Below are 144,179 nucleotides of genomic sequence, written 5' to 3'. Positions count from 1 at the left end.
GGATTTGCTATTATTAGCCCGAAGGGGGGGAGGGACTGTGATGGCTTGGTTAACAAGGCGCATCACACGGCCTGCCTCGAAATGATGCAGCACTTTTCTCCCAGAAAAGCAAATTGTTTGAGGAGGAAGTGATATTTTGTAACATTTTTTTGTGTTCATCTATCAAGGTAAACATTGGATCTATTCAGGTAAACACTGAATGTCAAATGTTTAATGTGGTCGTAAACCTCTTGTTCCCTTTTGTTTGTGCATTAAGCCTCACTTGAGACCTCCCCATCTCTCAAAGCCATCACTCCCTAAGGCTGCTACAGCAGAGGGATGCTAGCAACAGATTCCAAGGCAACAGCAGCAACTTAACACTTTCTTTACTGGCACAAAGACCAAAATTAAAATAGAGGTCTGTCATTCAGGCATGTAACAGAATGGCTCATATGAATAATACATTGTCTGCCTTTGTATTGGAAAAAAGCATTTCAATGTTGGATAATAAGTTTGAAATGCATTACAGCATGGCATTGTTAGGTCTTTTAGGTTTTTAGGTGAGAGTGCAGATTTGCGGGAATGTGACGTACGTTTACCACCCAAACTTTATGTTTGCCAATTTTAGTGGTGACAGGTAATGAGGCTGACTGTTTTCCATTGATGGTATGATCACACTGCTGCTCAACCGATTCAAACCGATTCCTTTCTCGTTCTGCATAGTTGAACTTTAGTTACTTTTATGAGCCCAAACACTTTTGGTTCTAAAATATTTGATGATTGTAATTGACTAAAAAGCAATTATGCATCAAATATGTTGCGGCATCATCATCTCTACAGTTCATTTATTTCTTTACCTTAGCAATATCATCATTTGTCTTCTCATTTTGAATGGAGAACGTATAAAATAATTAAAGATACTTTCACCATGAACAAAAAGGTTACTCAAGGTATTTTCATGGTCAAAGCACATTAATCAGCTGCAGCAGTATTGCAGTGCATTTACAGAATCACCACAGAATTACCACTCATCCTCCCGATGGTAGCGGGTGTGTTGAAGCCTATTCCAGAAGTCTTTGGGCGAGAGGCAGGGTACACCCTGGACTGGTTGCCAGCCATCGCAGGGCACAAGTAGACAACCAACCATTCACGCTCATATTCACACTCACATTCATTTGAACCCACAACCTCTGAGCTGTGATGTGGATGTGCTAAGCAGTCTGCATTAAAAGGGATTCCAAAATTATAACCAGATAAAGAGTAATTACAGTCATCCTGTGCATTCAGAATTAGAGGAGTCCACGGAGCCTTGGTAACAGAGTTGCCAACAATAGCACATTCTTATTAAAAGGTCTCCACTCAGCAAAGGAAACAAGTGGGTAACATAAGGCAGCTTTTTGTTTTTATTTTAAAGCTACCTGGGCTGAGAAGTAGCTAATAGCAAGGTGAAAAGCATGAATGAAAAAAGTTTGAATTCAATGCTATTAAGAGACTGGTCACACACCAGTGTTTCGCCGTCAATCAAAGTGGCATGAGAGGTGCACAGTCCTTGACATGGCGGAAGGAGAAACAGATTTGCTGGAGTCCATGCTGGAAATCGAAGTGCTCAACGTATTATTACAAAGAACTGCAAGCAGACCTCCATGGGCGGAAAAAGTTGGCCATCCAACCTCAACCTGTTCAGAACCTTTGGAGCATCCACAAGCGAAGATTTATGAGGGTGGGAGGCAGTTCACACCCAAACAGCAGCTTCGGGATGCTATTGTGATATCCTGCAAAAGAAATTCAAGCAGGGAATCTGCAAAAACTCATAAATTCAATGGATGCAAGAGCCAATGGATGTAAGAAGTCCTATGTTCAAATGTACCTTGACCTGATAAGATTTTGGGGGATTTTTGGGAAATGCGACGTGCTGCAAATTCAACAAATGACTATTTTCTGTTCTTTAGAACCTAGGTCTTAAAATACACATAATAATTTGGAATTTAACAACTATGTTTTTATTTTTGAAAAAAAAATACTGTTTTCATTGGGAGGTTTGTTGAAAACCATTAAAATTGTTCTCTAACAATTGATGACTTGAAAATTATGATGAGTGCCGTTTACATGGACTATTTATGAAAATCACAGAGAAACATAATTTGAATAATAATTTGGAACACGGTGTAGAGCCCACAGTATATGCGTTGTCGTAAGAACAGAAGCCTGCAATAAGTATAACAACCCGCTTGAGGAATGGTTTAACTGCAATGTACACTGATTGCAGTGGGATTACAGACCACCACCGCTCTCCTTCAGCATCTGCGAATCTCAAATTAATCCCACTTCGAATATCCTATATGAGATCACATTTCAGACAAGTAGCAGTAATTATTCATGCGTTTTAATACTCTCATGTGTTTGCTGTGGTTACGAGGAAGGGGGTGGCTGAGATTTGGAAAATTTCGTTTTTATTTTAAAGCAAATCGGAGAGAGCGGTTTCACAGCAGAGCTTTTATGGTGGCGTTTCAGCGGCCCTTACCACACCGTCTGCTTGGAGCATTGCAGAGGTATAAATCTTTGAAGAGCTGCACCCTGCTTCACGCATGCACTACAAGCATCGAAGCTGTCCCACCCAATCGATGGGCGACAATAAAGGAAGGACTAATCGCAAACATGTATGTGATGCTCAAGGTTAGGGCATTGCGCGTCCTTTTGTTGAGCGGTGTTAGAGGGGCTTGTGTCATAAACGACCTCACACGGTACTGCAGCACGTCATCTATCATCTCTGTGATATGCATCTTGCACTTTGCACCACGTCGGGAAAAGAATATATTCAAAAGGTGACGCTTCTATGATATCGATTGGTTTAAAGGGACTTTTTTGAATACATCAAAGCAAAAAAAAAAAAGAAGAAATCATAGCTGATACGTATGAATAAACAAGATTGGATGAGTTGATCAAGATACTATTGTTGCAATAGACCTTTTGAATACAAATTGGGGCATCTAATAAGCATCAACTAAGAAAATGAGAACAAAATGACTCAACTACTACAAACACCCAGAGTTTTGTGCACTAAATGTACATTATTTGTTTAGACATACATACCATTGTGTCTGAGCCCTCCAAATGCCAAATCAGTATTGCACAAAATAACCCACGCACAAATAACAAATAACTGTGCACCCTCAGCAATGTCAAATCTTTATTGACATAGTGTCTCACGGCAATACATAGCAAGTTGAAATACTAGCAAGAATAACACATCAACAACATTCATTCCTAAGCTTTAATTGTTATGGTTGCTCTAAATGAATGCAAATAATGATCAAACACCACACTGGACAGAATCATCAGCACCATGCACATGGCAAGATACGAAGCTGCTGGTGTTTTAAGGCATTTTAATATCCTACATCATTTATTCTATGGCAAAATATTGACCCTTGCGTTGGACATTTTGACACATCGGTGGTAATGTTATGCCATGCTCTGGTGCTGCATGTGTGGTACTTTTGGCAGTGTTGCAGTGGTGGGATATTTAGACACCCTCGATGTTTTATTTGGTTTGCAGTGTGGTTATAAAAGCTGTTGTTACTCTGGAATGCAGCATACATACATCTACATGTGCTCGTGACATTTTTCTTCCAAAGTCCTTTTAGGATAGGCCACTGCATAGCGATACAAATGCACACTCACTACAGTACTGACATATTGATCGTTCCCAAGCCACAAATATAACAAGCCAATCCAGAACATTCTGTCATACAATCACAAGTTGTTTTTTTCCAGTGTGTGAGTGCAGCTTGTCAGGGCGGGGCCTGCCGTGGCGAGTAGCACAAGAATAACATTGCTGTGTTTAAACTGGTAGGAAGCAAGCAAAAAAGTGAGCTACAAGTGGCTCACTCAAATAGGTTTCTACTGGTGAGGTCACACTACAACAGACATTTGATCCAGTCATGGCCAAAGTATGAAAGAGAGGTCACATTTTAAACAATCTGGTGCTTTTCGGCTGTATAGTGACTGTATTTTAACTGCCGTCTCAGGCTAAGTGATATGGATTGAAGGCTCAAAATGGGCTTTAATCGTCAATGTGAGGAAGTCAGAAACGGAGCTACACATGGATGCTCTTATCATTCAGGCGCATCTGTCAAAATCAGCTTCTTTGTGCTTTAGCATAATTTACCCAACAATTACCTATGCATGATTCATGGTTAGGTTATCAAATCAACTTTTCTTTTTCATTCGGTACTTCATTGCATTTGTATTTTTTTTAGATTGATAGCTTTTCTAGTCATATCCTACAACGCTAACAAGCACCATCTGCAGTGCAGTCATCAATGAGCGCTTTTGCATGATGATGTTGTGCATGGTCAATGGCAAAAAAGGGAGGCATGGGCCAGCCCTTAAATCCAGTCATTGTGTTGAATGAGCAATGGAGCAGGAGGATGACATCTACTTATAGTACGCCATGCATATTAAGCTCTCTTTACACACATTTCTCTTTTGCTCATTAAATATTCCAACAATTATTATTATTATTATTGAAGAAGTAAGAAAGGGCAGTGTACCGTCGAGGATGTCCACCCTCGTTTGTGCTGCTCTCATGCATGCACAATTAATGCACCAACATTTATTTGGAAATTTGTGCAAGGTGATTTTTTTTCATTGATTTTGAGTTCATTAAGCAACATTACAAGCTAGTCTTTTGGGCCAACCACACATTGTTAACTCTTGATGGTTTCATGTTGACATGTGTGCTTTCTTACTAAACTCTTTTTAAACTATCTTCTATATAAGTTGAACTGAGTACATTAGTGATGTTTTTTTTCCAAGCATTTGTCCTTTAAGTATGCACAGTGGTTGCACACGTTTGTGTCGCAATTGTGCTAGTGGTGTTTGACCAGTTATGATCTACTGTGTGCATCTGTATGTTACACAAGTGTGAAAAAGCAGTTGAGTACTGTACTTGAAAAGACCACAGTTCTAGCATGTGCTGCCTAAGAGCTTGTTCTTCTCGCTGAGTGACAAACAAACAAAAGAGAACTACCGGTAAGTGGTCTTGAACGGAGTAACTGATATAGCGGGGTTATGGTATGACGCTTTCCTTTGCGGGAATGTGTGTTTAGTGGTCGAGCAGGCTTACACTAGGCCCCTAGTTTTTCTGATTGGTGGCGGCATCACTGGCATCTTGCTGTTTCTCCACCTTTTTAGTGGTGACCACTGTCTCCTCATGAACCTCGTGTGTGGCCTTGCTCCCAGCCTTGCTCTGTGGCTGGCTCTCATCCTTGCCTTCCCTCTTGGAGCTCTTGCCAGAGCTAGTGTAGATGCGGGACTGGTAGTTGTAGCTCTGCCCACCGCCTGAAGTTATGGAAGGGCTGGGGTAGGTGATCCCCGTCCCTATGCGGGTCTCCTCACCTTCCAGCAGCTTCCTGCAGATCATGATAATGAGAATTGTTTAAAACAAAAATTGAAAATGGCAGCAAAAAGCGGCATAAAAAAATCATCTTAAATGAACATATATGAAGTGTCCTACCTATATGCCGCTATCTCAATATCAAGAGCCATCTTGACATTCAGCAGATCTTGGTACTCCCTCAAGTGACGAGCCATCTCACTCTTAGTGGACCTCAGCTCATTCTCCAACTCTGCTATGCCGTCCTGTGAAAAAGATGGATTAACAGGCTGCCTGTTAAACATTGAAATCCTATCAGAGGCAACAGACATCTGTAGTTTTCAGGACATGCAATGCTGTAATAAGAATGATCTCTTTGCCAGCATACAATGTTACCTTGCAATTTTTTTTGTGTAAATCTTTTTTTTAAGGTGTATCATCTGGTCATATACCTTGCCTTTGTCTATTTACAGTGAAATCTGAAAGCATATGAATAAACTGGAAAACGAGAATCTGCATGTTTTGCAAGCTGATGACAGAGAACATAAAGACGTGGGCGTTGTCACTTGCAGATGCTGAGCTGAGACATCCCAGGAGAAATTCAGAACCATGGAGAGAGCTCGCAACACCACTGTTTTCACGCACGAACCCAAATATTTGGAAATGATGTCAATTAAATAACAAAATACATTGTAAGCAAGAAGATTTTGCTACCTGGTAGTTTCCAATCTCGACGCCGTGTCTGTCCTCCATCTCCCTGAGCTGCTTTTCCAGGGACTCATTAGTGCCTCTCAGGCTCTCAATCTCGATGGTCTTGGACTGCAGCTGCCTCCTAAACTCGCTCATTTCCTCCCTGCTAGCACGTATGGCATCGTTGCTGCGGGTGGCCTGCTCAGAGAGGTCGGCGAACTTGGTCTTGTACCACTCCTCAGCAGACTGCAGGTTCTTGGAGGCCATCGACTCATACTGACTTCGGATCTCCTTGAGGGCGGAGGTCAGGTCCGGCTTGGCCACCTCCATCTCCACGGACACCTGAGCAGCCTGGATCATTTCCGTGAGTTCGGCCACCTCCTCATCATGCACCTTCCTCAGGAAGTTGATTTCATCCAGGAGAGATTCCACCTTCTTCTCCAGGTCCAGGCGCACCATGGTGGCGTCCTCCACATCTTTCTTGAAAGCCTTTAGAGTGGCCTCCGCGTCCTCCCGGGCACGGAACTCTTCTTCATATTTCCCCCTGAGCTTCTGGAGGTCATCGTCAATGCTATCTCTCTCGATGAGGAGCTGGGACTTCTCCCCATTGAGCTCATCCAGCTGGGAACGCAGTTCGCGGATCTCCTGCTGGTACAGCTCAGCGAGGCGGGATGGTTCCGCCTGCCTCTGACGCAGGGCCACCAGCTCCGTCTCCAGCACTTTGTTATGCTGCTCCAAGTTGCGTACTTTCTCAATAAACATGGCAAAGCGGTCATTGAGACCCTGCATTTGCTCCTTTTCATTAGTGCGTACAATTTTGAACTCATTGTTGAGGACGCTGCTCTGTGCCAGGTCGAAGGTCTCCAGTGGCATGGATGAGAAGGAGCGACCGGACTTTCGGGTGTAGCCGCCCGCGGATGAAAGGTTGCTTCGGGATGCGGAGGAGGCTCGGTAACCTCCCCGCGAGGACACGCTCATGGCTGTCCGAGATGGAGAGGACGCATAGCGGGGAGATTCCCCGAAGATCCTTCGGTAGGATGAAGAGGAGTAGACTTCAGATCCGTAGCTCATCGTGGCTTGAATGGAGTGAGAAGAGTATGGGCGCGTCTCCCTTTTATAGGCGGGGGCAGCGCGATCGTTAATGAATATGCATTGTTAGTACCGCCGAGTCTCTCCAAATGGGTCGGTAACACAAAGTGAAATTCCTTAAACAATAATTACAGAGGTCTCGTTTGGTTTTTATAGCCACGCCTTAGTCATATCTATCAATGACATCTTATTTAATGTCTCAGGTTAATCGTCGTTTAGAGAAAAAAAACGTGATTCACTAACTATCCAAAAGAATATGTATGATTAATAATAAAATACCGCCAGAAATAATAACAGAATATATATGGCGAAAAATTGTATTTCTGGCCCACAAATATTGTCTAATGCACCACCAAAAGTGATCTGTTATTATTTTCTTTTATTCAAATGAAAATACTCTACATTTTGCATACAATTCAAAGTCATGGTTTTTGACTTTATTAAAACCCGTTCAGTCATTCCGTACTGCGCTTCAGCATTCAAAAATATGACTTTGCTGCCCTCTGTTGGAAAGAACAAGTCCCCGGCGGTTCGTGCATGGGGGGCAAACAAATCATGCACTTACAGAGCTGTACTTATTAGATGCTCTAAAAAAGGGGTGGGCAAAGTATGGCCTGCTTCACTCTTTAATCCAGCCCACCGTGAGTCCTGTAATATGTGTTATCTTACATTTTGTCCCCAAGCCCCGTCCCTAAATTTGGTTAATTGAAATGAATGTATACATTATTTGTTGGTTGGAAAAGTATGGCCTGCTTCACTCTTTAATCCAGCCCACCACAAGTCCTGCATTACTCCATGTGTTGCCTTAATTTTACTCCAACCCCCAACAAATTTGGTTAATTAAAATGAATGAATTCATTATTTCTTTGGTTTAGTCATTTAGCCTATTAAATGACAGTTTTATTTAATAGTCAAATATATTTGAATAAAATGAACCATTTTACACGCAAACTAGTCTTATTTATTTATTTATTTATTTATTCATTTTACCCCATCTTCAAATGGCCTCTGTCCTATTTTTTTTATATCAATATTCTATGCACCTCCACTCGTCTAAAAACGGCATGGCCCTCGACCAAAACAAATTTGCCCACTATTGCGCTAGCAGCCCACATATTCATGTTAATTGGGAAAAACAGGCACTGTTTTTTTCATGTAATGTAAGTTTGACACAACCCTCACCCAAAGGTCAAGTGAACATTGTACAAATGACTGAATCATGTGACGACTTTTTAATTCTATTAAAAAAAATGCCTTAAATGGCAATTTAAATGTATGTGTCACAAAATGTTCAGTCATTACTTGTATTTACAATACCACATAATATTATACACATGAAGGCTAAACCTGAGATGAATAAGCAATGTCAGAATGTTTAATGTTGATAATTGTTCTTATCATCTTATAGGAAATGAAGGATGCAACAATAAACGTTTGATCAGTCTGAATACCAATAATTGTATTTGGCTTTATTTTATTGCTTTGGCTCCTATTTGAAGTGCCTGGGAGAAGCTCTTAAAATGTTGCTTAAATTGTGTTTGCACACACAACTCCTTTTTTATTGTGATGCAGTAATACTCACATTCGTGTGATGCCATTTCAAATGAGTTAAAAAGTTTGACATTCTGCCAAAATAAGGTTGCCAATCAAGGCAGCTGCTCGCCAGTCCAGGGACGGCACTACATTGGGGCTAGGAGGGGCTATAGCACCGTCAGAAATCTGTATAGCCCATCCAGCATAAATTATATTCATAAATTATTTTCTCAGCCCTCCTACATTTCGGTCAAGCACCCCTTTAGCCAGAAGCTTAGCTGCATTGAGCATACTCTGTGTGAGAACACTAGCATTATCGCTCACTCCTATTATATAGGACTACCTGTAAATATGCTCTGACGTAGTAAGACCTTTTGGAAACTCAGTGCATTACTCAAATTTGCCATTCGGAAATTCCAACTGCACCAAAAATGGAGTGCCAGTTCATGCACTAGGCACGGGACACTGTGTGCCATTGTGGCAGTAAGCACAGATGAAAGCATTTCAAGCACAAGCTGCTGATTGGTTTAGAACACATGTTGCATTCGGAAATTAATAGGAGCGGAGCGCACTTTTCCTCTCCGAACACACACACACACACACACACACCCCTACCTGCCCCCCCCCCCCCCCCCACACACACACACACATACACCGTCATAGTAGTGCGCAGGCGTCAGATTTCCGAAAGCACACTTAACTGCATCCACGTTTTATTGTTAGAAATTTTACGAACACTTTTGAACCAGGTGGCACTCGCAGTTCTGAGGTTGGGGTTTGAATCAGGGCTTCAGCTTTCCTGTTCCCGTTCATGGTCTTCATGTTCATTCAAGTCAAATGTGTCCATTGCTCCAGCTCACCCACGACTCTAATGAAGATGAGTGGTATAGAAAATGGATGGATGGATGTTTGGAACCAAGGAGTGTGTAATGGCAATTAGCTTTTCTGGGCGCACAAGAGGACCGGCTCTGGCCCCCGGGCCTTAAGTTTGACACGGGTGATTTAGAGTCTACAATGGACCTTTTCGCGGGAGGAAGTCATAGAACCTGGAGAAATCTTGTGCGGGTTCTCTGGGGATGAGGTAAAGACTGGAGAGAAAACAAACTATGAGGCTGATGTACTAACCACGAGAACACCATACTACCTGTCACATTAGTGTTGTTGTTGTTCCTATTAGTACAGGGGTATCAAACTCATTTTTGTTGCGGGCCATATTGAAGTGATAGACTTCCTAATTGTATTACAGATACAGTACAGTACAAAACAAATTGATGGACAACTAGTTTTGAAATCAGAAATCAAGAATAATAGTTTGTTCAAGTTACTGTAACAAGAAAATGTTCACAATATCTGTTATGATTTAATTCATGAGACAATTTGAAATTTCAGCCAGCATTATGGAAGTTGACATGCTTGATTTGCTTTCTCGGGCGAGACCTTACCCCCAGGCCTTGAGTTTGACACCTGTTTATTAGTATGTCTTGCACTGTGACACTCTGTTTGGATGGCAAGTGACCCCGCCTCCTGTTGAAAGACAGAAAGAGATCCCGCCCTCTTAGTATGCCTTCCTCTTTCAGCATACAGCAGAGAGGAAGAGAGAAACGCCACAGATACTCCAACTGAGGAGAGAGAATCTACAGCTTGGCCTCTGACTGCAGCTTTCTTCGCAGATATACCACCTCTCTTTCTCATACTTTCACGTTGCTGAAGGCGCATGCTCAGACATAGTGGCGGTGCAGTTGTTTAGCAGTGGTGAGTACGGTAGTGATACTAACATCTAAGTTAAACCCAGTGAAACCTGCCACGACCCTTTTTGGCTGCTGTTATTATTGTATCCCATCCAGCTAATGTGTTATGCGCCTTGGCCAATACATTCCAGGCTACACGCTTCATCAGTGTCGAACAAGCTTAGCAGAATGTTAGCTAGTTTGGCAAGTAACGAGATGTTCGGTAGTCCAGCGAATATGTTTTCCTGTTAGCCTAGTTAATTTCACATTCCTTTCATTGCAGTTCATAAATGATGTCTTATGTCATACTGGCAGTCCGATTTCAGGGGTGCAGTACGCTGTAGTAGCGCTTATTAACGGCGCTACGTGATGTAATGTATTGTGTAAGTGGAACAAAGCCCGTTTGCCTTCGTGCAATGCTCTGACATATTTTCATGCTCTGACTGTATTTTCCTAAACCTGAGCTCGCATCTGACACCACCGAGCCCTGGTCAGAGTGTAAACACAGGTGTCATGAAGGCATTGGCTAAAAATGACCGCAACCCGGTAGTTGTTTGGAGTTGTTCAGAAAATCAAACGCCTGCATGCAAATGTGAAAAAAGATACAAGTGTTGATGTGTGTCTTTCCGTGACACATATTATCATGTGTCTCATCTGCCCGGTGCTGACACAAGAGCAAGAAAGCTGACTTAAGCGATTTTGCTATGCAGTCTACCCTCTCCTCCAGATTCCAGTAAAACAACTTCCTAATTACTATCAACAAGCCAAAGACCAAAGGTCAAGAAATGTTCATACAATCAGAGTTGACAGTGCACTAAAATGAATTTCCAAGCTACTCTCGCAGGTCTTACTCTCTTTGGTACATGTTTGATTCAGCACAAGTACAGTATTTGTTTCTGTCTTCAATACATCATATCTCGTTGCCTTTGCATGTCAACTCTCAGACAGTACAGTAAAATAAAATACAATATAAGCGGCAGAACTGGGCACGTGACCCTTTTTTGTCGGTCCAGCCGCGACCCTCCACCCTTGACCTGGGTACCCTTCCGGCCGCGACCCCCCGCCCTTATTCATAAAAATGACCACCCCCCGCCCCGTTCCGCCCTCCGGCCCCCCAAAAAAAGTGTCCGTGATTGACACCGCCGCGGAAGAGATGCTAACGGCAAAGGCTTTTTCAGGATCATTAGCGGGCTAATTTACTATTCGAACCCGCTGTGGACACTCTTGAAAATGCGCCACTAGTACTTTACTACTTACCCAACTGTGTGTGCTTACTTCCATTGCGAGCCCCAGGGTTGGTTTTGTCGTATTGTATAATTATTTGGGTCCAACAGACGGCCAGAAGTCGCATTCAACAAGTTACTTATTTATTTTCCACACTTCCCTTCGTTCACGGTCTTCAAAATAAAAGCATACCAGCAAACCACTACACACAGCAGGTTTGCTATGCCGTATTTCCGGAAGTAGAAGACGCCAGAAGAATATTTGAATAATTGATCGTTTTTAACAACGGTTTAAATATTGCCAATTTGAAATGAATAGTCTTGTGAGAAAAAGATTTGTTTAAAAGATGTGTAAATATTATGTTAAATCGGTTAAACAGTTGACACCATAAAACACACACTAAATTTGTGTGTACACATGTACATTAACATGTACACACGTGCACACACGCAACTGTCATTGTGACATGATGCTTTGTGGTAGTACGGATTTTTTTTTTTTTTTTTTTTTTTCTAATTATCTATGTTTTGCTTTGAATGTTTTAAAGCACTTTGAGTTGCATTTTTATGTATGAAAAGTGCTATATAAATAAAATGTGATTGATTGATTGATTGATAAAGTCAACTGAGTAGCTTTTAAACTGGTAATAATGCATTACTTAAAGTGTTATCTCACTGAGTGGCGAATGATTGCGAGTGTTTGCGAACATAGCGAATGCTGTTTTTTCATCAGGGTTTGTTAAAGGGGAAGTGCCAGGCAAACAGTTTTACTTGTCGCAAACAGTTTTCCTTGTTGCCAGGAAATATTGAACGTGTTCAAACTGTTGTTGCCAAGAAAAAACATTTCCTGCACAGTAAGATACCACCTTTACTGTTGATTAGCTAAAAGGTTGATATGATCGTGTGCATGCTTTCCCAGAAATAACACTGGCAAGGTGAGGGATTCAAAATCATGTGGGGCATTGTACCCCATTCGGATGATGGTGTTTTCCCCATAGTCCAACCTTTTACAGTTCCATTTTTCATTTTGAAAAAAAAAGTACTTGGTATTTTTTGTGCGAGCAAATTGATCACCCTTCACAAGACTCTCATCTTAATATTTAAAACAGGAGGGGGAATAATGTACGGGGTGACGTCTTACCCCAGGAGTGCGTCTTACCTCGCTCTACCCGAATGCAATTGCCTCCAACTTTGTCATCTGATTTTACGTATTCGGTGCCTCCCCGGACATGCCCCGTTTCGGAACACATCATTGTTTGTTTTTGGCGCTAACCACGTCTGAAGTATCCTCTGTGTGCTGTGATCTCATCAACTATTATATTCATGCTAACAGTGTTAACACATTCAAGTAATAAACTGTAATCTCATTCAATCAGTGCGCTTCATTCACGATAACAGCACCTACCCTCACACAAATGTACAATGTACAAGGAATGTACAAGTGTGTATTAATACAGCAAACCAGTGTTTACGGTACATGTTTATTCAAATTAAAATGTGGCATGTTGATTTCCGGTCAGCATGTAATAAACGCATAGTGTGAACATGGGAAATGAATTAAAACCAAATTCACGCTAAACATAGTGGCATGCTGCACTGTTAGCTGGAGGAGCTATCACCTTGTCTTTGAAAAGGCAAAACTTCTGATGCCATTTCAACCTTATGATGTACTCACACCAAACTATTAAATATACCTATTGTACAACTCCAGGTTATCACACATTTCACGACAGAGGTTATTTTTCAAACAGCGGCCCAGTCGCTTGTAACATAACATATTGAGAGTGGTTATGTCATCTGATTGGCCCTGAGCAACTGTGATGTCATTTTCAGTCGACAGAAAGTGTCAAAATGGCCGCCCCCTGAGAGATGGTTAAAAAAGGGTGGATTTTGTTGCTCAACTTATATTCCACAAACGCAATATTAATCAGAAGGCTGTTTTTAGACTTGTGGAGGTGCATAGAACATACTATTGTAAAGAAAATGTTTTGGTTGACTTCCGCATTAAGGCCACAGTATTGACGCCATCATTTATAAACATGTCAGGAATGCTAGTACAAGCTGCAAAGTTTTAATCAAAGTTGTTTGTATTATTATTACTTTATTATTAATTTGCACACGCCTTAAAAATTCTAACTGTAAGTTAATGATGTTGAGATTAGTGGTAACCTGCTTGTTGGTGCAATTTGCCACAATTTATATATGATCTGATTAGTTGACTAATCAAGACTACTGTTGGTGATTAGTTGGCTAGCAAAATAATTGTGTGTGGCATCCTTAATGCTCAGCACGGTGCGTTTACAAGTTCCTGTCGTTGTAAAAGTATCTTGAAAGCAGCTGCTAATGAATTTTGAATCATGTGTTGCTTTAACTCATTCACTGCCATTGACGAATTTACTTGTCTTTTCACAGTCCAGCCATTCAATCCCATATATATATATATATATATATATATATATATATATATATATATATATATATATATATATATATATATATATATATATATATATATATATATATATATATATATATATATATATATATATATATATATATATATATATATATATATATTTTTTTTTTTTTTTCAAACATTAGGGTAAAAGAGGGTCTGAAAATGCCTGTCAGTGAATGAGTTAAGAGTCATGGAGAAACCTTCATATTATGCCTTAGTCAGCCATCTTAAAAATTAGTGCATGTTTAAAGTGTTTTTTAAAAATGTAATATTAGCAGTTGTTTTATTAAACTTGACATTTAAATAAAGTTATACTTACAACCTGTATTAAAATACCTGAACAGATGATAAAGGTTTTATGACGGTTGTGACGGTTTTGTTTGTTCGTTTCACAATTTTGAGTTTAGGAAAAAAAAAAATCTTGAACAAACACACCTCATTTACACAGTTGTTTGTGTGAACCTTAGCGGTTCCACTCTACTAGGTCAGGTAGAACCACCAGCAGTATCGACTCGGAATTGTTTAATTTCTCTTATCTGTCTCCTCAGACACTGAAAGGCTAAAGATGACTACTTCATGGAGTGACAGACTGCAAAATTATGCAGACCTGCCTGCCAACATGGACAGAATGACAATGAAAAAATACAGGCGAGAGCCCTACCATAGGTAAGAAACTTCTGCCTCAGCTACCCGCGGCTCTGTCTAACTTGTACTTTGCCAAGAATGTTGACACAATATTTCTAGCTTGAAGGTGTTCTCTTAAATATTCTTTGTTTTAATGCACAAGTGTCAAAGTCAAAGGCCCAGGGGCCAGATGTAGCCACTTCACGTGGCTCAGTAAAGCAATTAATGTTGGCTTCATGTTTCTCGCGAAAAAGGTTTGTTCAATTCATGTCATTTTTCTTCACTTTTAATTGATATTACAAACATTTCTTTTCCACCAGTTGTGTACTTAATATTTGTGTGCCACAATTGACAATTGACTGCTGATCTCAAATTAAATTTATTGTTACCATTACAATATATGTACAAGTTAATTTCTGGGACAATTGTGTATATGAATATGCAGGGATTTTCCTGCATTCAAAATTGCGAGGCGGCCTCCTCCAGGTAATTGTGTGTCTGCTTCCAGCCAGAGAGATAGATATTGTTCAACACAGTGCGATTGATGTCCCTCTGCGACAGCAGCAGCGTATTTTAACTGCAGTTGCAGCATTCGCCACTATGGAGGGGCTATACCAGGCCTGGCCAATCCGTTCTTTTCACGGTTTCATGCAGCTCTTGAGGCTTTTAAAGTCCTTTTCACTGTGAACTTGCAGCGCGCTCTTGTCAACGCCGTTCATTGTGTACGTGGTGAGGGGCGGCACCACAGAATGGAGCGTTGCTGCGCGGCGCCACGAGTACTCGGACGTCTGCCATGAATAAAAATCCCCTCGGATTGAAACAGATTCTACTTTCTGGCAACGCTGTTGTGAGGTCAGAAAGCGTCTCCAATAGGAGAGGGGCTGGCAAGCGATTTACTGCTATTTTGGTGGACTTATTTACGAGTCATGGCATGAGGACAAAGGAGGAAGCCTTGAAATAAAGTTCATTTACTGTATTAACATGGAAATATAATCTTTTTTTTAAATTGAGCAAAGACTGGGTTTTCGTTTGTAACAACAAAATATAAATTTTTTAAACCAGTAGGAAAAGCCTCACTCTTTACTTCATGGTCAGCTGCTACGTCAGTACTTCCAAATATGGGCACGCTGTTGCACATCTGTTAAAGGGCTTGTCCAAACGTGGCAATTGAACAAATTACATTCGCCAAGCGAGGTACCAGGTACGTGCATCTCACGCATGCACTTTGATGCAAATGAGATCGAGGGAAAAAGATGTTGAGTAGTATTGCCTACCAAGTTCACTTTCAAAAAGGGAGGGAAAAAAATCATAGCATAATAAAAATATGAAGTTCAACACAGGACGTTTTAACACAGGTTTTGTTGAATGTATTGACAACCCACTAAAAAAAACAAATAACAAAAACAAAACAGCAACATCAGCACAAATACACAGCAAAGCTAGCATACCTTGTGAGCTCATGCTGGTCTATTTTATGTGCGCCCATATGTATAATGTGGCTCTTTGCAGTAACACTTAAAAAATTGCGGTTCTAGTTTGAATAAATGCAAGCTTTAACGTGATATAGCAAGTCATTCTTATTGGAACTGTTAATTTAAAATATGTTCCCCGTAAAAAAAAGTGAATCAGTTGAATTTACAGAATACATGCACGTCATGGCGCATGGTCAGGATGGTACCACCTCTGCCTCAATTTGAACCAGGAAAAACCTTGATATGGTGACATTTTCATAGTCATAAACAGAGCTGGGCATTCCGTCCCAGGGACGGAAAGGTCCGTCCGTCCGTCCGTCCTGGACGGAGGCACATTTTATGGGCGTATGGATGGACGGAGGACGAGAGGTCTTTTAAAAAGGACAGACTATTCGTCCCTGACTGGCTAAAGTACCGACTGAACGTGTTGTGTTGGGTTCTTTTAAAAAGCAAGACCACTGCATGTTCTCTTCTACGAAGCCGTCTTCATTAATTTCCTGCACAATGCTTTTCATGTGCTTCCCAGTAGTCACATTGCACATGCATATTCTGCCCTCTTGTGGTTCACCTCATGTAATACCATGGATAATGCTACAGGAGTCAGCCATTTCACCTCATAGACAGAAACACACTCAGCCTGTCTAGTCTGTGTAATCCAGGATAGTTTTGTGAAATAACTGTTAACATTTAGTATCTTATCCCTTTGCTTGCGAAGTATGACCTTGTGTGGGACATCTTTAGACCATAAAAATCTCTACCAGCATATACATTTAAACGACCCGGAAGTGGAAGTCTTTGTTTCCTCTTAAAATAACCTTGCGTTATTTTGCAATAATTATTTTATAAAAACTGAAAACGTCTTGCGTTAAAATGCAAAAGCTTTGCGTTAAAATGCAAAAGCTTTGCAATAAAACGCAGTAGTGTTGCATTATTACTCAATCTTAAATATTCTCATGATGTCCCCTGGCTCGCTCCAGTCGGCATCATCATCTTCATCACATCACAACGATCTTGTGTTGCAGCTAAATGCTATCTTGGTTAAACAATTGTAGACAATTCAATCCACTTACAATACTCCCAGCCGGTAAGTGGATGTGCTCAAGAAATTAGCCCGGTAATGATCTTTAAATAATGTTTATGAGTGCACAGATGGTCTTTTTGGGGCAGGTGGAAGGAGGATGATAATTTTTATGAATAAGGATGGAGGGATGAGGACAGAAGGGTACCCAGGTCGCGGACGGAGGACGGACCGGCAAAAAAGGGTAAAGTGCCCAGCTCTGGTCATAAGGACCTTCCGAGGAAAAATAACAACTATGGTGTGGCCTGTGCCCAAAATGAGTTTGACTCCCCTGTTAACACTTCAGTATGCATCAATAAAACAGAAAGACGATTTCCTTTTTAGAACCTCCTCTTTGAGTCATTGGGACCAGAAGCTATGTCACGTAATTAATTAGAATGTCAAACTCAGTATGACAATTTTAGACGTCAGACGACACTTTTCAATCTCGGTGTGGGTTGTAAAATCTGTGCTTTTTAGAAATCGTTTACTTCATTTGGAAGTCGCATCAAATAAGTTACTGCTCATCATTAGTTGAGTCAGCATTGCAGCATCTGAAGTTTGTATAAATTGTTGAGCAGGTTTTCTTAGTGTTGGTGTCATGGACTGTGATCCTTGGGTGTGGTTTTATTGTTTTCAGCGTTACGCAAAACTTCATGACCTACTATCGAGGTGATGACTGTCTGCTTCAATTAGTCAATGCTTAAGCAGAGCTACCAACTGTTACAGATTGTCCGTATTTTGTTATGGAAATTATGGAATGCTAACTGGTTACGCCCGTATCATGGGTCATTTTTCTCAAACAGATTGAAAACGAGCAAAAAGAGTTGGTTGATAATTGATAAAAACAACTTGAGGCTAACCGCTAGGTGTAATTAATGGATTAATATCAGGAGCGAGAAACAAGGGAGGTAACTAAGGTTGGGCACTCAAAACTGGAACTAGGAGTAACATTCCGATCCTCCCGGAATCGCTCCAATTTTAAAATGTTGGTGCTAAATTTTTGTTCCTACTTAGCTGCGCTGAAATATAATGAATAATAATAAATGAGATTTATTCATCAAGTCATTTCAAGTCATCCAAGGTCACTTAAGCGTCAAAAATCAAAAAAGGCTCCAGCCGGAGGACTGGAATTGTGAATATGGTGCACCCACTATATAATGCTTGTTGGTCCGCTGGGGAAAACGCTGCGTTACAGCTGGGAGGATGTGCACTTAACACTGCTTCTTGTCTGGCCATGGTCATGAGGACATTACACACACAGACTACACACTGATTCTCGGTTGTCCACGGTCATACTTGTGAGGCATAAAGTACCAGCCCAGAGGTCCCGAGGTCGGCCCTACAGTGTTGCGGGGCTGCAGTAGCCTTTGTCTGTGCTGCCGGTCGACTCACTGCCCTGGGCTGACTGGCTGTGCTGGGCTGGCCCACGGCCGCCTTGCTCACTAACAATGCTGCCTGCCTAGGTAGTCTAAAAAAGCTTTAGCGTCGATAAATGTCCAAAAACTACAACTAATTGTCACCAATATTCATATTTACATGTTAACTCATGTCCGCTTCTACCTGTGAAAATATAAATGACACAATATTTGGGATTTTTCTCATAGGAGCTCACAATGAATGTCTATAAAATCCCAAATAATACTGTATATTATGGATAATAAACAAAAGTTTAGTAAACTAAAATAATGATTATTTTACTATTCAATTAATTAATATGTCGATTATTTTGTTGATTAATCAATGAATCAGTTTTTAAAAAGCAAGTTTTAATGTCATTCTTATATTCAAAAACAGGACATTGTTTCAAAGTGAGCTTGTCCTTTAGTATTTGATTGAACACTTTACAACAGAAAAAAAAATGGACACATTTTTTTGAGGGGGTAATATTGGAATGGCATTGTCTTTATCTTGTTATAATGTGTCAATGTGTAAAAAAAAAAAAAAAATCTGCCAATGTGATGGTTTTAAAAGATTAAATCAGCCGGCTGATAAAGGTCGTAGTTAAGAGTGTTAGAAATGTTACTTAAAACATTGGTTTGTACTGCACAATAAATACTTTAAGATGTCATCAGTTTGAAATGATTAAATAATTAATAATCCCTATTATTATTGTTAGTACTATTACTATTATTATTATTATTATTATTATTATACACAATTCTTTTTAAATCCAACAATAGTTTTGTAACTACAATAGTCTGTGAACTGAGGGGCAAGTATATCCTCCAGGACCGCTTCCACTATTTGAGTAACATGGCTGTTGCTTGCTTGGTTCTGCCTGACTTGTGACTGTTCTGGATGTCTTTGAAGGCCCATAAATGTCATGCCACAAAACAACAACTCTGACTAACCGCACACAACAACAGAGAATGACGTAGAATAGCCACAATCATTTTTGCAACAAGTCAGAAAACGTCTGAATGGTAAGAAAGCAAAGAGAGGGTGGGGGGGTGGTGGGTGAAAAAGGGTGGAGTGGGGGTTCATTGTTTGTGGGTCCAGTGGTGGCCTGCTGGAGCAGGTCGGAGATTCAAAGTGACGTTTAATTTTACATAGAATGCATCGCTACTCCTCTCCTGGGCAAACATCGAAATGGGAGCTTGTTCATTACGGAACTGCTTCAAGGTATTTACTGTCTGATTTGGATGTCGTAGGACGGGATTACAAATGACATTTGAGTGTAACACTACTTTCTATTTGTCTCTCGATGTTTGGTATCCTTTTTGCTGATTTGCGTCTTATTTGGACGAGAACGAAATAGGCAAGTGTGCTGAAACATGAATGATCTATTATCCACTCTAACAATAGTGTCAAATTTTAACAACTAAAACCAAAATCTTATGCAAAGTAATGGATGTAATGCTCACCAACATTAGTATCAAGTTTGCGGGAATTTGTATAAAAAATGTTCAGAAAATTAAAAGATGTATTTCATAAAAGGTCTGTGCGATGACTTAAGTCTAAAATGTCCCGGCAGTGTGAGTTAAGTTAGTAATGTCAGCCTGGTGGTGATGTAAACAATGTCTGTAACTGGGGACACTGACTGATTCACGAGGCAGGACAGTAGAGCTGTTTCCTGGCCGATTGTCACAAAGTATTAGTGGTAATCATCGCTCGAAATAGTAGCCTACTGTCACAAAATACCAGACAGAAGGCACGTTTCTATTTATTTGTGGAAATGGAAACAGCTTCAGATTTCACATGTTTTTCTTGAAACAATCTAGGGTTAAAATTCAATGTAAATGTTAACAAAAAGGCCTCATGTTCCTCCATTCTCCATGATATTACTAATCGGTACACTGACTATTTTAGAAAAACGTACAATGATTATAATTGTGTTTTTTTCGATGGTTCTGATAAATTAAGGTTGTGTAAAGTCTTAAACCTGACCAATGCTGGTTTTCAGTAAGTTCTCCAACTATATTCAACTGGTCCACTACATTTAAAGTAAAAATGCTTTATCTGAGGTATAGTGGAGCATTAGTGATCATTGATAAACATTTGGACATATACATTACAATGTACTGTATATTGTAGTGACCAACATTGTTTGTATTATTTCATCGCTGTCCTGTGAAAAACAGTTATGCCATTTTTTTTTCATTTTTTCATATTTTTATGTGAATAGTGTTTCTGCGTTACAGACATCACATCCATGTGAAAATTAAAAAAATATATGTCCAAATTGGACATGCGTGTTTTTCACAGGACAGCGAGTATACGCTGCACCCGTGAGCATTTCTATGCTAGATGAAATGTACTTTTTTTTTAAAGCATTGATTGTCTTGTGCAGCTAAGCTATTGTGTTCTTTAAAAAACTCACTTCATCTTGGCAACTGTTGTTTTTTGCTGACGTAGATCATTTCAGCTTTATCTTAAGTTCTGAAAGATAACTTTAATGTACTGTGATTTTTAGGGGTGCAATGAAAAGCGATTTGAATTGGAAAATCAGTTTTGATTTAAAAGATGTGAGTTCATCAAATCGTTCTTATGATGAACAATCCTTGAATCATTACCTTAATTAAAGTGACTATGCAATTATGCATATTGTCACTGTCCTGTGAAAAGCACTTATGTCCAATTTTGAAAAAAATAAATAAATAAAAAATAAACAAATTCACAATGCTATGTCTGTAATGCTGAAACACCATTCACGTAAAAATAAGAAAATTGAAAAAAAAATGGACATAAGTGTTTTTCACAGGACAGCGACGATATGCAATATATTATGAAAGATTTTTGTGACCCTTTCTCGTTGTTTGGTGTATCCCAATGCTCTTCATGGAGATGTCACATTTTGGGCAGTTACACATTGTCTTCCATTGTCTACACAATACCTCCACTATGGCCTGGCTACCAGTCTGGCATGTAGAAGGTTCATTCTCAAATAAACATTTTTCACCCAAGAACACAATTTGCCATTGTGCCTGAGAATTGCTGTTTTTGTTGAAGATTGCCACTAACACAGATACTTTGGTGTGTCTTGTTTAGAGTGTTTGTCAACAGAAGCTTGGCAATGGAGAAGATTAAGTGCTTTGGCTTTGATATGGATTACACTTTGGCAGGTACGTAACACTTCACCCAACACCTATGGGAACAAAACAACGAGTAGAGGAAATAGTAGTACTGTACATTCTTAGGACTGAGAGTTAAGTTACTTATTGAATATGATTTCTAAAGTAACACTCACAGCTTTGCAATTCTTCTATTTACATGGTGTCTATCAGTGAGTGGCAAACATGTTATGAACATTCCACATAACTCCCTGGTTCACATCATCAGTTGCATACTTCTCCAACTGACCAGTAACTGGTCCAAAATTATCCTGCCATGTTGTTCTGTGACTCAGACCCACTTTTTCATCCATGCTTCCCAAAATAACCAAATGACTTTGTTAAGTGGGTCACGTGTGTTTGTGAAGTTCTTGAATGATGACTCCTTTGAGAACAGCAATCACTCATAGTCACCCTCTGAATTTGCAGCTCCATCTGAGCGCAGAGTGCAAGTTGCTCAGCTGTTGACATTACTCTTTTTATGGGAGCTCATAACTAAGTGAAAATGTTTGTGAGAAGCATGGCTATCACGTAGCCATGCGGGGGCGTCCGCTTTTGACCCGGGAGTGCTTTACCAAATCCAAGCAACTAGAGTTCAACCACTGTGATTAATACATTACATTATGCATAGAAATACATGATGTATCAGTATATAAGAGGTCACTGTTATTACCAGAGTTGGGCGCGTCAGTTTTTGCTGATCCGTGCCGGGCGACTAGTCCATCATCGTCAGTCCATCATTTCAAGCCGAACCAAAACTATAATTGTCAGTCTGTCGTTGCGTCATTGTTATTTTAACTATGCCTCCGTCATCATGAAATTCCAGTTTGTCACTGCTGTTTTAGGACTGTCAGCCAGTCCGTCATCGTTATTTTAACCACGCCTCTGTCATCTCTAAATGACAGTCCGTCATCTCTAAATTACAGTACGAGTGTGAGTTATTTCTCAGTGGGAGAAATATGAGAACCAAATTCATTCAAGAGAGTCAAGAACATTGTAACCAACAGCCCACATCTTCCGGTCCATACACCAAAGCTCTTTGTTGAGTTTGCTGTATGAAAAGAGTATTAAAATCACTGCCTCACAGTGGGGCTTTTGATGAAGCAACAAATCTACAAATAACTCTCCAGACTAATTTCAGAAATAGAGCCATCTTAAGTTTCACCTATAAGTGAAATACTGTTAAATACTATCTACACTTTGCAGTATTAAAAAAGTCTTCCATTTATCGGTCTTTGCTCCACTAAACACATCACCTACCAATCAATCATTTTAATTGTACAACATGCTCAGCAAGCTTTATCTTTCCTGTAATTATGTAATTAGACATGACTCACCACCTAAATGACAGTCGTAACGACCAGTTTTACAGTCTAGATTAAGACATGGAATGACATGCTAAATTGAGGTTTGTCCATGTCAAGGTCAACATGTAGAAAAGGACCTGGCAGTGAACTACAGAACGTGAGAATGGTGATCGCAGAGAGTTGACCGAGGGCAAACTACTCTTAAAATAGGTTTCTTTGTAGTGCGCCTGAGCTTCGGGAAGAAGAATATGACAAGCGAGAGTGGTTCAGGGAGCAGGAGAAGGCACTGGAGGAAGAGGGGGTGGAAAGGCAATGTAATTGGCGAGCGCTACTGCTTTGGGCAGAGGGCCCAGTCCCTCTGTTTACTGAAGGACCGCAGCTGGGGCTGAGAGACAGGAGGATTAAGTTGCAAAAGGTGACGTGGCTCTAATACAGAAACAGACTCAGGATTAGTGATCTTGCAAAACAACAGGACCAGTCCTAATTTAAATCATCACATCTGGGAACTACACACATGGACAAATAAGAATAATAATAATAATACGGTACTCATAATAATCATAATTCATCCATACATCCATTTTCTATTCCGCTTTATCCTCACAAGGGTCGCGGGGGTGCTGGAGCCTATTACAGCTGTCTTCAGGCATTAGGCGGGGTACACCCTGAACTGTTTGCCAGCCAATCGCAGTAATAATCATAATATTAATATAAATAAAATTATAACACTAATAATCAATAAAAAATTGATAAAAAATAACCAATAAAAATACTTTGGTGCGACTTGTATATATTAAAATTAGAGCTTGGACAGGCAAATGAAGAAATGGAAGAAGTAGTAGTCACGGCAACTGTGACATAATGCTTATTCAGCATGCGGCTTCTGCCATGACAGGGATTTACTATTTACACCACTAAAAGACGCAATAACCGACCAGGATTCGACCTTTGGCCACAAGGCGATGCAGGTCTCTAGTTAAGACATTTTAAACTAAAACGATAAAACTTTTCCACAGTCAGAAGCGGAAGTTTCAAATCTAACCGGAAATCATTTGCTGCCGTCAACATGGGGTGCGTTTGGATGTTCTAACATCACTGTAAGAGTTTGTGTGTTCGAAGAGGCAGAGTGCACATCCCTCCCATTAATTTCTGAGCGCAACCTACTGTATGTTATAAACCCATCAACAGCTTGTTCATAAACTGTTTCCGTCTGTACTGCCTGACACACTGGCCTTTTATTTTTTTAGTCACTCTGAATAACCAAACAGCACATTTGAACAACACTCCTTGTTTCCAAACGGTCGGAGCGAAGCAGTGCGCACTCGGGCCATATTTCCGAATGCACCCACAATTAGAGAACAGGGATTTTGGGTGTGAGTCTGAGCTGTACTGTGCTTGGTCTTGGTTTTTTGTAGAATAAATTTCCTCGAAAAATGCCAGTCATACTCTGGAGTGCTTTATATATGTATTTTTTCTTCTTAATGATGCATTTTTTGAATGGTTTGACTTGCACCGGAGCGACTTATAGTCTGAAAAATATGGTATTTTAAAGAAATAAACTCACGAAACAGGCCAAACTCCCTGGACGTGGTCCCTGGAGCAAAGCAGATGACAAATTAAAGACTTGGACACTATAAATAGTAACAGAAGAGCCCAGAACAATGTACCTAACAAATGAAAGGTAAACTCCAAGGTCAAGGCACATCAGTGTCGGATCACACCATCTGTCATTGTTTGAGCCAAACAGGAGATGACCAAAGAAGACACACACCACTTTAGAAAAAAGGTTTATTATTATTTTTTTTAAATAGCCAAACGCTGAAAAGCCACAAAGCTTCTGGGAACTTGTTCTATAGACAGATAAGACAAAAGTGGAATTTTTTTAGCCACGCACATGAGCTCCATGTGCACAGACGCAACAATCAAGCATATCAAGAAAAGAACACTGTCCTGAATGTGAAACATGGAGGAGGCTCAGTTATGTTCTGGGGCTGCTTTGTTCCATCAGGCACATGGTGTCACGAATCTGTGCAGGGTATAATGAAATCTCAAGACTGTCAAGATATTCTAGAGAGAAATGTGCTGCCCAGTTTCAGAAAGCTTGGTCTCTGTCATGGGTCTTGCAACAGGATAATGATGCAAAAAGAAAACATTGGACTATTCTGAAGTGGCCTCCTGAGAGCCTTGATCTAAATCCTATTGATTTAGTATTCGTGGGAAGAGCTGAATCAGGCCGTCTGGAGAAAGGACCATTAAAACCTGGGGCAACTGAAGTAGTTTGTTCATAGAGAGTGGCCCAAAACAGCTGCTGAGAGGTGCAGAAGTCTGATTGAAAATAAAAAAAAACAAAAAACAAAAAAAAAAACAATAATTTGATTGCAGTAATTGCCTCAGAATGTTGCGTAATAAGTATTAAGGAAAGGGTAGTCATTTTTGTTTCATTTTTAAAATAATTCTTTTGAACCACAATTGAAAAGCCATGTCTGATTTTCATTGATTTACATTCATTTTTAATATATCTATTATTACTTTTATTATTATTATTTAGTCTGGAAATATTTGGCACCATACAATCAAAAGGGCAGAAGATACAGTATTTCGCTTGTGTTATTCTGTTTTGTACATTTCTTCCAAACAATCCCACCAGGAGTAAGGAAAGCAGCAATTCACACAAGCACATTCTCCATTTTATATTTATAACATGTGACATATCCTTGTCCCAGTGTCAGATAGCATTTTAATCCTCCGCCGGACTTTTCCAAGCCTTGTCTTAGTTGTAGTTTGGCCCTGGGGTAAATATGTAGCTCTTGGCCATGGTGAGGAGTGGGCTCATTAGCCTGCACAGAGCTCATCTGAGAAAGTTGGGCCAATTTTTGTTTTCACACCTGATCAAATGTCCTTGTTGATCCATGTGGAGAACATCCTGGCTTGTGTTGCCACAAACACACATGGGAGTACAATGTGTGTGCATGTCCATGTGTGATGGGGCCTTATGAGGGAGTGGGAACATGTGAACAAAAAACTAAATGAACATAGTACAATCTTGAGAGGATACTGTCACTTTAAGAAGTTGCTTGTTTGTGTCTTTAGTTTAATTGACTACACTCTAATCTCATTGTTTTCTGGTATAATAATAGTCTGAGTCACAGGTCCATCCGTACTCCAATGTCCAAGTAACATTTGGAATCACAGCCCAAAAAATACGGGCAGATGTCACAGTAGACAAATTATTGAACTGATTCATAGCTTTGTTTACCTTTTGCGGTGTTTACTGTAGAAGGTCTTGAACACAACTGAGACTGAAATATTATACAGATACATTACAAAATACTTGAGAGGTTTATGCTCCTCAGAGGATACAGTAAATCTTGCTGAACTCAGCACGTTTGACTCACTCTTCCGGTGAAAATGTGCCTCCAAAGTTCAACAGCAGTACTTTCTTGGCTCTGCATTGAATTTCCGGGAAAATAGGTGTCCAAAGTAACCTCAAGATAGATGGTTGTTTTTATGATTTGAAGCTATAAAACCACAAAACGTTGTGGCTATCTGTTCATAGACTATAGAAGCACTCCCTTAAGCTTAGCAATAGTATTGCCTTCATATAAGCACGTTTCTACTTTAGGTTTGAAGCGTTTTTATTATGGCGCGTCATTTGTACATGACGTTATTCTCGAGAAATTACGGTAAACACAGTATTATACCGGAATTGCTTTCATGAAATCTCCATCCTGTCCTGTTGACTCATGACTCACATGCAGAGGCTGGCAATGTTTGGTAAACTCATCGTGTGTTTGCTTTCTAGTGTATAAATCACCAGAGTATGAGTCGCTTGGATTTGAGCTTACAGTGGAGCGGCTGGTTTCCATCGGTTACCCACAGGAGTTGTTCAGCTTTGTCTACGATCCGTCCTTTCCTACCAGGTGGGCCCAGGTGCCACTTCTATGGCATAATTGAGACCTCTGTATGACCTCTATTTGGCAAGGACAGCAGGACAAAGTGATTTTAAGAGTCTCAACTGAAATCAACCGTGATTAGAGAAATTAAACAGCCTTTAACAATACATTTGATTTGTCCTTTTTTCCACTTCTAGGGGGATTGTATTTGACACTATGTACGGGAACCTGTTGAAGGTTGATGCCTACGGTAATATACTGGTCTGCGTCCATGGATTCAACTTCCTCAGAGGGTGAGGCTTCTGAACATTCATCTCTCCTCGTCTCTGAGGAAGATTGTTAGTAACACTGTCAGGTTTGTGTCCTCATACGGTATGTGTGCCTGCATCACGGCCCTCATAAGCTCATCTGAATGGGTTTCCTCTTTCCCCAGCCCTGAGATCCGTGAGCGCTACCCAAACAAGTTCATCCAAAGAGATGATACAGAGCGCTTTTATATTCTCAACACACTCTTTAACCTGCCAGGTAGGGTGTTTGCGCAACAATTCAGTAGGCTAATGACAGAAAATGTCATTGAGTGTTATGCCTGATGCTTTGTGACTGACTGTTGTTGTTGCTTTTTTAGAGACCTACCTCTTTGCGTGCCTAGTGGATTTCTTCTCCAACTGTGATAGATACACAAGGTAAGAAGCTGCTTGTGACAATAAATGTCATTTCATGCAGCAAGCTGCTGGGTGCTGCATGTGAAGTGACTCAAACCAGCCTTGGACAAAAGAAACCCCTGCTGCATGGAGGCTGCACATTGAAGCCAAGCAGTCAATAAATGCATTTGCTCTCCCTAATTGTTAAGAAAAAGCACGTAATTAAAAAAAGCACGGTTTCCATTTATAATAACACAGGTTTTACAAACTTGAGAATGAGGGGAAAAATCCCGAGATAAACATTGGATGCTAATACTAGCAGAGAATCCAATTTTATGAGATTGTAATCTGGAATGGTTGCATGGTCTTTGTCCTCTGAAACCTGGTTGTTGGTCTTTTAGGGGAAGAATGCTTTCCTGTTTGGCTGGGGACCCCGCCATCAAGGGAAGGCTATCCCATTTAAAAGCAAATGAGCATAAAGACGAACCAAGAAATAAAAACTCAGAGAAATGTTGTGGAAACCCTTCTATAAAGATTTGTCTTGTACAACAGCTGTATACATGTGTCTCTGCTCCTCAGCTGTGAAACCGGCTTTAAAGACGGTGACCTCTTCATGTCTTACAAGAGCATGTTCCAGGATGTTCGCGATGCTGTTGACTGGGTCCACTTCAAGGTACAACATGTATGAAAGCTACAGTGGCCAAAAAAAAGTATGTGAACCCTACTCTGTAAAACCTGATGAGTTAGTTCCACTCCAATGGTTTGAGGAAACCAATTCTAACGATCCTTTGAAGTTTGATACAGTAACTCACACAGCTTATATGAACCAAAACAAGTAGCGATTGGACTACGAATAACTCAGGTATATATTGTTGAAGTAACACAAGTGAATTACGTTTTACTTAATAATTATTACTCAAAGTGAAAATAGTTATTAGGGGAAAAAAATGAATAGTCTTCCAAAATTAACATCTGAGTCACTACTACAAATAGTGTCAGGTTGATTTTTTTTTTTGAATGAGTGATTCTAACTGTTTTACAGGTTTGAGTTAATTATTATTAGTTTAGATATGTTTTAAATTGGATGGAATTGCCTGTTTTTCTACATAAATGGGTCAGAAAATATAATATATTCACCAGCAAGTCACAGCAATTGAAATATTCATTCATTCATTCATTATCCATTTTAGACAGTCCAATCAACTTACCATGCATGTTTTTTGGAATGTGGGAGGAAACCGGAGTACCCGGAGGAAACCCACGCAGGCACGGGGAGAACATGCAAACTCCACACAGGGAGGCCGGAGCCGGGATCGAACCCATGACCTCTGAACTGTGAGGCGGACGTGCTAACCAGTCGACCACCGTGCCGCCGCAATTGAAATATAGTTTTCTTAAAATAATTCAACGCAAGCATTGTTTCCATGTTTTACCTGAGTACATGTAGTAAACATCACAGCGTGGAAAACCTGTGTGGGGACCTTTGGATTTGCTCACGTTCTGTATAGAGTGCACCAAGCATTCCCCAATACAAACAGAAGACAACAGCTAGGTGATGCGGGCATAACGACCTACACGTACTCTAATGATGGGGGTCTATTTCCACTTTCTCGTAACTGTGTCTGAGCTTCAGTTCCTGTTGCTGTGACGTTTCTCAGTACCTTTGCCTGGATTATGTGATCACTTTACAATGACAGTATCGTGGTGCAGGTAGTAATAGAGAAAACCTTATTTTAGAGGTTTGTCTTTTATGATAAGCACAGCAGTAGTCCAACCTCATTTCTCGTAGTTTGAGCTTCCACATCTGGTTAATTTGGTCAGTAGTTGTGGTAGCGCAGCAAGTAAACCGCAAATGTGGTCTGATCTGATTAAAACAGCGAGCGTCACAAATCCTACCCACAAATCGTTCAAACAGGGAGGACCCGGTGAATGGTGAATGCAGCATCTGGCCTTGTACAAAAATGTATAGCATGCATCTAAAAATGCAGTTATAGCATGCATCTTTTTTTACAAACATGTATAGCATGCATCTCATGAAGATGGAAGTAAATTGCACCGAACAAAACAAATGTGCCGACTTTTAATCCTGTGCAAATCACTGTTAGACATTGTAGTTAGTAGTTTATTGCCAGCTGTTACCATAGGTACCTGATCTTGCGATACTGTATACAGTATACTGTACTGTATGCAGTATACTGTATGACAGTATAATAGAGTCCGAAATTATAAATAGTGGGGGTAATTTTTGTTCCCGTGATAAAGTTCTTAACAGAAACTAACAAAGAATAAATGACTGGACAGTGGACAGAAACATTTTTAACAGTACAGTATACAACAAACTGCTATCTTGCAAACAACCCATAGAGCCCTCAATTGCTGATCATGGTGTCTCAACTTTAAATCAGTCACCCAATCAGTCTGCAGTGACGCTTGGGATAAGACTATTAAGATATGTTAAGATTTTTACATCTTTTACATTTCAGGGGACACTGAAGGAAAAAACTGTGGAGAACCTTGAGAAGTATGTCGTGAAAGATGTAAGTACTTTGTATGCAGGAAGGCTGCTCTTCTCACATAAACTCGAATCTGTGAGGAGGCTTATTTGTAAAGAGCTTTACAATTCAATTTTCTTTTTTTGCATTCCCACTAGGGAAAGTTGCCTCTTCTCCTCAGCCGGATGAATGAAGTTGCTAAGGTGTTTTTGGCTACCAATAGTGACTACAAATACACCCATGTAAGTAAGACCATTAATATTCATGCCATCAGCCACACCGCCTACTTGTTGGCTACAGGACAACAGTATACTCACCAGTGAAAATGTATTTATTTACTGCAAAACAATCATTTTCAAAAGGTACATTTTAAAGTTGTGTTTGTTTCGCAGTAAGGTGATAATAACATCACTAAGTTAAAACCCTCTTGATGCACATTGTTTTGTTCACAGAAAATCATGACTTACCTGTTTGACTTCCCCCACGGTCCAAAGGTGAATATTCTCCTCTCTCTGACGTCACCCTAAAACAAATGTATACAAGATAAACAATCCGGCTCAGTCTTTAGAACGTATATTGAAATCCACCACCTGTTTTTTTTTTTATAATCCTTATGTTTGTGTAACTTTCTGCATGCGCATGTCTTTACGTCCACATCAGCCTGACACGTCACACCGACCGTGGCAGTCTTACTTCGACCTCATCCTGGTGGATGCCAGAAAGCCACTGTTCTTCGCTGAAGGGACGGTGCTCCGACAAGTGGACACGGTGAGGAGACAGGAAGCTCACTGTTAAAAATATCAACATACTGTACACTCACTAGCCACTCAATTAGGTACACGTCAAACTGGTCCACCAGGGGTGCCCATACTTTTTCCACCTGCAAGCTGCTTATAAAACAACCCTGCCTACTTTATTTATTATTTGTTTATTTTAATTTTAATATATATTTAGAAATCTTTACAGGTAGTTCCTTGCATAACTCCATGAACTCAAATTGCACAATACAACTACTGTACATTTTCTGTCCTTACTTTACTGATGAATTGCACTGAATGGAATGAGTCATGGATGGAGTCCAGACAAGGGCTGCTGAGAGCGAGCCTTGCACACACCTCCCACTAAACACCTGTCATGTTGGAACAGTACTTGGATGTAAAGAGGGAAATCAATCCAAACATATTTTCTTCAAGAATATGTTCCCAGCAGGCCCAGTAAAAACATTTAAAGGGTAGTCAAATCAAACATATATTTTTTCAAGAATATGTTGAAACTAGTTGAAACAGGGCATTCTGATTAATATTGCGTTTGTGGAATATGAGTTAAGCAGCAAAATCCACCCCTTTTTAGCCATCTCAAGGGGGCGGCCATTTTGTCACTTCTGTTGACTGAAAATGACATCACAACTGCTCAGGGCTCAGGTAATGACCAATCACGGCTGACTTGTTTTTTCAAACGCAATATTTATCAGAATGCCTTGTTTCAACATATTCTTGAAAAAATATATGTTTGGTTTGACTACCCTTTAAATGTTTTTATCAATGGCCCGAAAATGCTGCTCCACATTCCCTGCTTCAGCCGGCCAGCAAGCGCCGCCAGGCGAGCCACCGGCGCGACACAGCTTCAGCTTCAGTTCAGCTTCCAGTCGCCACGCCCACCACACCAACAGGCAGAACAGGCGACACGCCATTGGAATGCCCCGGGCCTCAGTTATTTGCCCTTAAAAGGAATGTACTCGAATTGTTATGCTCTCATATAGTGTCAAGCCTCGAGGTTTGTTGACATTTATGGTGCAGTTTCCTTGTGTGAAACATTGTGAAATGTTATCTGAAACCTAACGACTTTATCAATTTCATATTTACCTCAGACCACAGGGCGACTAAAGATTGGCACTTACACAGGACCCCTGCAGCATGGTATTGTTTACTCTGGAGGTAAGACATTTCATGCGTTATCAGGGTGTTTGTGCTCGCTGAGTGAGTGCTTCCCGTGTGATGTCATGACATTTCACCACAGGTTCCTCAGACATCGTGTGTGATTTGCTCGGGGCCAAAGGCAAGGACATTGTGTACATCGGGGACCATATCTTTGGAGACATACTCAAGTCCAAGAAACGCCAAGGCTGGAGGACTTTCCTGGTCATACCTGAGCTCGCCCAGGAGCTGCACGTCTGGACCGACAAGAGTTGTGAGACAAACAAAAAACATAAATGAACATTGTTGCTCACATTGCTTTTAGTTGAAAGAAAATAGGCCTAGGCCAGCATAACATTGTAATGAGTTGCTCAGATTAGGTTTGGTTTGGCACATGACTTGCTGTCACGTTCATGCACATAAGCGGTGATGCTGATAATGTTTTTTTTTTTTTTTCTCAGCTTTGTTTGAGGAACTGCAAGGTCTGGACATTTTCTTGGCAGAACTCTACAAGTAAGTTGAAGTCTTTCAAACCTCCTGCACTGATTCTGCCACCCTGCAGAAAGCACGTCTGTTTGTGTGTGGGCATGTGTATTATGAGGTCCTCGGGGCCAAGAGTGTAAAGTCTAAAGGAGCGGACTGTAACCCTGCATTGCGCATGTTATTTATAACGTGGCGCCAGCCTCTTTAGCAAACTGATAGCACCCCACCCACCCATTGTCACTGGCCTTAATCATGTGTCATCGTTGTCCTGCAGACATTTGGACAGCAGCAGCAACGAGAGGCCCGATATCAGCACTATCCAGAGAAGAGTCAAGGTACAACTTTAATCACCTCGGTTTCCATAACGACACAAGAGGACAGGGTCTATCTAAATGCTATCACATGCGGAGAATGTTTGTTGAGTGCGATTTAACTTTGTTCTAATGGCACTCCCCGCAATTTGTCTAAAAAAATGACCCTGTGTGCGCAACATAGACAACACAGACACCATCCAGGGGATCCTCAGTTTATGACTGAGTTCCGTTGTTACGGCATTGAAGTAGCACGATTTTGTACACAGTTGTAAAGTCATTATTACCATTCATGATTGTACTAAAAACAATTCTAAGCCCTAAATAAAAAGAAATCTAAAGGAAAACACTTTACCTTACCCTTAGTTCTGTGGCAGGGGCACAAACTAGTTGACTGAGCGCCATTCATAAACACTAACTGTCCTATTTTAGACTGCAATAAACCGAGGGCAACCTGTATTTTCTCATCTCTCTTTTATTCCCATATGCATGTTTATGTATAATTTATATCAAGTCCAGTAAAAAAAAACTCAATCCTATGTTATATCTGTGAGTCGAATCAATCGTGTTCTGTACAGAGCTACTTTCACAACTCCAGTTCTTCTCCTCTTCTTCAGAAAGTCACACATGACATGGACATGTGCTACGGCATGATGGGTAGCCTTTTCCGCAGCGGCTCCAGGCAGACTCTGTTTGCCTCCCAAGTGATGCGCTACGCAGATCTCTACGCGGCCTCCTTCATCAACCTGCTCTACTATCCATTCAGCTACCTCTTCAGAGCCGCACATGTGCTTGTGAGTATGGACGCGCTTGCAGGAGGTTTGGCCCAATGGAAACAAACAACTTTGCAGATTAGAGCTTGTGGCAGTTTGGGGAAAAAAAAAAAAGTTCATAATAAACAGTGAGATGATTGGCATTATGTGCAATCTTCAGTCAGTTCAATCAGTTATGCCGACGTCAGACTAGGCGAATGTAGCCTGATTTTGAGCCGGCAGACATGTTGACATTTTGAGTCGTCCTGACGCATTGTAGCCGTCTAGTGTGACATACTCAACAATTGGTCGTTTGGTGTCTGCGATGCTTCATGACCACCACCGCAAAAGTCTGGCATGTCAGAAATTTTTATACGTCTTGCCACATAGTGTGACATATCCCACGTCATCCTTCGATTGGTTCGTCGGCATTGACCAATAGGAAGGCAGTGCCCTCCTATTTATGATGAGCGACTGCATGTGGTGCACACAAACAAATAAGGGGTGTCATTAAACAAAGTCGTTACCTCGTCAATTTTGGAGAATAGACAGTCGGTGCTGCCCTCTCCCGACATCCAGGAACTGGTCCATAGTCTTTCTGAACTTATGAACAATGCACATGCACATCACGCCGATAGCACGACAAAAAGGTTGTGTAGTCTGAGAAGGCCAATCATTAGGAAGTCGTAGTTTGGACAGGGAGTGGTCACTGTTCAAGAGCTTGACTGATCTGGAGACAAAATTGGCCCTCCCTCCTCTTCTGCGTTGTAAATAGTGGACGTCTCAGCCTGCGACGATGGGAAGCACTCGGAACACTGAGCGTAGTGCGTGTGAGGGCTCATGCAAATCTGTGAAGGTTTGGTGGTCGCAAAAAGCAGACAGAGCTCAAACAGAGTATCCAATTGTTTTTGAGCGGACTGTAGTGATGCGAGTGATATTACGTGTCACAATGCTGCGGACCTAATGGTCCGTAAAATATGGTACGCATGACTTCTGTGTGTTTTCCTTCTTTCTTAAGGGGACCAGAATAGTTGTTGTACAGTGAACATGGTGTTTTTAGATGTCAGTATCAAGAACATAACATGCTCATATTGACATCTTTTACAGTGCCAAAAATCAATCAGATCGTATCGGCCGAGGCTGCAGTATTGGAATCGGAATATGAAAAAGTGGTATCGAGCCATCCCTAATCTTAAGTAAAACGGAGAATCCGACGCGGCCAATTGAGTAACTGAGTTCATTGGGCTTTTGCGTGTGGCCTCATGGGAAGTGGGAGGGGCCGAGTAGTCTTAGACACGCTGTCCGGGCCAATTGCTTCACGTGAGCGCAGCCTTCTCGGCTGTCTTTTGGCGTGACGTTGACACTCAGGAGCTGGCTGGGCTGTACAACTCAAATGTTTAGCTCAAGATTCTTCACTGTCCTAATCTTCCCCAACCTTTATTAAGGTAAAGCACATATCTGCAGAGTTCCTACGCGGCGGGAATCAGTCACATGATGTCCGGGGTCTATCGTACGGTTGTGTGAATGGTCCGCGGATGCTCTAATGACAAGATTGACTGATAAATTCCATCGGCAAATCTTCTGTATGGCAACACAGATTTCTAGGACATCTTGCAAGAGCATTTCATTTTTTTGTCTGTCAGTGTACATCACTGGCATAGATAGATGAAAAAAGCACATTTGTATCATATAACATTGTTAGTAGGAAATAATTTTTGGACCCACAGCACATCTGATGAAGAAATGATCTCTTCCTCACAACTCAATAAAATCAGCGGAGGAACAACTGCAGGTGCATTTTTTTTTAGAAGCAACTATTGAAGCCCATGCTTTTGTTGATCTGGTCCTCAGATGCCCCACGAGTCGACGGTGGAGCACGCGCACGTGGACATCGACGCCGAGTCGCCGCTGGCCACACGCAACCGCAACCACTGTAGCGACTGCAAAGAATTGGAGTGCAAACGCAACCAGCTGACGCGCTCCTTCAGCGAGATCAAGCCTCCCAACTTATTCCCTCAAACGCCGCAGGAGATCACTCACTGCCACGATGAGGACGACGACGAGGAAGAGGAGGAGGAGGAGGAGGAAGAAGAAGAGGAGGAGGAATGAAGTACTCCTTTTAGCCATTTAGAGGTTTTCTATTTTGAGATGGAAAATCCTTCACTGTGTGTGTGTGTGTGTGCATGTGTGTGTGCGCGTGAGTCAGTCCTTGACATTTTAGAGTAAAGTGTGACAGACAGACCAGCAGACTAACAGGATCACCTGATTGTCACACAACTGCACGCATGACGGTTTTTAATTGTAATTTTCTGAATCGATTGGATGAAAATGCTCCGTTGTCGTCAATAGACTGAAGACACTCCTCCGCTGAGGTATAACGTGACCTTTTCAGGCCTTGCTATTGGATAAGCTGGTTTCAAGCATGACACACATGAGTCAGCTCCCTACGTGAAGAAGCTGATCAATCGGATGCATCACAATTGATTTTTTTGTTTTTTTTTTATGCAAAATGGGAACAATGTGCTTTGTGTTTGTTTGATTTTCTTGACACTTTTGATGTCTGGTTTCTGCCAAAAGGCATTATAGGTGAGACTTGACGTGAAGATTTGCTAAAAGGCGTCACAGTGTTCAGGAGGCCGTTATCTGGTTACCAAGCAACAATGACAACACAGTATACTGTGTAACATGCTAATCTCTATGACAACAGTGAAGTTGTGCTTCTGTAAATAGCACAATAGTCAGGTGTCGACAGCTGAAGAAGCCAAGAGGCAGTATTTTTATCGGAAAATGAAACTTGAGTGTTGCTTTTCTTTTTTGGACAGCTTGGTGTAGTATGAAGTTTGTCACTCGCTTAGCCATGCAGCCTCCATATGCAAAGGGCATGCAAAGCATCCTGGGATTTTCTGAAGCTGTTTGTGCTTTAGACATTTTTTTCTCAAGAATATGTTCCATGCAGCCCCACTAGTTGAAACGCGGCATTCTGATTAATATTGTGTTTGCGGAATATGAGTTAAGCAGCAAAATCCACCTGTTTTTAGCCATCTCGGAGGGCGGCCAATCATGACTCGGCTTCAGAAAACAGGTGAGCTGTGATTGGTCGCTACCTGAGCCCTGAGACACTGTGATGTCATTTTTAGTCGACAGAAGTGACAAAATGGCCGCCCCTGAGATGAATAACATGGACTTTGCTTCGAAACCTATACAGTATTCCACAAATGCAATACTAATCAGAATGCCTTGTTTCGACTAGGGAAGCCATATAGAGCATATTATTGAAAATAATTTCTTGGGGTGATTTCCTCTTTAACTCTTATTCTGGAAACGCAATATTAATCAGAATGCCGTGTTTAGACTAGTGGAGGCACATAGAACATATTGTCAAGAAAATGTTGGGGTTGACTTCCCATTTAAATAACGTTAGGAAACATAACAAATCAGTATCTTTTTTTCTCCTTTATTTATTCTTATTATTACAAAAGTAATATTTGTACCTTAGGGTTTAATTGTGTCTTGAACTTTAAATGAAAGTATAGTATTTGCTACAGGAGAGGTTGCATACTTTTCATTGCGTCACTTTAACATATGCACATGAGAAGAGATCTCATTCTTTTTTTTTTATGTGTATGTTGACTGTAAGCGTTTTGGGAATTTATTCACTGCAGTTTACACAGGACAAAACTGTTAACTTGAGCTGGATCTACAAAATAAAATTAATGGGATATGTGAATAACACATTAAAAGCTAAATGTTGATTACAATCAACAACTTTTGGGGTTATTTTCTTTTTCTAAGCTAGTGTTTTTTTATAGAAGTGTAAATGGAATGTTCTATTTCCTCCCATTGCAACTTAATTTTTGTATTATCCCACTCAGGCTTTGAGCCTACTAACAGTTAGTTAACTGAAGTCAATGCTTGAACTGATATTTTGTTTTTCCTCCTGCCATGATGCCCTGAATGCATCCTTGTTAGCAATGTGTTGTCAGTGCCATCCCTCATTTTCTAAACTACGGTTATCTTTCATTTGTATGCATATCCTTTTATGTTCTCATGCTCCTGCAGGTTGTACACTGAAGAAAATGACCTACAGATGTTTAATAAAGATAGTTTTTCATAGTTTTTTTTGTTCTTTTCTTTAGTATCAAAGATCATACACACACACACCTGCCTCTTAATTTGGTACATCCACACAATCTAATGGCATCCAATACAAGATCCCAAATCAAATTGAACAATATGATTTGTTTAGTACTGATGACATTGTTGTTGCTGTTATTTGAAACGTCACAGCTTTGGCAACACATCCGATTTTCTGTACCCAGCAGGATTGTGATTTTTGAGCTGGAGCCTATCACAGTGATTACAAAGACGGGGAAAAAAATGGCCTTCCGACTATGCGTAGTCCGTCTACTTTTGAAAATTTCCTGTCTATCGTTTATCACCTACAAAATGGGCGTCCGTCATAGGCGGATAGGCAGGTCCCACGGGCACCACGCTGGTCCTCACGGACCAATTGGATGGCCCGTGGGTCAGTCCTTAAAATAGCATTTGCATTCATCATTCCCCACGAAGTACAGTAGCTCTCAATTTCAAAAAGGTTGGTGACCATAGTTGGTGACACAATACCTACATAAAGCCACAAAACAGGAAATATTCTTCACTTAAGATTTTTTTTTAAAATGGCATCGCTTTCCAGTTAAGCAAAAATGTAACTTAAATAGCAGCTTTAGGATGCAAAAACAAGAAAAAAAGTCATGTGTAAGTAGCCCTCCAAAAATAAACAATGTCTTTAAACTAGTGTATTTGAAATATGGTGTCGGTCTCTCTTAATTAAGCTAAATGTACTGACAGCTGTATTTCAGCTGTTACTGTTTGTGGGAGTACATGGACCATGTTGTGCAAATTATTTCTCAGAGGCAAACCATTCTGCAAACAAGCAGATTACACTATCTAATGTTTTTATACTGAAGCCCGCTCCTAATGTTTGCAATTAATGATTCACTACTTTTTAATCTGCCTCCAAACACAGACCGCCAAAAACCTGTTCAGACACACTCAAAAAGGCTGCCAACCATTCGCTGGTCAGATAGTTAAGACAATTTTACTTATTTTAGAGTAGACTACTCGCTTTCCGCGTGAAAACACCTGAAAACACTGTGTGCGTGGGTGCGAGCTCGCGCGTGTACAGTACCGCGTTCGTGTGGTTACAGAAACAGGGACACTCGTGAGGCCAGGCAAATGGGAAGTTTGTTTTTGGACCGGAAACAGCGACTTCCAGCGGTATAAAACAGTAAATGCACGGTAAAAAAAAAGAAAAAAAACCTTTGACGAATTCATCTTCTTCTCTCATTCTGTTCCCAAAGTTTTTTTTTTCCTGTGCCCAAAGTTGAGCAGTTAAAATCAGTGGTTAGAAGTGACAACATACAAATACTTTGTGACTGTATTTTAAGTGGAAATGAACCCAAACATATTTTTTTCAAGAATATGTTCCCACTAGTTGAAACACGGCATTCTGATTAATATTGCGTTTGTGGAATATGAGTCAAGCAGCAAAACCCACCCGTTTTTAGCCATCTCAGGGGGGGCCATTTTGTCACTTCTGTCGACTGAAAATGACAAATGCTCAGGGCTCAGGTAACGACCAATCCCGGCTCAGCTTTGTCGCTACCTGAGTCCCGAGCAGTTGTGGACCATGTCATTTTCAGTCGACAGAAGTGACAAAATGGTCACCCCCGGAGATGGCTAAAAATGGGTGAATTCACTCTTATTCCGCAAACGCAATATTTCTCAGAATACCTTGTTTCAACTAGAGGGCTTGCATAGAACATATTCTTGAATAAATATGTTTGGGTTGACTTCTCTTTAAGTCGATTTCACAGGTGTCTTTTCTTTACTTGAGTATTTCTTTTGCAGATCACTTTTTTACTCCTCCCTGAGCTGTCACAGGTCCTGCGAGTGGGCCTGACAAAGTAAGACTCAAAAACCCAAGTACAACAGATTTGGCATTTTTCATTTTTTCCTCGATGAGTTTCCTCCATTGCTGAGGCGGCCGACCGGAGATGTAGCTATAAGTTGGTTGGTGCCTGTGGTAGTGACAGTCCCGAAACGCGCGGCCTGTGATTTTTGCCCGTTTCTTAAGGTCAAATTGCGAGGTTTTTCCAAGAAGTGCTTAGGATTTTTGCCTGAGTGTGGCGAAGAAAAAAAGAGAAAACAAGTGAAACAATATGAACGTAAATCTTTTAATGGCAGCCGCAGCAGACGTGAAACAACAGTTTTGACGTAACTTAAGAGTTATTAAACATGGATTATGATCTGCATTGTGATAACCGCCACAACACTCTTCTCACATTCACTGCTGTCAAAACAAGAAAAAAAAAAAAAAAAGCCTTTATGAACTCAGATCAGGCTTGGTTCTGAAGTGAGACAAGCAACAGGAAACAAAACTACGGAGTGGACAAAGAATGTCATGTGTCAGCCACGGCCATATTATGTCGAGGTTTCTTCACGTGACGTTGATGATGCTCAACCTATTAGATGAGGTCATTAATACTGTGCAATAGTCAAGTTTGATTAAACGTAAAGTTGGCAGAAACAAAAACACTCTGTTACAAAACTTAACTGACATGCGCATTGGCGCTGTGATGGTGCTTTCACGTCGACCCCACAAATGCATCACAACTCACACTTGAACCTGCGGCAGCTTGTCTGAGGTCACAACCATGAGACGCCTCCAATTAGACATCCGGGGAAATTTGCATGTGGATGTTGGCTTTAGCATCTTTCAAACGCAAACATACATATACAGAGCATACATACAAATATATCTGTCAATTTACAATACAGTCATTTTTTTTTTTTGTATTATAACTAATCATCTCTTAAATAAATTTCTCTTCATTGCACTTTGTTAAAAATAATTAAGGTTATGATTTTTTTTTTTTTCTTAAAGGCAATAGTGTGATTTTTTTTTTTTTTTTTTTTTACGGTGAAAAAGCCCAATTTAGAGTATACAATAGTAAAAATAAGACAATCTGTAATATACATACTGTATCTGTAAAAGATCTTCACCCCCTCATATACACCAATGGATGTTTAGCTCCATATATGCAGCATGTCCTCTCTGGTATGACTTTGTGCATGCGTAATTGCCACTTTAATGTCACACCATATCCCCACGCATACACATATATCTCTTTATATATACAAACAATATTATAAAATAAATAAATACAGGAAAACATTCTTGGTTTATGATGTAATGGTTTCTCTCAAAGCGGTTTTTGGTGCAGTCTTTGCCAAACCATTGCTCTCTGGAGTCCATGTTGATGGGATCAAATGTCCACTGAGTTTCCCTGAAAGATGCGAAAGGTGAGATTTGTTTGGGAGTGAGTGAGTGTGTGTGTGTGTGTGTGTCCAGTGTTACCAAATAAATGGGTGGGGTTGTGTGGGGACCAAGGTCTTTGGCCTGAGTGGAAAATGTGCGTGTGTGTGTGCGTGTGTGCGGGCAGGTTTGCATGCAGTCTGTTGTCCCCCTCGTCCAAGTTACCGCTACGAAAGTGTCAAATCGTCCCAGAAGGAATGTCAGTCACAGCACCGTCTTAAGAAGGTGTAGTAGGACAGGGCTGCCAACAGGTGGGGGGCGTTCAGCACCCGCCTCCCCCCACCGCCCCTCCTTTGGGCGGGGGCCTTACCAACTGACCGAGCGGGTGCAGCATCCTCACTCCGCCTGCCCACGCTGGCCCGCGTTCCCTCATCTCTCGCTACACCACCGCACCGTGCGTCCGTCAGACAAGAAGGCGGAGGGTCCGGGCCTCCACCGAGCTGGGCGCGGGGGGCTAGATGGGCCACTCGTTGTGCGAGCTGTGGTTGCTCCTGCCCACGCCCACGCAGTTGTGCTGCTGGTTGAGGAGGTGGGAAGCCTCGTTGGCCAAGGCTACAGTCACGGTGGGGGCGGTGCCGGCCAGCGCGATGGGCGTCTCCAGCTCGTTGAGCGTGAGCTCGATCTTGGTGAACTCGCTGTCTGTGGACTGCGGCGTCTTGTCCATGCGCGACGCCATCACCGCGTTCTGGTACTGCTGCCGTGTTACCTAGGCAACGGCGAGGAGACAGCCATTGGGTCGCGTGCCGGAGCAAGAGGGTTGGGATTCATTTTGGCGAGTGGCAAAGGACAAGCGCGTAACTTACACCTTCACACAGTATTGGTACATGCTCGATTCGTACCGCTTAGTCAGTGGTATCTTGACTGGGTAAAAAGTTTGCAGTTTTCAAAACTAATCCCAAAAACAGTACAATATGACATGACAAGGGGGAAAAAAGAAATAATCAGCCGTTGATTTACTTTACCTTTAATACATTTTTGGAGCAGAAAACGACGAGTTTCCCTGAATTGGTTTGCCAAAATCAACCAATGAATAACAAAAGAAGCAGACGCAAGAAACACATGAATCAAATTTTCTCCACGTTCTTACGGAAGAAGACTTTTTCAATTAGGAGCTGTAGTCCTCTTCCCCCTTATCCTCTTCAAAGTTAAAGAGCAGTTAAAGTGTTTTGTGTGTCTTTTCACTTTTTTCTATTATTGCATTAGAGTTATCTTTAATCGCACACTGGTAAAAAAAAAAGAAAAAAAAAAGAGAAATATAACTTAATTTTCGGGGTTGGAACGAATTAAATGCATGCCGTTTCCACTCATTTCAGTGGTAAAGTTACCTCAATTTCCAAACATTTCAAACGGGGTCACAAAAAGAATTCACTTCATAACTTGAGATACCACTGTAGAAGAAACAGCCCAAGGAAAAACAACCTAATCAGACAGAAGGCGTTAGTTATGAGTAGAGGTGGGCGATACATATCGTCATCGATATCATCCTCAATCTTGCTTTCACGATGTGTCATTTTACATTATCGAGTATTAATACTGCCTCCAAAAGCATAACGAGTCAGTCGACGGCCGCAAAGTTGGAGGAAATGCTGAAAAATCGTTGACGGCAGAGGAGGAGGAAGTGATAATCATTCGCCGAATCAGCGGGCAGGGCCCGGTCACGTGACTCTGTCCGCACCGCAGACGCTTAGTTTCAAGTATGGAGGAGTGTCCAGCGGGGAATAATAACAAGGCGCGAGTCCACGTCGTCCGCAGTCTGTAAATGGTTTGAGCTTGACAAAAGTGACGTCGGTGCGAATCACATTGTTCGATGTGCCAAAACGGTCACCGGGAAGAGCAATTCTGTTCCACCACGGGCCATGTGGATTACGAGGAAAACTGAATTTAAGACTGTAAAAATGTGTTTTTAATTCCTCAAAGACACGTGCAACTCACTAAAAATGCAATGTCGCAAAAGCTCACATTCAGTTCGACGAGTAAAAATTCAAACATCGGTGACAGACATACGGGAACTTTAAGGATGACCAATCGATTGCAGGTACAGAGATCTCTTCAGCCGCTCTTCACTCTTAGAACACCTTTTATGAACCTTTGTGGTACAAGACATCGGGTCACGGGGGGATGGAAAGGCGCTTCCTTTCAAAGGTTCATAAAAGGTGTTGAACTGAATGTGAGCTTTTGCGACAGAATTTTTAGTGAGATGCACTTTTGTTTGAGGAATTTAAAACGCATTTTAAAGTCTTACATTCAGTTTCAAGTTTATTGGGACACAGTTCTTAACAAAAAAAAAATCAAATTCAGATCGAGCAATTCAGATTCAAATTAAACAAAAACAATTTATGTAATTCAATAATCCATTTTTTTTCAATTCAATAATTCAGTTTTTCGATTCAATAATTCAGTTTTCAATTCAAATATTCAGTTTTCAATTCAATAATTCAGTTTTCTATTTCAAATATTCAAGTTAAGCAATTCAAATTCCGTTTCTAGAGGCACAAATATCAGCCCATACATCACATCCTGGTTGATCGGTTAACATTCAGTTTACACGCTTTTAGTCCGCATCATTCATAACTAGCCTGTACTCCCGAGGCATGTTGCACAAACTACGACGGTTTATTAGTGTGACGCCAGCATACACCCAAACGCGAATAAAGTCACAAGTCGGCATATCACAGCGATGAATGAGTGGGAAAATGCACTTTTCTGTAAATTGCAGTTTTGTTATTCAACTTTATTCTGAATACGGTGGCCAATGTATGAGAATGGGTGTTGTCATGAGGACATCTTTTTTCTCTCTCGCTGGGTGACACTTCTGTCACACAAATCACATATCAAATACATTTATTTCCCATTCTGATTGCTCTCGTAGTTGGCAGTGGTACACCAGTACTTACTGCAGCTCAAAATGTCACATCATTATGGGATAATAGCAGAGACATTTAAATGACATAAATACAGTATTCCCAAAAATCAATGTAAGTCAATACATAACTTTTAGTTTTTTTTATTTTTAAATAAAAGTAATAAATTAAAAAAGCTGTATTTAGCAATTTAAAAGAGATGTTGTTCACAAACGGCGTCTATCCACAATTGGTCTGTGAAGCAAGCGCAGATTACAATATTTTTTGTAGAATATCGTCAAATTATCGTTATCGAGTTTTTTGAAAAAATATTGTGATTTTTTTTTTTTCTTTGCCCATATCGCCCACCCCTACTTTGTGTCGTTGTGGGCACAGCACCACGTCCGCACAAAAATACTTCCAACTTCAAGCCGATCAGGTTTAGTGTTACAGTAACACTCCATGACTGGTAAGGTGCTTTTCTGGGGTGATGACGTCACGGGTCAGCATGAAGGAATACATTGAAACGCCATTACTCTTTTCCAGCCATTAATTGAACGACTTGAGAAAGTCACTTCATCCAAGCAACAGGCACACAGTCCCTTGGACTCACCTTGATAAAATACAGGTCCGAGCACGCTCTGACAGAGTAGTCAGGTACGTAGATCTGCAGGAAGGAGTTCAGCTGATTGTTGCTGCTGCCCAAAGTCGGAGTGATGGCATCTATTCGATCGCTCCTGTTCTGAGAGTCCGAGTGGTTGAGTCCAAACGGCCGCGGTGGGGATTTATTCTCTGTGAGAGAAGTTATCAAGTATGAATTGTGCACAGAAATATACTGCTATACAACACAGGTAAAATAACAAGCACAGATATCGCTTAACAGTGACGACACAGGGGCGTGTACTCAAATGATTTTCTAGGTTTTTGTGCACTTGGATTTCTAACGCAATGCTAAAAAAAAAAAAAAACATGCATATTGTATTTAGCACAAAGTTTACATTTGGACTAAACTTACAAAGGAAAATCTTTGGTCCAATTAATAGATCCAAATACTGCAATGGGACAAATACAGATAGGAATGAGTGCCCTTGAGCAAGGCAACAAACACCTGCAGGGGTTGTCAAGTACTTAGTAAGTTCACACCTGCAAATTGTAGTAGATAAACAAACTGTGTTTCATATGAATACTTCATTTTCATTTAATCACAATTAGATTATTTTACAAACTGGTTCAGCACCAGCGTGAAAGCTTCCATACATTTGATGGGCTGTAATTTGCAACGTGGCCACATCGCGCAATTGCGATTTATATTTTCAAGCGCTGCCAAACCAGTGGCCGCCACTCGCCACTCATGAAATCTGTGGCAGAACACCACCACACTGTGACTGCGCACTGGAGGCTCCCACAGTTAAATTGATCCCGCCCCAATTGATTGGTGCCTGCCTATATTTTCTAATACAGTGTTGCTTCTTAACAGAGAGAGAGAAAAACAACATTTTTGGAGTCAGCTCCACTTAATACAGGTTAGTTGCTACCCACATGCAGACGCTGTCCAATTTCCGAAGTCACGGCACATGAAAATATCCCCAAAATGTTTTTTTTCTTTTTGTTTGTTTGTTTCAGAAGGACAGAAAGATTTTTACCACGGAAACAACCTGGCAAACACAGGACGTTGCAATTACGGAAGGAAAAAAATCCGACCAGTGCACGCCCGACTGGACAAAGGGTTAGCCTCATGTTGCTAGTTTCGCCAAGCCTGACTGGCGCTAGCCTTGCTAGATCCGTCATTCATACAGCAGGCAGCGATGCAAAGTGAGGCTTTGTCGACAGGATTTTGGTGGCCCTAAACGAGATTTTACATGTGGGCCCCAAAACACTCAACACAGCCGCCAAAATGGTGTTCTGGTCACATGACCACAAATTTGTTCTGTTGGCCGGAATGTCTAACTTTGCCCCATTCTCTCCCAGGGCATGCAGACTCGAGGGAGCAGGAACAAATGTTCAGGAGGCACCGCGTGACGGCATGTTTGTTATCATCATTTATCACGCCGCTAACTTAGCGATTGCGACACGACATCTTTCACTGATGAATGCACTCTAAACTAAACGTGTACTTCTGGCTTGTCATTAAAGCACACCAGCGAACAAATTTAGAACCCTGTACACACGCTATCTTCCACCATTTGCATCGCAAGATTCCCTCCGCCAGCCACTGTGACCATTATGCACAAATGACGAAAATTGCTCAAATAACATTAATACACAAAAAAACAGAGGCGGGCATTCCGTCAGGACTCAGTCACTGAAACTCGCCCCGCCTGTCTCATGCGTTTGCGCGCAGGTGGGAAACATCGGGACCAAAATTTTGTTTCGACACACTTTTGTGGTCAATTTATTAGACTTCTTTGTTCCCATCCCTACGACTTTAACATTTAATGGCGGTGTATTCAATTTAGGTGTGAAGGTAGTCTTAAGACACCGATGATATTGAAATATACTTTCCATGCCTTTTTGGACTTCCACAAAAATTTTTCATGACTTGGTGAGTTTCAATGAGGCAGCTTGCCTTTGCCACCGCATAGAAAGTACTTGTTCTCTTTTTTTAATTAAAGCCAGATTATATTTTCCACTTCTTAAAGTAGCCTAGTGAAAATCACACACAACAAAGTGGAAACAGCTTGGCTAAAACCAACGGTACTACGCTGAGTGGAATGTATGTAATCCAACATTGGAATAAGTCGGTGTCTATGAGACGTACAAGTAGCATTCGTGTGTGTGCGTGCGCAGGCCAAGCGCAGTGGGCCAAAGACCTGGCATGTGAAGTCGTGCAGATTACTACTCCACTTTCAAAAAAGCAGCAGGGGTCAGGTCATTATTTTAAACCCCCAAAAAGTCTTTCAGAAAAAAAAAAAAAATACATGTGTGTGGGAAAGCCAGACCAACATTTTTTGGACTTGCGTCCGTGCGAGTCAACACATGTGTACGTGCTTGCCTGTGTATGTGCGCACAGTGGTGACCAGCAGGGGGCTGTAGCTGTAGGTCTTGTTTATGCAGTCAGGGGGTTAAAGGTTAGGGGCGAGAGGGAGAAGGCGGAGTCTGGGGCCTCCAGTCTCCAGCACCATTCAGCCCCCTTGAATAATGGCTCAGAGGATGAGGGTGTTACAGTCTTTTTCTTCGCGCTGTTCCCCTTCATTTTCATTCACACGTATTGCGCGCCGTGCATTCAAGTCAGCCTATTTCGAGATACACCCGCCGACACCATTCACAAAGTCACCCAAAACATGAAGAAACGTATCCATGCGGCTAAATATCTCTGTGCTAAACAAACAAACAAACAAACAAACAAACGAAACAACTACCGATTAGCAAGTAGCTGAGAATTGAATGTAAAGATGGGTATGAGTAGAGAAAGAAACGTGTACTGTACCTGGTGATCCAGCTAAGGAATCGGCCCTATTGACAAAGGTCCGAGAAAGGGACAGCGGGACTTTGAGGGGAGGGGAGGGCAGAGAAAAGAAGGGGAATGGAGAAGGAATGAAAGGTGAGTATACTAGCGTACATACAATGTACATGTAGGCAAAATCAACAGCAAATCATTCTGATTCAACGGAGGCATCAAGAGCGATCGCTGAGACTGATTCAAAGAGGAATGAAGAAGAATCACACAAAGAAAATTGGACTTGAGACTGCACACGGCAGAGGACCAGTTCTGATTTTGACCAGTAGGTGTCTCTCAGTTCCTATCTACTGACGATGCTAACTGGTGGTGGGGAATAGCGGAGAAGTTTATGAATGAACTGAGAGGAGTGAGCGCGTCACTGTTACTGTACTGTCGCTGCAAGAGGGCCGCTGGCCCAATACGCTTTTAAAAATTGGACTGACAAAGCTTGGCTCACTAACTACAGTTGGTTTTAGGTAATGCTGCTGATTATTCACAGAAAGGTGAAGGCAATAACAGCTGGTCCTAAACATTCTTTCATTCTTACCCTTATAAATGTTCATGTGACCGAATCAGGGTCAACCACAAGCAAAGATTCAAATGAATTTAGAGCTGCAAAAAAATACTTGAGTCACTAACGACTTGTTGGAAATACAGTCAAGTTGCATAATCAGAGCGTTCACCTGGTGAGACGGTGAGCGCCAGCATTCCATAGAAGGAGAACGGTCCTGCTTCAAACTTCATCCCCTCTTTTCCGGCCTCCACTTCCACTTTGCCCTGTACATGTCAGATTCAGAGTTTTGTGGGAAGAAGAAAAAGAAACATTAAGATTTTTGTATGTAGCGTTGGTTTTCTTGTTTTGTATCCAGTGAAACATCACGTCAGAACACAAGCCATTTCTTGACCATTTAGTTTGTATGTCTGACTAGTTTTCACATAGAAAACAATGTCGCTATAAAGAAGCTGTTCCAGTGCGAAACTGCAAGTGTAAAAATAACTTTACTATAGGTGATATTAAAAGTAAAAACGAGAAGTCTGACCTTTAAACCAGACAAAGATGGTTAGAGCTAGTTTAAGATCATCACACAAGTTGTTTTTTTTTCTTTTCATGAAAAGTTAAAAAAAAAATGCTGCTTCAACTTTAACGTCTCATAGTCACAAAGGACAAAAGACTGCTGGACTCTTACTGTGAATGTGAGTTTCCTTACTTAATGGAATCTCTCATCATCACTTGCTCTTCTCTTTCAACAATACTCGTTGAGGCTGATCCTTCTGTTAAGTTGTGTTTTGAAAATGGCAAAAAAAAAGCAAAAACATTTTTGCGCCGGCAATCGTTTGATGCTCCCTGAACTGAGCTGAGAATTTAGTACTGCTGTCATTTTTACATGCAAACCTATTATATAAGTGCCAATGTTAAGATCACCTAAGTGTCCCTTTAATGCCATGGCTTGGGCTTGCACAGATTTGTTTCCCTGAGCTCCATTGATGATCTAACACATGATGTCAGCAGCAAAAAGTCAACAAAAATCTTTTGCCTGCCACTTTAAAGAAAGATCCACCAAATTGACTGGGTGATCCTTCATCAAGCAACAAAATAATTCACAAACACCAAACACCAAAACAACAAATGAGTCCATCTACACAGGAAGTGACATATTTTAGACTGGCCAAGTCAATCTCCAGACTTTTTTGCTGGTCCCACATTTGTCATACAGACCCTCTTTTACCCTAACATTCGAAAAATTTTGAAAAAAAAGGAAAAAAAAAAATCCTGGGATTGAATGGCTGGACTGTGAAAAGACAAATAAATTCGTCAATGGCAGTGAATGCGTTATCCATCCCTTGTCTTAATTAAAGAGATGCTACATTTCAATAAATAACATACACACTGTAAACAGTATTTTCTTGGAGGGGGGGACAAAAATGAATGATTTTCCGACTTCGTTCACCACGTCGTTCACAAACGCAACCGCAATTAGATTTCTGATTGTATGATCAAGGATGTGGAGGTGGAACTTCTACATAAATATGCAACAGTTTTCTGCCTTATGCCGCCGAGCAGCCCTCGGCCAGATATCAGCCAGTTTTCCGTTTACAGCAATGTATTATGCACCTTGCCAATGATGGTTACACAGCATGAGAAAAAACACAACACAGATTCATCCCTTCGTCCATGCCAATATATTCTTATATTGAAAATTGTACATAAATTTTTCAATGAAAACTTTGAGCGTAAACCGAATTTGTTTGTAAAAAGGGACGCTCGTAACTGGAGGTTCGATAGTATCTTATTTCTGAAATATCTGTTTTGGATTTTTGATATAATAGTTAGTGCATAAACCACAATTAACTCACAATTTAAAAAGTGAATCAGTTACGGGTATCAGTTTTGAGAAACAGGAATTGATCTGTATTGGCTTGAAAATGAAAATATTGTGCATCCCTACTATTAATTGTAATATCGTCTAACATTTTAGGCTATTCATTACAATAAAGCCAAACGTTTAGGCTGTGACTCTGGCGGTTCCACGGACTGGAAAGGCAAGTCAAGTGCATTAAAGATGTAGTCTGCAATCCCAGCCCGTATAGTCGAGTAAAGACATAATTTATCAGTTTCAAATGTTCAAATAGTCTGTCAAGTTTGACGAGTTATGTGAAACAGAGTAGTTTACTGAGTAGTAAGTAGTAACTTAAAAAACAATATATCATATGGTCACTGTCAAATGCAGGACTAACATTGAAAATGGACATTTATTTAGCAATTCCCCACCTCCACGGAGATTGCCAGATAGAGATGTGTTTTGATTTTCTCTGTCTGTCTGACCGTGATCCCAAAACAAACTTAACGTTATCCTAAGGCTAAATTGTCAAAACAACAAATACAGTACTATCAAAAAAAAGTTTAATTAACAACAATGACAATCACATGTCTGGAGACAATTGTTGAGACAAAATAACGTTAAGAGACTGATTGTTCTTCACTCCCAACTCTACTTTTTTTATTGTCTTCTCCCCAAATAACGACAGCGTGGTGGTTCTTTTGTCTTTTGATTTCACAGCCAGCTACGAAGTAATCTGTAGTAATGTAACAGTGAACATTCCATGCCGTTTATCCAGTTGTTTAGTTAAATAAACTACCTTGTTAATTCATAAAGTCCCTCTTAAAGGGTAGTCAGAACAAGTAGGTGCAAACAAGTCTGTTCTCTTCTATTTCCCTTTATTCAACAAGAACACAAACATCCACACACTAGTTCATAAACCTGCTTAATAATTCGTAAGTAGTATAGTTAGAAGTTTGCTCGTAGTTCGTTCGTAGAACGATAAAGCGTCCTGACGTTTAAAACGAAACAAACAAATCTAAACCCGGATACGCTTAAATAGTCCCGCCTGCTCTGTGCATGTTGAAGATTAGTCAATTATAACCAAACAACTTTTAAAGCGATAATACAGCGATTATCGAACATAAACGACATTCGCATTATAAATTTGGTTCTACAGTACTTTATGTAAACAAAGCAACACACCATGTTCTTTAAGGAAGCCGAAAAAAAATTCACTAGCTTATATTATTATAAACAGAACAGTAGTGTCAACCATTGGAAAGTTCTACACATACAGTACATTTGGCTTAACATTGACTTCGCTATAAACACGTGGAAGAATGACATTTTATTTATTTATTATTTCAGATGACAAAAAAATGCAACTGTTTGTAGTGCTGGGTTTACGTGCCGCTTCTTAACACTGAAAGGTATTTTAAAAAACGAACAAAAGACAACTGGCGTCACAATGTTCAGTGAACCGTTATCAAATTTAACTGCGCTCAGCATTGACAGCAAGTGTGCAAAGGCACTATAGACCTTGATATCTTTTCTAAAAATTTTACAAGCCACCGCAATAACCGCTTTCTTAAATTGGCTGAAAGATCTTCCTGATAAATGTTGACGGTGTGAAAGACTGTGACTAAATGTAGACTGTCAAATAATTCTAATAATAACAAACTGTAATTGTTGAGAATTGTTATTGCGTAAGACTGGGTTGGTGCTCATCAACTATAAATGTTATTCACGCGACATGCATAAAAGTTGCTAGGGAATGCCGAAAATGAAACCTGAACTTGAAATATGGTTGTGGGGATTTATACCACAAAGTCCCACTAACCTGCAGAATAAGGATGAAATAGTCCACAGGTCTATTCCTGTGGAAGAGGTAGTGCTCAGGCGCCCGCTTGCTCTTCTCATCGTATTTCAGCTGCTGGATGACATTGGGGTGCTTCAACAAGCGCAGTAGAATCTTTTCAGACATTTGTGGTGGTGCGAACAGGTCGACCTCTACAGAGACAGAGAAGGAGACGGTGAGAATGACAGTTGAGATTTTACATTGACTTTAGCATTAGCACTAAGATAGTTTTCAAACAAAATGCGTTGTATTCGATTGCAAGATACATCCTAGGATGCCCTGGGACACATCATCAGTGATGTGCCTGAGATCATCGGGGGTTTCGGGTCTTTCAACATCATACCCCCTCCCTCAGGTGACCCAGCCAGGGTTGATCAGAGCCCAGCTTGTGTCCCAGTAGCATTGGCCCACAGATCGCTCCTCCTGATCCAGAGCCATCTCAAGGCTCTCTCTGCTGCCTCCATGGTGGGTGGTCTTGATGGCCTTTCTTTTCTCAGCACCTGTGATGCCCAGAAGTTGTGATCACCTTGCATAGTGAGTGGCCCGCAAAGCCAGTCAGTTCTCTCAGTAGCACGTGCCTTGAAGATACTGACGTTAGCACAATGTCCGGCCACAGTGAAGTTACTGTGATGTGGTCAGGAAACTTGAGCTGTTTGCCCAAGTCCACTTGTAGAACCCAGTCTGATGCTGAGGTGAGGAACCCGGCTGCTGGTTTGGGCTGTGACTGAGGCTGCTCTCCGGCCCTGACAAAGACGATCCTACTTTTGTCAGGTTGTTGCTTCCTGCTTTTGTTTTTGGCCATGGCTTTAGCTAATGGCTTCAGCAATGGTCTTCAGCACATATTTAAATATACAAAGTGTATAATTGTTTTTTTTAATTTTTGTTTTACAGTAAACTCCAATTGGGCTGTCATTAAACAGTTTAATGCACACTCAGGGACGGCAGAATCACATACATTTCACACCACGGGTCACCAACCATGGAACTGAGAGCTATTTCTTGGGTAATGATTAATGTCAAGGGCTACCTGTTTGATAGTCACTTCTTAAGTAGCAAATTTGCTCAAATTGTTTGGGGGTAAATCATCCCATCATTGTTGTTTCTCAAGCCTGCTTCTCTCCATGAACGCTAGTATTTGGTCATTCGCTACGATGCTAACTTTAAATTTACAGCAATGGAAGTGTGATTTAATCAAAATAGCATCCATAAAGATTTGATGCAGACTTTTTTTTTTTTTTTTGTAGAATATCACCCAAAAAAAAAAGAAAAGATACTATTTTTGTAAGAGTTCCGCGGGCTACTCAAGTGGTCCTATCGGGCACCACGTTGCATCACAGAATGGTGCATTCAGGGTACTTTCACGTCAGGAACTTGATGCACCATGCCGTTCTGCAAATTAATAATTTTTCTTTGATTATAATGTTTTTTTAAGATCATAAGAAATCAAAAGCGAAATCACATTAAATTTTAAATCATTGCCCAGCCCTTGTTTTCATTGTGGTTTGTGTTATGACTGATAGCAAGGTTTTGTAAAAACGTCTGGACCCAATTTCCACCATATTTAGGCTGGGGATAAGCAAGGGAAGAATGCATCAAAATTTGCTGTGGATCTGGATAAAGGTCATGAAAGGTGAATAATATAATAAATGAATCATAAAGGTAGAGGTAAAAAAGAGCACATGCAGGAAGTGATCTATGATTTACGTCGTTTTTGTCATGTTCCTGTGTTCTGTGGCTGAGGAAGAGGAAGCTAGTTGCCGATGCACTGTGGGAAGTTCATGTTGGAGAGGGAGAGAGAGAGAGAGAGGGAGGGAGAGAGAGACTGAAGCGATGTGTGGGACTGGCAGCGTGAGTGGACCATTGGTGGTGAGCTTGGGGCGGAGGGAGAGGGATAGTGATGGGTCGATGAAGCATCAGGTATCGTTTCAACACTCACTTTATTCTCACTTTCTCACATGTAAGTAATTCTCTTTTGTATTTCTTGTCTAGATTAGCTTTGTTTGTCTCGTATCTGTTTCTGCCCGGTTTCCAGCCTGGTTTAGATTTCTGTTTGTGTGCTTTTTTGGATAGTCAGGAATCCTTTGCGTTTATTATATTCACCTGTCTTGCTCCCAACTGGGCTGAGTTTCGTTGTTAGCTTTATAATGCGCTTTCGTTACATTAATTTCCGTTTACTATTTTTGTCATCTTATTTTGGCATCTAGCTTCCATTGTGCTCCGCCCATCCATTTGTATATTTTGTGTTTTCGTGTCAGCCTTATGATGATGTAGTTTTTTGTTTTTGCATATATCCTTGATCACGTTCTCATGCTTCTTTGGTTTAATAAAGTATTGTATTTGCTCTTAAGTTTTGTGTTGGCTCTGCTTTAGGGTTTGAAGTTCTGGGGACATGATTGTAAGATAATATTCCGGCCACTAAGCAGGAACCCCGCAAACGCCGAGCATTTACGCATGGCTTTGTCCAATCAAGGGAGGAGGGTTGGAGAGCATGAGCAAAGATTTTGGAGATGTTAAACATCCTTATCGCCTCCTTTAGTTCCCACGATTTACAATTTGAGCAGACCGGTGCTCAAATGACCGTGAGTCCAGATACACCCGGTACGTCTGCCACGTCAACCAATGATCCCGACACACCTAAAGCCAGCGCATGAAACATTCGAGGACCCAACATTCCGCACCCAAATGGCTACAGTGAGGAGCCTGTTGGCTGAATGCAGTTCCTTTACCAGTGCTCCATTGTTTTTGACCAGCAGCCTTTTACTTATGCTACTGGTCTAAAATATCATGTATAATGACTGAGTTTACTTAGTAACAAAGCTCCTGACTGGTCCATGGCTGTCGGTAACTATAATCCAGATTTACGCTCATCCCTTTAACCCTTCCTTGTGGAAATGAAGAGAGTTTTTGACCACCCCATTAAAGGTAAAGAAGCAAGGAGTAGACTTTTGGACTTCATGCAAAGGATGCAAGGGACTCAATCCGTGGCAGAATTTTTCATATCCTTCCGCATTTGTGCCGCAGAGAGCGGTTTTGATGAGCAGGCACTTTGCAGCATTTTTCAACCACCGCCTGAAGGACAAATAGGCGGGGCGTGACGAGACCTCCAGATTGGAGGAGCTCATTGGTCTAGCCATCCTCTTGGCCACCAGCTAAGAGAGCGTCAAGAGGGAGCATGCGGAGGAACGAGTATTTTAATATGCGGGGGATCCCCTTGTGTGAGCGAGAGGCAGTATCGTCAACCATCAGCTGCCGGATTCAACTGCAGTGGTACCCACCTCAGCTACAGAGGAGCCTATTCAGCTAGGAGGAGGTCGTCTATAGACTGCACCCGACGGATGCAATTAGGAGTGTGACTCTACTGTGGTCTCCCGGTACACCGGGTAGCCAGCTGTCCAAGAAGGCCACGCCCAAACTCTGGCAACTCAAGAGATCAGAAGATCAGAAGAATTCACAGCTTCATGGTACTCCATCTAATCAGCTCTCTGACTACTCTCAACATTTTTCTGCAGGAAACCATGACTATCCAATGGAGGAAGGTATTACACGAAAGAAGAAAATTGAACTCGATGTGGTCATTTCTTTGGGTGGGCTTACATTGCTGACACTGAGGACCACGTGCCAGAGTCTACCTTGGAGCGAGACAGGATTGTTGGGCACTCCAGTTGGAGGTGGAAAATAAAGTGGCCGATGCAGCAAGCGGGATGCAGGTTCCCAAAGGTTGTTGTTGCTGTTCGTCTATGACAAGATATTCTTCAGTGGGGACATTGTGGCTTGCCATCCAGGTGTGAACAGGATTACATTTCTCGTCGGCCAGAGGTACTGGGCTTCGGAAGGATGTAGTGGAATTTGTGGCCGCTTACTCCGTTTGTGCTCTCAATAAATTGCCCCATCGTCCTCCGGCTAGGCTTCTGCATTCGCTGCCTGTCCCTTCCCGCCCATGGTCACACATTGCTTTGGATTTCATCACCGGGCTTCCCAAGTCATGCTGCCATTCTGTTATCCTCACCATTGTGGATCGATTTTCCAAGATGGTCCACGTTGTTGCCCTTTCGAAGTTGTCTTTGGCCTTGGAGACTGCTGATCTGCTAGTCAAAGAAGTGTTCCGTGTTCATGGCATTCCTTCCGGTTCAGTCCCTGACAGGGGGCCGCAGTTCACCACCCAGGTTTGGAAGGTTTTCTGTAAGGCACTGGGGGCTTCGTCCAGCCTTTCCTCTGGGTTTCACTCCCAGTCCAAAGGTCAAACTTATCGGGTGGACCAGGAGCTGGAGGCAGCGTTGTTGTTCCTGACACGCAATCATGACAGTGATGCTGATTCAAATCTTTTGGCCTTGGGGGAGGTCTGGTTCTCATTGTTCGCAATGACAATACAGTTTCGTGTCAATTCATCCCTTCCTGTTTCTCATATTTGGGTTTAGACTGTATCATTCTGTGGTGTAAAGATAGTAACACTCTATCAAGGACAAATTGTAAGAAGACTTTACATCTCAAGCTGTTGTTCACTGAGTAAACCAAACGTCTGACAATAACATAGAAATGATGCATTACAAATGAAACTGTGTGTGGTTTAAAACCTCCTACCATTAACCAGTTAGTAACATCAACTCGATACAGCTGTGGTTGTCAGCTAGCTACACCACCAAGAAACTAAACTTCCTAATAGCCTTGAGAAGAACATAATCAACGCTTAGCTGCTAGGTCAAAGTGCGAAAGAAAATCCATCTGCGGTTGGAGAAACATGAGTAAGGCGCGATTCAGCTGCTTGTTTACCAAATGGGAATACTTCAAATTTGACACTAAACATGTCAATGCGTTGGTAAACCTCGGAGGCTAAAAATGCAGAAATGAACATAAAAACAGAAGAATTGAGTAAAACTAAACAGCGTGGTATTAAAGCAGTGAGCTAACACAATAGATCATGTTCAAAGATGGGTTAACAGTGAAAATTTGGATTTTGGGTGTTTGTTTGGTGAGCCGTTTGATTGATTTTAAGATGATTTTAACTGTAAAGCACTTTGGGTTGCAGGTTGCATGATAAGGCGCTTTACAAATAAACTTGTTTTTATTTGATAAGAAACCAAAAGAGAGCCATGTTTTAGTCATCCCGTGGTGCACTCACAAGAGGCCTTCTTCACAAACACACACAAACATGTATACCAACACGCTGGTTGTCAGTCCTCACACAATTGATTCTCACACACACATGCACACGCACGCACACAAACTCTTTCTACACACATGTACTCACCCCACTCTGCACCAACTGCCCAAAACTCTAAGAACATACAGGCACATGTGCACACAAACTGCAAACACATAAGCAAAAACTTTCCTCTCGGTGAGGGGCTTAAGCACACTGGGGAAAGTGGAGCAGCCCACTTGCCTGTTGCTAGGAAACGCAGAGTAGCCAGCAGAAGCTGAGGTGATATTTTAACCTTCATTTCATTGTCGGTAGGCTTGAAGGCCGAGAAATCCTGCTTCCTGTCTCGATGGGTGATTTTCTTCTTCGTCTTGTTGTCAGCTGCAGACAGAAAGTGGGAGTTGATGAGAAGACACACGTTCATACTTCTACAACACAGTAACCCTAACCCTACAAGAAGTCAGTCCACCATGTCACTCAACTAATGAAGATAGTTGTCCCAGGTCACAGGGTGACTAAACTTCAGTTACCCAAACTTCATTGCCTTTTCTGGAAACATAGCTGTGGTGCCTTTCTCAGAACTAAAAGAGAACTATAGGGGGCTATGTTGTTATTTTACCACATTCTTAGCATTACTTCAAGCCATATGTATTGGACCAACAAATAAGCAGGCACAACCCCCAAATATGCAAACATTGTGTAACTGCTCATAATATTTTTCTAATAGTACTGAAACATGTGATAGAGTTAACAAGTTGAATATATTTAAGTTCTGGTGCACAGGACAAATAAAGCATGTTTAATGTTAAATGTTAAATGTCTCCCAGAGAGTGTTTTATACCTTGATTGTAAATTTGGGCTTAAATCCATCACAAAGCATTTTTGCTGGGTCTCTGGGGGTGCCGTTGCATTCATTTCACGTCAAATGAATGAAAAGATACAAGGTGATGTTTGATGCATGTAAATTGAGCGATTACAGTATTTTAAAATAATAATTGAGTCTGGAAAATATGACATGTTTCCTGTCAGTGTCGGAGGACATTCAGTTGGAGGGCATTAGGTGAGCCGTTTATTAACTCTTTGAGCGCCATTGACATGAAATGCTGACAACGAAAATCCTAATGAGGAGCACTGTCGACGTCAATTTCCGTCAACTATGTTTTTTCTTTACAGGAATGGGCGGAGAAAAGCCTTAGCCAGTCAGGATTGATCATTTAGCGATGAAAGCAAAAAAAAAAAGAAAAAAGAAAAATTACTATGACCAACATGTCAGCATTGGATCTCTTTTGGATGAACTCACTGTGTCACAACAACGTGTAAGCCTAAAACATGGCGGACCCTTGGAAATGTGATGGTGTCAAGCATCTTGTGATTGATCAAAATTTTTGTCACGTTAAATCTACTACAAAGAGTGGAACAAAAGAGAGAAATGATGACAGCATTAGGGGTGGGCGATATGGGCAAATCTCGATATTTTTTTGAAAAAAAACGATAACGATAATTTGACGCTATTCTACAAAAAATATTTTTAATCTGCACTTGCTTCACAGACCAATTGTGGATAGACAGTGTTTGTGAACATCTCTTTTAAAGTGCTAAATATAGCTTCTGCAAACCATAATGATATTCTACGACAATATTTAACAATAAAAAACAAAAAATTATGTGTAGACTTACATTCATTTTTGGGAATATTTATGTCATTTAAATGTCTGTGCTGTTATTCCATAATGGTGTAACATTTTTAGCTGCAGTAGGTACTGGTGTACCACTGCCAACTACTAGAGCAATCAGAATGAGAAAAAGGTGTTAACTACAGCAATCAGAATGAGGAAAAAATGTATTTGATATGTGACGTGTGACGAAGTGTCACCCAGCGAGAGAAAAAAAATACGTCGTCATGACAACACCCATTTCTTATACATTGGCCAACGTATTCAGAATAAAGTTGAATAACAAAACTGCAATTTACAGAAAAGTGCATTTTCCCACTCATTCATCGCTGTGATATGTAGACTTGTGACTTTATTCATATTTGGGTGTATGCTGGCGTCACACTAATAAAACGTCGTAGTTTGTGCAACATGCCTCGGGAGTACAGGCTAGTTATGAATGATGCGGACTAAAAGCGTGTAAACTGAATGTTAACCGATCAACCAGGATGTCACGTTTGCCTTGCTCGCTTAAGTACTCAGTGATTGTGTGCGTGAGTGGGTGCGTGCGTTTATATTTGTTGGTTCAACTTGCCGACTGTTTTCTGGGTGTGTGTGTTTAATCTTTTGTTTAGCGTGGTTGCGCGGTCGCCAAGTTTTCCTCGTAATCCATATGGCTCGTGGTGCAACAGAATTGCTCTTCACGGTGACCGTTTTGGCACATCTAACAATGTGATTCTCACAGACGTCAGTCTTGTCAACTCCAAACCATCTACAGACTACGGACAACGTGGACGCGCGCCTCGCTATAAATCCCCGCTAGACACTCCTCCATGAAATGAGGAAACAGCTCCGCTGTAGTGAGGACAGAGTCACGTGACCGGGCCCTGCCTGCTGATTCGGCGAATGATTATCACTTCCTCCTCCTCTGCCGTCAATGCGCACTGATTTTTCAGCATTTCCTCATACTTTGCGTCCGTCGGCTGACTCACTTCGAGGCAGTATTAATATTCGATAATGTAAAATTACACATCGTGTGGGCAAGATTGACAATGATATCGATAACGATATACATCGCCCACATCTAGATAGCATTATTTAAATTTAGAAAGGTTGGAGCAATGTCATAATGTACGTACATACACGCACACACTTAGACCCCCCCCCCCACACACACACTACTTAATATTACTATTAATAATAAATAGCATACACATAATAAATAAAGTTCATCAAATGTAAAATTGTTACACTTGTGACTAATTGAAAATACATGGTTTTCTACATTACCTTATGCATTTAAAGCACATTTCATTGTTAGTATTTTATAGAAGAACATGACTGTTCTGTTTTGAGTTGTCACTAAAGCAAACATTATTAGCATCAAAGATATTGTTGTGTATAAAATATATCTTTTCACAAAAAGCATGTTTTCTGCGTTTTTCTATCCAAAATAGGTGAATTGGGTGAAACCCAACCCATGTTTCACTGCTGGTTACTAAAAAATGGAATAAGGTAGAAACAAGCTTTTTTTTTTTTTTTGTAATGTGATGAAAGAAGCGAGTCTAATCTTTCATTTGGTAGTTTATGTGCTTACAAAGTCATAACACAATACATTCTGTTAGCCTTGAAAGATCAGTCAGACAGCTCTGAATTGGCTGGCCCTCAAGAGGTTCTGTTTTTTTGTTTTTTTTAATGGCTGGCATTGAAAGAGTTAAATACACTCAACATTAAAAGTTATGAATAGGTATGCGAGCACTGGGTTAATTAAACACATAACTTCACCTTAGAAGAGTTGATGTAGCAAGTGTGGGCTTTATACTATATGATCTTCCAATCATTTGTGCATTTACTGATTATGTCTCTCAAACGCTAACTGAACCAACTGAACCTTTTATGTTATGGAGCATTGTGTGCTTCTGCGAAATTCTCACATAAAGATGTAGAGCCGCCAAATGTTAGAAAGTACGACACAAAAAGGCTACACTGTAGGGGGTGGGGACAAGGGTAACAGTAACTCATTTGGGGGAGTGTTCACCGCTAATGCCCCCGCCATGACATTGCCACTGCTTCCTGTTGTAGCTGAAAACATTTACGTCTGAAAGATGCTCCAATCCCTCCTTAAATATAGTGTCACCACATCGTCTAAATTTGCACTTGCAAAGTAATAGAGGCACCAAAACACCAGAAATCAGAAATTCTTAAAAAATGGTATATGAACACAAAAACAAAAAGTAACAAAAGACAATTATCATTTAAGACAATAACATAATACAAACGTGCACACGGGTCAGGTCAAAACCACAGCAAAGTTATATTAAATTGGGCAATAGTGCACAACAAACATTTTTAGGTTTGGATCAGCAATCAGAACCATTCATAATGTGAGCACCACGTGTACGGGTGCTTTTATATAATTATATAACAGTTTAGAGAGTTGGACAGATTTTTTTTTAATTCAGCTTTTTTTATGCCACCTTGGTTTTTTTTATGTACGTCTCCCACACTGAAAAAGATGGTGTGTTGAATTTACTCAATTTTATTGATTTATTTCAGTGCATGTTTAAAACAACAATACACACACATGTATGTGTGCGCGTGTATAACATTTTTAGGCTAGAAGTGAGGATTTTACTAAGTCATTCAATTATTATTATTAATGAAAATATGTGTTTGTGAGTAAAGCTAACCTAGGAGTAACAATGCACTCTTAATTAATTCATAGCATCTGTGGAAAATGAAAAGACAAGGGAAAATATATCAGTCATCAAACAATAAGGCAGAAAATCAAGCAGTTGGCAGTAACATCAGCAGTCACTCTCTAAAGGCCTAGATACACCAATCTGATGTCAGAGGTCGGGAAGCGTCGGGGCGTCGGATTGCGCCGTCTGATTGGTATAATGACCACCGTCGTAGCCTGTCAGGAAGCGTCTGGTGGGCGTTTCAGCATTTTGAATCGCCGTCGTGAGTCGTGACATTTGGTGACTGTGATTGGCTGTTAGCTAGCAAATCAGCGCACGGAGCATGAACAGGAAGTGACAAATGCGGATAAACAGTGAGCACGCCTTTGCTGCCTTCTTAATCTTCTTCCAAGTACAAGAGCGAGGGTTGACAATATAAGTATTTCACGATACTATGTCAAGAACGTGAGGATTTACTTCGCGTGGGAGTTCGAAAAATATAGTTGAATGCATTGTTTCCGTTTTTATTATCCGCCCCTGGCCAATAGCTTTCCGGTTGATTACCGCCGCCGATGGTATGGAGGGGTACTACATCTCACGCATGCGCAGAAGGTACTTTAAAGATCAGCGTCGCTGTCTGTCGTTGCTGTGTATTTTTCCAGCGTGACGTGCCAACAGCCGGCCCGACGCCACGGGGTAAGCGTCGGTCACTGTTGGCCAACGTTGGATTGGTCTATCTAGGCCTCAAGAGAAAGAAGTAGTCACTAGTAGTTACTAAGTTACACAAGTAGTCACATGTTCAGTTAATTTGAGACACTTCCAATTGTTGGTTACGGATCACGTGTGCATTTTTTTGTTTTGTTTTGTTGGTTTGCTTCTGACAAGGATGATGTGAGGGTAGAAGAGCCAGATCCAGAGCCATTTGTCATCAACACGGCTATTTTTGGTCTTCCAAGAGGACCCAGTGACACAGCTTCTTGCCTAAAACCTGCTTGTTAGCCGCGGTTATCATAATAATAATAATCTTCTTGAGCCCTTAACTGTTTTTCATGACCATTTCATTTGTATTGTAGATATTTCAAGTTCCAAAGACGAGGGTTCTGTTCAGCCATGTCTGACAAAATTCCCCACAAGTCCGCATGATTTTTCCCTGCCTAATGTACCAGACTCTGCCTTCACATCACAGAACGGTCTTCTCCAACTGGAAAAAGGCACTGTGCAAGGAGTCTGGATTTAAGGATCACTCAAAGTCAGAGCAAAGTAAAATTAGAGGGAACATTGGTTCTGACAATTCATACATAACTCAGAAATAACACCATCTATTTTGCTGTCTGCTATTGTGTGAATGCAAAATGGCTGCCACATCCAGGCACTTCAAATCACAGATCCCTCTGGTGTATTGCAGTAACATAATGGGGTTCATTTCACTGGCATAAATGAAAAAAAGATAGTTTGAGCGACACAAAAGTACCATTTGCAAAAGAATCCACAAAAAGGAACTCTTAAGACAATAAGATGCATTTGTGTTAGTTTTCATGGAAAAGGCATATTGAGCAATAGGACAAAAATCTTTGACTACATATGCAGAAATGTAATTAGCATTAGCAAATCATGAAATTTAATTTGAGACACAGCAAAAACAACAACAACAAACAATTACTTTGAAACATTTGTTCTCTTAGGATACTTTCACACTGCAGGGTGTGATGCTCAATTCGTATTTGTTGGTAAATCTGAACTTTTTATGTGCTTGTTCGCATTACAAAAACAAATGCGAATTCTAATGTGTACGCAATGCATCTGTGATGTGATGTGATGCACACAAAGCATAACGTCACGTGGCACAATGTTTACAGAAGTAAATGTGGTCCCACACATGTGTAGAGGCTCATTTTGTCATATATCGCCAGAGTAGCGAGGCGGGAGGAGGGATTACTGTCCAAAATGGATGGATGGATAAAGACAACACTTAATCAAAACAACTTTGCAGATTCACGGACAATTGTCAGTAGTCTCCCAAGCACTCTCCCCTGCCCGCACAGAGCGCATATTGGGCTTTTGATGACTTATAGGTTGGATTTGTACAAATAAGCGTTTATACTGCAGACCGACCGCGCACACATCAGATTTATATCCTCGTACAGAAGATGCCTAGGTCAGATTTGAAAAAAAAAAATCTGAGTTGTACTGTTCACACTGCATGAAAAAAATGGAATTGAGGTGCATTGTGAACTTTGCAGTAGAAACTATTATTGTTACCTTTTGAACCACAATTTTATATATATATATATATATATATATATATATATATATATATATATATATATATATATATATATATATATAATAACTCATATGATTCAAATGAATTGAGTTTTAAAATGAAACTCAGTGAGGTATGAATTCAACGTTATTGATCAAATTATATGATATACCATATGTATGACAAATTGAAAAGCGATTAAGATATTGGACATTAATGTTACCAAATCAAAGCAAATGTTATTCATTAAACTAACAGGACATCTGTAACTCGACCTTTGCAAAACTGTTCAATGCAGTTTACTAGATGCAATGTCAATATTCAAAAATGAAAAAGAAAATCATCACTGGATTCGGAAAGGTGGGCAATACAGAACATTTGGGCTTTTTATTCGGTTACATGCAGATATAACACATAAAGCATATGTTCTGTGACCCTTTTGTGGGAATAAATCATAACAAGGCATGCTTTATCACTGCTATGAGTTACTCTTACCTGGGTTTTATTATTACTCATGGCAATGTGATCCATTTTGATCCAAATACGCTGATTGCCTTGTTATATTTTACATGGTTTTGTAATATTTGGACCAAGCTATACCGTGATTTAGACATCACTTACTGTTTGGACCTTGATTACAGTTAAATTGGTGTGAACTTTAAGAGGGCAACCTACTGTACAAGTCTGTCTCGTCCAGGATCTCTGACTTGATGATTTCCTCAATAATGTCCTCCAGGGTGACAATACCGAGAACCTCGTAGAAAGGGTCTCCCTCACCCTCATTGTTGACCCTCTGAACTATGGCCAGATGGGATTTTCCTAGCAAATCATACATGCACACACAGACACACAAACACAAAGGCAAGTTATAAAGTTAGGGTCATATTATGTTTTGTTAATGAAATACAGGTCAAGCAGTGGGTGGTGTTAGGGGTAGTGGTGTTCTGTTGAGAGTGGCGGAGAGAAGCTTAAAAAGAGAACAAAGCAACTGGTACATCCCACTTTTTCAGTCATTTTGACATGTGTCAGATGGGCATATGATTAAATTGGACAACTTAAAACTGTACAAGTATGGTACCTGAAAAATAGCCTAGTGTGACAGCACAAAGTCAGTCACCAACCTATTCACACAAGGTGACCAAATCTACAACAGATTTCTGCATCAGTCATGCCCTCTTTCCAATGTAAATTAAGAACCAGCTCAGCTCTACTTCGCAAGTTTGAAGTGGTTTGCTTACCACTAAGGCTGGAAGATTAATACATTTCAACTGACATTGAGATCTAGTCGCATGTAATTATCGAATAACAAAGGCTGTAATTAGAAAAAAAAAAACATAAGTCTGTAAAACACACAAAAGGTTCAGGATTCTTGTGCTGCTTGTGTCAACTTCCCTTTCGTCTGTGTCTCTTTCTCACACCCACACTTGCACTTCCCACTCCAAAGTGATGGAGCCAGAAGTTAAACTAAAAAGGGGTGGCAAGGGTGAGCCATAACTGACAAAGGGATGGCAATAGAGTGTGCGTGTATAGGGTAAGGGTTACTCTAACCCTAATTGCAAAAAAAAAATAAAAAATTGAACAGAAATGAAAAACAAATGCATTACTTTAGTAAATTTAGTAAATAGTTTTTTTATTAAATAACTTTCCCTCCCAAAAATATAAAACCATGAAAATATATTTCTATCTGTATTATCTAATTTTAAGTACCAAGTACTCAAGGGACATCTTTTTATGTAAGAAACACATGTTGCCAGTGTAACGGTACACTCGGGTGTATTAATACGTTTCGGTATGGCATGTTCGGTTCGGTCCACTTGCGTTCGGTTTGGTCCACTTATTAGAGCGAGCTTACGCACGGACGCTGATTGTTGCGTGCGGGAGACGAGAGTGGCGGTACAACAGTGAGAGCCAGAAAAGAGCCAGAGCTCGAAGGTCCCCGCGTACACTGCGGTCTCCTGTTTGGGAACATTCTGGATTTCATGTTAAAATCGCCCATGGGGAAAGGTGCGTGGATAAGTCCGAAAGTTGTGTACCGACATTGCTACATGAGATGCTATGTTGTGTATATATATATATATATATATATATATATATATATATATATATATATATATATATATGTGAAAAGGTGTCTGCCCCTTCCCGATTTCTTATTTTTTTGCATGTTTGTCGCACTGAAATGTCTCAATTTCAATAAATTTAAATATTGGTCAAAGATATCACAACTAAACAATTATTATTAAAGGGAAAACAAAATCTAAACCTACATGGCCCTGTGTGAAAAAGTGTTTGCCCCCTAAACCTAATAACTGTTTGGGCCACCCTTAGCAGCAACAACTGCAATCAAGCGTTTGCGCTAACTTGCAATGAGTCTTTCACATCGCTGTCGGGGAATTTTAGCCCACTCATCTTTGCAGAATTGTTGTTCAGCCACATTGGAGGGTTTTCGAACATGAACCGCCTTTTTGAGGTCATGACAAAGCATCTCAGTTGAAAAATTGTAATCGTTTGACAGCACTAATATCGGCTGTCGACGACAAAAATTGGTCGACACAAAAATGTACCGCTATGCCTCAAAAACAGAGGTGGGCATTCCGTCAGTACTGACTGAAGGTCCATCAGTCCGTCACTTACAGATGCCTGTTATGCAGCAGCAAATTTATATTGAGCTTCTGGCCTTCCCAAACTAGGCCCCTGAACTAGGGCTGTGTGATATGGACAAAATTTCATATGGAAATATTTATGCCAGATAACGATATTACTATTGGCTCAGTTATTTTTTTATTTTTTTTAGAATAAGCAACATATTAAACCAAAAGGATGTGGCAAGTGCAGTTTTTTATTAGAACTTACTGGCCATCAACATTAACAGTCGACAATACTTGAAAAATAATTTAGATTGACATTGCACTGCAACTGCGCTTTAATGATAATTGTATTTTACAATAGAATGTTTTTTTGTGTTTGCATGCGTGCTTGTGTTAACTACATCAATGTGTGGGTTGTTCTGTACCAATTTGGCTTGACACATTCCGTAGCTTTAGTGCTAAAGACCACCACACAGGACACAATGCTTCCGAACCCGACTTGGACTGGGGAAAAAAATAAAAATACAGTTGACCACTCACCCCATGTAAGTGCGGACACCCAGCGATGTGAATGTGTTAGCCTGGATTTCGTGTTTGAGGCTCCCTGTACAATATGGCACTGTATGTGGACTCTTTTTAATCCACAGAAAGATAGTGGCAGTCAAGAAAGACGTACTTTGCTACAGAAATAAGGAGGAATAATCATGAGGAAAGTGTGGATATTTTGAAAGGAGAAGCGTGGAATGCTCGTACATTTTTATCGGGACAAGCTTAGCTATTTCATCCACTACTACACGTAAAATCTAATAAAATACAATATATGTGCATCATATATACTGTATTCTATGGCTTGAATGCAAATGAATGTCTCACAAGTTACTGCCGCTAACATGGAAGTGGATTTCCAATGTGTGTGTGCAGCGGCTGTGTGTGTCTCCCTCCCTGTGCAAGATGATTGTCATTGGCTATCTTAAGCAGTCGATCAACACCAAACTTGAAAGAAAGTATGTGGTTGGTTAGACTGAGCTTTACATACAACACAAGCATGCTTAATTCACATGACTCATATCGTGCTAATTTTGATGTTAATATCTTGAATGTTCATATCTGGATTTCGAAACAATAATGATACATCGCCCAGTCAAACCAATTCAACATAAATTATGCTCGAAAATGTGTCTGTTAGGAAGCCAACTTTTTTTTTTTTATCACTATATTTATTGAGTTTCAACACAATTACAACACTACACAGTGCTTGTTCCCATCCTACCAAAACACTTTATGTACTTTACATCCTAATTACAAAGCATATACATGTCCATCCGTATAAACAAAATACTGTATATAAGCACATGTGCAATTTCCAAAATCCACGATTACATTGGGTACCCTATATAAGAAAAGAAAAAAAATATAATCATAAAAATGTATGCGGAATAAGCAATTAAAGAAAAACATTGAAATAATCACTTAACCTACTGAAATATAAGTTAGGTCTATGTATTAATTACTGGTAAAAGATGTCCAATATCAGCTTTTTTAATAAATGTTCTAAATGGTTTCTAAATGTTATCGTATTCATCCAATTTATTTTTAAGGAAATAAGAAATTCTCTCCACTGGCATTGTAAGGTTCCACTGGAACCGGAAGTGATGGGATCCCACAACTGCAGACAGACAAGAACTATGTAACAAAAATGTATTTACAGAAAAACAATCACTACCGAATAAAGTACAAATGAAATCGCAGACAAACTGCCTGGAAAAAACTCGGGGAAAAACAAAAGACAATTGCAAATAAGGCAAGGAAAATCAACAATGCAAAATCACCTGTCACAACAGGATCAGGGAAACTCCAATTAGAAAATAAACCAAAATGCCGTACGAACTAACTAAAACAAAATTCAGTACTCGACAAAAACACGCGAACGGAAATACTAGAAGCAAGAACTAGGGAGGTCAAGAAACGTACACTTGGTGCAATGACAGCAAGCAAGGTAGAATAGTTTGACGATGAGCCTTCGACGCCGCAGCCTTTTTAAAGCCCTTGATTGTGATGCAGAACAGGTGCGGCGCCGAAGGTCACGCCCACTAATCAGCTTCCTGACAGGAACACAAAACAGAATCATGACAGCCATGCACTGTCCCATAGATTGAATCCATGCTCCAACCGTAGGTGGTTCCAATTTTTTCCAATTAAAAGCCATGTTCCTTTTGGCCTGTAATATGGCAAAGTCTATAAATTTACGACCCGTATACGCCGGTATAAAAGTATTAGGATATACATTCATTATTACCATCTTAACATCCAATGGGACTGGCGTGGACAAAATTAAATTAACCTTATCCAGTACATCCTGCCAGAATTTCTTAATCTTATCGCATTGCCATACACAGAGCACAAAAGTCCGTTGGGTGGAAGCCAACTAATTTAAAGAAATTACCAAATCGGCCAGGAAGTGTGGTCAAATATTGGCAAATATTGGTGACAACCATTTTTTTTGTTTTGTTTTTTTCCCAGCAAGACCAATGTCACCAGAAAGAGCTGGAATAAAGGGGGGAAAAAACGATGTTTACATTTTGTCAATATGTTCAGGAAGTTATGACATTTCTAAGGCTTCAGAAAGCGGGCAAAAAGGTCGGTAAAGCTCCCCACTTTTCAATGGAATGGCTTGTGAATGAGTGTCTGTGCAAAGTGGTGTGCAACTGTTTGGGGACAAGTAAGAGTAAAGAGAAGTATTTTGAGTCGAGATAAGCATCGGGAACGACCATGTACTGTATGTCATAAAAGCCATTTCTGCAGCGCGACCTCCGTCTTCCTGTTGTTTGTTTGGATACCGGAGATTCCCACACCATCGCTGGCAACGCACAGCTAACTTATCCCGGTGAACGAGCCCCTGCGTCTCTCCCCGTTCAAGGTTAGGCGACACAAATTTTGTGGAGAATTTTGTTCCGTGGACACTTTTCTTCCCAAATTTGATGACAGTTCATCTGCTTGTCCCCAAATACCTCAAAATTACAGTATGTAGTGTGGTCGATCTAAATGTTGCAGCTAGCTTTCAACACGTGCGTGCGTGCGATAAACATCAAAATACTGCATGAAAATCATCAAATTGAAAAAGGGGTGACAGAGGGGATTCTACTGTACATCATATCTAAAAATAGATGCAGAAACCAATTTTTTGGCAGAGTTAATTTTTCTGCGAGGAGTGCAAAACACACCTGCGAGATGCGATCACACGAAAATCACCTCACAAAAAATGGTCCAAACCAGTCCGTTGTCACGGCCCTACAAATATATAGCCCAATTTATACCATAAGCTTGATGATGGCCCCAAAAACCATCAGGTCAAGCGAAAACTTGCTAATGGACATTTAATCAAATATGGTTGGAGATTGATGTATTTGTGACTCAGTGTATAACTGTGACACTCTGTAGATTAGAGAAGTCTAAAATAAATCAAAATTCAACACTCTCAAGTCTTTCAATCTTCAATAAATACTCCAACCTGGGAAAAAGATCGGTTCAGGTTCAAATTTAGTATGATATTCATGTCTGTGATGAGTGCAGTAATGTCCAATATGTCCAAAACCAAATACAGGATACCCTCCGTCTACTCCTTTTTTGTCAGTTATCAAGTTTCTCTCCAGCCGATGTGGCTTAGGCAGTTTTTTTCAACTGAGGCACATTATTTCAAAGCACAAAAACTACAAAAACGACCATCCCTAACCAAAACCAGAAGTGGACATTCCATCAGGATGATGGACCGGTCCATCAGTCCGTCACTGACGGACGCCTTTTTTGCTGATGATTGACGGGACATCTTTTAAAAGGATGGACTTACGAATGACCGAAGTGGGTTTTCATCTGTTAGTGTAATCGTCAACCGTCAGTGGTCAACTGTCAGACGCCCGTTTTCGGTTTTATTTGGGGGGGGGGCGCCCAAAAAACGTACCACTGGACTTCTGACAGACTAACTGATGGACTTTACTGACGGACTGACTGACGGACGGACAATTACAATTCAGTTCATCACGAAAAATGACGGACAGACGAATGACGGACCAGCAAAATATGGTAAATTGCCCACCTCTGACCAAAACTAAGAATAAGAGGCTTATGTTAAAATAAAGTAACCTAAATTCAGCCTTTTTTCTCTGGGTCCTTATTTTCAATCGTAAAAGTAGTATCGCCCAGCCCTGGAGGCAAGTCAAGCTCAGTCTGCAGTTCAGTTTAAAAATGGCCTAGCTTACTCATGCTGCATCGAATACTAGTTCCTGAATTTAACGAGGTAAAAGCATCACTCATGAGTCAAACCGTGCCTGTTGGGTACTGTGGAGTGGAAAATGGTCATTTTGGCAATTTCGAGGGGAAAAAAAGACTCTGTGATCCAAGTAGCCTTAACTGGCCCAGGCCTACAATAAATGACATCCAAAGACAGTCATACGGTACTGAATGTCATCGTTTCGACCCCTCATTCCCTCTTCCTCTGCATCTGTGTTCCCAGGACCCTCCTGTGTTCCATCCAGAAAAAAAGAGAAACAAACTGCATGTATTCAGTGAAGACTGTCAAGCAAAATGCTAAACAAATTCTTTGCCTTTTCTCAGCTTGTGATCATTTAAAAGGAATTTTCCACATGCCCAGGCTAATATTAGCCCCCTTCAAAATGAAGTTTCCATTCCGCCCCAGCGATATTCTCACCAAGCAAAGGAACAGAACAAGGCGAAGCCTCCACTGTGTGATCAGATTGTCTCGGAATGGGTCGTTTGCATGCAGCTACCTGGGTGTAAATAATGGAGGGTGTCAAATGTGTTTGTGTGTAACTAGGCATGTGCATGTTTGCTAACTGTGTGCATCTGTGAGTGTATTTCAATGAGAACACAGGTACATCACTCAGAGCATGACTCAAGAGCGGTTTTGGCTAATGCAGCTTTTGTACAGAAAGAGAGAGATGATGTCTATGCTCATCGCAGAGTTTTATTGCGCTGCAGCGCTCCGCTTCCGCACAACACCATGACAGCACACTAATTTGCAGTGCACTCAACCTGGCAGTCGGCATACATCATGCGCATTAAGTGTGGGCTTGATCCTTTGAATAAACACTCAGGGAACGTACATATGAAACCATAAGAGAAGAATTCCTAGTGAAAACAAATAATGTGAGGGGGTAGTAAGAAGCTTGTTAGAAATGAACAAATAGGTAACAAACTAATCGGCTAACCGTGGCACACATGCACAATATCAATGACTTTTTAAGAATGTTACTTTATGACAAAGGTTTAACTGGGACAAACACAAATGGAGCCTATTGGGGTAAAGCAATCAGGCCTCATAAGCACTTGAGCATGCAATTAGTCTTAACTGTCCTGAGGGCGCTACAAATGGAGGGGGGGGGGGCAACAGATTAATGACCACACCCATCAACCCCCCAAACAGGTTGCTTAACAAATATTGTTTTTGATCACCAATTTTGAAATCAGCCATTGTACTTGCCACAATTGGGTGAGGAATTTAAATGTGCAACAATTAGGATGTTTTACATGGGTCAAAATGAATTTCAATCAAGATCTTTGCAAAGATACTGAAATCAAATGTTGTTCAGGTATTTTCTGATGAGCAAATTCTTAAGAAGACCCTGGTACTGTGTCCACACTGGTTAGGTAGGAGTGACAGGTTCAATTTTACAGGAAAAGGAGGCACTACCAATCAAATATCAGCTTTAATTATCAACTTTCTGCCACAAACTGAGCAGTGAGCACTGAGTTTGACCTCTGACCCGACACATACAGTATGCGAGCCAGTTGATAAGAAGTGACAATCTGCTCACCTCACACACGCACACATGGACACAGTTGCGCAGAGTTAAACACGCTTAACTAATCCCGCTACGATGATTTCTTCATTTCATCGCTTTCCATCATCATTGTCAAGATACTTGGGATTGAGTATGAGAGATGTTATTGTTGTAACCTTGTTGTAACAGCACACAGAGGAAAACGTGAGGAAAACTGAATGGGAATGTCACAAAAAAAAAAAAAAAAGATTGTCGTGTTTTTTCTTCCAAGTCTGTCCCGCATGGGCTCCAACACAAACATTTCCCATTTACAGTGGAAACTAACGTTGAAAGTCATAAATGGGGAATTTGAGAAATGTGCTGTAATTGGCATTTCAAATACAAATCTTAGGAGGTCTCAGCAGAGCAAACATGAAAAGATTCATTCTGAGCATAATTTGCGTTTCTGTTGTTGTTGCTTTATCTCAACATGTACTGATGTTTTGAGGATGAAGTGTCAAAATATTACGTGTTTCTTTCACTCAAGATTTGGTAATAAGGTGACAGCCCTCAGGTACCTCTTATAGGCTGCTGACTATGTTCACATTGCAGGGCAGGATTTTATCGGTCTACATCCAAAATCTCTGATATTAGCACTCAGACAAGCAGTCAATTTCAGAATCCGATCCTGGTCTTGTATCCAGCAGCATCTGGATCTGGCATGCAGAGCCCACGTGATGTCGGTGGTGTGGGAGTCCTTTACAGGGCCCAATGGTAAACCGGATTTGGGGGTGCACTATGTGCAGAATGGCCAAATTTCACGATGTGGCAATTGAAAAGAATTATAGGTTGTTAGTTACAAACAGCCAACGCCAACAGCGGAAGTATCCTCGACTTAATTTGGTTCAAATTTTGGTTATGAATATTGAAGCTTAAGCAAAAAAAAAAAAAAAAAAAAAAATCAAGAGAGCACGCACTGCTAATGAGATTCCTAGCGGAGGCTCCCTCTGTGGTCAGCCGGACCCACCTCAGGGGTGGAGGATTCAGGCGGCCGGCCGCCGGAGGGGTCGGATGCAAGAGTGAGGACGACCGAGCCATGGCTTTTCCTTTTTAACTGTACTTATAGCTTCATTGCCGGATACTATAGTTGTGTGGACTTAATCGATGTTGGAGTACAGTACAAATTGACGAGTTGACAAACGCTTCCCGAAAATCCCGTGGATTTCTTCTTCTATCTTGGAGCGACGGAGGTCCTATAAACAAAAGTGCGATATATATATATATATATATATATATATATATATATATATATATATATATATATATATACACATATATACATATATAAATCCACAGAATAGCCTTTACAAATGTAAAAAGCTGAATGGTTCAAAACCTAGGAAAATCGTAGTGGCTTTTAGTCCGGAAAATATGGTACACACACATATATAAATCAGAAGAGTTGAATATTCAATAGAATTTTCAGTAGGATATCAAATATTCTATTCACCATTCAACAGTTGCAAAACTCACTATAAAGCAGCACCTGACCACAAGCTCATTCATTTTCTCCCACTGGTTTCCCAATGATGTGTGTCCTTATGACTGAGGCTCTAAGGAATCTCCACCCAGGGGACATTTCAACAACAAACGCAACAAGCTACGACAGCAAGGCACATTCTCTGAATGAATAACAATGTTTTTCCAGAATTGTGTGTGTGCGTATGCATGTGTGTGTGGCTTGCTAGTCGCAGCTGAGTGATCTTGTGACTTACGCTTCTTAATGAAGACTAAGCGATGATCAGATTTGACATTTTTGTATTAACCATATTGTCAAGATAAGTGACTGTATTTGACCAGAATCAAGTGGTTTATCAACAGTGTTATGATGTCTCCCAAGAGGATACCACACCTTTTTTTTTCATTAAATGGGTTTGTAATACACTTAAAATGCAAAATAAAATTGTATCCAATTATTCAATGGAAAAAACAATGGAATAATACATTTTTAAAATATTCAATTGAATATTTAAAATATTCAAGCATGTAGTGTTTTGAAAAATTGAATGGAATGCTGTAAAGTAGATAGATAACCAGTGATATGTATTGAATGATGTCTCACTGGCCGTGATCAAGTTGTATATAGTGAAGTACAAAAAGCAAGCTGGTTTGCAAAAATATAAATCTTTCCTAAACATGGGCTTATGGTGTACACAGGTGTACACATTTGACAGAATTTTGTGTGGCTGAAGTATTGAGCGGCAAGTGGTTGGGCCTTTTGTGTAACATTTTCATGCTTTCTGATGCTTGGAATGTAGGCTTATGTAAACATGCATGTTTGGATCAATGTTGACTTAGTAAACATATATTAGTAAAGTGACATATTACCACATTAAAGATATTTAAGGAATTGTTTAAATTGCTGCAAGTTCATCAGCTTTATGTACAACTAAACAGGCCTGAATTTCACACTACATAAATCTATGAGTAATAAATATTTTGATGGGTCAAAATGGCTGGGAGCTTCCTTTTCACAGGAGGTGGCGGAAGAGAAATTACAGAATATGCAATGCTTTCCCATCAGCCTTGCATTGCTCTATATTTGCAAGTGTTCAAATATTTGGAAAAATAGTGGGAGGTGGGGAGGGGGCCGCTGATGAGTGTCCACAACAGACACTGACCCCTTTTACTCCCACCCCATCTCCCCAAGCCTTATGTGACTATTTATAGGGTAAAATTACGCTATGGAAAAATATGACAAAGCTGCATTCCCTAAATACACTGGGAATGGTGGAAAAGAGCAAACGGTTTAGTCTCTGAAGGCCAGAGTGGAGGTTCTCAGGCTCTGATTTGGAGTATGGATGAATAGCTACATAGGTGCATCTTTGTTTAATTTGGACCAGTTGAACAATACATTTAAGGGCCTTAATTACGGTGTGTGTATACATTCAGCATGATTAAATACAGTATTTTAACAGTTAACAAGGGGGGGAAGGGAACATATTTTCAACAGAAAACACAATAATTAAATACTGTCAATTGTTAAAGATACCTGTAAAATAGTTTTACAATTGTAACTAAGTAGGTTACTTTTTAAAATTAATGTTCTGTAGTTCTTCTTTGCTTGGAGCGTGCTGTGAGTTTCACTTTCAAGAGGCGGTTCCAGATTTTGATTTACGTTGTAGAAATGTACGTGAACGTAAACAACAAAGTGCAAAATGATTCTTTTCCATTTAGCTAGTGCATACACAAACTGATTAGTGTGTGTGTATATATATATATATATATATATATATATATATATATATATATATATATATATATATATATATATATATATATATATATATATCCATCCATCCATCCATTGTCGATATCGCTTATCCTCACAAGGGTTGCGGGGCGTGATGGAGCCAATCCCTAATCAGAGCGTGGTATCGCCTAACCGTCACAAAGTTCTAGTCTGCATATTTAGCCAACCCACGTGGTCCCAGTCCTTCCCTCGTCGGCAACAGCCAATCGGTGTCGAGAACTTAATGTATATGCCACACGCAGGCGCCGCACAACCAGAAAAAATATCAAATTAAATAGAAAATAAAAACAATATGGGGCACATGTCATTGTAGGGCAGAGAGGTATACAACACTGTTTTATGTTTCATTTATTTGGCTGGGCGACTGGTAAGCACGTCCGCCTCACAGTTCAGAGGTCGTGGGTTCGATCCCGGCTCCGGTCTCCCTGTGTGGAGTTTGCATGTTCTCCCCGTGCCTGCGTGGGTTTTCTCCGGGTACTCCGGTTTCCTCCCACATTCCAAAAACATGCATGATAAGTTGATTGGACTCTCTAAATTGCCTCTAGGTGTGATTGTGAGTGCGGATGTTTGTCTCTGTGTGCCCTGTGATCGGCTGGCAACCAATTCAAGGTGTCCCGCGCCTACTGCCCAAGACTGCTTGGATAGGCTCCAGCACGCCCGCGACCCTTGTGAGGATAAGCGGTATAGGTAATGGATGGATGGATTCATTTGGCTGTGTCAGGTGTGCGGCACCTGCGTGTGACGTGGTACCGGTTAAGTCCGTTCTCAATGCTGTTTGGCTGACTCGGACCGACTGGGACCACGTGGGTCGACTAAATATGCAGACGGGAACTTCATGACAGTTAGGCAATGTCCAGCTCTGCCAATAATACAGAGGGACAAGTGTTTGTCTTTATGTGGTTTTCCTAACGAAAGACATAAAACAGGCAAATGAGTACACAACATTCGTTAAGACACTTTCACTTAACAAGCCATGCTAAACAAAGCATGGTTAAGTTAGCAACATTAAAGGAGCACTTCCGGTCTGTGCTCTTATTGTGACACTGAATTGCTGACACTTCCGGTACCTGACTTAGCGTCATGACAACAACTTAATGACCACTACGCGGTAACGTGGGTACATGGAAAACATTGCCTAAAACACTCGAACAAAACATTTTGGTGAAACAGACAATGACCACTTCTAACAATGTGCTGAGAGATGCATAAAAAAAGAATGACACAACTTACTGGTCATCAACACACACCGCTAAATGAACTCACAACACCCACGCACACGCTAGCTCCAGACTTCCAACTGTGTTGCACACTTGTCTCCTCGAGCCACATGTGACACCGTGTAGATACACATGCATAAGTCACGCGAACTCGCCTTTCACACAAGAACTTTATGCAAAGTATGCAAATTAGGAACCGTAGCAACTTGGTGGGTGGGCATGGCCCTCTAAGGCCCACCCGTCTTAACGAGTGTGTGTTAGACGAGTCTATTATCAAAGGTAACGTAATACATGTTTATTGGTGTTGTTACACTCACTACTCCATCCGGCGAAATGTTTTTGCTGTGTGCGTTCATGTCAAGAGAAGACAGCAATCTGACGTGGTTTGATGCAATGCACTTTGTTTCACTTTAAAATTAATCAAACCGGGGGTAAAACATTTAATGAGCGATATCATTAGTTTTCACAGACTAAAACTTTAACTGGACAAAACAGGTTTCCTGAATGGATGATACTGAAAGTGCCCCCTGACCCCGATGTGTGTAATGCGTCTGTGCGCTGGACTACCCAGCATGTATTCAACGTCATCCCAGCTAGACGGCCGCAGATGTGCAAAAGTGGTGACTTATAGGATCCCAAATGACTGCTTCTCACAAACACAAACTTTCACCACGGCTTAGTGCCAAGTTGCAGGCTGTGGAAGGTCCAGAAGTTCAGCCTCCTATTTACCTCGAGTCCTCCCACTCAAAATCCCCATTCCTGAAAAGCAAAGTATGCAACTATGCATAAACAGGCTTATACTATATGTTCTTGTAACATGTTTTATGGAACCATAGACAGAAGCAACATTTTCTGTTGTGCTAGTGTAGGATTTTTCTGTGGGGATTTAGCGAGTATGTAGACATCAAGACAAAACAATTAAGAGTTGGAGCTACTGTCTGAGTGAGTCAGAGACAGAAAGAATCTGAAGGTAGCTTGAATTTATTGGATGTAAGATTACGGGTCACAGCAATCGGCAGTGTTTCCTCTAATTTTCCATGCATCTGAGCATTCGCACAAACTCCCTGAGCATCACTTGGACCACAGTGAACAACATCAGACATGCACACTGAGGCCAAACTAGTATCACACCTGTACAAAACCTGAGATCCTATGTATTAAATTGTAATGATCTAGATGTCACAAAAAAATTTAAAAAACCCTACCTGAATCTTCAATTTTTTTTTTAATCACTAAAAAGAGATTTGAGACATGAATAAAATGACCCCTAGTAAGCTACTTTTTTTTTTAGCACACAGATCATTTTAAGCATAATTAATTCTCAATATGATCTGTATCAATATGCTCCGACATTGTCCACTCATAAATAATGGAAAACATGTCATTTAATAAAACACAAACGTTTCTAGTCACCTGACCACCGAAACGCTTAGAAGAGCCTCATTTAAGGGGCTCGCAGTCATAAACTACTCTTGTTTGCTTCCTGAATGGAGCGAGCCACGTATCACCTGCAGCATCACATCAAACTATAGTAAAATAACGAAGTATGCACCCTCGGGTTGCACAACTGAAACTGTAAGGGGAAGTGGGAATGGTGTGGTGTTCTCTTTGTACATTAAACTGGGGTGGAAATGAAGGAACGAGTGTAGAAATGTCGTGTGTGTGTGTCGGGGGGGGGGGGGGGGGGGGTGATGCGCGCCAGTGTCACCGTGTGTGCTGAGAGGGTGAGAGCAGTGCGCAATTGCTGAGTGTTTCTGTGTTCCCAATGTTACAACGTGGGATCGCTAGGTTATGTTGTGCCAATGTAGCAACCCAGGGGAAGTTCGAGACAAGTTTTACCTGGGGTGGCAGGAGGTACAGCTGGGAGGGCGGAGATTATAACCCCCCCCCCCCTCCCCACACACACACGCACACCCCCACACACGCACACACACACACACACGCGCGCGCAGGCACACATTTCTAATTCAGATTTCATTTTCCGCATTTGCTGGCAGGTTTTATGCATGTTATGAATAAGATGAGATGATAATGTTGAGCACTAACCCAATCTGTGTAGGCTTTGCAATAACAATTCTTAGCTAGGGCTGCTGCCACAAACAATTATTCTGCAAGTCAACTACCGGTATTCATCAATAGTAGTGGTAATTAGTCGACTCATCAGATCATGTCAATCGCAGCATATCGCTCCAGCAAACGCTGCTCTTATATAACCATAATTATCTTACAGCCCGTATTCTTTAAGGTATGTACAAATTAATAATAGACAAATGAGATGTGTAGCTTGTTCCAGCATTCCTGACACCATTTAGAAATGATGGTGCAATTTAAATTGAAGGCAATACTGTTGCCTTAACATTTTTACCTGTAAATATTTAGTACATTTTAAAATGGAACTAACAATTACTGTATACGCTATGCACACTTGTACTCGGAATACTATTAAAGTATCTATAAATACAAATATTAATACTTGTAAACGTATTTCACTCTTCTTATGTATCAAGCATTTTTTTTTAATGCAAAAGACATTGAAATAAAATTAGGAAAAAAAACGGTGCTAAAGAAAACTAAAATAAACATTCATATAGTTGTATTTTATTTCTGTACTGTAACTTTCATTTATTCAATTATGTTTTCTAAATGTTTTCAAGCTGTGTAACAATAAAATATATTGCAAGGAACTGAGTTATTTGCTAAAGTAATAACACAACCACCAGTCACCGGACTAGGGCTGGGCTGCCATGATTATTCGACTAATCATGACGACGTCGACGATCAAAATCGTCGACAATTAATTTCAATCGTCGACGCATCGTTTATTTATATATTTATTTATTTGGCACATAATTTTTCTTTTGAGACTACCGCGTCTCGCTCTTTTCCCGCTGGCTATTTTCCTATCTGCAACGCACATGCGCAGTGGTGGTAATCCAGGTGATGTAAACAGAAGCATTGTGGTTAAAGTAGTGTAAGCTTTACACTGTAAGGGCTAATTCGTGTTGGCAACAGAGTCCCGAAAGTTACGGCGCATTTCACCAAATATACTCAGTACAATGCAAACCTGCCTTTCATGGCAGCACGATGGGGATGCCCAATCATTTAAAAAAAGGAAGCAAGTTTGTGCTTATGCCTGATTTTATGTCTGACATAGGCACAGTTGTGTCTAGAAGCTAGCTGCAGTTAGCATACACACGTTATGGTGTGTTTGATGTAACGCTCCTATTTGGTACGCTAACACGTCGTAGCATCTTCTATGGATTAAGCAGCCATTATTCAGTAAACTCGCATTGATTAACAACCAAAACTATGTGTTTATGCCTGTGGTGGACATCAAAGCAGGAAGCGCACGCTTGCTCTCTCTCTCTCTTTCTCTCACTCGCGAACTGAGTGATGCGTTCATAAACTGGGAAATATCACCACTCAACACAAAAACGACATATATGCCACTCATCTGCATCACATAACAATAAAATCCATGATTAAGTTTGTCATAATGCACTATTTTAGGGCTTCCTTTTTTTGTTACAGGTGCATACCACATTTTGATCGAGTAGATCAATTTACTACTTTTAAATTATGCATACTAGTGAAAAGGATAACAAAACCTTTTTGATAAAGTTTAAATTAACACAAATTTAAAAACCAATTTAGTTTTGTTTATTTTAGTTTTCTTTAGCACAGAGCATTTGCCCAATTTACTCCTCCGATTTCACTACCTTACATTAAAAAAAAAAAAAAACTCCATGAAGGAAGGCCTCGGCCAACATTTGAACCCATAATCTCTCATCTATGGGCCAGATGCTAACCACTAGACCACACATTAAGTCCATGGTAGTAATAAAATTAGAATAATAATTTTGCATCTTGGTAACCATAGCTTGAGAGCTCAACATCGACCAAAATGTTACTGTAAATGCTTGACCTTACTTTCTTCACTTTTGATTAGATTATGAAATTTTGTCTGTTTGATGTGATACCACTAAAAAAAAGCAACCGGTAGCTGTAATGTGTATTTCAAATGGGATAAGAGGGGCGGGGTAACAACAACTGAGGTGGCAGCCAGCCACTGAAGTAAGACAATGACACACTTGTACTTAGTACACTGGTCTGGAGCCTTTTTTTTTACTTCTTCTATTTTTAAGATAAACAGTGTGCACATTTGGGAAAAATAACATGTCACAAGTCACATTATTTTGGACCTTGTTTGGAGTCAAACACTTTTTACTTTTGTTGCATGTTCAGTAGAATACTGTACATTGGTTATTTTTACCAGCATGCTCTTCCCCACACACCCAGACGTAGACAAGCGGCTAAGAGGAGGCACATAACACATACAGTTTTCATTCAAGAAACTGACTTGGATATCACTATTTTACTCATAAAGTAAAGTACGTTTGTTTAAAAAATGTTTTAATGATTGAATAAAAACACAGTGCACCATAAATCAAACATACAGTAAATATGTTAAATGTGATCATCCTGGAAGGGGGTATTCCCCCATCTGTGGTCCCTTCTCAAGGTTTCTCATTTTTCCCCAGATGGGGTTTTTTCCTGGGGGTTAAGATTAGGGGATGTCGTTTATATGTTGTCAGATATGGGCATGTGAAGCCCTTTGAGACTTTCCTGTGATTAAGGGCTATACAAATACATTTGACTTGACTTGACACATTCAACTACTGGTAACACATACACACATATGACAAAGATTATAACTTATAACTTCATTAATTAAATGCATTGTGCCACAATGCATTCTGGGAACCGCAAAGCCAAGATTGATTTTCTTTCCTTTTTTTTTTTTCTTTCTTAGCAATATATTAACAGTACTTGCAGGGCATTGGGACCAGGCCGGCCTGCGAATAGCAAAAATCTGCATATTTTATAATTATTCACGTCCATTTAAATGCATGGGGGGGGGGTTAATTTATGCATGATACATTTTTTTATTAATCGGACCATTAATCGAATCAGTAATCTGTATTTTTTTTTTCCCAAAATCGTAATCTGCATCAGCCTCAAAAAATCTGTACCGGTCAGGCCCTACTTAACTTACTATTTGTTGTCATATAGATTTCCCGACTGAGTTAACGACCACATGCTCTCTTCTTTGCCAAGCTTTACTAGGGCCCGGCCGATAAATCAGCCGGTCGATTAAATCCGTCAATTGTGGGCTATCAAACATCGGCTAAAATAATTGGACAAATTGCGAATGTTTGCCCATTGTTTTTACTTCTATGCTAGGGTTTTCCTGGCACAGATTGAGGCAGAGGTGCACCCTGACCATGCAGCATGACGTGCATGTATTCTGTAAATTCAACTTCGCTGGCGTTTGACCGCAGGAAATTTGAAACCTGAACGCTGCAGCCGCTCATTCGCGCACAGCGGAGAGGGGAGGGACTTCGCTTGGTCGTAGACGACGACAGCATTTTTCAACATCGCAGTCAAGTGGGCGACACTGTGCTAATGCAAACAATATTGCTGTCTTGCTAAAGTTGAACAGCTGTAAAAAACAAAAGAAAGACGTCAAAACATACCATGTATACCAAGCTCCTGGCTCACGGTTCCCCAAGCCTGGTCTCTTTTTTTCTTGTCCCAGTAGTGGTAGCTGGCCATGGTATATAGCTCGGGATGTCCACAAACGGCAACAATAATCTTTTCCTCCATTTTGCTATTGACACAAACCCTGCCGAGTCTACAGGACGGTGCGTGTGACGTAGAACTCCCCAATGCCGATTGGATGTCGCGAGGCGAAGAACGAAGAACGTTTTAACCGTGCCGAATGGACGAATGGACGGATTTTCGGTGCTTTGCTCCACGTCCCACCGCTCCAAACGCATCATTTGCACCGCACCGCCCCGCACGCAAACGCGCCCGTCCGCGCGAACTACATTAACTCCAATTCAAACCCGCCGCCAGAAACGCATCATCCGCGTTTAGTGTGAACGTAGCATTAGAGCCGCATGTGGCTCGCGGTTGGTCAGGCCTGATTTAGCACCTCCGTAGCAGCCAACGGTGCAACTATACTTAAAATACATAGTTGCCGCAGAGGGACATCAATCGCGCTGTGTTGACGGCTCTCAAAATTCTACTATCAAAACACATTGTTAGAAACACTGTTTATAATATTTTTGGTAAGTTAAAAAAAATGTCATTTTTCATGGTTGCTGCCCACATTGCTGCCCTCTGCCGAGCAACCCTAGCCTTAACCCTAACACCCTAATGCTAACCCTAGCATCAGCGAACGAGGGTCAAAATGCCACACTGCGGCTTTTGGATGTAATTTTCACTCAAAGGGGAATAAAGAAAGCAAGGTAAGCCACCATAGCTTTCCTAAAGAAAGAAAACAGTGGGAGCATGTGGTTGGAAGAGTCCGCCTACCCAAAGACCCGCGGCTGTGCTCCTCATTTTGAGCCCAGATGCATTTGAGGCCTTTCATTGCACTCAGCTCATGAGACAGCTCACTGGTGTCTGACTATAAACAACGGTTGAAACCAAATGCAGTGCCTACCATATTTCCTCACAAGGAACCTAAATGCCTAAAAAGAGTGACGAGTGAAAACTGTGCTAAAAGATGTGACAGCCAGGAGGTGTTAAACACATACGTGGACAATGCTTTTTCTTCAGTGGCTGCAGCTAAGGACAGCCACCGGCCACCGAATTCACAACAGAGAAAAAGTATATTAATATTGAGGATAAGCAAATCCGAAAATGGATGCAGAAAGTAAATTGAATGCATATATTATAAATGTGATTTGTTTTGACAATACAGTCCTGATTTTCGATTTTGACTTTTGAGATCTGCCCAATAAATGTTAATGTTTTCAAAATTACATGACATCTTTTCATTTTATTTTACTTATTTTTGAATCAATTTCTGTCAGAAACATTTTTTTATGCCACTTATTTACATTTAAATAAATATGTAGGCTACTTTGCTTGTTTACATTTGCTAATTTATAAAACAGCACTACTACAAGAGTTTTTACTTATCGCCCACTACTAGATTGAAGCACACTATGAGATAGAAGTACACAAAAGGAAAAGAACGGAAAGGAAAAAGGCATTATGTAGTTAATTAAGCTCAGTAAAATGTTGCGTTTCATTTAGACTTGTTCCTGCTTGATCATGAGTGTGATTGGCATTGTTGTGGATATGTGTGAATTTTATTTCATTAAACCCTGACTGTGGATGATATGATAAAGGATGACGTACGCATGCACACATGCGTGGCCACTCCTCACTGAGGTGATGTGTCAACCTGGCCACCCCTTTGAAAAATTTCTGCCTGCGCCCCTGGCTCTGGCAGCTCCAACTGAGGACAAGAGGTGCCAGTGCGTCAGGCAGTACATATGGAAACGGTTCAAACACGAGGTTATAACAGGATGCGTTCGGAAATCATCAATCGAGGGGAGCGCACTCAGCCTCTCCTAACGCACCATTTGTATTTTGCCACAGCTGGCCGCTGCTTCCACATAGGTCACGTGCAGATGTGTACATACGTATGGCGAGCCAATAGGATCACACAACACATCGGCTCGCCATACACGGGGCACTACATAAACACGTCACAGACCGGAATGACAACAAACATTTCGCTAATTAGAAAAGGACACGGTCTATATCTATCAAAAATGTTGCCATGAATATAAATAAGTAATGTAAAGAGAAAAAAACTAGGAATCAAAACAAAGAAAAAAAAACGTTCTTTGTTTATACGTACCTTAACATTTACCACAAAAACATCTGGAGCTCCTTTGAATAAGTTAAATTTAAACAGGCACTTACGAAAAATAACGTTGGAAACCACAATAGCAGTTTTACTTTTCATCAGCCATCTGAGCTTTAATGAGACTTGGCCGAGGCGGCTGTTGTGATTTTGGAACGGCGATGCCACAGGTTATTGATCTTGGATATAAATTAGTAAACGTTTACATGTACCTCCTTCAAAGTGTTCAAGTACGCCAAGGAGTACACATTTCCCTGATTGGGAAACACAGTTTTCGAGGAACTAATAAATCTGAATCAGAGCTGGCTGAAGGACCACACTTGGTTGATTATGATGCTCGACACGATGTGCAGCTGTGGTTGTCCCAGGTGAAGTGCATTAGGAAGCCCCAAAATAAGAGTTGGTCAACCTGTGTTGAACAAAATAATAGTCACCTAAAAGCAATAACTTTGTTTTTTTCTGGTCTAACTTCTTTTAAAATTATATGAAATACTTGACCTGTTTTGTCAGCTACTACTTGCTGAAGATAAACTTCTTGTTGCAGTAAAATGTTTTACATATCTTGAGTCACTGTCAAACTACATAATATGAAACAAGTAGGGATGTTCCGATCAGGTTTTATGACACCGAGACCGATCATGCATGAGTGATATCGGCCGATATCGATCCGATCACATGGAATATCTGTATATTTTTCCATTTATTGATGGTGACTATATAAGATCATATTTTTTATGTAGATGTAGGTTGGTGTTCCTCATATTTTTTATGTAGATGTAGGTTGGTGTGTATACACATGTGTATATACACATGTTACTGCGTATATCTACATAGGTTTGATTCTAAATGTTTGCCGTCAATGTTATACATTAATGGCCACATTATGCCGCCGCCCCTGTGTGACCTATATCTTTGCTACTGTAACAATGAAAATTTCCCCACTGTGGGATCAATAAAGGCATTCTTATTCTTATTCTACTGCGCTGTGACAGAAACGCATCATTCATAACAAGCTGCAGCATGCGTGCCATCCGCCGTCTGCTCGCCTTGACTTTATTCCATGCAGTGAGCCTCGTAAACTCACCATAGTCTCCCATTTGCTTGTTCTTCAAATGTCGGATTTAGTTGGTTGTGTTGAAACTTTTGGCCATGCTCCCCGCGCGAGGTACCTTTTCATGGCATATACAGTATTACAAGACGCAAACTCCACACAGCAGACAACAGCAGACAATGCTACGTTCACACCAGCGTTTCTGGCGGCGCATTTCAATTGGAGTCAATGTAGCTCGCGCGGGCGGGCGGGCGCGGTTGCTGCGGCGCGGCAACAATGATGCTTTTGGAGCGGTGTCACGTCGTCGCGTATTAAACAAATCATGTTTATATATATATATATATATATATATATATATATAATGTATATTTATTACATTTTATTTATTTAGTTTTTATTAAATAACTACAATGCAAACTTTAACGGTATAAAAAAATAAAATACTTCTACTACAACAACTGTTTCAGAACAAAAGTCAGTCAAACCAAAAAAGCAGCAATGTAACGAAAATACAAATAACAATGTCAACATGACAACTAAAATACATCTCATTGCAAAATGTTTTGAAAATAAAGTCAGTAGTTCAAATAGTGTAAACAATACGATGTAAAAAACTTTAAAAGTAGAAAAAAATAAAATACTTCGACAACTGTTTCAGAACAAAAGTCAAGAGAGTCAAACCAGAAAAAGAAGCAAAGTAACGAAAATACTAATATAACAATGTCAAGTTGACAACTATAATACCTTCCATTGCACAATAATTTTAAAATAAAGTCAGAAAGTGCAAATAGAGTAAACAATACAATGTAAAAACCTTTAACACTATAAAAAAATAAAATACTTCTACTACAAAAACTATTGTTGATTTTTTGGGCTGAAAAGCCTCTGCCAGAGCACATTGTCTCTGTGTCCGCGGGGGTGTTCTGGCTTGGGGATCTCCCCCCTCCTCCTCCCCCTTCAACTTCACTTGTATCTTGTTGCTCTCTGTAGCGTGAGCTTTTTTCATATGTTTGTATACATTCGTGGTGTTACCACAGTAGCGGGGCACTTTATTACACAACTCACACTTGGCACTGTCCTTTTCTGTTGTTGTGGAAAAAAGTCCACACCGCGCTCTGTTTCTTGTTTGACTCTATATTGCTTTAGGTTCCGGCCGCTCTCTCACTCTCCCGTCGCCCTCTCTGCCAGGGAGGGGGTGAAAGTGTGCCTGAGTCACTCACTCAGGCAGAGAGTAGCAGAAGGCACTGCGCGAGGGGTGGGGTGAGTGGTTGGGGTTCGGGGGGGTTGGGTTCAGTGGGGGGTCAGGTGGAAGGCGGAGTTTTGAGCGAAGTATCGACCCCAGGACAATAGTCTCGATCCGATCCAAGTACTTGCTTAGTATCGATAATATCGATATTTGGATCCGCCCACCCCTACTGTAGGCTGCAAAGAATGAGCTGAGATTGGACAACGGTATGCAAATTAAGGCAACTATAAATCAGGAAAGATGGTCATGCTGTACCTCCCCCAAAAAAGGGTGCGACCAAATCTTGAGCGGTGCGACCAACTTTTTCAGTGCTACCTGCGCAAAAGTTAGTGTAAAGGCCTGTTGTTTCCAAATTCATCATCATCAGTCAGTCATTATTTCAAGCTGGACCAAAACTGTAATGTGTGTGTGCGCCTTGTAACCCAGTAGTAGATAAATTGAAGATAATACAAGTCCATCACAAGATATTAAGCTCTTGGCAATGACGTGGTGTCATCTTTAGAAGACATCTCGATCCAATGATGACATTGAGGGGACTATTATAGTTTCTTGGCAGGTTATCTACCTCCAGTTAGTAACAAAAGCTAAAAAGGAGGAATTTGAAAACTCTCTACTTCATGTCAATGAAGGCGCGGACTTCTGCATATTGACGGCTGGATACACCGTTCCCATTGGCTCTTCAGTTAAGTTACTTCAACACATTTCTACCTCCTTTTCCACCTTTTGGCTTCGGATGACGTCAATGTCGGATATATGCGACCTGGCCGTTCATGCCGCGGTCGCATTGCAAAAAATCGGATACGTATCCGATTTAGGACCACATATGAAACCGACCCAGGTCGGATTTGAAAAAATTGGAATTAGGCCTTTCAGACTGTCATAAAAAAATCTGATACAGGTCGCATATGGGCAAAAAAATCCGATCTGAGTCGCAATTTGCCTGCGGTGTGCACCTAGCCATAGTCAATGCAGCTTCGGAGGCCGTGCACACGCAATTTTTTTAACGGTCCTTCGTTCCTGATTCTTCCGCGTGGCGGGAGAACTGGAATGATGGTTCCGGTTTCACTCGATTCTCGGTTATCGATGTCCAACCCTAATCGGTAATGACCTGGATAGTGACAATTCCAGTAACGGACGAAAACCCACTTCTGTCGATGCTTTGTCCATCAGTTGTATTAAGTTTCCTGTCATTCATCAGCAAAACGGGTGTCATTCAGTGACAGATGACAGACTTTCCGTCAGTACTGACAGAATGCCCACCTGTTTTTAACCAAGTGGATAAAAAGTATCAGATGTATTCTTCACTCTACTTCTTTCATTCAAATGTTGCATTTTCATACAAAGAAATTTTTCTTCTATGTAATGAAATTAATTTAACAAATAACATAACTATAGTCCTTTAACAAAGCTAAAGTGATTTATAATACAAAAAACATGATCATCATAAGATCATGTAATTTTGAGACCTGTCACTGTGTCAATCTCAATACTAAAAGAAATCTGCACCCTATGTTCCAAAATAGCGCAAACAATCAAAAATACATAGCTGATGATATAAATATTGAATATATCAAATCAGGGGTGCACAACCTTTTTTGACCCAAGATCTACTCTAATATTAGGGGTGTAACGGTTTTTGTATTTGTCCCGTGCCATCTCGGTACAGCCTTCACGGTTCGGTGCACGCAGTCATATGACGAATACGTCTGATGGGAGAAAAAAAAAAAAGTAAACGCCTGAGACCAAGCGGCCCCCACATTTGTTGTTCAGCTGTGTGTCGGCGTTGTTCGACCTCCGTGCGGTATGTTGCAGGTAACACTTTAAACATGCTGTAAGGAATTGGGTTATCGGTGTTATGGTCGAATTTGTGTTTTGCCGAGTTGTGTTGTTTTGTTTCCGAGGCTAATGAATGCCTCACGCGGCTCGCTAGATGGGAGGGGGTGCAAAAACAGCTTATTGTGATAAGATGATTTTATTAGGTGATGAACAGTGGTAACATGTCTAATGAGATTTTCAAGGTTTTCAAGTTGAAAGCTGTCTTCTGGGTTTTGAAGCACGAGCGGACTTCAGATACATCAACGCCTGAGTGAAGTGACAAAAAAATGGAGCAAGTAATGTAATGCTGTTGCATATGAGCAAGGACAGCTAGCGTTCACGTCCATGATGCACTTTCTTGCTTATTGAACTCGACAAACAGTCAAATACACAAACACAAAATGAGAACACTGGCAAGGAAGTGCTTGAACACAACTCGACGATGCTCACACTCACACTAACAGCGTAGCTCCAGCTCCTGATGTCACTCACTAGGCCACGCCCCTTTAGGGCACACATGTAACACACAAATACTACAGTCCGTACAGTAATTGCACCTAATAAAAACCCGTGTATTTCTTTACATTCACTTGCATTATGTTTTACATAATTTTATCCAGTACAGTGCAAGTAAAAATGTCTTTTTTAGGGGGATGAAAAGAACAGATGAATTGCCTTTCAAAACATTTCAATGGGAAGTTGAAACTTGATTAAATTTGTAAATCACTATATTCCTCTACTGAAATGAATCATTGTTAAGTCATTGATACTTAAAAAAGTGGACACCACTGGTGTCTTTTGGGCTTGTAGAGAGCCTGTCTAAAGCTTTACTCCTGCCAGCAAGTGGAGAGACGGACAGTGTGCCCGGTGTTATCAATGAAGCCAGCCTCTTGGCTCTCCGAAAAGTCCAGCTTGGAACGCATCCACGGCAGGGCATTAGGCCTGGAGGTTTGTGTCGTTTGTAATTTATAACACTAGGGGAAATAGGCAAGAGGACAATATGGAGGGAAGAGGGAGAGGGGGTATGTGGAAGGAGGGGGATGGGACTTGCTGAACTAGTAAGCGACTGTGCCTCTCTGTGTGTGCTGCACAGACTGGAGGGTTTTCGGCCCCTCTTCGAGGCTTACCCTGAACATACCTTATTTTCAAGAAAATGTTAGACGCAAATTTAGTTAAGGTATTGCAGTAGCATTCATACAGTCATGGCCAAAAACACTTCTGTCAGATAATGCACCACTTTTACCAGAAATGTACAGATTCTTCAATAGTCACATGGTTAATGCTTTTGCTTGCCTTGGAACAACACAAAAAAGCCAACTCTGCACACAGATAGGGGTGGATAAAAATATCAATTGTAATACTCCCCCCTGGCGATTCAGCAATTCCTCTGAATCTGTTCAGCTCCTGGCCAGTGAGGGGCGCTTTACTTGTGTTTCGCCTTATATAGACGGAAGCCGCATTCGACCAAACAGCAACAAAATGGCAAATGTCATGAAGCGAGCACCTTGTTATTTGAAATCTGACGTTTGGGGTCATTCCACAGTAAATCCAGTAAATAGGAAATCAACAAAGGTTCTTACGAAGATGTGCCAGGCAGAATTAAAATACATGACGAACCATCGCATCCACTTACCACGGCAGCATGCAGATGCCATCCAGCCACTTATGGCTAAACCTGTTGACTCAAATCCGGTTCAACTCAACAAATAATTTGCCTGTAAACTGACGTCAAGCTCTGTCCATACACAGAAGATAATGGAGGCAATGTTCATCCGCAAGGACCTTCAACCACTGTACAATGTCTTGTAAAATGACGGGTTTAAGAAGACATTCGAACCAGGTCATGCAATACCAACACAAAAACACATCAGAAGTTGATATTTCAAAGCTGCACAGAGTTGAAGACCGCAGGTTTGGAGTCATTGAAGTTGGCAGAAAGAGTGGCTCTTACAGGTATGTTGGACTTCCAGAGCAATCCCTACGTAACTATCACTTTTCATTTCATATCTAATGAGTGCGGACAAATGTGAAATGTTCTGCAGACCACAAAAGGAGCTATATAGCCAACTTGCTGACAGAAGCAATAAATGAATGGGGTTTGACGAATAACTTGACTTTTTCACAGTTTTGACACAACTGTCATGTTTTTTTTACTTTTGTATTCCATATGCACAAAGAATGTTTTGTTGCTTAAGAAAAACCTGACAAGACCTACCACATACAGTATGTTTACACAAAAATAAATTATTGAAAATGTTGCCTTTAGTATTTCTACTTCTTATTGAACTATCTGAAAATTGGAATGAATATTGAAGAAAATCGAAATTAAGTTGAATCACGACCTAAAGACTCAATATCAAATGGAAGCGTGAGGTTCTTAACAATGGCCACCCCTACACACACAGCTCCAAAAATGGACAGGACAATATTGTTGGCACTTTCAACTTAATATTAGGTAGCACACCATTTTGAAAAATAACTGAACTTAGTTGCTTCCTGTAATCATCAAGTTTCTTAGATCTCTGTTGGCATTTTGGCCCACTCGTCTTTTGCCAACTGCTGTTTTCAGACCTCTCCACAGATGTTCTATGGGATTTATCTCTGGTCTCATGTCTGGCCACTATAGAACTCTTCAGCGTTACGACCTAGCCATTTTGGGTGAATTTTGAAGTGTGCTTTGGATCAGTGTCCTGCTGTTAAGACCTATAACTTATGATGGCGACCCAGCTTTCTGATACTGGGCCCTACATTGCACCCAAAAAATTATTAGGTTGTCTTCAGATTCCATGATGAAATCCACATACCCGGTACCAGAAGCAGCCAAGCAACTCCAAAACACCAGTGAACCTCCACAATGTCTAACTGTAGGGGTCGTGATCTTTTCGTTGAAGGCCTCATTTCATTTTCAGCGAAAAGTACAGTGCTGTGCTTAGCCAAAAAACTCAACTTTGGTGTCATCTGTCAACAGCAAATTCTCCCAGAGAAGGATTTGGGCTTCTCCTGGTTACTGTTAGTAAAGTACAGTTATTTTATTTGTCTTTGCAGTGGGGTCCTGCTGGGTCGTTTTTCATTGAAATGGCGATGGACGGTGCAATCTGACACTGTTGTACCCTGTGTCTGCAGGTGAGATTGAATTTGTTTGATTGAGGTTCTTTAGTCCCCAGTTGAACAATCCTTCACTGCAATCTTTTCCAGATTTTTCTGTTCCATCCACATTCAGGGATGTTGACTTCAGTGCCATGGGCTGTGAAGGTGTTGATGTTGTTGCGCAAGTAGACACAGGAACATTCAGATCTCTGGAGATGCACTTGTAGCCTTGAAAGTGGCAATGCTTTTCCACAATTTTGGTTTTCAAATCCTCTGACAATTCTTTGCACTTCTTTCTTTTCTCCATTCTAAGTGTGGAACACAGACACACAACACAAAAGTTGAGTCATCTTTTCCCCATTTTAACTGGCTCCAAGTATGATTTCTATGTTACTTGCCACAGGTGAGTTTAATTGCAAATTAAAGGAGCATGGCATACTTGCAATGCAATTATTTCTTACAATTTTGGTAAGATGACAATCATTTTGTCCAGTCCATTTTTGGTGTTCTGTGTGTCTGATCAAATTTGGCTTTATTCTCTATTTTTTTAATCCAATGAAACAAAAGAAATAAACAAGTACAGTGGTACCTCTACTTACGAATGTCTCTTCATACGAAATTTTCAAGTTACAAAACGCCTCAAGAGGAAAATATTGCCTCTTGTTACGAAAGAAATTTCAGGATAAGAAAAGTAAAAATACAGTATGGGCTGCTACTCGCAGCTCCAGAGTTTCCTGAACGCAACATACTCTTAGCTGCTCTGCCATTGGCTATTACCTAGCATCTTTCTGGCATTCCATTGACTAAGAGGAACCTCTACCGTATGTGTCTATGTGTGTAGATAGACAGGTAGATAGATATATATGTGATAGATATGTCAATCTATGCAGCGTCCTCGTCATTCGCCCATCGGGCCACTAGGTGTCCCGATAGTTTTACGTGAATTAGAAACGAGGAAAAGAAAAAAAGGAGAAAATCATTTTTTTTGTCCATACAAACAATGCAAGAGATAATAGAAAAGTATGAAAGGGGGATGCGTTTGCTTGATCTCGCCAAAGAATATGACCGTAATGTATCGACGGTCGCCACGTTATTAAATCAGTTCTTTACAAAACGCCAGGCAAAAAACACTTCTGAGAGAAAACATGAACCAAAGAGGGCAAAAAGCGATGAGGACAGCAATTAAAAGGTAAATGACCATTAATTTTCATTCTTTATCTGTTCTTTGTTTTTTTACATTGTGCACAACTCTCATTTATTGTGCAATAATGTGTTTGTTGCGTGTATTTGTTACATGTTTCGATGCATTTTTATGGTTTATAAAACATTTATGTCTGAATATTGGGGGGCTTGGAACGTATTAGGGCATTTACATGGAAAACACGTCTCTAGTTACAAAATTTTCTACTTAAGAAATTTCTTACAGAACCAATTAATTTCGTAAGTAGAGGTACCACTGTATGTCCAATTTTGGAATTTAAAAAAATGTTCACGTTAATGCAATGTCAGTAACGCAGGAACACCATTCACGTAAAAATTAGAAAAATGAAAAAAACAATGGTCATACCGGTAAGTGTTTTTCACAGGACAGCGACGATATGTAGTTTTTAAATCTGATGATTATATATGCTTACACCCACATTTAGTATCTTTTAGCATTTATCACTACATTCAATCAATCAATCACATTTTATTTATATAGCACTTTTCATACATAAAAATGCAACTCAAAGTGCTTTAAAACATTCAAAGCAAAACATAGAATTATCTTCAATCAAAAGAAAAGATAAATTATTTAAAAGTTGTTGAAAGCCAAACTAAAAAGGTGTGTCTTGAGCTTCCTCTTAAAAATATCAACAGTCTCTGCAGACCTGACATCCTCTGGCAGGCTATTCCAAAGGTGAGGACCAAAATGGCTGAATGCAGCCTCGCCATGCACTTTGGTCCTCACCCTTGGAATAAATAAAAGGCCGGCGCCAGAGGACCTCAGGATCCGCGAGGGCTGGTATGATAAAAGCAAATCAGATAAATAAGATGGCCCAAGACCATTAACACATTTATAAACTAATAAAAGTACTTTAAAATCGATCCTGAAACACACAGGGAGCCAATGCAGCAATTTCAAAACTGGCGTAATGTGCTCCCGCCCTCTGGTTCTCGTCAGCACCCGAGCGGCTGAATTCTGCAGTAGTTGCAGTGGTGAAATGCTCTTTTTCGGGAGGCCAGAGAGCAGGGCATTACAGTAATCTAAACGACAGGAAATAAAGGCATGCATCAGCACTTCCGTGTTAGCCTGAGAGAGAAACGGGCGGACTCTGGCGATATTCTTAAGGTGATAAAAACCAATCTTGGTTACATTTTTAATATGAGGAATAAAACTGAGCTCAGAGTCAAAAATGACGCCAAGGTTCTTCACACAGTGTGAGGGATTAAAAATGTGTAGTTTTGGTAAAAGCTTCTCTCTCTGACCTTCGGGACCGATAACTAAGACCTCAGTCTTGTCCTCATTGAGCTGTAGGAAATTATCTGCCATCCATGACTTGATATCTAAAATGCAATTTAAAAGGGTATCAATGGGTCCTGTGTCATCAGGAGACACGGCAATATACAGCTGCGTGTCATCAGCATAGCTGTGAAAGCTGATGCCGTGTCCCCTGATGACATCCCCGAGGGGAAGCATATAAAGATTAAAAAGTAAGGGGCCTAAAATCGAACCTTGAGGAACCCCACATTTAATTTCATGAGTTTTAGAGGAACAAGTATCCATACTTACAAAGAAATATCGGTCTGTGAGATAGGAATAAAACCAGTCAAAAACAGTACCAGAGATGCCCACTAGATTTTTAAGTCTATTTAATAAAATTTGGTGATCTACTGTATCAAAAGCAGCGCTTAGATCCAGTAGCACCAAGACTGTGAGTTTTCTCACGTCTGCAGTGCACCTAATATCATTTAAGATCCTTAAAAGAGCAGTCTCCGTACTGTGGTTCATCCTAAAACCAGATTGATATTTCTCCAAAATATTATTTGTATTTAAAAAATGATTCAACTGGATGAAAACCAGTTTTTCTAAAATCTTACTTAAAAACGGTAAGTTGGATACGGGTCTGTAGTTATTAAAAACGCTCGGGTCAGAACCGCTCTTCTTCAGAAGGGGCTTCACCACCGCCGTTTTAAAGGCAGCTGGGAAGACGCCTGTCTGAAGAGAGCAATTGACTATATTTAAAATTTGTTCTTCAAAAAATCCATAAAATGTCTTAAAAAGAAATGTGGGAATTGGATCCAAAAGGCAGGTTGTTGGGTTTACCTGGGAGAAAACTCGAACAAGTGTCCTTGCATCAACCAGGGCAAAACTTTCCAGTGTTTCCTCATGTAAATATGATTGTCCGGGTTTATTAAAACTTGTGTTTTGACGGGCTAAAAGACTGGATCTTATGTCATCGATTTTACTTCTGAAGTGGTCTGCAAAGTCCTCACAGAGAGCATCTGTTGGTCTCTGTGGGGACTTATTAAAATCAGAACTAGTTAAAAGTTCAAAGGTGGAGAAGAGAACCCTGGGGTTGTTTTTATTGACTGTAATGAGGTTTGAGAAATAGGAAGATCTTGCCAGTTTTACTGTTTTATTGTAAGATTTCAGTTGTTCGCATAAAATTTCATAGTGTACTGTAAGTTTACTTTTTCTCCACCTCCTCTCTGCACTCCTGCATTTTCTCTTTGATATTTTGATAGCATTGTTTCTCCACGGGGGTACAGTCTTTGTTTTTGTTGTTTTAATTAAAAGTGGAGCTACTGAATCTAATGATGATTTAAGATGTAGGTTAAAATTGTCAACAATAAGATCACAGGGTGCAGGTAAAATGTCAGCAGGAGTGTTTTTTAAGATCTCGATAAAATTTGCTGCCACCTCAGAAGATAGGTAGCGTTTCTTCACTGTTCTGACCGGGACTGCTAGATGGTTAAAACTGGCGATGTTAAAATAGACACAGTAGTGGTCTGACACTGCCAAGTCAACAACAGAGGACACACCAGCAGACAAGCCATAGGTTATAACCAAATCCAGGGTGTGTCCTCTGTTGTGAGTTGGCTGCAAGACGTGCTGTTTAAAATCCAAGCAGTTTAAAAGGTTTGAAAAATCTCTGGATAGTGGGTCCGAGATGTTGTCCATGTGTATATTAAAATCGCCAGTTATTAATATTCTGTTATAACTGGAACATTAACAGTGTGTCACTCATACATCAGTATGAATAAAATAATGTGCAATTAAGGATTCTTCTAAATTAAAGTGTAGACATTAGGGATGTTCCGATCAGGTTTTATGACACCGATACCAATACTGATCATGCATGAGTGAGATCGGCCGATACCGATACCGATTCCGATCACGTGGAATATCTGTATATTTTTCCATTTATTTATGGTGACTGCTATAATGCAATATTATCTGAAAAAAACAGCCATATTATTGCCATAATTTTGACAAAAATGTATATATTTTTTTTTCAAAAGCATGAAGAAATACAAAACCGTTGCTGGCACAATACAACAATTACTCAGTCACAAAGATAACTGAAAAACTTAAATTTACCAGGTTTTAGTAACACAGTTTTTAACAGATCAAAATAATCAGCAGTCTCAAAAGACTTGATTATGCAAAAAGTCAAATAAATAACATGCCACCTAAACATTGGATGGTTCAGAATATTATCAAAGTAGAAAAAATAGTCACGTGCAGGCTCCACTCGAATAAACTATTCAATGAGTTCCTAAATTGAAACGACTCAGGTATTTGGTTTATTTTCTTGTGCATAGACAAACTATCCTGTGCATTTGTCAACGAGAAAAAAGTCACTGTTAATTTTATTTTATGAATTATAAAATGATATTGTGGGTCTGGGGCGGCACGGTGGTCGACTGGTTAGCCCGTCCGCCTCACAGTTCAGAGGTTGTGGGTTCGATCCCGGCCCCGGCCTCCCTGTGTGGAGTTTGCATGTTCTCTCCGTGCCAGCGTGGGTTTTCTCCGGGTACTCCGGTTTCCTCCCACATTCCAAAAACATGCATGGTAAGTTGATTGGACTCTCTAAATTGCCCCTAGGTGTGATTGCGATTGGCTGGCAACCAATTCAGGGTGTCCCACGCCTACTGCCCGAAGACAGCTGGGATAGGCTCCAGCACGCCCCGCAACCCTTGTGAGGAGAAGCGGTATAGATAATGGATAGATGGATTGTGGGTCTGTTGCCCACAGGTGACCTAAAATGTGTCTCAATAATGCCACTTATACTGCGCTGTGACAGTACCGCTTCATGCATAACAAGCTGCAGCATGCGTGCAAGATGCAAACTCCACACAGCAGACAACTGCGGTGGGAGCATTTCTGGCGCCGCATTTCAATTGGAGTCAATGTAGCTCGCGCGGGCGGGCGCGGTATGAATGATGCTTTTGGAGCGGTGGGACGTCGTCGCGTATTAAACAAGTCAACTTTTTTGCCATTCCGCCTCGTGGCAGCCAACCAGCATCGGGCAGACTACGTGACTACGTCTCACACACAGCCAAACAGAGCCAGAGCTCGAAGGTCCCCCGTGCACTGCGGTGTGTCACACACAGCCAAACAGAGCCATTGCAAAAACTGTTAAAAAAAAACTGTTTTTCAGCATAGTGTCTTGTTTTTTGGTTCCATTTTAAAATGCACTAAACATTCAGCAATAAATATTTACGGCCACAATTCAATTTCAATTACTGGTACTCCACTACACCAAAAACAAGTCAGGAATGCTGGTACAACCTGCAAGTACAAGTTGAATGTACTATTACCTTGTCTTTATTCTTTTGTACGATACCTTAAAGCACATATGTCAAAGTCAAGGCCCGCTAGAAGGTTTTCTACGGCCCCTGGGATGATATTGCTGTATTATTAGATCCGGCCCGCAGCCCGCAGCAAGCCGGTGTGGGTAGCAGATGTGATCGGGTCCTTCGCGCCTGCCGAAGACGTCACGCTTTAAAATATATTGTAGCGACTTCAAAGAACACGCCGTCAGACGTAGTTTAATTATCATGTTTTTATTAGTCCAACCGGCTACTGTGGGCCACAGCCGATGCCAATACAGTACGACAACCGTTCAGTCAAAAAAGAGCAACAGCTCTCCTGTTCGTCCTAGGCTACTCTCGCTCGCATGCCCTTCCATCCAACGAGCCACACGATGCATTCATTAACCTCGGAAACAAACCAACTTGGCATGACACAAATTCGACCACAACACAGATAACCGAATTCGTTACACTATTTTGCATCAATGTTTGCCACCCCATGGCTTTTCTACATGCTGACTGAAGACTTCACGTCACTTTTCATGGCTTTCAGAATCGGATTGTAATGAAAAGTTACTTGGAGTAAAACACACTTTATTAGAAATATTTCATGTTACAAATCTCACGTTGTTTTATTATTAGTAATTGTTGGCATTTGATCAATTCCTTGAGTTTCGACGTAGTGCTGAGATGTCCCACACTGTGAGCAGGCATTGAACGCTATTGGAGCGCTAAGTGTTGATAGTGAGTGACTTTTTTTTTCTTCTCTTTCCTCCTTCGACACAGCTCGTAGTTTGTTCGTGCCATCAAACTCAGTAGTTGCAGATTGCCCGGGTTTCACCACGTTTGTTGTTGTGTGTAAATGTTAAAAGGTGAGTTTAATCATTTAAGTTCATTTCAGGTAACTGCTGTACGTAGCCTAGATATGTTCTCGTGAGTGATATCGCGTTGATGAACACTAGTTAGTTATTCTGGCTCATATGCTAACTATTCTAGTGATGAAACGTGTGAATGTGTATTGTATGTATTGTCTGGCTGATTAATTTCTTAATACAGTGAATTGTAATGTTTAGGCATATTGTTAACAAATGGATATGCATTGGATGATGTTGCTAGGTTATTCTTTGTGTTGTTGCAGACCACAATAAATAGACGTGACAAGTGGAATACGGGCCTGTGTTTTCTGACAGGATCACTCCCATTCATACCTTGCGACTCTAAAATAGGGTCAGCTGGAGACACCATACCAATCATATGATCCTCTCTGTTTTACTTCACATTATGTAGGGTTCATACAATCTTGCAGCCCGAGTCAACCAGAAAATTGTTTCCAGTTTGGCAGGAGAAACGCAAACGGAGGTGACGTACGAGCTGCCTAGCTAAAGTAGCAGTAATGTACTTTATTTTATTTTTTACTTAGTAACTCTGAAGATAAAAACACAACAGCTAGGGGGTGACAAACATAGACGCAAAGAAATATATTACAGATATATAAAGCGTGACATCATCAGCAGGCGCAAAGGACCCGATCCAATCTGGACATTTAAAAAAATTTCAGTGAACATTCTATCAGTCCGGCTCTCGGCTTGTCGCAGATTTTTTTATTTGGCCCTCCGTCTATTTGACTTTGACACCCCTGCCTTAAAGAGATCTAGCTGTAAGTTACTGATAGTCATATAAGAGCAGCAGCTTGATGGTGCGATTATGCTGCAATTTACATATGATCCGATTAGTCAACTAATCGCAACTCCTGTTGGTGAATAGTCGACGAGCAAACTAATCGTTTGTGACAGCCCTATTTGACACTTGAATCTGGGCTGGAGAAATCGTTACATCCATAACATTTACAGTGGATCTATTAAAATAATTTCAGGAGAAAACGTAATGGGGTATGCTGAACAGGTAGGTATGCTGATGATACTGCAGTGGACCTTTGGGGGTGGTTTACAAAGTGCTGCAGCTGGGCTGATTTGCTCAGAATGAAGAAACTACAAAAGAATAAGTGATCATTGTTAATAGGATTCAGATGGTTTTATACCATACAACCACTTGCCAAAATAAAATTGAGTAAATTCAATGTTTTTTTAAGTGTACTGACAAACTATAATTTGATGCATATAGAACACACAGTGACAGTTCATATCTTTTTCTAGGAATACACAATCACAAGTTTGCTCCATGGGGCGGATTCATAATTTGCTCTTATTATGCATACTAGATGTTATATAGAGACTCAACTGTTCTACAACTAGGTACCAATAAAGGCTGCTGGTGGTTTGGATATGCCAGAGTTACCGAGGAGACGTAGAGTGAACTCCCAGTCAGCACAGTTTTAATGTTAAGTCTTCTGCATTAAAGCCAACTCCGATGAAGCTGACGTGTGTGCATATATTTATTAATATCGCAAGATATTACACTACAGTCGTACCTCTATTTACGAAATTAATTGGTTCTGGAAGAAATTTCTTGAGTAGAAAATTCTGTAAGTAGGGACGCGTTTTCCATGTAAACGCCCTAATCCGTTCCAAGCCCTCCAATATTGAGACATAAATGTTTTATAAAGCATAAACATGCATGAAAACCTGTAACGAATACATGTTACAATTAAATTATTGCACAATAAATTTGAGCTGTGCATAATGTAAAAAAACAAAGAATAGAGTAAGGAATAAAAATGATGGTCGTTTACCTTTTAATTGCTGTTCTCATCGCTTTTTGCCCTCTCGGTTCATGTTCTCTCTCAGAAGTGTTTTTGCCTGGCGTTTTGTAAACAACTGATTTAATAACGTGGCGACTGTCGACCCATTACGGTCATATTCTTTGGCGAGATCAAACAAACGCATCCCCCTTTCTTACTTTTCGATTATCTCTTGCTTTGATTGTATGGACAAAAATGGACGATTTTCTCATTTTTTTCTTTTCCTAGTTTCTAATTCACGTAAAACTATCGGAAGACCTCATGGCCCGAGCGGCGAATGACGAGGACGCTGCATCTATCTATCTATTCATCTATTCAGTATCCATACAATAAATTTTTGTCGACGAAATAAATGTTCATTAATTTTTGGGGAGACACTAAAAAATATCATCACTCCAATAAATGTGACTGAGCAAGATTTTATGACTTGACTAAGTTACGACTTGCTTGAACCAAGTAATGACTTGACTTGATTTTTTTCTGCAGTGAGTTGGGACTTGATTGAAACTTGAAGGTTACAATTTGAGACTGACATAAACTATATGTGACTTAATCCCACCTGTGCTGTTCATAGATGATTACTCTCCGTAATAATGAACGCCATTCCAGAGAGACTTGAGTGAAAATTGTACGGTACATTTAATATGTACTAAGCCCTATAGGATCATCCAGCCACATATTTCTTTGTTCCAATTTATGATTGCTTTGATTGATTGAGAAGAAATGGGATGAAATTTAGAACATCCAACAGGTCTCAAGGGTTAACCATGTTAACAGTATGTCTGGCTCCACGAGTCATCCCCACAAAATCTCATGGGTAATCCCCATTTCAAGGAAGCACATGGAAATTACTTAAACATTAAAACAAAGAAATTGCTTGAACCTGTCTTTTCATTGAAATTTGTCACTTTTTTCATTTGTTTAGTTTTACACAATGGCAGAAGCTGACATATAAGTTTCAATCTTTGATCATCGATGCATTATTTTATTCATTTTCAAATCATTCCAGATCAATCAGTGCCCCGCCTTGTCTGCAGCTGAACTCAGGATTTACTTCATTTCAGTCTGCCTCTTTGTATGTTCTGACCACTGCAAACTGTAGCCCTTCTTGGTACTCGATAGACCATGTACACCCCCCCCCCCCCCCCCCCCAAGAAAAACAACTTTGGATACCACCATTAGTTATCAGCATCTCACCAAATATCTGAAAATACTGCATTTATGTTTCGAGGGAAAACTGATGGCTGAGGCTTGCCTTGAGCAATCTGTCCATGAGCTGATAAAGAAAAGTGCATGATGAGCCATTGTAAGGAATGTCCTGGCCAAGAGGGCTTGATTGAGTATTTACACAATTGTGATGAAAGCTTTCTGATAGCGAGGAGGTTAGTTATATCCAGTGGGTTTGTAGTAGTACCGGCAGAACACAGTTGGTCACCATAACCGAGTAGAAGGCTGACTTCATTGGGGATTTTTCTAGTCAGGTTGTTAAACTCACAGGACATATCTTAACGGCACAAATGTGCATGAAGGAGCTGAGGACATGACACCATTGACTGATATCATCTTGCAAGGTGATTTTGCTGAGAACTTCTCTTACGTTGTGCAGGATGAAATTCAGACTTTCAATTGGGAAAACAAACAAGCGAGTTTATATCATTTTGTTGCATAATGCAGTATGGCTGATTGTGAACATTTTTGTTGTCAGGGACAGCCGGGAGCATTCAACTGTATCTGTCTGAAAATTTTTGACGTTATCCTGTTAAACTATATCCAAAGAAATGGAGAAAATCCACTATTTTATTGATGACTGTGCCAGCCAACACAAAAAGAAATGCACATTTTAAATCTATAATCATCGAGAGAACTTCGATTTAAATGGTGAACGGAATTTTTTCGCCGCCAGTCACAGCAAAAGTGCCTGTGACGGGAATAATTTATTCACAAAAGCTAGTCGACAATGACCCACTCCTGACCAGTGAAGCAATTGTGCAATTCTGCACTGCAAGCATACCTGCAATACACTTTTTTAATGTTGCCCCAGAGGAAATAGCAAAGCAGGACTTAGCACTCAAAGAAAGATTTCCAGCCGCCAGAATAGTCAAGGGAACCCAGCAATTCATACTCCAAGACCAGCCTCCAGAGTGACCATCATGGATTCCCCTGCTGATATAGCAGAAACTATCACGACTGAAGTCAAGAAGTAGAACTATATTTGCTGTGTTTTCGCATGGATTGCATTAGTTGATGATGTATCGGAGGAACACGGGGACTTCTACGTTAAGTTCATGCAACCTCACGGACCCTCCAAGTTATTTCACTGGCCAAACAAGGAGGGCACTTGTTGGGTGAGTGAAAGAGACATTCACTGTGTGGTTGATGTCCCATCTCTTGCTTCACCTGGAAGAGCGTACAATCTGAACAAAAGGGATCACATCAAAATTGCTGAAGTATGGAGGATGTGGATCACTGGTGATGAGTTCTGTTGACTTGACTGTATGAAAGAAATGCTATGGGTACTTTCATCAGTCACAACAATGGCATTATTGCTGAATGACTGGCGGTGCTGAACTCAGATTTATGATCATTTCATTATAAAACTGTGTGTTTTGCACCTCTTCTGACAAACTGAGCAGTTGGAACTGTAACGGCAGTTAGATCGCCAAAGATGTAGCTATACTACATGATGTAAACAAGTTTTGATATACTGTATGTCTACCATGATTATCTGAGAGTCTGGATAATTTGACTCCTTTTTGCTGCTAAACAAAACATTTACATCTCCGAAATGTTTATATGTTTGAGAGAACATGTGAGAAATTACAGTTCATGAAAAATTTTGTTCAGGTCGCATGATCCACAAGGTCAATTTCAAGGTCATATTATAAGTCAAAAGGTCAAGTTACTAAAATATGCACCAATCTTCTGATTGTAGATTTGGAATCCTTGTTGAATTCCTTTCTCAGCAATGCCTGTTTTGTGAAGGATGACCAAGTAGTTCCTGAGATATAAGGGTTCAAAGGAAGACAGCCAGACTCTTTTATCAGAAAATGTCAAAATTTGGCGGGCCATAGCTCCCAAACCGCTGCTCCGATTGACCCAAACTTTGAGATTTAGCGTTGTGCCATCACTAACAACAAGTACGCCAAGTTTCATTAAAATTGAAATTTGCTTGGGTAAACTCACTGGGTGAGTTGGCATGGACTGACCGACTAATTATCCAAACTGTTAACTGCTACTATTGCCCAAGTGATTTTTTTGAACATGGGATGAGTTGCGGGAGAGGGTTGATGCATGTTAAGAGCAGTCATAATGCCAGATCCGACTGGCTTTGCTAATGCTCTGTGCCTTGAATCCCACTCCTCCTGTTGTACTAATCAGGTCTTAAAAGGCCACTCCATTTTGAACCAGAATCTGAAGAATGTAGGCTAATTCAAAAGCCAGCCTTTTAACACAACAAACTTGGCCAAGGAAGCCCAAAAGGTCAAACCAGCCACTGAAATCATCCAATGTCAAACGGACATTTTTTTTTATTATTGTTGAAAGAAAAACAGAAAATCAGCTGGCTACCATTCTGTGTGTTTTCCCCACCTGTGTCTTAGTTTATTGTGTTTATTCTTTGAGTTGTGTTGGCTTTCACATCAATGTGGGAGTCCACAACAATCCATCCATCCATTATCTACACCGCTTATCCTCACAAGGGTCGCGGGGCGTGCTGGAGCCTATCCCAGCTGTCTACGGGCAGTATGCGGGGGACACCCCGAATTGGTTGCCAGCCAATTGCAGGGCACACAGAGACAAACAAACTCACACTCACACTCACACCTAGAGGCAATTTAGAGTGTCCAATCAACATACCATGCATGTTTTTGGAATGTGGGAGGAAACCGGAGTACCCGGAGAAAACCAACGCAGGCACGTGGTGGACATGCAAACTCCACACAGGAAGGCCGGGGCCGGATTCAAACCCACGACCCCTGCACTGTGAGGCGGACGTGCTAACCAGTCGACCACCGTGCTGCCAGTCCGCAACTTAATGGGCGAAAAACAAAAATTCAAAGAAAGCTTTTGGACTGGTGGCAGCTAGGAAACACATACATTATAGTCCATGTTGCCAATGACCAACTGTGGTCATTTTCAGTTGACAGCAAGTAGCAAACTGGCCACCCCCTGAGATGGATAAAAATGCATGGATTTTGTTGCCTAATTTATATTCCACAAACCCAATATTAATCAGAATGTCACATTTAGACTACTGGGGGAGTATAGAACATACTATTGTAAAGAGAATAAGAATGAGAAATGAGAACATGAGTTGATTTCCTCTTTAAATATGTTTGAAAGCAAAGTAAAAAAAAATAGTTTACTAAAATTACTAGGGATGCACAATAACGTTTTTTTTCTGCCAATACCGATAACGGATAACTTCCTGCTTCTCCAAACCGATAAATACTGATACCGATATTTTTTTTCTTGTATTACACATTATATGTACAGTATGTATTTTTATATATTATGTATTTTCTAGACTATAAGCCGCTACTTTTTTCCTAGGTTTTGAACCATTCGGCTTTTTACATTTGTAAAGGCTATTCTGTGGATTTTTCTTCCACCGCTAGGAGCGCTCTAACCGGAATTAGAATCAAACCTAAGAAAAAAAATCAATGCAAAGAAGAATACCTTTTCTTTAGCAGATCAAAGACCGACGACAAATTGTAAACATCCATCCATCCATTATCGATACCACTTATTCTCACAAGGGTCGCGGGGTGTGCTGGAGCCTATCCCAGCAGTCTTCGGGCAGTACGCGGGGGACATCCTGAATTGTTTGCCAGCCAATCGCAGGGCACACAGAGACAAACATCCACACTCACAATCACACCTAGGGGCAATTTAGAGAGTTCAATCAACTTACCATGCATGTTTTTGGAATGTGGGAGGAAACCGGAGTACCCGGAGAAAACCCACGCAGGCAAGGGGAGAACATGCAAACTCCACTCAGGCAGGCCGGGGCCGGGATCGAATCCACGACCTCTGAACTGTGAGGCGGACGTGCTAACCAGTCGACCACCGTGCCGCCCAAATTGTAAACAGTTACCGGTAATTATTTTCAAATCCTCACCCCTTCATCAGAGAACCTGTAACGTATTGATGACACCATTCACAGGATGTGACTGCTGGTGGAAGAGTTCAACAGGTGAGGGCGCTATGCACTAGGTTATGCATTAGGTGGTATGCAGAAGTAGAGCAATAAAAGGTGGACGTTAACTAACAAACTGGAGTGTGTTCAGTTATTAAATGTGGGTCCAAATCCAACAGAACCCACAACGAAGAGGTTTATATGATGCAAGTTTTAAGTTGAAGGCCACCGATCTTGCTTAACAAGAAGGAAACTGCGCTGCTGCACGCAAGCTTAGCGTCAATAACTCTATGGTGAGACGTTGGAGGTGGCAGCTGGAAGTGAAATGAAGATAAGTACTGGTTATTTTCTCTTGGTTCTGTTCCGTTTTAATCAGCAAAGTTGCTGCCGTTAAAACTCACTTTAGGAAGACAATCTGTTCAGGTACATACAGTACATGTACATTTACAGTTCAAAATCATTCTGTAAAATGCAGCGAATAACACATTTTTCAACATATAATAAATGTTAGTGACTGGATTTTACAGTATGTACTGAAAAGATGGGCCAAATCTGTCATATAATTAGCGAAAGATCTAGTCAGTGCTGAGGGGTACAGCAATGTGTTCAAGTGTACCAAAGGTCTTAACTGTTACTTAAACATTCAATCTTTGTCTTTTCAAGGTCCAGCCTTTAAATCCCAAGAACCTATTTATATATATTTTCTTATTTTTTTTTCAAAAGTTAGGGTAAAAGAGGGTCTCAAAATGTCTGGTACTGAATGAGTTAAGCACACACAAATTGTGGAATAATGTAGAATTTGCTTGTATTCATAAATTAACAACATGTGTTGACATGTTTAGTTGATTGTGCAATACTGAATCAAAATTTGCTTCCCTACAAGAAACTGTAATACTAATAAGCGCTGGGCTGTATGGACAAAATGTCATATCTCAATATTCATGACAGATAACTCCACAACAATACAATAATATCACTATGGTTAGGGGGAAAATTGAACATGTTAAAAAAGCAAAATATCAATGACGACGGATGTGGAAAGAACAATTTTTCAATTAGGACGTATTGACAGTCATCAAAATTAACAAAGTAGGCAATAAATAAAAAAAGAATTCCATTCACATTGTCCTGCAACTCCAACGATAAATACTTTTATGCTACAACAGAAGTGTTTGTTGTGTGTGCAAGCGCACGCGTGTGTGTGTGTTAACTACATCACTGCTGCAGTGAATGCTTTGATTTTCACAGAGAAAACGGAAATATTCATAAGTGCTTTGATATTAAGGTAGGAAAAATAAAAACTTGAAGCACGTCTTTTAAAAGTGTGTTTAGAAATGATGCAAAACACATGACTACACAGAGCATAAGGAGCTGTTTTATTGTACTATTGAACTATTTTTCTATTGTTTTAATTTCAACAGTGACTGACTTGAAGGATCATTAAAGTTAAAATGTCCATACTGTTCATAAAGGTTTTAGGATGTGTACCATTTGACACTGGTCATTTTCTCTTTTCCATTTTTTCCGAGCCAACCGGTGTTCTGGAACAGATTTTGTTCAACCTTAAATGTTCTACTTGATTGGATTGAAACCATAGCCATTTATATGCCTTACTGTTGTTTGATGAGATCAAGGTTATACATTCTAGATACTTTTGTGACCCTTTCCACCTTCATGCAAGCTAAAAATCGAAATTACAAGTATTTTTGAACGCTCTTATCTGTGAGGCATTGTTCACATCAGGCAATGCTAAGAAAATGACAACAGTTCAATTAAGGTGTTGTGTCGCTGTCTAAAACAAAAAAATAAACCAAAACAAAACTGAGGTAATTGTTTTCAGCAGACCAGGAGACACTTATCCAGGGCTCTCTTGACTTTCTTTTTGCACTGGTTGCAATCCTGAGCCGTTCTTTGGTGCAACAGCACAAAAGTTAGCTGCATCCAAATATTAGACCGCATCACATTCAACGCCGCAATTTTACAGGGTGACTCTTTCTTTTTTTTTTCGGTATTACTGACTGGTAGATAATTTAGTTAACAATCTGACTATCATAAAGTGCTTTATTTGAAGCACAATTACACAAGACAGGTAAGTTACTCAAAGGTATTGGTGCTGGAAGTTCTCTGTGTCAGAGTGTTGGCTATGACTTTTGAACATGTTGGGCCTTTAACTCAACAAGAAGTTAGCAATCAGGCAGCGTGGCAAAAATATGTGAAGCCATAAATAATGACATCACGAAGAGCTAATGAAACTCAGCTCAATCAATGTGATGAGATCTTAGGTGTTGATAAAGCTGCTCTGTAGAAAAACACTAGTTTTAAGCTTCATATTCCTGGATTTTAAAGGGGTGTCCCTCATCAGGAAGGATTAAGTGGTTTTACCGATAATTATGTCATTCAATCCCAACACTTGTTGCAGCGTAAGCACCACAGGATACCGGGCAAACGCTCTGACTCACTTTCCAGTAAATTGCTCTCTGTACAAACACCAAGAAGGAATAACACAATATGAAAAAAAAAAATCACAGCATTACTGTTACTATTTCAACATGATCAACAGGGTGAAATAAGCAGCAAAGAGTCTGTGAAGTCTGTTGGATCTGAACTAAGCATAGATTGGCCTATATTGCAGCAATCGGGGCTCTGGATCATGACGTGCTGGGCCACATGGAGGCTTTTTCACTGAAGGCCTTCCTCCCAAACATTGCAGCATGTAATGTTTGGGAAGAAGGCTTATGCATCATTGCCTGAACATAAATCATTGAATAGAACATTCAGTGGCTACATTTTATTCTAAACTGTGAGTAGCAGGCCATTAATTCATGATCTGAGAGCTCAAAAGTCCTTCACTTTGGCACCAGATAATCAGACAGCTAGAACAGTGGTTCTAAACCTTTTTTCAATGACGTACCACCTGTGAAATATTTTTTCAGCCAAGTCATAATAATAATAACAATAATACTTTAATTTACAGAGCGCTTTTCAAAAGAACTCAAAGATGTTTTACAGTTTTAGAATAAGTCAGCAAAAAAACAAAATATTTAGACGAACAAATCTAACAAAACCAAACAGAACAAGTACATTTTGAAAAGCGAAAGTACATTGTTCAAATCAAGGGTAAAGTAATGTGTGTCATGTCATTTCATTTTCAACACCGCTTAACCTTTACAGGGTCGCGGAGGCGGTACTGGAGCCTATACTAGCCGAAATTGGGCGAAAGGCAGACTACACCCTGAACTGGTCGCTAGCCAGTCACAGGGTACACACAAAGACGAACAACCAATCAAGTAATATGTGTCGTCTAAAATAAATAAAAGGGGTTGCGGTGTACGTTGTGTTTAAGTTGTGTTGCCTCAGTTTCCATTAATGTAGTTATTGCAGGTTAAAATCAGTGCGGAAAAGGTGTGATTTTAATTTGTTCTTGAACATAGACGTGGCAATAGTGTCACGAATATCTTTCGGTAGTGAATTCCAAAGGGTGGGGGGGCGGCAACAGAGAATGCTCTGTCACCCCCTAATCCGCGCAAAGCATTTTTGGATGAAGAAAAAACAAACACTTAAAATAGAGTGCTGTGCCATCAGTGTCTGATTTATTAAACCTCGACACTCAATTTGTAGTGGTATCTCTTGATCTATTGGGAAATACATTAAAAAGAAAGGGGAAAAAAAAGAAAGGAATAATTAACTTAATTATAAATAAAAATTTGCACACATAAAATAATTATCAACATGAATTGTTCTCCATTGGGATCATAGTACGGATATGCTCTCACGAAGAAATCAAGAACTTAATTTTAAATAACTGCAAAAAAAAAACTTTAAATATCTATTTAATAATTAAAAACAACACTTGACACTGGAATATTCAGTGTTGACCAACTATCAACACTGAATATTTCATTGTTGCAATGAACTGAGTGTTTTGCATTTAGTGAGACCTTTTATTGAGGCACTTCACTGAGGATCTTTGTCATTCTTGGTGGCAGGGAGGCAACTGTTCTCATTAAGCTGTTTTTTTTTTTTCGCATTGATGCTACTTTTTAAATATATTTTAAAATCTCACATACACCCTGAAGTTCCTTCAGGGGTACACGTACCCCCATTTGAAAACCAATGAGCTACAATATGCAAACAAATTTGGAATCAATTCATTAGGTATGACTTTGACGTCACCCTGTGATAATTGATGATGTAACGATGATTGGGGAACAACCCCCGCCCCCATAGGGGCAGGTCTCCCTCCGACATTCAAGTTTGGCAGGTGTCTTGCCTTACCCAGGGGTACAGGAGCTCAGTGCAGTGGAGCCAAAGAGCTGTGCATAACCGGATCTCTGCTCTTCAAACAGTTCTTCACCAATTCCAGGTTGGCCTCAATACATGCCAGTGAGCGTATAACATTTACTTCCAGGAATATCAGAAATGCTGCAAGTCATGGAGAGGCAAGTGAGGGCAGGGAGGCTCTGATAAATTCCTGTTTCTTACTCTGCTACTTGCTTTGGTCCCAAAGTGACCCTCTCATTAAAGAGCAAATCTTTAGCTGAGCGAGCAACCCCTGGATGCCAGTAATTGTGGCAGTCGCAGTGAGAAAGCGCAATTAGTGAAAGGGTCAGAAATTTCCAGAAGGGTGTCGGTCTCAATTTAGTAACTCGAAATGAAACCCCTGAGGCCTGAGCCAAGCTTTGATACACAGTTGGGATTGCACAAGGAACTTTTCAATTCTAAACTGACCAGTTACATTATTTTATTTCCTTTTACACCTGCACTGGATTGTTGTATCTGGCGCACCATTAAAACATATTATTCAAAACTATGACTGTACATAATAAAGTTAAAGCAGTTTCACAGAATGGATATGCTTATACCATGGAAAATTGTGGTTGTTAGCATTTGTTTTTAAACTCCACTCCTTTCTTTCGTCATCACATCACATTGTAATCATAATTAGATTATACCACTCCATAATCTGGAGCTATTATTGCATATCATTTCAGTACTTAATTACCGGAAAGAATTATCAAGTTCCATGTTTGTAAAACTTGTAATATTACATTTTGTTCATGCGCGTACAATCGCATGCCGATTCCGTTTTTATAAATACACATCTTCATTTGTGTAGCTTTTACATGACTCCTGTGTTGTGGCCAGGAAGATGTTATTACTTTAAAAACAGCACTTGTCTTTATTGCCACCGAAAACAATTATGGATTTTTTTTCATCTATATGTATTGCCAATCCAGAATCAATACTGTATCAGTTGAGGAAAAAGTTGGCTATCTACTCCATCCCTAATTTCATAATAATTATGTTATACTGTGAAACTGTAACTATTTAGAGCACAGGTGTCAAACTCAAGGCCCGAGGGCCAGATCAGACCCATGACATCATTTTATGTGACCCGCGAAGGCAAATCATGTTTGTTGACTTGACGTGTTTCTTTCAAATTGTGATCACTTTTAAGATAAGATAAGAATGCCTTTATTGATCCCACAGTGGGGAAATTTTCATTGTTACAGCAGCAAAGATATAGGTCACACAGACCTATATCTTTGCTGCTGTATACCTTTTAACACTACATATCGTCACTGTCCTGTGAAAACATGTATGTCCAATTTTGGAATTGTTTTGAATTTATTAATGCGATGTCTGTAACGCGGAAACACCATTCACGTAAAAGGTAAGGTCAGCAACGATATGAGCTATTGCAAACGTGTGTTACCAATCCCTCCTTTGAAATAAATTGAAAAGGAGTTGAACAAACTATTTCCTGGCTTCTGATTTCAAAACAAGTTATCCATCAATTTGTTGTGTATATGCGATAAGACGATCATGGGTTCGCAGTCGTGCCGACCCTCAGAGGGAGACCGTAACTATGATGCGGCCCTCGACAAAAATTAGTTTGACGCCCCTGATTTAGAGATTTGTGAGACCATCTAATACTGCCAGCATTTAATATTTTACAAAGTATGACACACATGAACGCTACCCAACGAATCCTCACCCATCCATACCCATCGCCAACTCTAATGTTTTCGGCTGTGATGCTGCCGGTTTTCCACATTTGTGATCAACATCAGACGACTGTGAAAGTCTACATATAAATAAAAAATGACTTACATTACAAGGCACTCTGAACTGCCAGTGTGCTGTGAAAAGAGCCAGATTAACGAGAAACTTTGACCCCGTAGCCCTCCCTTCAACAGTTGCTTATGACCTCCGCAATAGGCCGGAGGCAAATTCCCTCTGGGGCTGCTCCAGTCGTGATAACGCTGTGCTCCAGCTGCTACACAGAGTATCAAAACCAGACCTACAGTATACAGTATAGTGCCACATTCTGAACTACACAGGTGTTAAGTGAAAGGCACACACAAGTAAAATGTAAATAATGTCAACGAACAAACGCAACAAGGCCTATGTGAAATTAGGTCCCAGTCTCTTAAAAAGTGTAACAATACCTGCTCCAACATCCATGACAGACCGTCATGATAACATGAGGATACACTACTGACACAATTATAAATATGTTCGATTGTTTTTCTTTGAAAATCAGCTCAAAAGCTTAGCTATGTTTCATGCTTCCATCAGCAAATAAACAGTAATGATGAAAACACCCCCCTGCTAGTGTATTACGTAATACTAATTTGGCAAGAAGAGCTACACCTACATTCTGGTAATGGAGCTCAATGATTTGATCTTTTTTCCACGGCAATTAATCCTCTTCGAGACAAGTGAATAGTGTAATGAACATACAATGCATCTTAAGTGTTTTTTGGGAAACTATAAGGATGTACTGCATCAAACATTAAGCCTTTACAAAGATATGTTTGGAAGGACTTCACAAATTCTGCTATCATATGTGCTCTTTGCTGAGGAGTAAAAGTGAAATGAATTGGTGTCTATGTAGCCAAATGAGGTAACCAAATCATTCGAAACAATAATGCCGTGTCATTCTACACTATAAATGAGATCCTGTCAATTATAATTGAGCATAACGATGATTGTAAATGTTTGTGCAGGTGACTACAGTGTTGTGGTCAGACAGCTTTCAAACTTGGAAAATATCCTCCCACACTGTCAGTAATAACTTGGAGGCAATTAGTGTGGATGGTGGTCGAGGGTGAGTGATGTGCAAAAACTTCAGGTGAACTGTGAGTGAGGTAAACATCATGCGCATACACACAACACGCGAGGGGGGCTTGAGGGTGTTAGAGGCTGTTATTCATTATCCACATGACTGCATTCCAGGGCCGGACAAAAGAAGTTATCACCACCATCACTCAGAGGGGAGTAAGAGAGAGGGATTTAAGCAGGTTCTCAAACAAGATGCCCCCACCTGATAACCTTAAGTCTTGCAGTTACACCATTCCCACGTGTCCTAATGCATTCACAAATCGGAGCGGGAGAGAGCGAGAGGGAGAAAGGGAGGGTGGAGAGGGGCATAGCTAAAATGTCTGAATGAGAATGACATGAAAGGATGGAGGGCAGGAGCTGGAATCGAGAGAAACTTTGTGAACGTCAACACTGTGAGTGGAAGTGATGGAGGAAGATAAGGAGACCTCCCCTGCACAGGCAGTGAGCAATCAACCAGTGGCAAGTGCGCCCCGTTAATGATGTAGCTTCAACAATGCTTTGTAAGGCCGAAAAAAGAAGGGGGGGAAAGGTGCCCTCTTTCACCTCAGCGATTCTCTGCCTCTCTCCTCCTCTTCATCCCCGTAGCGTTCAGATTTACACACACTTGACCTTTCACCATCACTCATTCAAGAGGAAGAGAGGTGAAAGGTCAACATGCGAGGGTCAAGAGGGATTACGTCCAAAATGTAGTGTGCTTGTCTTTTGGCATCAGTGCCGTGTGCAGGGTTGAAGGGGACGGGACAGGGCAAAAAGAACTTGCCAGACAGAGCGCAAGCTGTAATATGTGGAGAGTGTCAAAGAAACTCACCTTTCTTAAACTCCTCCAGCATTGCATCCAGCTTGGTGTCATTGAAGACAAAGTGCAATGGGTGGCTATAAAACTTTGTGATGGTTTTGAGCGGCGTGCAATCATCCGGGTCAACAAAGGCCAGGTCCTTGACGAAGAGAAGGTCTACTATGTTGGACCTCTCGCCCTCAAAGACGGGAATGCGTGTGTATCCACTCTTCATGATTTCGGACATGGTGTTGAAGTCAAGGGTGGCATCCCAGGGTATCATGAAGCAATCTCGAAGAGGCGTCATCACAACTTCCACGGTCTTAGTCCTCAACTCCAGCGCACCCTGGATGATGTTGAGCTCCTCCTTGACGAGGTCATTGTAAGGATCCGTGACGCGCAGCATCTCTAGAAGCTTCTCCCGGTTGTACACGGTTCCGATCTCCTGCCCCAGCAGGTAGTCGAGCAGCTTGCTCACCGGGTAGGAGGCGGGGAAGGTGAGCAACATGAAGAACTTTGTCAAGAAAATGGTGTTGGCGCCCACGGCCAAGCCGTGTCGGGAGCATATGGCCTGCGGCACGATTTCCCCAAAGATAACTATTCCAATGGTTGACATGACCACGGCTATCAACCCCGAACCGGCGATATCGTCCAGCAGAATGGTCAGCGTTGTATTCACCAACACATTACCGAGCAGAAGCGAGCAAAGCAAATAATTCCCTTGGCTCCTGACAGGCTCAATCTTTTTGGCATAATTCTTCTCCCTTTCCGTGCCACAATTCTGAACTATCTGGAGCTCCATGGGGTCCAAAGCCATGAGCCCCAGGTTCAAGCCGCTGAACATGCCGGACAGACACAGCAGCATTGAGATGAAGATGACCTGGAGCCAGAAAGGCAGCAAAAACTTTTTCTCCTCCACCACGATCACCCTGGTGTCTTCGCCGTCGTGGTAGATCCAGGTGTTCTCCGTCCATGGGTCGTGCGTTCCAGCCACGGCAGGTGCGGGGGTGGCGATGCAAAGGTAATACGCTTTGCTCCTCTCCGTCTTGCGCAGAGGTTTGACCTCGATCTCAACTATTCCAGACGTCTTTCGGTTCACGACAATGTTGGGCAATATAATGATATCTGAAGTCCTGATGCCGCACGGATGGAAGTCGGACAAGTCCTCTTGGCTGTGGTTATCCCCCGAGGAGCTGTCAAGGCTCACCCCCGCCCGGCTCCTCTCGTGCTCCGTGAAGGCAATCTTGGACCAGGTCTCGTTGTTGATGTTCTGCCCGTACACTCTTAATTTGATCCGAGAGCGCTCACTCACCCGCAAGTAGCCTTTATCCATGAAGGAAATGTCGTCCGTGTCCTCCAGACGGAGGCCACTGATGACGGTCTCCTCGGACCCTTCCTTGCCACTTGTCGAGGTGACAAAACAACCAGTGACAGTCAAGAAAATTAGTGTCAGCGCGCGGACCCGGTTCACTGACGCCATTTTTGCAGCGGTGGGTGCTGAGGATAACGGCTCTGCCATAATGACAACCGCTGGCATGCAACCTGCTGAATGAAAATGGCTTTGAAAAATCAGAACCAGTCAGAGTCCGCCTTCATCTCCACCGAGGGTTGCCGTGACTCGCGCATCAGGACCTCTTCTTTCCCACTACGTGTACGACAGTGGTCCCTCGTCAGCCCCGGGTAACTGGCTAACTCGTGCCTGCTCTGATTTCCTCCAGACCGACGACGTCGGGGGCCAATCAGAGGAAGGCTCCGGGCCAGGGGCGGGGCGGCCGCTGCCACAGTGACGAATCCAATTCCAAAACAAGTGCACCTCATGTTAAGAAATGGTCAAGACTCACTCGTGACTTTTTGGACGAACAGATATTCAAGTTTAGGTGATAGATAACTAATCTACATTATTATCATGTGGGCTGTGTCTCCGAATTGGCTGTATTTTATGACGTCAAAATGTTGTCAAATTGGTTTTTTTTTCTTAAGGATCACTTCACGATCATTCTAGAACATTTGCCAAGCACAGTACGTTTTCACTTGGATAACGCAGTTTATTGATAAAGACGTAGTTCTGCAATTACACACTGCTATGACTCATAATTACTGCAGAATGACTCACAACACATTGGGAAAAGACTGCAATTTCTTTTGTGAAAAATACGTGAATAACATGTATACATAGTCATGGCGGCCTTGGGTGACAGCCTGGTTAAGGGGATGTATACTGCATTTACAGGCTGTACTGCATTATAATGTGTTGTTAACTTGATTATCTTCACTCATCTTTTTACACCTTGCCTCTATAATTCTAAACACTAAAGCATCTCTGAAAAAAATATGAGGCACTGATATTCACAAAGCAAGATAAAAATATTTATTTTCATATTAGAGTAACAAACACAATGATTAAAGTGATGGACATTTTCATTGACTGGAATGGAAAATAAAGTAACTACTATATATTCTAAGAACTACTATACCAATAGAAGAGGTGAAACAACAAAAAAGAAGTGCTTAATAATACTAATAATCCTAGAAGGCACCTTTTATCATTCTGTAAATATTTCAGTGATTCTATTAAAATTTTGAACCGTAACAAAGAATTACTTTTGAAAAGGTGTATGTCAGCTACAGCTGCTTCTTTGATATCAGGATATCGCAGATCCACTGATGAAAGTAGACTCCGAATAAAACCAAAAAACCTATGTAGGAAGGGATTTTGTTGGTTGGTTATGATTGTATGATTGTTATTCTGTAAAGCACTTTATTACAGCTGCAGCAGTTGTCAAAGCACTATGTAAATACAGATGACTTGAGCCGAGTTGAGTTAAAGATGCTCAAACATTGTTTTAAAATGTTTAGTCTACCATTATGAGCATCCTATTAGGATATGTTAAACAAGTCAGGATTTCTCGTATCAGTACAAATATGCCTTAATGTATGTGGCAACAACATATGGTTTCAAGATAAGACTACCTAGGAAATTCTACACATAGATTATTGTAAAATGTCCTGTATTCCAAATTGCTTTTAACCAATTTACCAGATTTGGCCCTACAGTATTCAATCCTTCAGCAGCACAGTGCACTTCATTGAAATTGGACATCTACTGTGTAAGGCCATGCAAACTACTGTTATACTAACACGTGATTCCATGATGTTGCAGCAGTACTCTACATCCAGAATCACTTGCAGCAGGTAGCAGACTGCGTACTGCAGCACCCCCCTGTGGCTAAGCCTGCACTCTGTTTCTGCAGCTGCGCAGCCAGCTCAAAAGGATCCCCAGAGATTGCCTGAAGGATAAATTCAACAAGAAACAGGACATCACACTTTTGGATTATGTCACATTTCGCACATGGGAATTCTAGAAAGTGTGCAAAAATACATATTCAAAAAGAAAACATTGTATTGTTGTTACTTTCTGTATTGTACATAATTAAAAAAAAGGCTCTGGTATCAACAGAGCTTCTGAGCCAGTTCACAAGTGGTGTCGTGTTTTTACTTCTTAGTTTTATTTCTGTCAGACATTGATTGTTCATTAAATAAGCATATGTCTGAAAAGGAGCTAAACAACGTATTTCTATTAATTTACAACAAACATGGTTGATTACAGTAAAGCATGCAAGCTTGAGCTCACATCAGAGGACCAGTCCAAAGGTTTAACTATGAACTCTGATCTGAGAAGTGCAATCTAGGATATCAAAATTCAACATCCGTAGTAAGTAACTGAAAAGTGTTGTTTTTATGTGATTTATGGTCATTGATTAAACATCTAGCGTTGTCCGTGAAATGTATGCATTCAAAGAATAACCATTAGAGCTGACACGATAGCATTCTATGAGCTAGAGAAGAGAGCATTCCTTCCTGTTCAAGGTTCTCAGCATGACTCCACAGTTTGGTTATGACTCTGAGACAGCTGCTTGACCTTGTGCTTGTGGATGAGTGCATATGTGTGCTTTGAGAGAGTGTGTGTGAGAATCTGCAGCATGTTTCCTCGACTGTGCAGTTAAGACAGTGGGCCTCTCTAGGCGTGTCCACAATTTTAAAATGATACCACAAACATACTGACGGCTCAAAGTAACTACAGGCAGTCCTCGTATTACGACGTACGCAACCTACGACGTTTCGATTTTACGACGCCCGTGCCTCCTCCTCCATTTTGTCCCCAGCACCACAGTGACTGCGTTTACATGCAGTCAATAATCGGGTTAAAATCAAAATTCAGATTTCTGAAACATTCTGAATATCCCGTTTACATGATTGAGCGGACAGAGTTGCTCTTGCATTTGAATAAGCTACTGTGTACGGCGACACATGGCGTCATGACTCAAACGGACGTCATTTCCGCTTGTTACTTTCAGCCGTCAATAAAACACTTGATATTCATGTCACTCGCCACATGAATGAATCAGCCGGTTTCCTCCTCGCTCCAAAAGTGTGCTTTTGTGCTGCATCTCTGAGCTTGTTTACCTCTGCATGGGTATTTGCAGTGGTTGCGCGCCAATCACCGCACTTCCGCATACAAGCGCTTCCTGTACTACAAAGACCAGCATTCTTTGTGGTTGAGCATACGCAGAGTGTCTCGATCGTGTCTGCGCGCCGGCACCATCTTTGCCTTTTTCGCCCTCCTCTTCTCCTTCTCCATCTACTTCTTAGCGAATTACAGCATTTTGTGCTTTTTATTTTAATGTACTTTCATTTTTTTATACAAAGTATTTTCACGTCAATTTCGACTTTAACGGTGCAATCCGACATACCCCGAAATTCAGGTTACATCTCCAGCGTAGGAACGGAACGCGTTCGTAAAATGAGGGCTCCCTGTACATGCATTTTTACGCACTGCATTTCCAAGTATCACTGACCTTAGTCTTGACTCCACAAGATTCAAAAGAGTCTCCTGGTGGAAGGAAAGTGAAGGCCTGTGCATATCTGGAATGGGTCAGGTTGGCGGCTAGTTCACCATCAACCTCTGTCACTTGATTAGCCTGTCAGAGGCAAATATTTGTGAAATTTCAGTTGAAAATCAACTGGAGCTGATCTGATGTTGAAGAGCTACAGACCTTGAAGGTGTACTGACAGTCAAAGTGGAGCGTGTCCTCTGCCCCTGCAATGTTTCCATTATAAATGACTTTACATGGCTTTGGGCTGCCTTTGGGGACCTTAAACAGACGGTATGTGGCAGAGACAAACTTGAAGTCACCTGGAATGTAAAACAGGTGAAAGGAAATCAACAGTATGTCCAACAGTATTGAACTATATTGGTTGAAAATGAGGCTGTTAGTGCAATCTACCATGACAGGTTACAATAATGCAAAACAGCAAATACAGTGTAAAGACAGAAACAAGCATCACACCTAGAATGGCTTGCATTTCGTTGTTGTTAACAGTGATAAGATTGGCTTTGAACAGCCTCGGGGGTCTGAATCCTACTTCCTGGGCCAACTGTAGCAGATCTTTGTACCATAGCGCACCACCAAATCCCTCACCTGTATTGAAAAATTGCATGATCACACTGGGGCGTCTGCAGCAAATACACGGCAGTAGAGTACAGTAGCAATACACACCCCAAAGAACTTTGTTGTTTTTAATTTCCTCAGTTTGTCTTCCATTGCTGTACATGTCACTGAAGAAAAACTCACCACCATCCTAAACATCAAGTCGCGAAAGTACATTAAGTTGTTCAGTGGTTAGGACATGGTTGTCACTTCGGATGAAATTCGTTCAGACAATGAAATCAAAAGTGAGTTAAAGGAGAAGTCAACCCCAAAAATGTCTTTTCAAGAAAATGTTCTCTGCAGCCCCACTAGTCTAAACACAGCATTATGATTAATATTGTGTTTGTGGAAGATAAGTTAAGCAGTAAAGTCCACCCATTTTTAGCCATCTCGGGGGGCGGCCGTTTTGCCACTTGCTGTCGAATGAAAATGACATCACAGTTGCTCAGGGCTCAGGTAACGACCAATCACGGCTCACCTGTTTTCTGAAGCTAAGTTTAGAGTAGTTAAGGTGTGTAGAACATTTTTGAGTTGACTCCCCCTTTTAAAGACCTGTACCTTTAGCACATTATAAGCTTCAGTCAGGACTTTCTTCTTGTCTGGAGAAAGATTCACCACACAGTTGGAGCTAAGCAATGAAGGAGACTATTTCAAAACATTTCCACAAATACAGTTCACAGCTTTAAAAAGTGAAACCAAGTGAAAGAGAGCAGGAGGCAAGAAGAAGCACATCTTACATGATGATATCAAAGGAGTTCTTTTCCAGACCCGCCTCCGTTAAGGACTCGATGTAGCCCTGGACAAAGGTCACATTGGGCTTCTTGAAACCAAACTCCTTCATGTGAAAGTCCACATGTTTCCTGGCCACTTCAAGCTAGATAACAAAAGAGATTTCATTTCAGTTTGAGATGTCCATACGGACGATAAAGCCCATGCTTTACTAAGAGGACAAACTATTATTGAGTTAAAACCCAAAATATGAAGCTGATGCATGTGATACAACAGATTACCATACACAAAATCAGTTTGTCACAAAAACATCACTGCACATCACTGGAAGATCGCTAATAACCCCGGTGAAGCATGATCGTGGCAGCATCATGATTCAGGGTTGTTCTTCAACTAGAAGTGGGGCTTCACTTCAGTCCAAACAGCAGACAATCTTGGGTTTTTATCTTTCAGCAATACAAAGACCCTCACATTACATTTCAATTAAGAACGGCTTCACCAGAAAAAAAATGTCAATCAACAGCCCAGCTAGCTCTGTGGTTAACTTGCGAGCACTCGAGTGTGTACCAAGACTCCAGCTCAAAGTAAACATTTAGAATGTAATATAACATCCTCAACCTCACCTATAAATGATCAAATTAAAGAAAAAAAGCATCAATGAAACTCAAAGTGCTTGAGGTGCCCTATCAGCCTATTGGCGCACTACGCTCCTTCTGGTTTATTTACTTGCGGTTGCCAGAATGTCGACAAGAAGCAAAGGAGGTCAACCAGTCTTTGTGCTGCTGATAGCTCTGCTTGTGCATACAGTAATGAATTCTCATCTCCATCCATGTAGTGTGTCACAAACCGGTCTTTCTACTCACCCTAAATTAGGTGCTCCTTCCTTTAGAAGTGATGTGATTACATCTCTAATTATGAATTATTGTAGGACCATACCTTGGCAGAACACTAACGTTAAAATTAGTAACACTATCACTAACGTCGGGTACATTTAACCTGATATAATATTCCGGATAAAATACAATTTATCAATTTATGTAAAAGTACAACACCGTATACCAAATTGGAAGTTGTCTTGTTTAATTTCTCAATACAAAATATTACATTAAAAAAATATGTGGGTGAAAATCACCCGACGTTAGTGTTCTATGGTTAAGTAAAACTTGTAGTGTTATTGTTCATCGCCTATAACATTTTTACTGTTATTGATACAATGGCTGCTGCACACATGGTTTTCCCATCCCTCCCCAAAAGTCTCTAAATGTTTCCCACTTTGTACTTACTCTTGTGGGATTCACTTGGTTTTAAATATGCAGTATGAGGAGTGTGGTTCCAGACCCAGGAGTGGAACAAGTCATTTTTTATATGGATTGCATTTTGGTGCGTTAACAGTTTTGGAGATGAGGGTGTAAGATGATGGTGAGATGATCGGCTTTTGGGTAAAAAGTCAGGATGAGCCTAAAATGCATTCTAGCCTTTACAGGTGAACTTAACCTTTGAAGGCGGTCCACCTGTTAATGTTCCAGTAATTCTGCACAACCTCTTCTCTAGCAAGGAGCTGAAATTCACAACAGGTGTTTTACCGGTGAACATTTCCAAGGACGTTGACTCCCATGCCTTTCTGTGACTCTTTCAGTCTCTTATTATTTCTGTTCCAACCTGCTGATGACATTTTGTGACACACCTAGCTAAGAGGCACCTTCCTTTTGAAAAAAAAAAATCCAGTTTAGAGCCTCGTAATGGCAAGGTACTGTTGATCTATTGTCAGGGGTCATTCTTGGTCTTATGATGTCAAAATGACAACTGTACTACAGTGTATAAATACTGTACGTACCTACTGTATTCTAACTGAATCTGGAAAGTTGAAGTTGTGTATTGTGCCGTTCCGCTCTTTGTTTGAACATCCGCATATGTGCATTCCAACGTTTACAGTTGATATTAAGTCCACCTTTAAACGTTACAGTGCATTTTAGATTAATCCTGAAATTTCAGACGAAAGTCGGACATCCATGACTTTTTCGTGAGTGTATCATACTTGATCGGACCTAAATAGTAATTTACCTGATCCTCAGTCATATCGATGCCGGTGACGTGTCCTGCCTCTCCCACCAGTTGACTTAGGATGTAGCAGTCTCTGCCACTCCCGCAGCCCAAGTCCAGAATACTGCAGCCCTCCAAACACTCTGGCACAGCCAGACCACAACCATAGTATCTGATGGGGAGGGAACACCATTTTGGAAAATTAACGACTGCGCTTTAGTGCATGAACATATTCAGCAACAACCTGTCAGTCACATCATGGTGGACTTTCTTCAGAGCCTGGAGGATGAATTTCGGGATGGGCCCCACTGGAGCCACGCAGGCATTACTCTGTAGATCTGACGTCTTCTGCAATTTCTTTCCATAATAATCCTACACCAGAGGGCATAGATGGTAATGTCACAAGAGGGGATGTTGGGTCAGTGCATGTATGTGAGGACAAGAACTTTAAAATAGAGCGTCACCCTGCAAATTCACATCAGAATCAGCTTTACTGGCCAAGTATGTTAATCACATTAGGTATTTGATTTCAGCTACTCGTGTCACTTTGGCACATGCAATATGAAATCTAAATAAAGAATAAATTAATGTAAAGGCAGCAAAAACATACAAGACTCATGTTTTTTGTTGATATGTCAGCGTTAGAATTAGTCAAGTAAAGTCATGCAGTGATGCATTAAAGTGGAAGTCAACCCAAACATTTTTTTTTTCAAGAATATGTTCTACGCTGGCAAACTAGTTGAAACAAGGCATTCTGATTAATATTGCATTTGTGGAATATGAGTTAAGCAAGTTAAGCATTGTTAAGCAAAATCCACCTGTTTTTAGCCATCTCAGGCGGCGGCCATTTTGTTTGTCACTTTTGTCAACTGAAAATTACATCACAGTTGCTCAGGGCTCAGATAACCAATCATGGCTCAGCTTCAGAAAACAGGTGAGTTGTCAACTAGTGGGCCTGCATAGAACATATTCATGAAAAAAAAATTTGGGGTTGACTTCCTCTTTTTAAAGACGGTAAATAAAACTGTGAATCATTTCACATTTCACAACTGGTCAGAGGGCTAGAACTCCTTTTTTTTGTGGGGGGGGGGGGCAATGACATAGTATTCAAAGTGTTTTATCCTACCTGAACATCCAGGTGAACGGTGGTATCGACAAAGCTTTAAAAAATAATTGAATCAATGATAAAAAATTAAACAGTATACATGACAGAAACTAGCTCAATACAAATCCCAGCGGGTAAAAGTTGGCCGGATGTTTCGTGTTTGATATTCACTCTTAATGTGTAGGGATCGTCCACAAACGGTGAGAAAAAATATTTACCAAAAATCAATGAAAACAAATTTTCCCATTCTGATTGCTCTAGTACTCTCAAGCCTTTTTTTTTTTTAACCTGAAAATGTTCTTGGACCAACCTTATCTCAGACCCTACCTGTTCTTCTACCCAATCTCTGCCTTCTACCTGACCTGCTTAATAAATCTCTCTTGCTTTGCTTTTGTCACATTTGAAATTGGAAACTGGATTTGGACTTTTGTAATTTGCGCAACTGCAAAAAAAATATATATATTTTTTTTATTTCGTATTTTAAGACAATTATTTTTATGAATAAGGACGGAGCGACAAGGCCGGAAGGGTACACAGGTCGCGGACGGTGGACTGACTGGCAAAAAAGGGTCAAGTGCCATGCTCTGGAGATACCACCTGAGATGTTTTCTACCCGGCACAGTGGAGGGGGGTCCATCATGGTCTGGGGTGCTTTTTATTCAGTTGAATGCTGGAGCATCAGGTGGTGCAAGGTCATCAAACGGTGGCTTGTTGCGTGCAGGTGTTGCAGCGGGCATCCCTCATGACTGAGGACCCTCGTCTGTGTGGTAACAGCTGGATTTTTTAACAGGACAACGCTGCAGTTCAAAATACTTGCTTGACGAAGGACTTCTTTAGGGAGGATAACATCCATCTTTTGGACCATCCTGCATGTTCCCCTGATTTAAATCCCATAGAGAATATTTGGGGATGGATGGCAAGGTAAGTTCATGAAAGTGGCCATCAGTTCCAGACAGTTGATGCCGTTTGTGAAGCCATCTTCACCACTTGGAGCAATGTTTCCACTAGCATCCTGGAAACACTCGCATCAAGCATGGCCAAACGGATTTTTGAAGTGATTCACAAGAACGGAGGAGCTACTCATTACTGAGTCCTACTGAGAACATTTTTTCTTCTGATTTGCGGAGTTGTTTTTGTTATTTTTTGAGCGATGGTCTTAAACTTTTGATCAGCTGATTAACAGCCCATATCAGTTTGATTGTTGTTTTCAATAAATTACTTTTTCAAAAGTGCTTTTTGTCAGACTCCCCCTTCTTGGTTTTGCATATTGTAGCTCTACTTAAAACCTCAATAAGATCCAAATGTGCAAAAGGTAAACTAAATTCTATCCATTTTTCAAGTGGTCTTAAGATTTTGAGCAGGTCTGTTTGTGCATGCAGTGTGCGTTGTTGACATGTCACTGCTAAGTAATTAATTTTGTGGAATTTATTCTTTGAAGCATTAATATTAAATATACTGTAATTAAAACGCTCACATGGGCAGTGACAGTCCCACTGTAATGTTCCGGATAGAATTTAAAAACTATGAAAATTAATGTAAATTGTTCAGGAAGTGAATTTCTATATGTTGGCAGCTCTGTCATGCAGTAGAAAATGCAGTTGGTGCAACTAACTTTAGTGCTGTTGCAACCAAGAAAACATTTTCCTACTAATGCAAAACGTTTGCCCTGGGTGGGCTACCATTACCAACTTTTGTAGCAATCAATCAGATTGAGAAAATGTGTTTTCAATTTATTGATTTTCTGTGACTATTATTGTCAATTTGTGACTATTTCTGTCCCTTAAATGCCTCCTATTTCTCCTATTTTAACCTGTAGTAATTAGTGGTCTACCATTGCCATGTACTAGAGCACAGGTGTCAAACTCCGGTCCTGGAGGGCTGCTTTCCTGCATCAAACTATCAGGATCATTATCAGGCTCCTCCAGAGAATTCTGATAAGCTGATCATTTGAATCAGGTGTGTTGCAGCAGGGAGAGATGGAAAACATGCTACCTATGTACTAAAGCAATCACAATGAAAGAAAAAGTTAAAATATATTTCCGGTGAATATTTCTGCCCATTTATTTCATGTAGCTTCTCCATATTGAGAGCTATTAGCATCGTTTTATGTGTAGTCTCCAAAGGTCTACCATTACAAGCGACGACAGCAGGATTTTGTTATTTGTGGACGGTTCCTATAAAGAAAGCCCTTGTGCCACTGAGCGGCCATGGTTCGCGAACGTAATGAATTATTATTTTTTTAACATTGCGACAAGAAAAAACGTTTGCATGCTACACGTGCAATATTGTCGCAAATGTAGCTAAGGCAGAGTACGAGTGTGTACTGCTAAACATAACTGAATAGCGAATATCGAACTTCCGGCCAATTGTTTTACTCGCTGTAAAAAGCATACGTGTTTGCTATGTAATACTGCTGTACTTTGTCACGATAGCAATAAATGTGTCTTATCAAAATTAATTCCGGGCAACAAGAAATGCAAACTCGAGATTCAAAATACTAGATTAAACAAGACAAGTTTAGCGTGTTTGACAGTTGCTGTTACCTAGCTTTATCAGCCATGATCGATGGTTCAAATGAAGTCCACCACACGAGTCAGTCTGTGCTGCACGCAGAAAGACCAAGTCAAGACAGCTGCCCCAATAGTTGTCAATACTGTGCATTAGAGTAACACGCCGCCAACGAGTTGCGTTGGCCACCTTCAAAATAAAACAAGTAAAAACAATGCATGGACATCAGAGCTTTGCATTTAAAATAAAGTTATAGAATAAAGCTCTGTTGTCAGGCAACCAGTCCACCTATGGAGAATGCAAACGGTCTCCTGGATTGCACCTAAAAAGTTCTGAAGTTGAGTTAGAAAGTGAAGTTAATAAATATCCAACAATGAATGCAATTACCCCGGATTAAAAAAATAAAAAATAAAATAAGATCAAATAAAATAAACATTACAAAACCAGTGCATTTTGGACACTAACAGGACTCCAACAGCAGTACAGTATTTTCATACGATCTGATGTAGCATTTCAAAATAAAATGTCTCTCAAATCTGTAATTCGATTATAACCTCACATTTCAAAAAAATATTTAAAAAGTTACCTTTTGCTATCCCCAGCCATTCCGGTAATGGGGGCCACTAGACCACCCCATACCTCAAACAAAAGTACTTTCATAACGAGCTGGTATTGCTTCTCAAAATAAAACTCTTCAGAATATGCAAATTTGACTATAACCCTTGTTTGAAAAAAAAAAAAAAAACTATATATATATATATATATATATATATATATATATATATATATATATATATATATATATATACTTTGTTTTTGAACCTCTTTTTGAACACATGAATTGATTCAGACCTTTTCAGGTTATTCCAAAATTCAGCCATCCATCCATTTTCTACTGCTTATCTGGGGTCGGGTCGTGGGGGAGTAGCTTTAACAGAGAAGCCCAGACTTCCCTCTACCCAGACACTTCTTCCAACCCCTTCCAGGGGATCGCAAGGTGTTCCCAGGCCAGCCAGGAGACGTAATCTCTGAAGCGTGTCCTGGGTCGTCTCTGGTGCCTCCGGCCAGTGTGACATGCTCAGAACACCTCACCAGGGGGGGAGGGAGGCATCCAGGATCAGGGGTCTGTGCGAATTTTGCACAGCTGTTTTTTCCCCTTCCTTCGTGGGCCCCTAACACCTGTATTGCACCGGTCGCACTGTCAATATTTACGCCACTGTCTAGTAACTGATGTAACTCCTTGTTACTCATAGTAACTTATATCATAACTTGCTACTAGATTCAGTTTTTTTTTTATTCCAAATTTTTGTTGTTCTTCAGTTGTTTTTTGAGTTACCTCATTATTTAGTTTTTTTCTTCTCAGTTGACAGATTTGATTTAGAAGTGCAACAACCCAATGTTGAAAAAAAAATGTTGATTATGAGTGTAGTAATGACATTCCCCTTACAATAAGGCAAAAGTGCATATAAACAAGCCAATTCGGGATTTTTCTTTTAAATAAAAAATTCATTAACACAACCAATATCAGTATTATAATCTTTTGTTAAACACAAATTTGAACATAAAATTAGAATGTCATTGTTCATTTCGTACCATAGCATTAACCAGAAATTAATCATGACCAGATTAATCATTAACAGAAAAAAAAAACAGTCACGCATTTTCAGGTTTTGGCATCAAGGTTTTGGCCACCAGGGGGCTTTGTGTGCAAATGAAGCCTCGTGTGCAGAACCTTTTTGTGAACCATTTGGATGGAAAGCTTCCAAGGTTTAGAAGACTTAATCTGCCCATCAACTGGTACAAATGACCAATTATATGTTGATCATTAACTCTGAATGGTCAAAAACAGTTGTCAGTTATGCAGCATTACACGTTGCCCGAAACACTTAATTCTGCTGGTTTCATCAGTAGTTACATCAATAAACACAAGGAAGCCAGTTCCAGTGACAGCCACACATGCAATGCTCAACTTATTTGGGCATCACTTGTCAATGGACACACAATGATTGCATTGCAATTATTTTCCTTATGCAGTAGCTGAAAAATATATATCATGTTCAACGTTTTTATATGAATATGTTGTAACTGAAGTGTTTCCTGCTAGGGTTTGTCCACACTGGTCAGTATTTTTGTCTCGTTAGTTGGACTACCCTGATTCTGTCGTGTAGTGTAGTGTATTCAAGCGGAATAAAAACCAACAACAAAGAGTTAATTCAACTTCAGCAATGAGAATGTCCTGATATCCTTATACATACTATAAACCAGGGTTACCCAACCACCAGGCCACTTTGGACCGGGCCGCAGCAACACCCCCCGAAAAGCCAAGTTGTCTCCGTCGCGTAACGCAAATATTAAATGCACAAGCTAGCATGTCCATCACGCAACGCTAATATTAAATGCACAAGCTTGCAAATGAGTAAAACAAATAGACTTATCGGGCACCAGAATAGTTACAGGGCCGGGCCGCGAACAGTGTGGGCTTGTATGAACCGGTCCGTGGCAGAAAAAGAGTTGGGGACTACTGCAGTAGGCTACACCCCGGGGTTGACAGGTATTTGGAGAGTGAACACAAACCCTGTAAGAATTAATTTATAACACTATGCAAGGCAATGTCAAGTAAATTGTTTATTTACCTTTACAAAAATAATACTTCTGTGAACAAACAAATTCCCAATGATGGAATTCCCAACAGAAAAGTAATAAAAATCAGGTATTTTCAAGTCATGTTTAAATGTACAGTATTTTTTTTTAGCAAATATTTTGTGAAAAAAAAAAGTCTTCTCAAGTTTAGTACAAATGTGTTTGGGTAATGAATGGGTAAAATGAATGTTTTTAGTTTTTTTAAATTATGTAAGAAATAAGAAATAAAAAATGAGGACATGGCATTTTAACAGGAAGCAAACAATAAAAAACACATTTCGGACTAAAGTATGCATGAACAGTCTTACGCTTGTGCAAGATTTTTTCCACCAGAACAAGTTTTTCTTTTTTTTGTCTATTTAGTTTAAGCTAATTATTTGAAGCTAAAGATAGGACACTCATACAGTATCAATAAATTAGACTGAACAATGAATGCGTAATCAAATCTTATGTTTTTGTTTTTTTGTTTGTTTTTTTTTGTAAAACACAGAAGCCTGAACAAGGTGTTTCCAGGTCATTTTTTAACGTATTTGCATTTTGGTGAGAAAAAAAAGTGCATTTATTAAACCACAACAAACAAATGTGTGATTGATCAATCAAAGGTGAGATGTGGCATGCCAAATGTCCACGAATTTCACCTAAGCAGCCGGAGGATCGCTGCGGTGATGCTGAAAAAACCAACCAAGGCTAAGAGGCAGTTCCTCACTGTAGACTCCAGGTCATCTTCCTTGAAAAATTCTACAAATCCGTCCTGATTAGGAAAAAGATAGAATAGGATGATGAGTTGCAGGGATAGAGAAACCACATTGGGCACATTTGGCACATTGCTCACCCAAGCGTTGTGCTGCACTAGCCAGGTGCGCTGGTGTGACAGCAGGTAGGTCGAGACCTCTTGGGCCACCAGCTCCACGCAGCTCGCCTGCTGCTTCTCCTTCAGAGTTTGAGACACCACGGCGCAGAAAGCCAACAGGCTGGCGATGCCACCCCAGTTGGTGGTCCCATGGGAGAATTGATTCGAGGCCACCTGGCTGACGAAGGACATGTCGCGCCCTCGTCGGTCTAATGATAGTTTGTTGATTAAACCTTGAAGACAGATTGAAACTTGAATAAGAAAACACGCACATTTAGCTTCCTATTGTATTTGATTGATTACCTCCAGTACAACCACATTTTCAAACGTAGTTCCGGATTTCATTTGAGATGCTACGTGAATTTTTTGACACAATTTTTGTCTTTTACCAAATTACATTATCTTTTGGGGATAAGAGAGCAATTTCCCATCATTTTTCTTAGTTTCAGTAACAGCCGTTTAATGGCTTGATTACTGCCTAACTGCACTCTAATGGAGCAAATGAATGACACAAGTCTGATTATGTGTTGTGGTCCATCTGATGGCTGTAGGACTGTATTATTAGCAAAATAAGATAAAAGGTGGAAGTGCCAGTACCTGAAAATGTCATTCTTGAAACTGGTTTACAACCTGAGCATTGTGCAAACTAACTGGAATTTGAAGAGTTACGAATTAAAAATGAAAGGGTGTTTTACACAAATGACAATAACTGTGCATGCAGTCAAAAAACAATATTCTATTTTTTTTAGATGCACCATGAAAGGGCAGAGTAATCTGCTAAAAACGACATTCAGTTAGACTAACGGTTTCAACGGTCCAAAGAACTTCAAAGAGCAACACGTTACTTAAAGTGAATAACTGCAAAGGATATGCTTACCCTTGAATCTGATTCTGTGCTTGTCCACCAGGTTCGTCACGACTCTTTTCATCGTAGACTGGGCTTTGCTTTGGTTCCAAGCAGCCGTGGACAGCCCGGTAAAGTCACTGAGGAAGCGGCCGATGAGTCGCCTTGTCTCGGTGTCCAGGACGACAGAGCTGGCGGGGATTCATGTTGCCGTTATCAGAACGACGCTTCACCTCCGGTAGCTCGCCGGGTCCTTTGGCGTTAACGATCGCGGCCAGCTGCAGCTGCAGTGGCATGGAACCCTGAACGACTGCATTTGGAGGCAACATTAAAGCATCCATGAGTCCAATCTTGAAGTTCCGCTGCGTCAAGCCTCTACTCGCCGGCATCACGTCCATGTCGATGGTCGCTAAGTAACGACTTCCAAGGGTCTATGCCTCCTGCAAGCAAGGAAAGTTTTGCGCATGCGTGTTTGTAATTGGGTGTAGATAAACCAGTTGACTGGGCAAGCGGAACGCACCAGCCAATCGTAGCGGCAGCAGCAGGTCACATGAAAACAACTATTCATATCAACGGCCAATTAGAGTCTTTACTTAACCAAACGGGCAATGGACAATTTGCCACATTTGGTCAGTTGTGCAAAACTGGCATCCTCTCCCACTGCCCATCAGGTGATACAACCAAACGATTCTTACCCAGCCAATCAGTGAGGATCACTTCACGTCGCTGCAGCATTTGACCAATCAATACCTCACACTTTCTTTTTAAACACCCCCCCCCAAAAAAACCCCACTCATCTGGCATATAGCCAAACAAACTTGTATCCAGAGAAAAACAACAACAACATTTTTTGGGATCAATGATAGTGAAATAATTACCATTTGTGACCTCTGCATCTTTATGGTGGTTGTTGAGCGGCTTACCGAGCTATTGGATACTCTACCACAGGGGTCCCCAACCAACCGGGCCTCCTTTGATGCCCCAAAGACAGTCTGGAAAAGCCAAGTTGTCTCCGTCACGTAGCGCTGATATATATATATTTTAACGCTAATATACAATGCACAAGCTAGCATCTCCGTCGCGTAACGCCAATATTAAATGCACAAGCTAGCAAATGAGTAAAACAAATTGGGCACCACTCGCACCGGACGGTATAGACTTGTATGAACCGGTCCGTGGCAGAAAAAAGGTTGGGGACCACTGCTATAAACCACAGCCCCGGGGGCCTGGAACGTCCTCCTTGAGCATCTGAGAAATCCACAGCCTCTGGACTTTTTCGTTGTTGCTGTTGTTCACTCAGGCCTTTCTAAACTGCTGTTAATGTGGTTTTATTCTGTCTGATGTTATTATTTTGGTGTTACATGTATTCACTTTCTGATTTTTAGCGGGGTTTTTTTTTTGCGATTTTTAAGAGCATTATAAATAAAACATAACTTCATTAAGAGGTATGATCATCAAATATTAATCCTATTACTGTAAACAGATTATAAATTCAAGTGTATGCATGTGCTGTATTCAGGGTGACCATATGTCCCGATTTGCGCGGGACTGTCCCGCATTTTAATGATTTTTAATGTGTCCCGCAAATTGACTCGCTGTCTGATCGGCAGGCACCAATTTTCAAACGTGCGTCTAAAATGTCGTTTTTTAAAAAAAAATCTATCAAACACCTGTGTGCTGAGAGCAGACAAAACACAGTGGAGGCTATTATGGGGGCGGGTCTCGGGCTGTGTGTGGGGGGGTGTGGGGGGTTACGGAGGTCGGGCGAGTGTGACTGTCTGCGTGCGGGACTGTGAGAGGCAGCGGTATGCTGTCAATCAAACAGCCGGGCGCACGTGCAGGCGATACTGTAGTTGTTTATAAAGACACGCCTACCAAAAACAAGCATTTTAGCGACGTTTTCCAGAAATTTGTGATGGATTAATGAAAATGGAGGAATCTAAGGAAAGTAAGAAGACTGCAAAGAAAACGAAACGCAGTTACGACAAGGTCTGGGAACTCATTGCCCGTGGGTGAAGCAAGATAAAGTCAGATAAAGCTTTTCTGTGAACTTTGTGGCTGCTGTTGCTGTTATGGAGAAAACGGAAAGATTTGAGTTGTGATGGACATAATTGAAAGTGTTTAATCAGTGCTTTCCTTGCTTCTGGAAGTGCATAGTGCCACTGTGGTGGACACGTTTGTTTACAACTGAGTTGATTGTAGTTACAGTACTGTTATCTCCTGACTATTTTTGATATACTTCTTGTTTTATTTTCGTTTTACACTGTGGTTGTTTAATTTGAAAATAATTTGAATTGTAGTAGTTGTAGTAGCCTGTATTTGTTTGGATTGTCTTTGTTACTGTAATAAATTGTTACTGGACTTCATGCTCTACATGTTGCCTTGAGATTTGACATGGTTCTATTGTGTGTGTGTGTGTGTGTGACTATTGTTAAAGTGCATCTACCTCAAGATATGAGATGAGACTGACTAATTTCAGCTTTTATTGTGAGCTGCTGTTGATATTAATGTCCCAGAGATTTACATTTTTACTAGCAGTTTGTGTTGTATTTTCATAAATGCAGATAATTTCAACTGCAATTCTGTGTTTTTATTTGTAGATCTATAAGTGTTATTTTGTTACAGTTTATTATATTATATGTTATTGAACAGTTGACAAACTGTACCATATGCATTTTTGGTGTGCGTCGCGAGCGTCAGCTGCGTCCCACATTGTCGCCCACAAGCATACTCCCTGTCCCACATCTGCTGAGTTTGGATCTGGTCACTCTAGCTGTATTTGGTGCATAAATCCATTCATCAACCATACTTAACATAAGACCAGAACTTTGTACATTGCAAACAGTACATATTCATTCAGGTTTATTGCAGTGCTCTTATGTTAGTTTATTTAGGTTATCTTTTTTACCCGACGATTGCAGTAATGCAGATTAGTCATAATTTTAATTTCATAATTCTGATTCCCATTTATTAACAAGCAAGTGTACAGAACAAGTAAGGCTTTGAAATGTACTTTACAGAATTTAAAATATTCAACTATTTGAACAACACACCCAACAAGTAAACAAGATACAGATTAAACACTTGCAAAGAAATACATTTATATCCTGATGTTTTTGTTGTTGTTTTGTTTTGTTTTAAATCATATGATTAGTGCTACATACTAGGGCATACACACAGGTAAAATTGCTGGTAATGTTCTGTGAAGAAAAACCCACAAATGCAACTGAATAACTTGAAACCAAAATGGAAAACAAAAATGTAATAAAAATTATTTAGTGAAAATCAGGCATTCCTTTCAAAAAAAAATTGAAACAGGACTGAAAAAAAATGATATCCTTGACTTAGTATTTTGTTGCACAAGTTTTTAAGGCAATCAAACTACTCAATCACAACTTGTGCATCTGTCGAAATGTATTTTGCCCAACTCCGCATGAGCAATGTGCTCCGGCTGTCACAAATTGGAAGGGTGCCTTTTACACACTGAATGTTAAAGCTCCTTCCACAGATGTTCAGGAGGATTTACAGACGGGGGCTCATAGAAGGCCACTTCAAAATAGTCTGATGTTTTTTATTTTTTTCCTCAGCCATTCTATGGTGTTCTTAGCTGTTTGTTATGGGGCATTATACTGTTGAAAGACCTAGGATCTGCAGCTACCAAACTTCACTTCAGAATTCCTTTTAGGCTTGAGGTGTCATAGCACCTTGCACAGATACAAGGAATAATGTGCAGGAAAAGAAGCCCCACAACACAACCAAGCCCTCGAGGCAGAAAAAAAAAATGCCTCAAATATTTTTTTTTCAACCGAGATACTCAAATAACACAAGGACCCGTTTCAGCCCTACAGTACAGTAGGTAGTTATCTTCTTGGTTTACTTCATTTTGTGTGTAAATACAGAGCTGATGTCACATGCCTAAAAGTTCCAGTGTGGCGTCATCTGTACAAAAAAAAGAACATTTTCCTAGAAGCGTTTTGGCTTGTCAACATACGTTTTGGAAAATTCCTGTCCTGTTACACTTTTCAGTGATCATTGTGTTTTGTTTTTTTTTCTCCTTTAAAGCAGAACTGGGCAAGAAATCGACCTTAATACATTTTTTCACAACTCTTTTGATGAAACATTGACTTACAAGTACAGTAGTTGAATGGGACTTCATGACCTGAGGGGGTCTGTATTGTTTTTACTGGCACAAAGCAACTTTGAGGAGGATGGGATCAAACCTGGCACACAAAAAAATACAAATGTCCTGAATTGCTTTACGGCATACTCACTTCCTCCTTTTGCTTTAAGGACGGCTCAGGATTTCACGACACTACGCGCTGGCACGCATGGGAAATGTGGTTGATTTCTGTCAAAACACTACTGCTTTTGTCCACATGGCGCCGCCATAATCAACAAAAACGGACATATGACACTGTGTTGCTTTAATGGAAGGGCGCCAACAACTTTGACTACGTGTATAGACTCTTCATACGACTGCAAAACACAAAAGATTTTTACTGGGTTTTTGACAAATAATCATAATTAGTAGATGGGTCTTAAAACATTACTTTGAAATGTATGAAGTTGATATTTCATTATAAAGCATACGTTGATGTGTGAATATGTAATCGATTTCAAGGGTATAAATGGAATTTGGACTCTATTATCTACGTAGTGATTGTCTACTGGTGGGTTGGGAAAGTGAGTCATGGAGCCATAATGGATAGGTTGCGTTGTTTTCAAATGCTATTTTTTTTTAAACATTGCATTTTCTTTATTTACTCTAACTTTTGTAAAAGTGGGCCATACCTTGGCGACAGTCGAAAAATGCAGGTCGCAAGGTGACAACAGTTGAGAACTATGATGTACGGTCTACTTAGTGCTGCTGATATTATTATGCTGGGTTGCTGCACTCAACACAATCACTTGCAGCAGGTTGCAGACTTTGTACTGCAGCATCCCCCTGTGGTTGACCCTGGACTCTGTTTCGTCACAGCCAGCTCGAACGGATCCTCAGATGGTGCCTGATTGGTGGGGGGGGAAAAAAAATAAATAAATAAAACAAAATAAAATATCATAATTTTGAATTATAGTAGCGGTATATGATTCCAAAAGTTACATTCAAGACAATTTGATTTCATATCTCTTTTACATTCTATTCTATATAATATAAACATATGAAACAAGTCTCAGTTTACTGGAGTCACTTGTGAGGTTCTTGATCTCTTAGACATTGGTCCTTGAATAAGATAAAAGTATTTCTATTAATATCTCACAAACAAGCATGACTAATTACAGTAAATTAAGCAATCTTGATTTCACATCAAAGGGAACGTTCAAAGGTTCAACCATGAAGTATATCTCAAAAACAGAACTCTTATTGTAGAAGCAGTGTGCAGACAAAATTGTATTCATTTCGTTTCAAAAGTCTAGTATCCTCATTTCAGAGTCACTCCGTTGGATGCACAGCTTCCGGTAGTGTGTATTTCAAGGTCCCCCCCAAGGCAGACTTTTCAAGAAAAACTGGACATTGTCAGGATACTGTAAGCCGGCCAACACTATATCTGGTGACTTGTTTCAACTTGGAAAAAGATTTATTCTGCACTTCCAGCGCAGCACATATGAGCATGACAACTAGCGCTGACTCAACAACACGACTACAACTACAACTACACTACACGATGACACCTATTACGCTTTGAGGCGCAAAGAAAGAAGGATGGATTTTGTCTACGAATACATTAATTACAATATCTGCTATGATGTACAGTAGAAAGGATTTTATTGAAAATGTTTACATTTTTCTCATGTTATGAAATAAATATTGATTGTGAACCATTATATTGCAGTGTAGAGGTTGGAGTTGTTTGGAAGTGATGTATTGGAAGGTTTATTTAGGGTTTCTTGTTTTAGCAATAATGGTATTCATCCTCTAACATCTGAAATGCCCTTTTCTCTCTGCAACATGTACAGCGGAAACACACAGTCGCTCGCGTTGGCACCTGCAAAATTCGCGGATTAAAAAAATTAATAGTTTTTAGGGTTTTTTGTTTTTTTTGGGGAGGGCTAAATTACTAAATTATTTCCAATGCATTTAAACGGGTGTGAATTCTATGCTGATTTTCACTATTCACGGTCCTTTTGTATTATGTATTTTATAAAATTGCGACGTGACAGTGGTGCCATTAAGCGGTGGATTAGGTCACTTAAATGCAGGCCTAGGTTCAAAACGCATCGCCTGCCACTGTACTTCTAAGAAGTCACAATAATCACAATAATAATGTAAGGTAAATTAGGAAATTGAATAAAATATCTTTGGATGTGATTTAAGGATAAAGCGTGAGATTAAAACATCTAGTGTTGTTTGTGGATATGCATTCACAGAATAACCATGAGTCTTATTAAGAAAGCATTCTAAAAGCTAGAGGAGAGAGCATTCCTTCCTGTTCCAGGTGCCCAGCAGGATTCCACAGTCTGGTTATGACTCTGAGACAGCTGCTTGACCTTGTGCTTGTGGATGAGAGCATATGTGAGAGTGTGTTTGAGAACGTTTTATCAAGTATGACTGTGCGCAGTTAAACGGTGGGACTTTTAGGGTGTGTCCACAATTTAATTTAATACATTTTCGCATAATACATAAACTACATAATTGGTCGAGGGCCATTTTGTAGTCTGGATTTTTCTCAGATGGCCATTTTGACAACGAAACCATATAATAATACAGTATTTTTAAAATACATACAACAAATTGATGGAAAACGAATCTAGCAATTGACAGTCAAGGAAAATAGTGCAACAGTTCTTTTTTTTTTTAAAGGGGTCTTGAAAGGGGAAAAATGCTTGTGAGTTATTAAAGTTATTAGAGTTATTAAAAGTGCAGACAATTTGCAATTTTGGTGTAGATTTTAGCAAGAAACATGCTAGTAGACGCACATAATTTGTTTTAGCGAGCCCCAAAAATGATGTGGTGGGCGGGATCTGGTCTCAGTCTTAGAGTTTGTCACCTGTGTTTCAAGTATTACTGACCTTTGATTTGACTCCACAAGGTTCACAGGAACCACTTGGTGGCTGGAAAGTGAAGTCCTGTGCAAATCTGGAATGGGTCAAGATGGCGGCTAATTCACCATCTACCTCCACCACTTGATCAGCCTGGCAGAAGCAAACATTCGGTTCAAAAGTTCCTGGACTCAGTCGGATTCTGCAGGAGCTATACGGACCTTGAAGGTGTACTGACTCTCAAAGTGGAGAGCGTCCTCTGCCCCTGTAATGTTTCCATTATAAATGACTTTACATGGCTTTGGGCTGCCTTTCGGGACCTTAAACAGACGGTATGTGGCAGAGACAAACTTGAAGTCCCCTGCAATGCAAAACAGATGAAAAGAATGTGTTTGTGTGTTGTTTATTTAAAATGCAAAACAGATGAAAAGAATGTGTTTGTGTGTTGTTTATTTAAAGAGGAAGTCAACCCAAATATATTTTTGCAAGAATATGTTATATGCGGGCCCACTAGTTGAAACAAGGCATTCAGATTAATATTGTATTTGTGGAATATGAATTAAGCAGCAAAATCCACCCGTTTTTAGCCACCTCTGGGGGGCGGCCATTTTGTCACTTCTGTTGACTAAAAATGACATCACAAATTGGCCGTTACCTGAGACCTGAGCAACTATGATGTCATTTGCAGTTGACAGAAGTGACAAAATGGCCGCCCCCAGAGATGGCTAAAAATGGGTAGTTTAACTATTATTCCACAAACACAATATTCATAAGAATGCCTTGTTTCAATTACTGGGCCTGCATAGAACATATTCTTGAAAAAAATATTCTTGGGTTGACTTCCTCTTTAACAGTATGATCTTGGTGGAAAAATGGTACTGGATTCTGTCTTGACAGGATAAAATGACACAACATAGAAATGATTATAGGCAGAAAGGAGCATCAAACCTAGAATGGCTTGCAGTTCTTTGTTGTCAACAGTGACGATGCTGGCAGAAACAAGCCTCGGTGGACTGAATCCTACTTCCTCGGCCAATTGTAGCAGATCTTTGTACCACAGTGCACCACCTATACACTCACCTGTCATGAGATTTTACACTGAGATATTCAGCTACGTCTCTGCAGCTACACGTATATTAGCATAACATTTCAAACACTCACCCCACAGGATTTTGTGGTTTTTAATTTCCCCAGGTAGTCTTCCATTGCTGTAGATGTCACTGAAGTAAAACTCACCACCATCCTAATCACCAGTAGAGCAAGTACAGTACATGGTTAGCAAAAATACTTTTACTGCTTTCAGCCTGGTTCACACGGCAAGATTTTGAAATTGTCGGCCGACTTCCAAACTCTGAGAGACCCACACGTGACTTTTGAAAAAAATCACAGGTATAACAGTTTTGAAAGTACCGTGTGTGATGTGCAGCCACACAGCAAGATCAACACATCACACACGAACCGATTCATTCACCGATATTCTCATGTTCGATGGAAAATCTCGCAAAACCCCTTGAGATTAACCGAGACTTCTGAGTAAACGGTGGCGCTAAATTGGGGATTATTTTCAACGTGGGGAAAAAATGTGACACAAAAAGAAAAGACGTTGGACTCTGTTGCACCATTACTGTTGTGATCTTGGATTCCTGCCTCGCTGCCCTGTCACCTCGCTTTCTGATTGGCTGTGCGTCAAACTCAACCGGCTGCATGCTCGTTTGTCCTCATGGTGCGAAGTCGGGCCAAAACAATCCAACATGCTTAATATCCCCGAATTGAGGTCGGATGTCCTTCCGAGCAGCCGAGATCAGTCTGAGCACACCACACACGGCAAGATTATCTGTTAAGATTATCTTTGAAGCCATTATGAGAATCTAACCTAACCCCAACCTACGATTGTCGGGAGGCGAGATTTGGGGCTAAAATCGGGCCAGTTATCCTGCCGTGTAGACAAGGGCTGTAAAAATCTGGGAATTTACACTGAAAGTTTATTTAGTTTCCAAATGAAAAATACAGTGGACCCTCGCAACCTTCCGGTTCAGCACCCGCAGATTCGCAGATTTTTATTTAAAAAATCAAACACTAATTTTTTTTGTTTTGTTCCGCCGACCACTATACCTCCAATCCTCCCTCCCCATCGTTTTTCGTGGACCGCATAGTGAATGTTTAACAGCTTTTTTGAAGACATTTTTTGGGTTGATTTTCTTCCCCTCCCCAATGTATTTATTTCCATGGCCGTCAATTATATGCGTATTTACGCTATTTGTGGGTCAGCCCGGTCCCCATCCCCTATGAATAGTGGTGGTCCGTTGTATTTGAAAAGAACATCACAACCAGGGGCATAGCCAGACATTTGTCAGTGGGGTCATCAGGTTGACTATGTCTCACTAATGGTTGGCCATGTGCATGTGTACACAAGTAGATTTTGAGGAAATGCTGTGGAATGGGGTTCCAGAGGAATGCATTACGAACAGAAAGGGTTGACAAAGTGCACGTAAATCTTATGTGCTGTGGCAGAGTTGGATTATGATGTGTTAAAACATTCTACATGTACTTTGGTCATCCATCCATCCATTATCCAAGCTGCTCATCCTCACAAGGGTCGCGGGCGTGCTGGAGCCTATCTCGGCTGTCTACGGGCAGCAGGCGGGGTACACCCTGAACTGGTCGCCAGCCAATCGCAGGGCACACAAAGGCAAACAACCATTCACACTCACAATCATACCTAGGGACAATTTATAGTGCTCAATTAACCTACCATGTACGATTTTGGAATGTGTTGGCGGAAACCAGAGTACCCGGAGAAAACCCACGCAGGCACGGGGAGAACATGCAAACTCCACACAGGAAGGCCCGGAATCAAACCCTGCATCCCTGTATTGTGAGGAGCATGTGCTAACCAGTGGACTACCGTGCCGACCATACTTTTGTCAGTAAAAATGTAAAATAATTCTGGTGTCCAACTTTAAATCTTTGTGAAGTTCAACAGCTAACCTTCTCATGTTAAGTTTAGTAAATTTCATTGTCAAAAAAAATGTTGTCCCGTTTCAACAGTGAGTTGAAATGTACCTTTAGCACACTGTAAGCTTCGGTCAGGACACGCTTCTTTTCTGGAGAAAGATTCACCACACAGTTGGAGCTAAGTGATAAAAGAGTTACAATTGAAAAAAAAAAAATCCACAAATCCACAGCTTTACAATGTGAGAGCAGGAGGCAAAATGTACAGCTTACATGATGATATCAAAAGAGTTATTTTCCAGACCCGCCTCTGTTAAAGCCTCGATGTAACCCTGGACAAAGGTAACGTTGGGCTTCTTGTAGCCAAATTCTTTCATGTGAAAGTCCACATGTTTCCTTGCCACTTCAAGCTAGAGGACATAGAATATTTTAATTATGTATTACTTTTCCAAATATATGCTAAATAAATAAAGGACTACTTCTGGATACTCATGATAGGCTTATTTTGACAACAAAAAAAGTTTGTGTTGGGCCCGAGAGCTCCAATGTATTGTCTGACTAAACACAAATGTATCAGTTTAAATTGGTCCCCACTGAAGGCCCAAGTACGAAAAGCACAGCCCGCCACTGATTCTACAAGTACCTGATCTTCAGTCATGTCGATGCCGGTGACATGGCCAGCCTCTCCCACCAGTTGACTCAGCATGTAGCAGTCTCTGCCACTCCCGCAGCCCAAGTCCAGAATCCTGCAGCCCTCTAAACACTCTGGCACCACCAAACCACAGCCATAGTATCTGAGTGTACAGGAAGCCCATTCCAGAATATTACCAACAACACTTGGCACAGACAGTAAAAAAAAAAAAAAAAAAAATTAATTGAAAATAAGCAACAACCTGTCAGTTACATCTGGATGGACTTTCTTCAGAGCATGGAGGATGAATTTGGGGTAGGGCTGGGCTGGAGCCACACAAGCATTAGTCTTCAGATCGGAGGTCTTCTGTAACTTCTTTCCATAATAATCCTACCAAGAGATGACATAGACGTTTTGTCACAAAAGGGGATAGAGGGATGTTGGGTCCGGGTATCTGCGAGAACAAGAACTTTAACAACCGGCAAAACACCGTCTGTATTTGCTATTGTAATAGAGAAAATGTTTAATGTTTTATCCTACCTTAACATCCAGGTGAACGGAGGTATCCACAAAGCTTCAAAAAAGAGTATTAAATGCATTATATAGCGTACTTTCTCACACGTAAAGCAAATTAAGCTAAAGCATCTAGAAATATTGGCTGGGTAAAGCATATATGTTGTACGGCTGGCAGAAGTTATATCAATATTTATATGTTGTTGTTTTTTTAACATTGTAGAAGTTGCCGGATAACATGCGTTTGTTGTAATGCTGCGGACTGGAATAGTGTCACTAAAGCTATACATGTTGTATAGTATAAATACAGGTAGTGCGTAGTCTCAAGCGGCAGGCTGTCAATGCTAAAATCAAGGCTAAATGAAATGGAAACAAGACTTGTTCCTACCTTTTATCAACCATTGTCGGTGGTAAGTGAGATCGTGTTCTGCTGGTACTCGGCTAGTAAACAGTGAACTAGCAAAAAGTCCGTTTGAAGAAGGACGGTTCAGAGTTCACTTCCTGCACCACAGCACACCCTGTGGTTCACTCTACTAAAATGGGCTTGTTGGCATCTGGTAATTTCTTGTTGCAACGTGACTCTTGCACACTGACCGAGTACTGCGAATCAAGCTATCACGCTCTCATTTTTCCGTGGTCAAGCTATCCGCTCCTACGTTTATGAGTGCAGGCGTATTCTCAACCTTACGGTAAATGCTTTTCCGCATGTCGCAACTCCGCACAAAATACAGGGCACGATGCATCACTTCGTTCACGTTCGAACATAAAAACAATTCCTCTGATAAGTACAAAATCATTCCAGGGGATTCTTTTTCCTGGGGGCCTATACTATCAGCATGCCAAGATTGGACAGATTTTACTGTACAGTTTTTTTTTTTAAATTAGACCCAAAGTCTGCAAAAAATACAGTACATGCAGTAGAGAAATCATCATTTCCCTCACATTTGAACTGCCATTAAAAAAAATCATCCAATAAGAAGAAAATAATTCCAGTGGATTGTTCTTCCTTAGGGCCCATACTATGAGCATGCCAGGTTTGGACTGATTTTACTGTACGGATTTGTCAAAAATTACAGGCAAAGTCTGCACAAAATATAGTACATTCAGTACATAAATCATCATTTCCCTCAAGTGTGGACTTCCATAAAAAACATTCCTCCAATAAGTAGAAAATTATTCCAATGGGTTCTTATTCCTGGAGGCGCATACAATGAGCATGCCAAGTTTAGACTGGTTTTAATGTACGGATTTTTCAAAAATTAGAGGCAAATTCTGCACAAAATACAGTACATACAGTACAGTAAAATCAGTCCAAACTGGGCATGATGATAGTATTCATCTTCAGGAACAATAACCCACTGGAATGAATTTCTACTTATTGGAGGAATGGTTTTTATGGAAGTCCAAACTTGAGGGAAATGATCATTTCTGTACTGTATGTACAGTATTTTTTGCTGAATTTGCCTCTAATTTTTGAAAAATCCGTACAGTAAAATAAATCCGAACTTCACATACTGGTAGTATTACTCTTCAGGAACAATAAGAAGGAACGCAGACTTTGACTCTAATTAAAAAAAAAAAGTTAAAAAAACCTCCACAGTAAAATCTGTCCAAATTTGACATGCTGATATTATAGGCCCCCAGGAAAAAGAATCCAATGGAATGATTTTCTACTTATTGGAGGAATGGTTTTTATGGCAGTTCAAATGTGAGGCAAATGATGATTTCTGTACTGCATATACTGTATTGTGTGCAGACTTTGACTCTAATTTAGAAAAAAACTGTACAGTAAAATCAATCCAAACTTGGCATGCTGATAGTATAGGCCCCCAGGAAAAAGAATCCACTGGAATGATTTTCTACTTATTGGGGTAATGTTTTTTATGGGTCCAAACGTGAGGGAAATTATGATTTTTGTACTGTTTGCACTGTGTTTTGTGCATACTTTGCCTCTAATTTATTAAAAAACTGTACAGTAAAATCAGTCCAAACTTCGTATGCTGACAGAATGGGCCACTCGGAAGAAGAATCCACTAGAATGCTTTTCTACTTATTGGAGGAATTGTTTTTATGGCAGTTCGAACGTGAAGGAAGTGATGCATTGTGCACTGTATTTTGTGCACAGTTGCGACATGTGGAAAAGCATTTACCGTAAGGTTTGGAATACGCGCGCACTCAAAAACGTAGGAGCGGATAGCTTGACCGCAGTGACCGACTGCAGTGTGAAAAGGTTGCAACGCTAGGATAAACATTTCCCAAATATATAGTTTTAATTTCCAGAAATATGGGAATATAAAATGATCATTAATCAGCGCACTTCACTCTTTCTGAACTTCATATTTCAATGCATTCATGTGGTTTTAGAAGGTGGTTTTGTTAAGTGTGTCAAATAATACAGTGACCAACACTTCAGTAATCATACCCTAATCAATTAATAAATTATTTGAGTAAATAAGCATCGGAATGACCAATTATTTCTGTAGTGTAGTTCCTACAGCCCTGTCCGTCGTAAGAATAACGATGCCTTTCACAACGTATGTGTGTGTGTGTGTGTGGGGCTGGGGAGACAACAGGACACCACTGCAAGATGAACCAATTAAAGACAAATATGAGAACTTCAAAATCAAGGACGGACTAATTTGATGATAGTGCTGCTTGCATTATACAACTTGCTTACAGAATGCGACAGTTCTTTTTGCAAAGTGATGATTTGTTGACATGAACTGATGATTTTGAAGTCCATGTAGTCGCCTATCTTTTTGAGTTGCACATACAAGTATAATCTTGTCGATAGGCAAAATACCCAAATTTGCTTTTTCACCTCTCATTAGCTGCTATGAACGGCAACAATCACATAAAAACACAGTACACTAACAGCTAATCACATAAAAACACATTAACAGCTTGCCTTCTTCCACGTTGGTGTTCTGATACTGTGCAAATTAACCTTAAACTGTAATCACTAAACTGAGGAGTTGGACCCACAGTATATACAAAAGAATCAAAACACACTTCACTTGTCAATCAAGAGTTGGGATGGACCAGTCATTTCCCTCTGAATCTTCATTCGCCTTAACAAGACATTTTGGACTACTCTGTGTCCCCAATCATTTTGTCTTTATAGTAACAAGACAAGGGTAATGCATGAGAGTGAAAACATGACAATTTTTCATTAAAATTGAAATGTTTATTAAAAGTACATCCATCTTGGTTGGTGTTGACACAGTAACATTCAAATAATATGTGCACATCCACACAGTGATGCAATAAGCGAGTCTTTGGCATGATTTAACCTGATTGGGTTGAACACGTATGTTCAAATCATCACGTACCCTTCACACAACTTCAGCACGAGTCTCAATCTGCCACTTAAGGACATGAAGGCAAAACAAATAAAGCTACTTGCTCCTGGAGAAAATCGGTCACATGATTGTATATTTAAAAATAGAGTGGTTTACCATTGTTATATATTTTTCTAAAAAATTAAATACACTCCCACTGATTTTGCTCATATGAAAAATATCTCATCCTTGCACTACATGTACCACAAGTTACACAATTTATACCGCAACAATAGAACTTATGATCAACTTTGGATTGGCTCCATCAAGACAATAAAGCTTCATAGAAATTGTGCTTTAAAAAGTTATTTTTAGTGGGGGCACATTTTTAATCGTTTCAGCGAACTTCTGTTGGCTGATGAAAACTTTGTGCTTTGTAAAATTTGCTGGAGGTTCCACAGGTCTGCAAAATGTATTTTTATATAACAAAGTACCCATGTAAAGATTTATCATATTCAAAGTGTAATCGGTGTCCTTTATCTAGGTAAATTTCATCTGGCTGTTAAAACTGGGGGAAATGTATATTTACATGGGCAGATGTGCAACATTCTACCAGCAGGTTAGAGATCAATTAATTGACCTTTTAAATGTGGCCATTTTGAATTTATAGTGCAGCATTGTCACCATTCATAACTTAAAACTGTTCACATTCCCGCACGAGGAATGTTTCGTCTGTTCTATACAATGTGAACTGACATTCAGTCATAGGTACTTATACACAAGTTATTTTATTAGTTTGAGGGCTTGTATAATTAGAACATCCATTCCAGTCTACAGTTGTTACATTACATGATAACACATGGGTCATTTGACCATTTCTGCTACAATTATATTGAGGTTTATCATTAATGAAATGGCTTCATTAATAGACCAAGTAAGATGTCCGCACCATTTCGACTTCCCGAAAGATACAAAATTGCGTGCGTGTGACAATTCATACCTCGGGTTTTTATATAGCACAATGGTATAACATGGGCAAATATTTCGCATTGTTTTGTGCAATTTATCATATGTGATTGTTGTCATACTTAACTCTACACGCAAATATTAAACAGT

General features: G+C 40.5%; 5 protein-coding genes and 1 pseudogene across 7 annotated transcripts; 1 reads left to right on the top strand and 5 right to left on the bottom strand.

The window, feature by feature from the left end:
* Positions 1–3,153: 3,153 nt before the first annotated feature.
* On the bottom strand, positions 3,154–7,154 carry inab (internexin neuronal intermediate filament protein, alpha b). Its single transcript, XM_086034420.1, has 3 exons — positions 6,071–7,154; positions 5,498–5,622; positions 3,154–5,393 (listed from the first exon to the last, which is right to left on the bottom strand). The coding sequence occupies exons 1-3, from the start codon at positions 7,115–7,117 to the stop codon at positions 5,117–5,119; spliced, it is 1,449 nt and encodes a 482-aa protein (XP_085890546.1). The 5' UTR covers positions 7,118–7,154; the 3' UTR covers positions 3,154–5,116.
* Positions 7,155–10,229: 3,075 nt separating this feature from the next.
* nt5c2b (5'-nucleotidase, cytosolic IIb) lies at positions 10,230–37,687 on the top strand. The gene is made up of 18 exons (XM_086033478.1): positions 10,230–10,420; positions 14,625–14,742; positions 21,721–21,794; positions 26,892–27,009; positions 27,180–27,275; positions 27,416–27,507; positions 27,608–27,665; positions 28,203–28,296; positions 30,107–30,160; positions 30,274–30,357; positions 30,568–30,609; positions 30,776–30,883; positions 31,983–32,049; positions 32,132–32,302; positions 32,490–32,541; positions 32,786–32,846; positions 33,440–33,616; positions 35,426–37,687. Exons 2-18 carry the CDS (start codon positions 14,642–14,644, stop codon positions 35,681–35,683), a joined length of 1,707 nt encoding a protein of 568 aa, XP_085889604.1. The 5' UTR covers positions 10,230–10,420; positions 14,625–14,641; the 3' UTR covers positions 35,684–37,687.
* Positions 37,688–39,796: 2,109 nt separating this feature from the next.
* Positions 39,797–114,266, bottom strand: cnnm2b (cyclin and CBS domain divalent metal cation transport mediator 2b). 2 transcript variants are annotated; one of them, XM_086034121.1, is made up of 8 exons: positions 112,537–114,266; positions 63,819–63,962; positions 56,791–56,928; positions 51,393–51,562; positions 47,915–48,008; positions 47,220–47,279; positions 44,406–44,584; positions 39,797–41,658 (listed from the first exon to the last, which is right to left on the bottom strand). In XM_086034121.1, the coding sequence occupies exons 1-8, from the start codon at positions 114,038–114,040 to the stop codon at positions 41,407–41,409; spliced, it is 2,541 nt and encodes an 846-aa protein (XP_085890247.1). In that variant the 5' UTR covers positions 114,041–114,266; the 3' UTR covers positions 39,797–41,406. The 2 variants fall into 2 exon arrangements, with proteins under 2 accessions (XP_085890247.1, XP_085890248.1); XM_086034122.1 differs by lacking the exon at positions 47,220–47,279.
* A 582-nt stretch (positions 114,267–114,848) lies between these two features.
* LOC147145698 (arsenite methyltransferase-like) lies at positions 114,849–124,516 on the bottom strand. The gene is made up of 11 exons (XM_086034621.1): positions 124,410–124,516; positions 121,888–121,921; positions 121,006–121,133; positions 120,783–120,933; positions 118,730–118,866; positions 118,551–118,620; positions 118,062–118,143; positions 117,852–117,983; positions 117,558–117,697; positions 117,360–117,482; positions 114,849–115,790 (listed from the first exon to the last, which is right to left on the bottom strand). Exons 1-11 carry the CDS (start codon positions 124,424–124,426, stop codon positions 115,683–115,685), a joined length of 1,122 nt encoding a protein of 373 aa, XP_085890747.1. The 5' UTR covers positions 124,427–124,516; the 3' UTR covers positions 114,849–115,682.
* Positions 124,517–126,986: 2,470 nt separating this feature from the next.
* On the bottom strand, positions 126,987–131,417 carry LOC147145697 (induced myeloid leukemia cell differentiation protein Mcl-1-like; annotated as a pseudogene). The gene is made up of 3 exons (XR_015087249.1): positions 128,742–131,417; positions 127,847–128,097; positions 126,987–127,765 (listed from the first exon to the last, which is right to left on the bottom strand). The product of XR_015087249.1 is annotated as an induced myeloid leukemia cell differentiation protein Mcl-1-like (transcript).
* Positions 131,418–131,648: 231 nt separating this feature from the next.
* On the bottom strand, positions 131,649–140,464 carry LOC147145696 (arsenite methyltransferase-like). The gene is made up of 11 exons (XM_086034261.1): positions 140,171–140,464; positions 139,810–139,843; positions 139,532–139,659; positions 139,282–139,432; positions 138,912–139,048; positions 138,750–138,819; positions 136,848–136,929; positions 136,635–136,766; positions 135,908–136,047; positions 135,717–135,839; positions 131,649–133,714 (listed from the first exon to the last, which is right to left on the bottom strand). Exons 1-11 carry the CDS (start codon positions 140,182–140,184, stop codon positions 133,613–133,615), a joined length of 1,113 nt encoding a protein of 370 aa, XP_085890387.1. The 5' UTR covers positions 140,185–140,464; the 3' UTR covers positions 131,649–133,612.
* Between the last annotated feature and the right edge of the window lie 3,715 nt (positions 140,465–144,179).

This window comes from Filicampus tigris, chromosome 6 (genome assembly GCF_054856515.1).
Source record: "Filicampus tigris isolate MCC_2025a chromosome 6, RoL_Ftig_1.0, whole genome shotgun sequence".
NCBI classification, from domain to species: Eukaryota; Metazoa; Chordata; class Actinopteri; order Syngnathiformes; family Syngnathidae; genus Filicampus; species Filicampus tigris.
This window is presented reverse-complemented; position numbering and strand designations above follow the sequence as displayed.

Bases quoted from the DNA above. Each gene is read 5' to 3' on its own strand.
- inab (XM_086034420.1), bottom strand. From the start codon at position 7,117: ATGAGCTACGGATCTGAAGTCTACTCCTCTTCATCCTACCGAAGGATC. The intron at 5,623-6,070 runs GTAGCAAAATCT...TCTTTTTCACAG, and splicing joins TCGAGATTGGAAACTACCAG to GACGGCATAGCAGAGTTGGA. The intron at 5,394-5,497 runs GTAGGACACTTC...CATGATCTGCAG, and splicing joins ATTGAGATAGCGGCATATAG to GAAGCTGCTGGAAGGTGAGG.
- cnnm2b (XM_086034121.1), bottom strand. From the start codon at position 114,040: ATGCCAGCGGTTGTCATTATGGCAGAGCCGTTATCCTCAGCACCCACC. The intron at 48,009-51,392 runs GTTAGTGGGACT...TGACATGTACAG, and splicing joins ATTTCATCCTTATTCTGCAG to GGCAAAGTGGAAGTGGAGGC. The intron at 47,280-47,914 runs GTGAACGCTCTG...CTCCCCTCAAAG, and splicing joins GGCGCTCACCGTCTCACCAG to TCCCGCTGTCCCTTTCTCGG.
- nt5c2b (XM_086033478.1), top strand. From the start codon at position 14,642: ATGACTACTTCATGGAGTGACAGACTGCAAAATTATGCAGACCTGCCT. The intron at 30,161-30,273 runs GTAAGTACTTTG...CATTCCCACTAG, and splicing joins AGAAGTATGTCGTGAAAGAT to GGAAAGTTGCCTCTTCTCCT. The intron at 30,358-30,567 runs GTAAGTAAGACC...TTTTGTTCACAG, and splicing joins GTGACTACAAATACACCCAT to AAAATCATGACTTACCTGTT.
- LOC147145696 (XM_086034261.1), bottom strand. The intron at 139,049-139,281 runs GTACTTGTAGAA...TATGTCCTCTAG, and splicing joins TCGACATGACTGAAGATCAG to CTTGAAGTGGCAAGGAAACA. The intron at 138,820-138,911 runs GTAAGCTGTACA...TTTATCACTTAG, and splicing joins AACTCTTTTGATATCATCAT to CTCCAACTGTGTGGTGAATC.
- LOC147145698 (XM_086034621.1), bottom strand. The intron at 118,621-118,729 runs GTAAGATGTGCT...TTCATTGCTTAG, and splicing joins AACTCCTTTGATATCATCAT to CTCCAACTGTGTGGTGAATC. The intron at 115,791-117,359 runs GTCAGTGATACT...TTTATCCTTCAG, and splicing joins CTTGTGGAGTCAAGACTAAG to GCAATCTCTGGGGATCCTTT.